The sequence below is a fragment of the Bos javanicus genome, chromosome 12, assembly GCF_032452875.1.
Source record: "Bos javanicus breed banteng chromosome 12, ARS-OSU_banteng_1.0, whole genome shotgun sequence".
Taxonomy (NCBI): Eukaryota; Metazoa; Chordata; class Mammalia; order Artiodactyla; family Bovidae; genus Bos; species Bos javanicus.
In genome coordinates this window covers 18,608,351-18,752,529 of record NC_083879.1, presented here as the reverse complement: position 1 = coordinate 18,752,529, position 144,179 = coordinate 18,608,351, and the positions used below count along the sequence as shown (strand labels likewise).

The 144,179-nt window shown below is 42.8% G+C and overlaps 2 long non-coding RNA genes across 8 annotated transcripts; one reads left to right on the top strand and one right to left on the bottom strand.

Annotated features, from left to right (window-relative positions):
- The first annotated feature begins 30,025 nt into the window (after positions 1 to 30,025).
- Positions 30,026 to 138,446, top strand: LOC133258232 (uncharacterized). Of its 5 annotated transcripts, XR_009739873.1 has the most exons (5): positions 30,026 to 30,375; positions 30,496 to 30,565; positions 57,415 to 57,490; positions 76,805 to 76,962; positions 122,454 to 125,270. It is a non-coding gene; the product is annotated as an uncharacterized LOC133258232 (long non-coding RNA). The 5 variants fall into 5 exon arrangements; XR_009739877.1 differs by lacking the exons at positions 76,805 to 76,962; positions 122,454 to 125,270 and adding an exon at positions 138,261 to 138,446 and having other exon boundaries at positions 30,043 to 30,375; XR_009739875.1 differs by lacking the exons at positions 76,805 to 76,962; positions 122,454 to 125,270 and adding an exon at positions 73,006 to 73,208 and having other exon boundaries at positions 30,043 to 30,375.
- On the bottom strand, positions 105,140 to 132,939 carry LOC133258231 (uncharacterized). 3 transcript variants are annotated; one of them, XR_009739871.1, is made up of 4 exons: positions 132,672 to 132,939; positions 122,511 to 122,590; positions 122,249 to 122,317; positions 105,140 to 106,114 (listed from the first exon to the last, which is right to left on the bottom strand). It is a non-coding gene; the product is annotated as an uncharacterized LOC133258231 (long non-coding RNA). The 3 variants fall into 3 exon arrangements; XR_009739870.1 differs by lacking the exon at positions 105,140 to 106,114 and adding an exon at positions 109,025 to 111,325; XR_009739869.1 differs by lacking the exon at positions 105,140 to 106,114 and adding an exon at positions 121,991 to 122,148 and having other exon boundaries at positions 132,672 to 132,938.
- Positions 138,447 to 144,179: the final 5,733 nt, after the last annotated feature.

The following is a 144,179-nucleotide window of genomic DNA, read 5'->3' as shown; positions in this document are numbered from 1 at the left end:
CAGTGTCCACATTAGGATCCAGACACCCAAAGATGAACAAAGTATATTAATGATTCCTGATCTCAAATAACTCATAGTCTATGTGGTCAAATGCTTCCACTCTTTGGGAGTATGAAAGGCAGAAAAGATAATTTTACCAAGGAAAAGCTTCCCTGATTCTCCCTGGAAAATAAGGGGACAGGTAGGCTTAACAGATAATTAAGATTTTCCTAGGTAGAAAAGGAGGGAAGACACTTTCAGGCAGAGGGAACAGCATATAAACTCTTTTTTATTTTTCTTTGAAAAGAGATTTCCCAGTACTGAATGAATTTCTTCAAAAATTATCAAAGAGAAAGGGTTTCCTTTCTTATCTATTATGAGATACGTTACACTGACTAGTGATGTCAAAGCAAGATTTTCCTATCTATAACCCAGTTATTTAGAATTCCTATCTCTTGAGAACACAGCTGAACATCAAGCAATAAGCAGACAAAGATATCAGGGTAGCCAAGAGTTTCGCTGCAAAGTGTCTTGGATTAATGAAGAACCGTTCAGTCGGCCTCTTTCTGGTTATTACAGACATCGTTCTAACAAAGCAATCAGAGACAGTCATATGCGGTGAGATCAGAGAAAGACCTGAGAGTTAGACCTATTTCAGGCAGACTTACTAGGAGTTGTTGTTTAGTCACTAAGTTGTGTCTGACTCTTTTTGCAACCCTATTAACTGTAGCCTGCCAGGCTCCTCTATCCATGGGATTTCCCAGGCAAGAATACTGGAGTGGGTTGCCATTTCTTTCTCCAGGGGACCTTCTTGTCCCAGGGATTGAACCCATATCTCCTGCACTGGTGAGCAAATTCTTTACCACTGAGCCACCAGGAAAGTCCTTACTAGGAGCAGTAAAAAGTAATGGCAAGAACTCTGAGAGTCTAAAAAGAATCATAAAAACTAGCAGTGGGTTCCAAAGCTCCAATCACAGCTGCCCTGAGACCACTGCATGAGAAGTCAAAGAAGCTGGCCTGCTTTGGTCCGCTCTGCACAGTTAGCTAGTTGCACTGATGTTCTCAGTGATGATAATGGGTCATTTACAAAGGAGGTTAAATTCAGTTCCATGTGCTCTGCCTTAGAAAGCAGCTTATGATTAATTTTAGAAAAAGTGCTACCTAAGGCAGCTAAAATTTTCTTTTGAAATGTACTGCTGTATCCTAAAATAGTCTGCTGTATTAATTCCTTGCAAGGTTTTCTGATCTTACTATATATTCCTTAAAAATCACTCTACGTACATTTTGCCTTAAAAAAAAAAAAAAAAAACTCCTATCTTAAAAAATAACTCTTTTAACTGTCTTTACAACTTAAATCAAGCAGTTAACTGGCAGGGTCGGGGAAAGATACAGGCACCAGAGCCTTCTTCCTGCCCGTTGGAGTCACCACCAAGCTTGGGTCTGCACAGAGATGAGCCGGAGCATGCTGCCTAGGAGAGGGGTAACATTCTAGGGGAAGGACCACATTAAACCAGATAGTTGAACATTTAATTTCAAATGAAAAATCAAAGTATGTTCAAAGCCCTGTTTACATTTAACCACCATTTGTTTATATAAAAGAATCACTGGCAGGGAGCCATCTTGGATTAGACTGAATCCCTGAAGCCTTAGCATGGCCACTTCTGAATATTTTGCTGAAGATCAGAGCCTCCTTGACCACTTCTTTCTGGATTGTTTTCTGCTGCTCAGTCTTTTGACTTGACTAACTTTAGGGACATGCAACCCATATTTGGAGCTTCCCTGGTGGTTCAGATAGTAAAGAATTTGCCTGCAATGAGGGAGACCTGGGTTCGATTCCTGGTCAGGAAGATCCCCTGGAGAAGGAAATGGCAAACCACTCCAGTATTCTTGCCTGGAAAATCCCATGGACAGAGGAGCCTGGTGGCCTATAGACCATGGGGTTGCAAAGAACTGGACACGCCTGAGCGACTAGCACTTTCACTTTCCTACAACACGTGTTCATTTGGGGCTCTATAGGAGAAAAGGTAAGGAAACTGGGGTCAGGGCAGAGATGAAAGAGGCATTTGTCTTGCCCCTCCAAGAGCTTGGTGGGGCCCAAAGGATGTTCACAGAGAATTCAGGTCAAGGTATAATGTGGAGAGCGTGATAAAAACTACAAACAAAATGGTATTACAAGCACTGGTGGAGTGAGATTATTTTCAGCCCAGCAGTCAGTGGCTTAGGGGTTGAATCAGGGAAGATTTTGTAAATGAAGAATATGGAAACTTAGTCTTAAGGCTAGGTATGATTTCAAAGAGGAAAGATGACAAGGAAGACTTCTCTGGGTGCTAGAGGGGACAGTATGTGTGAAAGCATGGGGTTAAGAAAGCACATTATTATTAGAGGCTTCCCTGGTGGCTCAGTGGTAAAGAATCCACCTGCCAATGCAGAAGAAATGGGTTTGATCCCCGGGTGGGGAACATTGCACTTGCTGCAGAGCAACTTCTGAGCATGTGCTCTAGAGCTGGTGAGTCCTAACTACTGAACTCACATGTTGTGGCTACTGAGCCCATGCACCCGAGAGCCCAAGCTGCCCAACAAGAGAAGCCCCCACAAGAAGAAGCCTGTGCACCGCAATTAGAGAGTGGCCCCCACTTGCAGCAACTAGAGAAAACCCTCCCACAGCAACGAAGACCCAGCACAGCCAAAAAAATAAATGAATAAATCTTTAAGAAAGGACACGTTAGGTTTCAAGAATCAGGTTTTGAAGTGTGCAAAGATTGAGAGGGATTGGTATCGGAAAGAACCCTAGGCAGGGAGCCTGGAGCTAGGGTGTGGGGTGCTATGCCTCGGGCCTCACCTGTGGGCAGTGAGATGTGGGGGAGGAACAGTTTGTGGCGCCTGCATTATAGCCAGTGTTGCTGCCCAAAGTGGAAGAGCATCTGCTCCTTCCACGTGATTGGAGAAAGCTGGAGCTGGGAGCTCGAGGCTCGGAGCAAGAAGTGAGAAAGAGCAAAACAAATATTGCACAGCAACACATATATGTGGAATCTAGAGAAATGGTATAGATGAACCTATCTCCAAGGCAGGAGTAGGGATGCAGACGCAGAGGATGGATTTGTGGACATGGTGAGGGGGAGGGGAGAGTGGGACCAGCTGGGAGAGCAGGACTGACATATATACTACCAGGGAGAAAGCGGATAGCTAGTGGGAACCTGCTGCAAAGCATAGGAAGCTCAGCTCGGTGCCCTGTGACGACCTAGAGGGGTGGGATGGGAGAGGGGAGGGAGGGGATGTATGTATGCATATGGCAGATTCACATCATTGTATAGCAGAAACTGACACCACATTGTAAAGCAATTTATTTCAATTTTTTAAAAAGAAGAAGCTCTCTCAAGCACCCCTCCCTCTCAAGCCTGCCTTCTATCTCTTGAGGCCCATGGCTGAAGACCCCGTGGTCTGGGTGACCCAGCATGGCCTGTGCTCACCTTCTGCGAAGCCCCTTCTCCACTACGTGCCCCCACTCTAGGAACACAAGCACCTTCATTCTTGAGCCCCATCAACACTGGCCTCTTTGACCACTACCTTAGGGTCTTCTGCTTCATGAATGAACTGATTTCAGCTCCCCCGAACTAGATATAAACTCCTGGAAGGCACGAATTGGTTCTTTTGCTTCTTTTGTTTACCCCCATTTGGTGACAGGTGCATAGTAGGCTTGCAAGAAAAAGGTCTTATTTTGTATACCAGCCCACTTTCCTCCCCACAAAATGGCTGAAGAAAGAGTATTAATACAGCAAGCTACTTAATCCTTTAAAGATTCCCAAGAAGAAAGCTATAGTTGTCAAATAACTTAGATGGTTTTCCTTCAATTAGCAGCTTTGATTGCATGCATATTTTTAGATTTCTGTTGAAGGTATAGAAGTCCCCAGAGTGCCAGTGGCCGCTTATACCCACTTCTTGGCCAATATTTTTTTTACCAGGCCCTGAGTCATAGCTCTGAAATCAATTCCGCCCTTTACTGCAAAATCATTACAGGGCCAAGAAAAATGATCCTTGCTGTTTAATCAGCGGGGGTGCTGGAAAATCAGGAGACATTGATACTGTACTGTGTGATAAAGGTCTGAATGAAGTATGCCACCCAGAGACGTGAAGGATGTGATCATGTTCAATCTCAAGCCTGGCTCTAAAATGAACTCAAAGGAAATGGTGTTCTGTTGCACTCTGTGTAATGCACAGAATCACAAATTTTTTGCACATTCAATTTCTCGCAGAGTCTTTTAAATCTTTCTTACCCAAATAAAAAGAACATTCTAAAGATGAAGCATGATCATAAGAAACTGAACCTAGGTATAAAATGATGTCAATCTACTGCCAATTTTTTTGGTGTGCTATCCTCCTTAGTTTAAAAAATGAAGTTGGACTCCAAGAAAATGATGAGAGAGCAAAGATAAAATATTCCCCATGCAATCAGAAAAATCACAGAACTGAGGAGACTCCAGTAGGAAGACATCACTGTTCTTGCTGTATCATACAAGCCAACAGCTATAAGACTAAGGCTAGGGAAAGATGGGAATTCAAGAGCTGGGGAGGAAATGGGTCATTTCTTCATCTTTTCCTGGAAACCCTGATGCCTTAACTGGAGACCCTAAATGAAGGCTTGGTCACCAATTCCCAACTTCAGTACGTCAGAGCCAGGATGGAAGGGACCATAAGACATAAAGCCTGATAGTTTAAATAAGGACCTGCTTCTGGCCTCTTTATTTGGGGGTAGTTTTGGGGCCTGTAGAATCAGAACCTCTGAGCCCATGGTCAGTCTACAACTCCTTCAGGTTCATGGGATTTCCTGCTGTTTGCATTGTGAGTTACTGAGATCAGAGCCCTCTTTACCAAACCATGGCAAATAGATGGGGAAACAGTGGAAACAGTGTCAGACTTTATTTTGGGGGGCTCCAAGATCACTGCAGATTTTGATTGCAGCCATGAAATTAAAAGACGCTTACTCCTTGGAAGGAAAGTTATGACCAACCTAGATAGCATATTCAAAAGCAGAGATATTACTTTGTCAACAAAGGTCCGTCTAGTCAAGGCTATGGTTTTTCCTGTGGTCATGTATGGATGTGAGAGTTGGACTGTGAAGAAAGCTGAGTGCCGAAGAATTGATGCTTTTGAACTGTGGTGTTGGAGAAGACTCTTGAGAGTCCGTTGGACTGCAAGGAGATCCAACCAGTCCATCCTAAAGGAGATCAGCCATGGGTGTTCATTGGAAGGACTGATGCTAAAGCTGAAACTTCAATACTTTGGCCACCTGATGCCAAGAGTTGACTCATTGGAAAAGACCCTGATGCTGGGAGGGATTGGGGGCAGGAGGAAAAGGGGACCACAGAGGATGAGATGGTTGGATGGCATCACCAACTCGATGGACATGAGTTTGAGTAAACTCTGGGAGCTGGTGATGGACAGGGAGGCCTGGCGTGCTGTGATTCATGGGGTCGCAAAGAGTCAGACAGGACTGAGCGACTGAACTGAACTGAACTTTCTGGATTGTTCCCATCAATCAGTGTCTTGCCTTGACTAACTTAGGGCCATGGAACAAATACTCATTTAGTTCTCTGGGACACACATACTAGGAACTGGGTTGGGGGGAACTAAGATGAATAAGATATTTTTTGTTTGTTTGTTTTTGCCCCTGGGTAGGTTTGGAGTTGGGGATGGGAAAGGATGATCACAGAGAATTCTGTACAAATACCTCTGTAACTAACCTATGCATAGGTTGCTGCTGCTGCTGCTGCTAAGTCGCTTCAGTCGTGTCCAACTCTGTGCGACCCCATAGATGGCAGCCCACCAGGCTCCCCTGTCCCTGGGATTCTCCAGGCAAGAACACTGGAGTGGGTTGCCATTTCCTTCTCCAGTGCATGAAAGTGAAAAGTGAAAGTGAAGTCACTCAGTCGTGTCTGACTCTCAGCGACCCCATGGACTGTAGCCCACCAGGCTCCTCCATCCATGGGATTTTCCAGGTAAGAGTACTGGAATGGGGTGCCCTAAATTAGCCTATGCATGCTCTCTTGCTGGGCCAGTGGAGATACTCTCTTTGAAGATCTTGGCCATGGAGCCCATGGAGAGAGAGGCACAGTAGGGTGACCAGGGAGCTTGTTTATTTCCCCTCCTTGACAATAAGGTACTAATCTTGTTTATCTTTATGGGTCTTGATCTGTGGGCAGTGACTGCACATATTGCTCTCTCAGCAATTATTTGCAGTTGCTGCTAATAATAATGGGGCTTTCCAGGTGGCGCTAGTGGAAAAGAACCCGCCTGCCAATGCAGGAGACACAAGAGATGTGGGTTCGATCCCTGGGTCAGGAAGGTTCCCTGAAGGAGGAAATGGCAACCTGCTCTAGTATTCTTGCCTGGAAAATTTCATGGACAGAGGAACCTGGCTGGCTACGGTCCACGGGGCCACTGAAGCACAGCCAAACAACAACAACAGTAATAACCATTTATACGCACCCAGAACTTTTCATGCATTATTTTCAGCAAATCATTATGAAAATCCTTCTGAAGTAGATACCACTATTTTCATTTTTCAGACGGGTCTTTCAGAGATCAGAAGCCCTACAGAGTATCTGGATAGTATGTCCTCGTCATCACAGACAGACAAGGGTATGCTTTGGATAATTAAAAAAAGCATTGGTTTCTAGTTCTTTCATCAATTTATCCATTTAACAAACTCTTACTGAGTGCTAGGACTATGTGCTAGGAGGCCCCAAGATAAGAAATAGAAGCAGAACAAAGTGTTTTAAGACATAGTTCCTTGTTTTGAAAAATTCCTTTTTATGCAAAGGAGATAGACACATGAACCAACAATTTTATTTCAAAGCCCTTAATGGGACTATTGAGCAGAACTACCTGCCTAATTAACAAGTTATGAAAAACATGGTATTCTAAAACATTTGTGATGCTAATTATGAGACTATTTACAAAAGTATCTGAAAATGGTTTAGGTGTAAGGAGATAAGTCTTTATTCTAATTATAAATTTTTTTTCCTGTGATACCGTTTTCTAAGATGATAGTACCGCTGTTGACGTTTAGTTCTCCCGGTGTTTTTGTTTTATAGAAACAACTTGATGGAAACCTAATAGCTCTTTCGAAACACTCTTTAAATTTTCTTCTTGTCATTCTTCCAAATACTTTCTCTCAGCACATTTTTTCTTTCAGATATTTTATGGTCAGCATTTTAGAGACAGCTTCCTTTTTAATTTGGATCTTGGCACCTTAAAAATAGGGCTTGATAAAGGAACGTGCTACAGTTCCTTCCGCAATCTTGAACTGCCTAAGACTGCCCTCTTAATAACGCTTCACATTTATCTTAGTACTTAAGAGTTTGCAAAGTGCTTTCCTATGCATTATCTTAATGAACCTTCTTGATTACTTGATGGGATAGGCTAGAAAGTATTCTTATTGCCGTTTTTATTAGTGCTACAAAAACAATACATGAAGACAGAAAACCACCCAACAATACAGACAATTACAAAATAAAATTTTTTTAAAAAAAAGGGCTTCCCTAGTGGCTCAGATGATAATAAAAATCTGCCTGCAGCGCGGGAGACCAGGGTTTGATCCCTGGGTTGGGAAGATCCCCTGGGGAAGAGAATGGCTACCCACTCCAGTATTCTTGCCTGGAGAATTGCATGGACAGAGGAGTCTGGTGGGCTACAGTCCATGGGGTTGCAGAGTCTGATGACTGAGCGACTAAAAAAAAAATCTCTTCCCAGACCTTTCCTCATTTTCAACTGCTTTTCTTTTCTCTTCTGGTACTTTTCTCTATAATATCAAATAATAGCATTTGGTCATTTCTTTGCTTGTCAGCCTTAGGTAGAATCTAAGAATCTAAATGGATTCCTTTCTGTCAAAGTGAGAAATTTAGCTTATTTATAATACCTTCCTCTTTCACTCAACTTTTTGCTAGTTATATATTTATTTTAGTTCTTCATTGCATATCTTTATAATACTAAATAACATAGTGCTTAAAGTCTGGAATGCTTCATATTTCAATTTTAGAAAAAATAGATTTACCCATTTTATGGCAGATGAAGAATTTTCACTCTTTACCTCATCAAAGAATATTATCCTTTACCTCATCTCTCTCCCTTTTACTCCAAATTTCTATTAGTCCTATCATTACTTTGTATGTTAAGGTTTTAAATTTTTACCTTGTGTCCTATAACTATAATTAATTCTTACATGCTTTGTCTATGGGTTGATTAAAAAAATTAAAACATGATACTTATTCTAATATGATTATGAAAATACCATGCACTGTATATAGTTCATGAGGTCAAAAAAGAGTTGGACAGGACTTAACAACATCTAATTAGTGATTAGTTACACAGCGGTGAAAGTAGTCTTGTAATTAAACCTATGTAATTTAAAGGAGAATGTTTAAGTGTCAAAGTCAAATGAGATGTAGGTGATATTGATTGTCCAAAATTGGACTACAATACTGCAATTTGGATCACATTTGGATCTTTTGTTTTCTGTTTTTTTTACAGCTTTTTGTTTTTCCTAGAGTTTTAAATTGCTTAACTTTTCCCCTATGTTGTCATTTCACTTTACAGCCATGTCTCAGCTGCAATCAGCATTGGCTTCTAAGAGCTAATAAGTGCCCACTTTTCCAGAGAATTGTCCTGGGCCTAATGGAAGCTGCCTTTCCAGGGAGGTTACCCCTTCTCACACAAGCCTGTAGCTGGTTGACTGTCTGAATGACTGACACTGGGGCAGTAGACCAGTTTACTGGGAGATGGGGCCCATTCTCTCCCGCAATTTGTGATCCCTATTTCCCTGTGGAGTTACTATACAGCTTGTATTGAGCAGAGCCACATTTTCGCTTTTTTTTTTTTTTAATCTTTTATTATTTCCCTCATTCTCCTTCTCCAAAGAGCGTTTCCTCAATAAATCACTTGTAACAGAATCCTCGTCTTAAGCTCTGCTGGCATTATCAACTAAATATTTTTCCTCCTCAAAAATTTTTCTTTTGAAGTCCTGATCCCTACTGTGATGGTATTAGGAGGTGGGGCCTTTGGGAGGTAATTAAGTTCAGATGAGGTCATGAGGTTGGAGCCCTCATGAAGGGATTAGTGTCCTTTTAAGAAAAAAAAAAGTGTCCAGAGCCCTTCCTCTCTCTCCATCCAAACACACCACAAAAAAGTGAGTGAGCAAACAGCAAGAAATTTTATCTGCAAGCCAAGAAGAGGACTCTTACCAGACACCAAATCTGCCAACACCTCAATCTTAACTTCCCAGCCTCCAGAACTGTGAGTAATAAACGTCTGTTGTTTAACTCACCCAGTCTACGATTTTTTGTGATAGCAGCCCAAGCTGATGAAGACAGCTAGGATATCCAGTCCAAGACGGTTTTGATAGAAGATCACAAGTCCTCACCAAATCACTTACAATTACATAGCTGTTTTTTTTTAAACCTTACTATGTATTTTAAAGGGATCCACTTTCTTCTTGAATACATTTTTTGTTAGAATCCTCTGACTTCTAAGTTTGGATCAGCTGCTTTCTAGGTATACCGTGGATCTAAAATACTGAAATTTCTTTGCCTCACTTCTGGGTTATATCCCCTAATATTTGTATCATACCGTACAGTTTCCTATTTCTTGGATTCCCTTTTGTGTTAAAAGAACATGTAATAAAATTTACAGCAATTGTCACAAAACTTGGACAGGGGCTTAATTTTGTGAGTCATAACAAGTATGAAAATCTGTTTTCACCGACGTTATGATTGACAGTTTGGCCAAACATATAATTCTTATTTCAAAATAATTTTCCTTCATCCTTTAAAACGCAATTCTGCATTGTGTTTTAGTTGCTAAGGTTGCTGATGAAAAATCCAATGTCAATCTGATTCTCTGGGGGTGGGTAGGAAATCTATTATTTGTTCCTGAAGTTTAAAAATTTTTTTTATCCCTTTCAGTTTCCTGAACTTTCATCTATTTGGTCACTCAATGGGCTTTTTCACTCTGACAGCTCCAGCCTTTCTTCAGCTCTACGAAATTTCCTTGAATTATTTTTTTTAATTGTTAAAGCTCCTTTGTTTTTTTCTACCTCTTTCTGGATTTCCTCTTAGATGCATAATGACTCTCCTGGATTTATCTTTTGTATTTCTCTTAGTCCCCACCTCCACTCCATATTTTAAAATTATGCTCTACTCTCTGGGAAGTTTTCACAATTTTACCTTCATCTTAGTGTCCTTCTTTGGGGCTGTTTTGATTTTTTTCTCAATTATGAGGACTCCTTAGCTTTCCATTTATATTTATGAATAAAGTACTAGATTATTATTGTGAAGATCTGGCACAACTTGCCCCTGGGGTATGTGAGGTTCATGGAGAGGGAGAAAAGTAGTCTGCTTCTATAATGGATGTTTAGTGTGAGCATGCTCAGTCACTCAGTCGTGTCCGACTCTTTGTAACCCCATGGACTGAAGCCTGCCAGGCTCTTCTGTCTATGGAATTTTCCAGGCAAGAATACTGGAGTGGATTGCCATTTCCTTCTCCAGGGGATCTTCCCCACCCAGGTGAATCATGCTTATTGTCATCTGCAGCTCACTTTTGTTCTCATATCTGCTAACTCTGGGCTTAGAGTTTCTTCTGATCTTACAGGGAGGAACAATTTCAGCTCCTGTCTCTGCTGCAGTCTCCTGCGTGGGTCCTGGGCTGTGACTTCCTCTCTCAACATGAGTCATTTCCAAGGCTTTAGTTTTTGATACTGTTATGGCTGTGTCCTCCTCATACATCTTTATTATTGATCTAAGGGATATCGGGGAGGACAGCGAGGTCAGCGTGTGTGTGCTTTCTACCCTCCTGAATGAGATCTTGATCACTGCCATTTTCTAGTTCCCAAAACATGGGCACTGAGTGATTAAATGCTTTGTCTAATAACTAGTAAGCTGCGGTGAAAACTAGAATCCCAGTTTTCTGTCACCCAATGCTCTTTCCATTTCTCTGTACCTTTTTACCACCTCTTGTCCTCTCAGTCCTTATCAGTGGAATTTGAGACAGCTGAGCAGGAATGTTTACAAGCAGATTTTTGCGCATGTATCTCATTAGAGCCAGATGTGAGAACAGATAATGTATTTGTATTTGCTCTGAATGTTTTTCCCGAGTCAGTGTTGCTCTCCCTCTCTTCTTGGGCTTACGCACAAACATCAGAGATAAAGAGATTTGGAAAGTTTTTAGTTTTGAAATCATTGTGAGTCACTTGCAATAAGAGCTTTAAAATCAATTAGTTGACTAGGGGGAAAAATCTCTTTAAAAAATCCTCATTATGACCTGTGAACATCACATTTATTAGGGCCTAGTTTGGTTCTAATTTCTGAAAACTAGCTTTGTGTGGGATGAAGGAAAGATATATAAATTACTTTTGTCCACTGAGTAGTCAAAGCATACAACTCCCTTAACCTCATTCAGATCCACCTAATATTTTTCCTCTCGCAACCAGTTTTTGTACCCATTAATTATTAAAAAATGAAAGCTGGAACATGGAATTATGGCTGTTATTAGACACATAGGGCCTATTAAACAAAGTGGATTAAAATTTCTTACTTTCATTTTGAGAAAACTATGGTTAATATGAAAGAAATAGTGGATAAAGTAGGGATTCCTTTACATCAGGGAATCGGAGAGCAGAGAGTAACAATTCACTCATTCAATGAATGAGTATCTATTGAGTATCTCCTACTATATTCAGGCATTGTTGGAAATTTGGGACAAAAACAGATAAAATGGTGAGCATCTAGTAGAGAAGGCCTGTGTGACGCAAATAATATTGATGGTCAACACCGAAATCAGATTGATTATATTCTTTGCAGCCAAAGATGGAGAAGCTCTATACAGTCAACAAAAACAAGACCAGGAGCTGACTGTGGCTCAGATCATGAGCTCCTTATTGCCCAACTCAAATTGAAGAAAGTAGGAAAAACCACTAGACCATTCAGGTATGACCTAAATCAAATCCCTTATGATTATACAGTGGAAGTGAGAAATAGATTTAAGGGCCTAGATCTAATAGATAGAGTGCCTGATGAGCTATGGAATGAGGTTGGTGACATTGTACAGGAGGCAGGGATCAAGACCATCCCCATGGAAAAGAAATGCAAAAAAAGCAAAATGGCTGTCTGGGGAGGCCTTACAAATAGCTGTGAAAAGAAGAGAAGCGAAAAGCAAAGGAGAAAAGGAAAGATATAAACATCTGAATGCAGAGTTCCAAAGAATAGCAAGAAGAGATAAGAAAGCCTTCTTCAGTGATCAATGCAAAGAAATAGAGGAAAACAACAGAATGGGAAAGACTAGAGATCTCTTCAAGAAAATCAGAGATACCAAAGGAACATTTCATGAAAAGATGGGCTCGATAAAGGACAGAAATGGTATGGACCTAACAGAAGCAGAAGATATTAAGAAGAGATGGCAAGAATACACAGAAGAACTCTACAAAAAGATCTTCACGACCCAGATAATCACGATGGTGTGATCACTGACCTAGAGCCAGACATCCTGGAATGTGAAGTCAAGTGGGCCTTAGAAAGCATCACTACGTCCAAAAGTCTACAAATAATAAATGCTGGAGAGGGTGTGGAGAAAAGGGAACCCTCTTACACTGTTGGTGGGAATGCAAACTAGTACAGCCACTATGGAGAACAGTGTGGAGATTCCTTAAAAAACTGGAAATAGAACTGCCTTATGATCCAGCAATCCCACTGCTGGGCATACACACTGAGGAAACCAGAAGGGAAAGAGACACGTGTACCCCAATGTTCATCGCAGCACCGTTTATAATAGCCAGGACATGGAAGCAACCTAGATGTCCATCAGCAGATGAATGGATAAGAAAGCTATGGTACATATACACAATGGAGTATTACTCAGCCATTAAAAAGAATACATTTGAATCAGTTCTAATGAGGTGGATGAAACTGGAGCCTATTATACAGAGTGAAGTAAGCCAGAAGGAAAAACATCAATACAGTATACTAAGGCATATATATGGAATTTAGAAAGATGGTAACAATAACCCTGTGTACAAGACAGCAAAAGAGACACTGATGTATAGAACAGTCTTATGGACTCTGTGGGAGAGGGAGAGGGTGGGAAGATTTGGGAGAATGACATTGAAACATGTAAAATATCATGTAAGAAACAAGTTGCCAGTCCAGGTTCGATGCACTATACTGGATGCTTGGGGCTAGTGCACTGGGACGACCCAGAGGGATGGTAGGGGGAGGGAGGAGGGAGGAGGGTTCAGGATGGGGAACACATGTATACCTGTGGCGGATTCATTTTGATATTTGGCAAAACTAATACAATTATGTAAAGTTTAAAAATAAAATATAATTAAAAAAAAAAAAGAAGAGAAAGCATCACTACGAACAAAGCTAGTGGAGGTGATGGAATTCCGGTTGAGCTATTTCAAATCCTGAAAGATGATGCTGTGAAAGTGCTGCACTCAATATGCCAGCAAATTTGGAAAACTCAGCAGTGGCCACAGGACTGGAAAATGTAAGTTTTCATTCCAGTCCCAAAGAAGGGCAATGCCAAAGAATGCTCAAACTACCGCACAATTGCACTCATCTCACACGCTAGTAAAGTAATGCTTAAAATTCTCCAAGCCAGGCTTCAGCAATATGTGAACTGTGAACTTCCTGATGTTCAAGCTGGTTTTAGAAAAGGCAGGGGAACCAGAGATCAAATTGCTAACATCCACTGGATCATGGAAAAAGCAAGAGAGTTCCAGAAAAACATCTATTTCTGCTTTCTTGACTATGCCAAAGCCTTTGACTGTGTGGATCACAATAAACTGTGGAAAATTCTTCAAGAGATGGAAATACCAGACCACCTGATCTGCCTCTTGAGAAATTTATATACAGGTCAGGAAGCAACAGTTAGAACTGGACATGGAACAACAGACTGGCTCCAAATAGGAAAAGGAGTACATCAAGGCTGTATATTGTCACCCTGTTTATTTAACTTATATGCAGAGTACATCATGAGAAACGCTGGACTGGAAGAAACACAAGCTGGAATCAAGATTGCCGGGAGAAATATCAATAACCTCAGATATGCAGATGACACCACCCTTATGGCAGAAAGTGAAGAGGAACTAAAAAGCCTCTTGATGAAAGTGAAAGTGGAGAGTGAAAAAGTTGGCTTAAAGCTCAACATTCAGAAAACTAAGATCATGGCATCTGGTCCCATCAGTTCATGGGAAATAGATGGGGAAACAGTGGAAACAGTGTCAGACTTCATTTTTCTGGGCTCCAAAATCATTGCAGATGGTGACTGCAGCCATGAAATTAAAAGACGCTTACTCCTTGGAAGGAAAGTTATGACCAACCTAGATAGCATATTCAAAAGCAGAGACATTACTTTGCCAACAAAGGTTTGTCTAGTCAAGGCTATGGTTTTTCCTGTGGTCATGTATGGATGTGAGAGTTGGACTGTGAAGAAGACTGAGCACCGAAGAATTGATGCTTTTGAACTGTGGTGTTGGAGAAGACTCTTGAGAGTCCGTTGGACTGCAGGGAGATCCAACTAGTCCATTCTGAAGGAGATCAGCCCTGGGATTTCTTTGGAAGGAATGATGCTAAAGCTGAAACTCCAGTACTTTGGCCACCTCATGCGAAGAGTTGACTCATTGGAAAAGACTCTGATGCTGGGAGGGACTGAGGGGCAAGAGGAGAGATGAGATGGCTGGATGGCATCACTGACTCGATGGACATGGGTCTGAGTGAACTCCGGGAGTTGGTGATGGACAGGGAGGCCTGGCGTGCTGCGATTCATGGGGTCGCAGAGTCAGACACGACTGAGCGACTGATCTGATCTGATGGTAACATAATGAACTAGGAAGACACCATGAAGGGAAAGTCCACACACAGAACCATGGATAACTGGGGGAAGGCAGTCAGAGAAGGCTTTTCTGAAGCAGGGACTAAATGAGTTCTAAATGGGAGGGAGCAGGGTCAAAAGGGAAGAGAATTTTAGGAAAGGGAACAGAAGATGAAAGGGCCCCACAACAGGAGGGGGCATGGTCTAGACTGAGAAGAGCCAGAGCAGCTGTAGAAGGGAGAAGAATCCACAGCACAAGAGCCCGTGAGCCTGGGCAGCAGGGAAAGACACTGAAGATGGTGTGGGGGTCTGACTGGATTTGTGCTCAGAAAAACCGTTCTGTATCATGAGGTACAAGCTGGGGATGGGCTACAGAGGACCTAGTAGGTCAGCTGGAAGACCATACTAGTAATCCAAGTGAACAATGGTGCTGACTTGGACAAAGGTCTTGTAGTCAAGATAAAAATGGGTGGATTCAAGCGATATTGAGACAATAGAATTTCTGGGGCTGGTGGTAGATTGAATACAGAGACAGTGTGCATCTGGACCTCAAGGATGACTGGTTTCTCACAGGTGGAGGAAACACCATATTTGGGAGTATGTGATTAAGATGAGCTTGAGAATGGATACTATACCAGCAGTTCAGAATGAGGGTTGGACTGCTGTATTTAAAATGGTTAACCAACAAGGACCTACTGTAAAGCCCAGGGAACTCTGCTCAATGTTATGTGGCAGCCTGGATGGGAGGGAAGTTTGGGGGAGAATGGATACATGTATATGTATGACTGAGTCCCTATCATATCATTGTGTATCGGCTATACCCCAATACAAAATTAGAAGTTTTGTTTTTTTTAAAGGATGAGTGTTGGGATGAGAAATGGCTTTTTAAGGTAAGGGAAAAGATGGAAACAAAAGATACAGGCGTAATATAACCCAGGGTACAATAAAACTGGAAGAGCATGAGGAAAGGATTAGGGTAGGCGGGAGAAGAGAAATGTGAGTAAGAAGTTAGAAAGGCCGGAAAGATAGGTTAAAGCTAGGTTTTTCTAGAGCTGTGAGGGCCATCTAAGGAGTCTTGGCTTTATTTCTAGACAGTGGGCTCCAGAGATTGAGAAGATTAAAGTGAATGGAGCCATGGCTCTAAGATTTCAAGCCTGAGTGTGTAGAAGACTAGTGGGCTATTCTCAAGAATGGATAAGACAGCAAAAACACGTGATTTAGAGGGGCTGATAGTGCTAAAGAATCTGCCTGCCAATTCAGGAGATGTAAGAGAAGTGGGTTCAATCCCTGGGTCTGGAAGATGCCCTGGAAGAGGAAATGGCACCCCACTCCAGTATTCTTGCTGAGAAAATCCCCTGGATAGGGAAGCCTGGTAAGCTACAGTCCATGGAGTCACAAAGAGTTGGACATGACTGAGCATCTGAGCCCTAAAGGGGTTGTCAAGACAGCCAAGGAGAAACATTTACCAGGCATTTGAAAATACATGACCTGAAGCTCAGGATTGGAGGAGTGTATTTGGAAGTCATCTCCAAATAGTTAAAGCTGGGATGGGGAAAGGGGAATGTTGATGAAATCACTAAGGAATTAAGAGTAAGGATTTCAGAAGACAGACCCAGATGAGAATCTCAGGAAATGCATCATTCAAAGGGCATAAAGAAGAAGTGTTGTCAATAACAGGAGTACGGATGAAGCTGACGGAGAGGCAGGAAATGAGTGGGAGGGGAGTGACGTCAGTCAAAGCAGGGGATCAGCTTTGTAGGATGGGGATCAGAATTGTAGGAGGGACAGGGTTAATAGTGTTAAATGACTGTTCAGGTCATAAGATTGAGAAATCTGGGAAAAAGCTCGTTAGGCTTGAGGCAGAGAAGCAGAAAAGACAGGACCAATCAGAACTGAAGGGAGATAGGGACTGGCTCAGGAAATGCTTGTTGAATGAAAGAAGGCTGGAAAGTGGGCCGGCCTCCCTGCCAGGGAAAGCTCTCAGTGGTACCTCTAGAGCTTATTTTTTAATATTTTTCTTACTAACTGTATTTGCTTACACTTGGCTGTCCTGGGTCTTAGTTGCTGCACAGGCTTTTCTCCAGTTGTGGTGCACGGGCTTCTCACTGTGGTGGCCCCTCTCCGTGTGCAGCAGGGGCTCTAGGGCACAAGGGGCTTCGTAGTCACATCAGGTGGTCTCAGTAGTTTCGGCTCCAGGCGCTAGAGCACAGGCTTAGTAATTATGGTGCACAGGCTTGGTTGCTCCATGCATGTGGGATCTTCCTAGATCAGGGATTGAACCCGTGTCCCCTGCATTGACAGGTGGACTCTTCACTACTGAACCACCAGAGAAGCCCTAGAGTTTTAATTTGTAGCTGCGCATCTTCCATTGTTTTTAATTGTGTTCTGAAGACCATAAAATAATGCAGCTGGAATGATTATTCACCCCTAGGTCTTTTCTGGTCATTGTTTGATATTCAGTGTAAAGTTATTGTAAAAGTTGTATTTAATCCACTGACTCAGTGACCTGGGAAGTTTGGCTTCCATTTAATGGCTGCACGAATGACTGATTGGGCTCCAGGTCTTGATGCAGTTGACATACTGATACCTGGCACTTCTTCCCACACAGGCTCCTTAGGTAGCACAGGAAACAGACAGGGATCTAAGGTACCTGTAAAATGAGGGCTTCTCTGACCATTTGTACTCTTTGGGGTGGATTACAGAAGCAAGGAAGGGAACTTTCAGATGTTACTAGATTACTTTCAGTTTAATAGAGAGTTCTTGTTGGAAATGCATCCAAAGGACTAGGATGAGTAGCTGGCTGTTGTCAGTAGGTGATTTGGTGGCTGCACAAGCTGCAGAATCTGCATAGCTACACAATAAGACATACTTACATTTCTCTATATGTTCTAGAAATGGAAATCTGCAATGGAAATGAAAGAGCATGGTTCTGCTGTAACATCTTCCTGACACTCCTAATCAAAGCACATCATTACAGCTGCAAATATCCATGGAAAGGGCAAAGACAGGGGATATGGGGAAACTAGTGTTTAAATCTCTGCCTTGCACCTATTAGTATGACCCTGGGGATGTTACTTCACATTTCTGGGTTTCAGATTTATCATTTAAAAGCAGGAAGTATGGGACTTCCCTGGTGGTCCAGTAGTTAAGAGTCTGCACTTGCACTTCAGGGAACATGGGTTCGATCTCTGGTCAGGGAATTAAGATCCCAAATGCTGCATGCAGTTCAGCCAGTTCAGTTGCTCAGTCTTGTCTGACTCTTTGTGACCCATGGACTGCAGCACGCCAGGCCTCCCTGTCCATCACCAACTCCGGGAGCTTGCTCAAATTCATGTCCATTGAGTCAATGATGCCATCCAACCATCTCAAACTCTGTCGTCCCCTTCTCCTCCCGCCTTCAATCTTGCCCAGCATCAGAGTCTTTTCCAATGAGTCAGTTCTTCCCATCAGGTGGCCCAAGTATTGGAGCTTCAGCTTCAGCATCAGTCCTTCCAATGAATATTCAGGACTGATTTCCTTTAGGATGGGCTGGTTGGATCTCCTTGCAGTCCAAGGGACTCTCAAGAGTCTTCTCCAACACCACAGTTCAAAGGTATCAGTTCTTCAGCACTCAGCTTTCTTTATAGTCCAACTCTCACATCCATACATGACCACTGGAAAAACCATAGCTTTGACTAGATGGTCCTTTGTTGGCAAAGTAATGTCTCTGCTTTATAATATGCTGTCTAGGTTGGTCATAATTTTTCTTCCAAGGAGTAAGCATCATTTAATTTCATGGCTGCAGACACCATCTGCAGAGCTGCATGGCATGGCCAAAATATATTTTTTTTTCATTTAAAAATATAAACAAGAAGTAACATGTTGATGACTCCCAAATCTACACTTCTCCCAAGCTCACTACCCTGATATTCAACTGCCTCTTGGACATTATGTAGGTGTTTCATGGGCAACTCAATTTGTTTGTCCAAAATCAAACTCATCTTTACCCCTACCCTGGATAAAACAAAGTATTGCTCTTTCTGCAGGTTTCTAACTAATTTCATAAACTGGAAACTTGAGTGGCATCTTTGGTATATCTTCTGCCCCTCTCCATTTTCAGTTCACCACCATGTCTTATCGACATCATTCTCCAGCTGTCTGTCCATCCTGACTTTCACTATAATACTGATGTTTTCCTGTCTGGACCTCTCATCTCCTGCCACTTGCCCTCTTGTATCTTATACTGCAGCCACACTGAGCTGCTTTTAGTCCTTGAGATGTACCATGGGCTTACTTTCCACTTGACCTTTGACACAGTGGTTCTCTTTGCCTGGAATGCTCTGGCCATATTGCATCCTTTTCTATCTTCTGCTTAAATGCTATTTCCTTTGGGAACCTTCACTCATCCCCACCGCCCTCTGGACCACTCACCAATTCCATAATACTTGTGATACTGCCCCTACTATAGCACTTGTCAAAGTCTATTTTGGAGACTTGACTAATTGCTTATTTTCTTGCTAAACCCTTAGTTCAGGAATTGTATCCATCTTGTTTACTAGTGGGGCTTCCCTGGTGGCTCAGATGGTAAAGAATCCACTTGCAATGCAGGAGACCCAAGTTCGATCCCTGGGCTGGGAACATCCTGTGGAGAAGGGAATGGCTACCTGCTCCAGTATTCTTGCCTGGAGAATCCCATGGACAGAGGAGCCTGGCAGGCTACAGTCAATAGGGTCGCAAAGAGTAGGACATGAGTGAGTGACTGAACAACAACAGTGGATTGTAATAATACTAAGTAGTATTTTTTGAGTACTTAATACGTACTAAGTACTTTACATGCATTATCTTGCCTAATTCTCATAACAATCCTATGAAACAGACATATTATTACTGTCTGTATTAGGCAAATAAGGAGAACAATGTTTAAAGAACTAAAAATAAAAACATTGTCCAAGGTCTTCTCAGCAGTGATTTTCCAAGATAGCTGCCAATGATCCTTCCTTCTAGTGGTGGTACCATGGTGAAGTCCCCTCTCACACTGAATCAGGACTGACCAGTGTGACCGGTAGAAAATGGCAGAGGTGATGGTCATGCAACTTCCAAGGCAAGATCGTTGTGGCCTCTGCCTTGCTCTCGTGGCTCACTTGCTTTGGGGTAAGCCAGATGCAAAGTCATCAGATCACTTAAGCTGCCTGGGGAGCCCATATGGAAGGAAACCAGTCTCCCTGCCAATAGCCTACAGCACCTTGCCATATGAGTGAGCTACCTGGGAAACAATTCCCAGGCCCAGTCTAGTCTTCAGCTGACTGCAACCCCATGAGAGACCTTGGGCCAGAATCACTTAGCCAAACTGCTCCCAAATTTCTGAACTACAGAAGATGTGGAAGATGAAAAACGATTATTACTGTTGTAAGCCTGACAGTTTGGGGGTAATTTGTTTCACAGAAGTGGATAACTCGTAGACAGTTCAGTGGCACGCGTGTGTGCTAAGTCACTTCAGTCGTGTCCAACTCTGTGTGACCCCATGGACTGTAGCCCACCGGGGTCCTCTGTCTGTGGGATTCTCCAGGAAAGAATACTGGAGTGGCTTGCCAAGCTCTCCTCCAGGGGATCTTCCCAACCCAGGGATCGAACCTGCATCTCTTATATCTTCTGCGTTGCAGGAGGGTTCTTTACCACTAGCACCACCTTGGAAGCCCCAGTTCAATGGCAGAACCAGGATTTTCTCCCAGGTCTGACTCCAAAATGCTCTTAACCATGAGCGCTCTATTTTCTTACACACTCATTTTTAACACAAAGAGTTAAAAATGATAGTTATGCAAGCATCTCACAAACTTTCTGTCACAGATGACAAAACAGAGGCACAGAGAGATTTAGAAATTAATTGGTGAATTCAAGTTTTGACATCAGGTGGTCTAATTTTAAGAGCTGTGCTCTTTGTTACCATACTGAGCTAACATTATAATCAGAACAATCTTTCAGGAAAATTAATCTGGAGTTGGTCTGCTAGATGGAATGGAAAGGAAAGAGCATGAAAGTGTGGTCCTTGACTGGGAGGCTACTGTGATTATCAAAGAGAATATTATTTGAGAGAAATCAAGACCTCTGTCATGGAGAGCAACTCTGAAACTATTTCTCAAAGTATCTTTGAGTACTATTTTTAAAATAAAATTTTAATCTTTCATTGATATTATTTTTGTTTCTTAAAGAATTGTTTATTTGCTTATATACTTTTGGCTATGCTGGCTCTTTGTTGCTGCATGCGGACTTTCTCTAGCTGCGGCGATCGAGGGCTACCCTTTGCTGCGGTGTGAGGGCTTCTCATTGCAGTGGCTCCTCTTGTTGTGGAGCAGGGGTTCGGGCTCAGCAGTTGGGGTGCATCAGCTTAGCTGCCCTATGGTAAGCGGGATTTTCCTGGAGCTACGATAGAACCCGTGTCCCCTGCGTTGGCAGGTGGATTCTTAACCACTGGACTTCCAGGGAAGTCCTCTTTGATTACTGTTATTGCCTATTGAAGATTTGGATGGGCAGGCCATTGATCTTTAATAATACAATATTTCTCAAATTGCAATAATCTCTACTTATCACTCAGTATTCTAGAAAGAGATTAACCATGATCATTGTCCAACCGGAGAAGGCAATGGCAACCCACTCCAGTACTCTTGCCTGGAAAATCCCATGGATGGAGGAGCCTGGTAGGCTGCAGTCCATGGGGTCGCGAAGAGTTGGACATGACTGAAGTGACTTAGCAGCAGCAACAGCATTGTCCAACCTGACCTCCCAAATGGTGGGAATTGGGCCAGCTGAAGACTGTTGTCAGCATACTCTATAATGTGTAATTTCTATTTTCCTGCAGCATTCAATATTTATTATTAGCTATATTTAATTTATTTTTTTAATTGGAGGATAATTGCTTTATAATGTTGTGTTGGTTTCTGTGGTACAGCAATGTGAATCAGTCATAAGCATACACATATCCCCTCCTTCTGGAGCCTCCCTCCCACCCACCTCCAATATTAATTTTTATATCAAAATATTTGTACTGCTGTTTTTAAAAAAAATTTTTAAGTTTTTATTTTGTATTGAGTATAGCCAATTAACAATGTTGTGATAGTTTCAGGTGAACAGTGATGAAATGAGACTTAGCCATACATATATATGTATTCATTCTCCCCCAAACTCCTCTCCTATCCAAGTTGCCACATAACATTGAGTAGAGTTCCCTGTGCTGTACAATAGGTCCTTACTGGTTATCCATTTTAAATATAGCAGTGTATGCACTCTGTTTTAGATTCTTTTCCCAGTAGGTTATTACAGAGTATTGAGCAGAGTTCCCTGTGCTCTACAGTGGGTCCTTGTTGGTTATCCATTTTAAATACTGCAATGTGTACATGTCCATCCCAAGCTCCCCATCCTGCCCCCAACACCCTTGGCAACCATAAGGTCATTCTCTAAGCCTGTAAGTCTCTTTCTGTTTTGTGGTTCCACTGTTTTTAAAAGAGGAAGGAGAATGGACCAAGATTTTCTGCCTTTAAGGTAAGCTAACAGATCAGTGATAATTGAAATGAGAAATCCTGGTGCAGGAAGAGAACTGATTGTGCTCTGTCCTTGGTAGAGTTTTGAGTCATTCATGCAGTACAGTGTCTGGAGAGTTCTAGTGAGTCATGCATTGCTAACTATGGCAGAAAATGTATTTTCTAAAGCTGTCTGTTATGACTCATGTCTTTCAGTGGGCATCAGCAGATGTTGGTGCCCTGTTGACCGGTGATCTGATAGAAAGTTTCTCAGAGGGATCTGTGAGACAGTTTCCCTCTTGGATCAATCTGGCACGGGTCCTTTCATTCGGCTTGCAAGATGCTTGTATTAACATTATTTTGGGCTTGGTGTTAAAAAGATTGTTTAGTAACAAAAATGGAGCATTTGGATATTGTGGCAGCTGGGAGGAAAGCTCTTATTTTAAAATGAAACAACCGAGTGAATGTTTTTTACAGCGATTCATTCTTCATGTGGGGAACATTTCTTTGTATATATATTCTCTCTCTATTGGATACGTGAAGCAGTTTTGCCTTCAATATTTAGGGAGAATTTCCTAGTGAGCGATTTGGGAACAATATCTATAAATGATAAAGATAGGTTCCCCTGCAAAATAAGCAGTATGGAAACTATTAGGATTGAATGTTAGGAACCACTTGGATTCTACTCCTAACTGGGTCAGAGTCTGTGTATAACCTTAAGCTATTCACGTAATCTTTTTTAAACTTAGGTTTTCTGTCTGAAATAGTCAGAAAATTGCTTACCTATTTAGCCAAGGCAGAAACAATTTCCTGATAGGAAGATGACTCAGCAGCCTGAGGAGGCAATGTAGCCTCTTGTCCTGGAAGTCTTCGGGGAGACGGAGGCAGCCAGCTGCCTGGATGGATTAAAGTGTAGTGCTTGAAGACTGGAGACCAGAACACGCAAATGAAGCCTGACCTTTAGGAGCAGTAAAGAGATGTAGTCATTAAGGTCATGTGGTTTGCCAGGCACTGAGCTAGATTCTGAGAGATAATGGTGAACCAGATGTACCCAAAGTTTCTGCCCTTATGATGTTTATTGTTAAAGCTGCTTTGTGCATGTTTGAGATGATTCAGAGAGAGGTTCTATTATTTTTATTATTTTAGTCTCTGGATCTGAGGCTTTTTTTTTTTTTTCCTTTTAAAATATGGGATCATGCAGGGTCACTGCTCAAGAAATACAATGTGGGAGTCTTACAGGAGAGGAGTCTGATGTTGTGTGGGGTATTGCTAAAACAGGCCTTGTTTACACAGGGCTTAACTACCGCAACTCAGATGGGAGTAATGGAGTCACACTGGCATTGCCAATTACCTGAGATGAGAGTTGGGGGGAGAGTTTAACATATATCACAGGGACTTTCGGGTCAAAGTTAATGGGACCTCCACTGCCCCCAGAGGGGCTTTTCACCAATGTGCCGATGTCCAACTTAGATGATGATTATGGGGCTGCAGGAATTGAACCATGGATTCTGAACACACGAGCCGTTCATTTTCAGTGGTCAGGAGCACGTCCAGTGGTGGTGTCCAGACAGTGTAGTGGTATCACTGGTCTTGCACCAAGGTTTTGTTTAGAGCTCACATCTTACAAAGCAGTAGTTCTTTCTACCTTAAGAAATTTGAAAGCTCCTTCTCTTGCTATTGTGCCTGTTGCTCATGCAGGGGAAAGCTGCCACAGGGGCTGAGATGAGGGTGGTGGAGAGAGAGCTGCAGCATCAGACAACAGGTCCTTTGAACAGATATCAGCTGGCTGGGGTATCCCAAGTCTTTCAGTGTTGTTGGCTCATTTGTTCCATTATAGTTTTAATTTTTTAATTGCAATATTTGCTTTACTGAAGTGGTCAGAACCGAACCCATGGTATCTCAGAGGTCTGCCTGTACCCCAAAGAATGGGAAGCTGAGTCTCGAAGAGATACTTGTAAACTCACATTCACAGACTGCTATTCATGATAGCCCCAAAGTGGAAGCAACCCAAGTGTCGATGGACAGATGCTTGGACCAGCGAAATGTAATCTAAACGTACAGTGGAATATCACTCAGCCCGAAGTGTTAGTCCCTCAGTCGTGTCTGACTCTTTGCGACCAATGGACGATAGCCTGCCAGCCCCCTCTGTTCATGGAATTCTCCAGGCAAGAATACTGGAGTGGGTTGTCATTTCCTTCCCCAGGGGATCTTTGTGGCCAGGGGTCAGGGACGGGGAGTTAGTGTTTCCTGGGGACGGAGTTTCAGTTCAGGAAGATGAGAAGGTTCTGGAGTTGTTGGTGGTTTGTGGCGGCTGCCCAGCAAAGTCAAAGTACTTGATGCTACTGAGCTGTGCACTTAACAATGGTTAAAATGGTACATTTTTTTAAAATGTGTTTTTACAGTTGAAAACTGCTGCCTGCTGTAGTTCTTCTGGCACAGGTACCCTGGGAGGAGCCCGGCTGGGGGGCCCAGTGGGGCCCTGTGGACCGCTGCTCCCTGCTCGGCTCCCACCATCCAAGGCCATGGACTGGCTCCTGGGGGTGCCAGCTCCCTCCCTGGTCTAGTCTAGCAGGATGAGGCCCGCTGGGGTTTGACTGCACCTTGATGTTGGCCTGAGACACCTAGTTGCTGATGGCGCCTTGGCCCTTGGCAAGGACATGCTCTGCGAGGCTAGTCCCAAGAGGCTGTGGCCAGGCCCTGAGCCATGGCTGCTACTGGATAAGCTCACGGGGGAGGTGGCAGGCAACGTGCTCTGTTCAGCCTACTGCATGGACACGTGGCTTGGATGGCTGCGGATCTGGGCCATGCCCACGGGATCAGTGAGGCTGCCCTGGGGAGTGCAGTTCCTGGGCAGAGCCACTCAGGGACAGACCTCGGGGGCCCAGCATCGTGCTCCGGGTTGGCTGGGCAGGAGTGGGGACTGCATGTTCTGAGTGGAGTCCCATATTGTGGCCAGGTAGACTGGGTTCCTGGGCAGGATCTCCTGGCACTGGGTGCACTCGGCTGCCTTGCCCTTGCTGAGGTCGTCCAGGGAGCACTGGGTCAGGTGGTGGTTGTTCTCCAGCACCTTCTGGATGGTTCGCTGCATGATGCCCTCCCCTTTGCCTCTTGGCCTGGCCAGGGACACAGCGGTGGATGCCCCATTATAGTTTTTCAATTAAATGATTTTTAATTATAATTTTTAAATGAAAATGATTCCAAAGCCTATCCTACTTTCTCATGATTCTTTTTTTTTTTTTTTAACTTAAGTGTATAGTTGATTCACAGTGTGTTAATTTCTGCTGTACAGCAAAATAATTCAGTTATACATGTATATTACATTCTCTTTTATACTCTCTTCCATTATGGTTTATTTCAGGACACTGAATATAGTTTCCTATGCTGTACAGTTGGACCTTATTGCTTATCCATTCTATATATAATAGTTTGCATCTGCTTATCCCAAACTCCAATCCATCCTTCCCCAGGCCCCTTCCCCCTTGGCAACCATAAGCTGTTCTCTATGTGAGTCTGTTCCATAAATATGTTTGTTTGTACCATATTTTAGATTCCACGCATAAGTGATATCATACGGTATTTGTCTTTCACTTTTTGGCGTACTTCATTTAGTATGATAATCTCTAAGTCTCTCTGTGTTGCTGCAAATGGCATTATTTCATTCTTTTTTTATGGTTGAGAAGTATTCTGTTGTGTATGTGTACCACATCCTTCTTATCCATTGATCTGTTGATGGGCATTTAGGCTGTTTCCATGTCTTGGCTGTTGTGCACAGTGCTTGTGAACATAGGGGTGCATGCATCATTTCAAATTAAAGTTTCGTCTGGATATATGCCCAGAAGTGGGATTGCCGGATCATATAGTAATTCTATTTTTAGCTTTTTGAGGAACCTCCATTCTGTTTTCCATAGTAGCTGCACCAACTTGCATGCCCAGCAACACTGTAGAAGAGTTCCCTTTTCTCCACACCCTCTCCAGCATTTATTTGTAGACTTAATGATTGCCATTTGGACTGGTGTGAGGTGGTTTTGATTTGTATTTATCTAATAATTAATGATGTTGAGCATCTTTTCAAGTGCTTTTGCTCATCTGTATGTCTTCTTTAGAAAAATGTCTATTTAGGGCTTCTGCTCATTTTTCAACTGGGTTGCTTGTTTTTGTGGTGGTGGTGGTTGAGTTTTATTCTGTTTGTATTTCATGATTCTTAAGGGTTTACATTTCTGAGATTCTACAACAAATGGTGACTATCTGATACGGGAATGTAAAAAAATCAAATCTCTTGCCAGAAATCAAATATTAAACTGTTATCAAGTCTTTGTTCTACACTGTCTTCCTGCTTCTTCTACAACTGGAAACACTAGGCTGTTTCTGGTGTTTGGTGTAAGTGTCCCCAAAACTGTACGTAAGACTAGATTAGGAAAAGTCACCCTCACATCCACCATCTTTAGAGCTGATAAATCCTGAGTAATGATTTGTAACTGTGAACCTGAAAATTTGGGGACATACTATGCTAAATTAAGGCAATCAAACTATAAACTCATCAGATTAGTTTAAACTATAAACCCATATTAGTCTGTTTGACGATACAGGCTAGTTCGTTGGTATTTGCACTGTGTAAAGGAAGATGGTTTACACAAGGAAATACATTGCAAAGAACTCAGAAAATATTTGAAGGGAAGTTGTTGAGTTTGATAATAACAGCCACCAAAATCATCTCTCTTATTCCTTTGTCTTTGGTTCCTGGATAACAGTAATCTTCCCGCTTAAATCTGACTCTCTAGGTACCACACAGAGACCAGTGGGAATGGGAATTCCAGTGTTCTTGATGGTTACATTTCTCAATGATAAATAATAGATGTTCCAGTTTATATATTATTCTTTTGTGAATTTTATTAATGTTAACTGGAACCCTAAAGCCTAACAGTCTCTAGGCATACCAATAGAACAGACCCTTTAGTCATAAAGTTGAGGACTAGACTCTAAATGAGATGACCTAAGACACTGTCATCCCCTGAGACCCTGACTGGCTCCCAGCCTAGACAAGAGCTCTGTCTCAGCTTTCTTTTACTGCCACGTGTTGGATTGATAACATGCTTTGAGAAGGCAATGTCAGAACCTTAATGTTCTGAGCCAAAATCATCTGGTGGCACAGGCTGTCAACCTGAATATGTTTTTCAGTTGAAACTAGCACGTGGTCGCAGTAGTCACCACAGCAACGGTGTGGCTGGAACCCTTAGGGATTTTCGGCTGAGGAATAGGGCAGCTGTGAGGATGGCTTCTACTGGAATTAATGGTGACTAACTTATAGGATTAGCCTCCTGGGAATCCTTCATGCTTTTTTTCTAGTAGACATAAATACACACTGTGATTGTTCTTCAACATGAAACACTTCTCTTGACTTTCATTCGATACTACGACTCTTTTTCCTCTTCTAGATTTTACAAATGTTAAGTAAATCTTCATAAGGGGCTCCAATTTAAAGAGAGGGAGAAAGGTGAAGACTTTGTTTTAGGCTACAGAAAAACATAGGTTTTATCTCATTTTCAACCCTGCATTCCTGAGTTTTCCTTTTGTTATCTACCTACTGCATTGTACTTATCTCCAGATTGAAAGAAAGGCAAAAAAAAGATGTTAAGGGGAGTAGAACAGTGAACTTGAAGAGTTGTTTAGAATCTATTCTATGAAATCAGAGTCTTTTATGTTTTTTTTTCACACTATAGACATACCAGTGCTAACATCAAATTGATAACACTTAAATTCATATCAAAAACCAAAGACTGGGGGAAAAAATCAGGAAAGCTTTATAACAGATTTCAGACATGTATTCAAAATTTTCCATAATGGCTTAATATTGGGGAAAAAAAGAAAGATAAATAAGATAGGTATCTGTCATGAGAGTGGTGGCTACAAAATTATATGAGAATAATAAGCAGTATTTTTCAATAGATTAGTGTTTGGAAATACATATGGAGTATATTGTCACTGAAAAATATGTTGGAAAGTTATGCTTTTTATGCAGCTCTAAAGATAATTATGATTAGAATCTAGAAAATAGAAAATAACTTTGTTTTCCCCCCTGGCTTTGTTGAGTAAAATTGACAAATAAAAACTGTATATATTTTAGGTGTGCAATGTGATGTTTTGATATATGTATATCTTTTGAAATGATTACCACAGCCAAGTTGATGAAGATATTCCTCATTTCATATAGTCAGCACTTTTTGTTAGTGTGGTAGGAACACTTAAGATCTATTCTCTTAGAAAACTTTAAGTATGCAATAGTGTATTATTAACTATAGTCACCGTGCTGTACATCAGATCCTCAGAAATGAAGTCAGTGTGATAACCATTTGCTTATTGATTGCATTTAGAATTCAGTCATAACAACCTTTTTGGTTGTTAAGGTGCAGTGACGTTGCAGGTATTACTGTAGTGAATGTGAATAAAATATGCTTAACTGGTACTCTGGGCATCCCAGGTGGCTCAATGGGTAAATTATCTGCCTGCAACACAGGTTCAACCCCTGGGTCAGGAAGATCCCCTGGAGGAGGGCCATGGCAAGTCACCCCAGTATTCTTACCTGGAGAATCCTGTGGACAGAAGACCCTGGCAGGCTACAGTCCATAGGGTGGCAAAAAGTCAAACATGATTGAAGCAACTTAGCACGCACACAATTGATACTCAAGGAATGGTTCAAATTGTTAAAAAAACAAAAAACAAAAAAAAAAACTTCAAGGAGCACAGATCTGAGAATGAAAGGTAAGGACATCTAGACACAGGGCTTATTGATGGTGTTTATCACATACTAATGTAAGTTCATAGACTGAAGTGAGGTGCCATCTTGGTGAAATAGACTATGGTCAACAGGGTAGAGCCAAAGATGGTGACTTATTTAAGGTGCTTGTGACTTAGAGCAAATAATTGACTCACCATGTGGGCTCTTAGTTCCGCAACCAGGGATTGAACCTGTGCCCCCTGCTACTGGACCACCAAGAAAGTCCCTAGGTGCTATTTGGAAAGGCTTCAGTTTAGTGATTAAAGAGATAGCCGTGGGGCAGGATAAAGGTCTGTCCATAAGGACTAGCACTAATGATGAATGTGGCCTGTTTCCTAGTTTAGCCTGGAAACGTGGCTTTCAAGTCTCTTGTTTTATTTAGTGTTTAATTATTGCGCCTCTGGAGTAAAACCTCTTTTAGCCCCGTCAGCAGTTGGTGACCCTTAAGTATATCATGCATTGCTCAAATAGCATTCCCAGAGATCAAGGAATTTGCACAAATACAAAATTAACAGGCATCTCTACTGAAAAGTTCACCTACCTGACACTTTCAGAGAATGAGATGGGTTTTCCAAATAAGGTCAGGACCTTCCCCGAGGTGAAGGGCCTTGGGCAACCCAGTCAGTGTAGGTTCCTGAGATAATCAATCACACTGGAAAGGAGACCCTCTGCCAGCATCTTTCATGGGCCTCTTGGATTATCTTTATTCAAGACAGAAATTTTCACACTGAATTTTAAAATGTTCCAAAATAGAAGAGTGTGGTGTAGCACCACCATGGGACCGAGGAAAACTGGGTCCATTGCCCTCCCCAAGGCATGGATCTAACTGGAATTTACCCTGTAAAAGGCCAAACTCACTTTAATTTAGCCATTGTTGTTCCAATATCTGCTCCCACTTCCTGTTAATTGCCTCTTTTCTAGGAAGAAGTGTCCTGAGAAGTTGAAACAATATCGTAAGTCCAGTTTCACTCTAGTAACACAACTGCGTGTGTGTGCTAAGTCTCTTCAGTCATGTCCAACTCTTGGCGACCCTATGGACCACTGCCTGCCAGGCTCCTCTGTCCTCGGAATTGTCCAGGCAGGAACACTGGACTGGGTTGCCGTGAGACATAAATCAACCAACCTCACCCCCAAAAGGGCTTACCACTGATTCTTCCATAATTCCAGTTTCCACATGGAAAACTACTTTCAGACATAAATTGCATTTTAACATGGGTTTTACTCATGGTTTTACTCTTTTTATTCATCTTAGATTACTGATATGAATGACTTCAAGTACGTAGTCACTCTTTCAACCATTTGTCTTTGTCTTTCCCAGGTGTATCTAAAGCTGTGAGGTGAGAGAATGAAATACTTGTGGGATGATGACTTGTTCTGTGCTTCCTTTTTATCTAGCCCAAGTTCTCCATCAAAGGATCAGAAACAAGCTTTGAGGAAAAGAAGAAACAAGCTCTGTTTGTTTCAGGTATTTAATAGTTCTTTGTTGGTTTGCACGATGAAGGATGTCAACAACCACTGTTGTATTTTTGTAAAGAAAATTTCTTCGAGTTAGACTATTTGATACTGGGTTGTCGATGGTGGCGGTGGGGGGTGGGGAGCCTGTTGTGGCCCCTCCTTGGGGGAGAAGTGTGTATTTCAGCTCCCCCCAACCCCCATACTACAGTCTATGATTTAAGAGTTTCAGATGACAGGAAGAGAAAGAAAAACGTCTGTTCTTTTCTCTTAGGTATTCTTAGAAATGCCAACTCATTTTTCTGGAGTATATATAGCACAGGTTAACAAGAAAATGAGTCACTTCCAGCCCTGCGTGGGAACTATGACACAGTAGTAGCACAGCTTCCTTACTGTAGCCTGCGAGCAACATCCTCTTGAGTTTTTAACGTCACAATTGAATTACCAAATGGAGAGTGAGTGAGGCTAGGAGAAGGGTTGTCATCAAAGTTAATTGGATACACATTTATTATTTTTTTAATAAATATTTATTTTTCTTTTTTTAAAATGGATACACATTTAATAATAACATAAGGAATTATTGTGCTGAATGGCAATTAAGTATAAATGGTGCTCAGTCTACAGAACTGAGCTCAATTCTGAGTATACCGTGGGCAAGTGGGGCTCAATAGCCAAGGATCAGGGTGCGGGGGTCAGTAGATGGAAAATCACCAAGAGGAAACATCAGGGGTACAGAGGCATTCTGGCTAAACCAACTTGATAATATTTTTGCTGAAGGCAGGGCCCTGGGGATGAAGAATTTGTGCAGATATGGAGGGTGAGGTTCTTGGTCAACTAACATGGCAGCATTTTTGCTAAAACTAGGTGATGAAAAGATGGACACAGAATTTCAGTGGTTGGCTCCTAGTTGAGAAGAAAGTTCTGAGGAACCTGACCAAAGTTGGGTCAAGGAAATAGTCTCTTTTTTAAAAAATTAAATAATTAATTAATATATATTTGTGGCTGTGCTGAGTGTTCGTGGCTGTGTGGACTTTCTCTAGTTGTGTCGAGTGGGAGCTTCTCCTGAGCTGTGGCGCACGGGCTTCTTACGGAAGTGGCTTCTCTGGTTGTGGAGCACGGGCTCTAGAGTACACGGGCTTCAGTAGTTGTGGCGCATGGGCTAACTTGCTCCACGGCATGTGGGGTCTTCCTGGACCAGGGATCGAAGCGGTGTTCCCCACATTGCAAGGCAGATTCTTAACCAGTGGACCACCAGCGAAGCCTGAGGAGATGGTCTTTGTCATGCCTCCTGTGTCCTGCCACAGTTCTCTTTTCTCTGAACCACTCACCCATTTCTGCTGATGGTCCCCAGTCTCTATATCAAATCTAAGTCTGGACAAAAGCAATCACAAGAATGGCAAACAGATTTCAGAGAGGCTAGCCCAGCTTGATTGGCAGTAGCTTCCAGCTCAAATGAAGAGATGCTATAGGATAGGAAAAGATGCTGCAGCCAGCACCCCCTGGGACATACCAAGGTTGATAAAGCTTAAGATTTGCACAGCTTACAAACAGACGTGACCACACGAACAGATTGTCAGGGCCTTGGAAGGGGCCTTTGCAAAAGAAGGGTCTTAAAGCTTAGCTTCCTGGTAGATCTGCCTCTGACTGAAACACAGACATTTCTCACTCTGATCCACACCCTAGATCTCAGTGGCCCATTGTTCTTGCAACTAATCCAAATTATCTTTCCTTTATGGCTAGTGCTCCTTGTGTCCTCCCTGAGATATCTTTGCCTATCGTGATGACATTTTCCTTTCCTCCTCTCTAATAATCAAGGTACCCAGACATCATTGTCATCCTCCTTCTCCTAGTATTTATTAAAGCCCTGGTGTACACCTGGCAAGGTATTAAGAACTTCTACTGTGTTATCTCTTTTAGCCCTCATAGCCACTTAGATGGCAGATACTATTGCAGTCATTCCTACTAGACTGAGTTGGGCAATGAGGCTTAGAATGGTTGGCCACTTGCTCAGGGTTAACTTGCTCAAGAGCCAGTAAGTGGCAGAATGAGGTTTTAAACCCAAAGTCTAAGTTCTTAACCCACCACGTAGTACTGCCAAAAGCATTAGTTTGGATTTATGGAATCTGTCTGCAGTGCAGAGACCCAGGTTCGATTCCTGGGTTGGGAAGATCCCCTGGAGAAGGAAATGGCAATCCACTGCAGTATTCTTGTCTGGAGAATCCCGTGGACAGAGGAGCCTGGCAGGCTACCGTCCATGGGGTTGCAAGAGTTGGACACAACTTAGCAACTAAACCACCACCATGAAATTTAAGGCAAGAGAGAAGAGAGAAGAGATGTGATAAGTCTAAAGCCCTTCCTTATGACTACATTAGTGGCTGTTTCCTTATAAGACAGTTTGGCCACACTTGAAATCAAAAGTACTTTGCTACCATGAATCTCAGATACGGCTTCCATCATTTAGTATTATAGCTTCAGTTTCTGTCTGTCCCTTTTGATAAATCTTGAGCTCCTTGAAGGAGCTCAGTTATCCTCTTTTATCTAGTGGAGGATTTGGCATCCAGTAGGACTCAATAAAATTTTGTTATAAGAGGGCAGCTGGGGAGTTTACAAGGGTTGCAATCAGAACATTGGTTTTGATATTTAATCCTGCTGCCTACAGGCTTTTTGATACTGGGCAAAGCATTTAACCTCTCTGGGGGTCTGTGCTGCTCCATTTCTAGAATATGGATGATTATTTCTTTAGAGCATTAGGGGATCTAAATGACCACATATATGTGAAGACCTTTTGAAATTTGCAAAACTCTACCTAAATGTGAAGTGGGCTTTCCAGCTGGCTCAGTGGTAAAGAATTCACCTGCCAACAACGCAGGAGATGAGAATTTCATCCTGGGTTGGGAAGATCCCCTAGAAAAGGAAATGGCAACCCACTCCAGTATTCGTGCCTGGAGAATCCCATGGACAGAGGAGCCTGGTGGCTTATAGTCCATGGGGTTGCAAAGAGTTGAACACGACTGAGCGACTAAACAATTACAACAAAATGTGAAGTGTATCTGAGTATTGCTCCTGTTTTCAATGTCAGCTGCTGACACAATGCCTTTTCTGGCCCAGCATCCTGGGATGGTTGACAGTCTCCTAAGCTCATTTGTCTCCCCAGCACCCGGCAGTGTTCCTTCAGGGTGGTAGGTACTACTAATCAGTATTGCCCATGTCATACAGAAAATCTGCTTCATTTAGAGTTGACTGTAACAAGATTGATGGATTTGAGGTTTATATTCTTTCATGTCTTCTGCCCACGTTTGCTCTAGGTCCTAAGGAGATGTTAAATGAGCATAAATCTGGGTAACTATTAGGAAGAGGAAAGAAAGTAAGGGTCTACACAGCTCAGGTTGCAGATAATTGGCTTCTTAGCTATTGAAGGTTAAGTATAGTGACTCACCAAAGCACAATGTTCTTCCTAACAGTCTTTATCATCGACATTTAACTGGGTTTGCTAAATGCAGCAGAGAACATAAAAACCTTAGGAAGCTGACATCTGAAAAAGCTTTTAGAAAGGAATGAATAAAAGATTCAAGAATTTCTTCAAATTTAACATTCACCACAAATTCAGCCTTCTTGTGCTTTTATTTTTTCTTATAATCAACTTTTCATTTTGGAGAAAAGTTTTTCTTTTTTAAAAAATTCCTGTAGACTATATCTTCAATCATGACAAATTCTCTCAAGATATTCTGAACACCTACTACTCTGCAAAGATAGGTACGATTTACAACTGTCTTCTTTTCTTTTTAAAGATTTATTCATTCAAGTCCAGATGATGGTTTTACCAAAAGGATTTTAGCTATACAAAGCTAACAATGCTATATTTAGTATAAGCTTGACACTTTCTTTTGGACAATCATATAAAGAACAATATGAATATTGAGAATCATTAAATTGTATGTAGGAAAAAATGTTTACAAAATTATAAAAGTTCTCTTGACTCAGTAATTCTGTTTTTAGTAAACAATCTTGAGGAAATATTGAGGGAGATGGCATTTCTCATAACAGTGAAAAACTGGGAAAAACTGAAAGGCCCAACTTTAGGGAGATGGTTAAATAAATTATTGTTTATTGAATAAACTGCAGCCATTAGAATGCTATTTTCCAAAAAATTAATTACAGGAAAAAATGCTTGCTAACATAATATCTAGTGAAAAGCCAAGTATATGTATTTTTATATTATAGGCATCCTACTTAGAAAATATATACATATTTATGTAGAAAAAAGACCTCTGTCCATGGGATTTCCCAGGCAGGAATATTGGAGTGGGTAGCCATTCCCTTCCCCAGGGGATATTCCCGACCCAGGGATTTGACCTGGTCTCCTACATTGCAGGAGGATTCTTTACCAGTTGAGTCACCAAGGAAGCTCAACTGAAAGGAAACCCACCAATATATTAGTGATTGAGGTTATATTATTATATAATATAGTGATATTATATTATATTGAGGTTAACTGTGTGTAAGATTCATTTTTGGTTTAATTAAAAAATTTTTTTTTGTATTTCCCAGATTTTCTGCAATGAGAATGTTTAAAATTTATAATCAGACACATGTACAGGGGGAACACATGTACACCCATGGCTGACTCATGTCAATGTATGGCAAAACCCACCACAATATTGTAAAGTAGTTAGCCTCCAATTAAAATAAATAAATTAATTTAAAAAATTTACAATCATAAAAAAGAGTTACTTTAAACATGCCTAACACAATATTTATAGTTATTACACAGCAGATGGTGACTGCAGCCATGAAATAAAAAGACGCTTGCTCCTTGGAAGGAAAGTTTATGACCAACCTAGACAGCATAATAAAAAGCAGAGACATTACTTTGCCAACAAAGGTCTGTCTAGTTAAGACTATGGTTTTTCCAGTAGTCATGTATGGATGTGAGAGTTGGACTATAAAGAAAGCTGGGCACTGAAGAATTGATGCTTTTGAACTGTGGTGTTGGAGAAGACTCTTGAGAGTCCCTTGGACTGCAAGGAGATCCAACCAGTCCATCCTAAAGGAAATCAGTCCTGAATATTCATTGAAAGGACAGATGCTGAAGCTGAAACTCCAACACTTGGGCTACCTGATGGGAAGAACTGACTCATTTGAAAAGACCCTGATGCTGGGAAAGATTGAAGGCGGGAGGAGAAGGGGACGACAGAGGATGAGATGATTGGATAGCATTACCAACTCAATGGACATGAGTTTGAGTAAACTCCGGGAATTGGTGATGGATAGGGAAGCCTGGTGTGCTGTAGTTCATGGGGTTGCAAAGAGTCGGACACGACTGACTGACTGAACTGAACTGAACTCAACACTGTCAGATTCTTACATTATGATAAAACATTGAAAGCTTTATATTTCTCCTGAGATGGCTTCCTATACATGTTTATTTCCTGATTTTGTATGTCCACTTGACTGGATAGACCACAGAATTTTCTGGAAGAGTTCCATAAATCCTTCAGCCCAATAAAGCACTTTCCATGTCCCCCTTTGTTGGGTTCTCAATCCCAATTAGAACAGACTGGGGCTGTGTGTAGGAAGGGCAGGAAGGACTGATGACCTAGTTTAGTGAAGAGAGGTTAGTAGCTGGTTATGGCAGGTCATGGGTTTCAATCCCAACTGCATCTGTCACTAGCCACTACGTCTCTGCAGCTCTGTTTCCATGCGTGGGTTAACTGACATAATGGTGGTTAGCGTGATGTCTGGCACTATAGTAAGCACTCAGTAAAAGTTAGCTTTTGCGTATGTGTTGCGTGTGCATGCTCACTTGGTTGCTTAGTCGTGTCTGACCCCCATGGACCAAAGCCCTCCGGGGGTCTCAGTCCATGGGATTTCCCAGACAAGAATATTGGAGTGGGGTAGCCATTCCCTCCTCTAGGGGATACCTTCCCAACCCAGGGATCGAACCCCTGGTCCCCCTGTCTCCTGCATTGCAGGCAGAGTCTTTACCACTGAGCCACCAGGCAAGCCCATAAAAGTTAGCTTTTACTGAACTTCAAAAGAAGTAGAACCCTTTCATCAACTCTGCAGGCAAGAGTTAGAACAATCTCAGCAGATGTAGTCAACTAGTTGCGCTCTTGGTAGGAAGGAAGCAATTAACGGGGTGGACTCTTTGTGTTTTGTTGTTATTGTGGGTGGGGAGGGAGGCGGGGCTCAGAAAGCCCCATAAGGGCTGTGCCCGGGGAAGCACAGAGTTGGAGGTGCCAGATCAAGTGTTGTAAAAGAAGATTCAATTTTGGAGGGGCAGTTTAGGGACAGAATTGGGCAGAGCTAGGTGACAAGTGTTTTAGGGACACCCGACTGGGCGTGTGAGAGCTGCTCACGTTCCTGAGTTTCCCAGACATCTTGGCCCAATGCACAAGGAGAGGAGGCCACCCCTGCTCTGGTCATTGTCCCCTCCTCTGCAGCACAATGCTTCCTTCTTCTGAACCTGCCTCTCAGGGAGAGTGAGGCATAGATAATTCTGGTCACACTGATGAACTACTTAACCTGGGGGGAGCCCTCCTCCCACCCCTCACCAGGGTGGAGTGTCAGGGACAACAAGCTGTGGAGAGCGTCACTCCTCCACTTTTTGCTGCCAAAGGTGATGGATGCTGTTTCGTTGGTTCAAAAGTGTGTTCACGTGCACTCAGGGGAAACGAAGCAGCGAGAAGCGTCCAGGCGGCAGAAAAGTCAGGAATTTGACATCTGTGGTTTTGAAGTGCTTAGAAAAAAATCAGTTCCCTGAATGGTTTGTAAAAGAGGATCCTTGTCCTCTGTGATAGGAAAATTCGAATTAAAAAGAAAAGTGACATGCTTTGGTAATACAGCAATGGAGAGTGAATTTTAGAGAAATCAGATTTCCTTTTTAAGGACGTCTGGGGAGTTCCGCTGGTTCTCGGCAGACCCAAGCAGCAGAATGAGGCTAAAATCAGTCTAATCATTTGCCACCTGACTGGCAGCTCAGCGGGACAGGAGAAAGGTGGTCAGCTCAAAGCCACCATTTGGCTTGGCTCATATGCAGTGGGTCAGGGACAAATTTCAGCCTGGGTTGACTTTATTTATATAATTCTTTTTTATCTTTGTTTTTACATTTCTTATTGTATAGCTATACAATATTATATAAGCTCCTGCTGCTGCTGCTAAGTCGCTTCTACAGGTGTACAATAGAGTTAGTTACAATTTATATATTCATATATAATTTATATATATTATAATTTATGTTCTCCATTTATAGTTGTTATAAAATAATGGCTATATTCCCTGTGTTGTACAGCATATGCTTGCAGCTTATTTTATACCTAACAGTTTATACTTCCTGGTTGACTTTAAATAGTGCCTGTTCCAGCTGCCAGGCACTGATTCTCATTCTTATCTGAATTTAGTTGTAGTATCCTTTTGTGTGATCAGTTGCTCAGTTGTCTCCAACTCTGCGACCCCATAGACTGTAACCCACCCAGCTCTTCTGTCCATGGGATTCTCCAGGCAAGAATACTGGAGTGGGTAACCATTCCCTTCTCTAGGGGATCATCCTGACCCAGGGATCAAACCCGCAACTCTTATGTCTCCTGAATCTTTTTACCTCTGGTAAATAAGAATTGTTTCTCCAGTAAGAATCTGACATCAAAGGCCCGGATAATAATCCAGGAAAACTCAGGCCTCTGATGGAAATTGTGGAGAACTGGTAGAGGAGGATATTTACTTACGAAAATATCTTCTTTCCGCGGTTTGTAAATTGTGAGACAGGCAATGTCTTACCTGCTCCCTGACTCCAGGCCTTTCCTTTCATCTGGAAGTCTCCCTTCAGATTGTAACGAAATACTTTGCATTTGAAAAAGCTCTCCTACTGAATACTAACTTCTTTGGGATTTCAAGGCTTTTTCTTTAAGAACTCTGTTAAAATGCATGGGATTCCCAGGTGGCTCATTGATAAAGAATCTGCCTGCCAATGCAGGAGACTTGGGTTCGATCCCTGGGTTGGGAAGGTCCCCTGGAGGAGGAAATGGCAACCCACTCCAGTATTCTTGCCTGGAAAATTCCATAGACAGAGGAACCTGGCGGGCTATAGTCTGTGGGGTCGCAAAATTGGATATGACTGAACATGTTCGCACATTCAAATGCAAGCATTCCAGGAAGGAGCCAAGTCTGCAGTGCTGACAGTTAATACTTTATCACCATCAGTCAGAATCACTTTAGCAAACATTTACTGAGTCCTTCCTACCTACTTATTTATATGTTTATTTGTTCATTTGTTTATTTAAAAAGTCGGGTTTATTGAGGTATAATTTACATACAGTCAGGTTTATGCTTTTTAATGTACAGTTAGTTCCGTGCCTTTTGGAAAAAATACAGCAGTCATGTAACTAACCCTACAACCGCGGTATTAAACATTTCACTTTGGGGATGGTCCCAGTGCCTGGCGACAGTGCACCTGTTTTCTGTCCCCTTTAGTTTTGCCTTTTCCAGTCCTTATTATTATTTTTTAATGTTTTATTGGAGTACAGTTGATTTGCAGTGTTGTTAGTTTCTGCTGTACAGCAAAGTGAATCAGTTATACGTACACAAATCCACTCTTTTCTAGATTCCTTTCCCACACAGGATATTACAGAGTACTGAGTACAGTTCCCGTGCTATTCAGTAGGTCCTCACTAGTTATCTATTTTATACATAGTACTGTGTATACGCCGATCCCAAACTCTGACTTTATCCCTCCCTTGGCCCTCTACCTCTGCTCTCCCCCTGGATAACCATAAGTTTGTTTTCTGTTAGTACGTCTGTGCCAGTCCTTATTATTTATAAAAATAAAACACCCTGTCCTTAAAAAATGACCCCAAACTGTATTCGACTCTGTTTGCAGTCTAGCTCATTAACCATGTCCCCTGAGGAGAGTATGGATAACCCTCCAGACTCATTTCCAGTCTCTATAGCCAGCCAAACACTTGTTAACCAGGGAGCCAGTGAATGGGAGCTGGGGAAGGAGAGAAGAGACCAGGCAGGGTGGGCATGTTGGGGGCAGAGCCATTGACTTAGGAAGTACACAGTAAGTCCCTACACACTAACCTTCAAGCTGCAAACTTTCAAAGATGCAAACGTGCGTTCCATCAATGTCAAGCATGAGTGAAATTCCAGCTTACCCTCCTATTGCTGATGACCCTTCAGCTCTACCATCTCCCATCTCCTCTCTCTCCTCCAGCTCTTCTTGCCTGTTCACTTGATGCCAGCCCCTATACGCCAGCTGTTGTATTGTGCTACTATACTTCTCAAGGTACTGTACTGTAAGATTAAAAATGTTTTCCTTATTTTTTATGTTTGTTTTTTAATGTATTATTTGTGTGAAAAGTATTATAAACCCATTACATTACAGTAGTATGTAGCCAATTGTGTTAGTTGGGTACCAAGGCTAACTTTGTTGGACTGAATGAACAAATTGGACTTATGAATGCACTCTGGGAATGGAACTTGTTCTTATGTAGGGAACTTACTGTATTCATCTGGCCGCCAGCCCTGCAGGTGGGCAAGTCACAGAGCACTCTTCACCCGGGCTCCTGTTGGCCCTCTCATCCAAAAAAATAAAGCCAGGTCAGAGGCAGACTGTCAGCTTTATGAGGATGGATCCCCTCTCTTGGTCTCTATCATCCCCTTTTACCCATTTGGTGGCATCTGCTGTGAGTGACTCTGCTTGTGGTGGGTCAGGGACAGAGGAGGGTAGAATCATTCCCACATTTCTGGCCGCAGAGACTGGGTAGGTGATGGTGCCAGGAATAAAGGAGGAAAATGAGGAGAAATAATATTTTTTGCACTTCTTCCATGTCCCAAGCACACATGATTTCATTTAGTCCTCTCGTGCATCAGATGAGCCTCTGAGCCAGAGGCCAGTCCACGCCAGCTCTGTTCTCCCACCCCATGTTGCGCAGCATCGATCGTGACTGTGACCGTCGGTTTGCCCCTTAACTCCTTCCTCACCCTCCCTCTCTTTCCTCCTCACTGCTCTGTCTTCATTCAGTCTCATCATCTCTTGTCTGGATGCTTGCAATCATCTATTAGGATTCTCTCCACTCCAGCCTGGTCCTCATTTATCCCTTTTGTGGCTACCAAGTTATTTTTCCCAAAAGCAAATCGGATCTTATTTGTTCCCTGCTTAGATTTCCTCTGTGACTTCCCATTATCCTCAGCGAAAAGTGACAACTCTCTGACTCCTGGTAAACAAGGACCCCTGATCCAGTGCAAGCCCCTTTCCCTATCTCCTCTATTGCACCCAGAAATCTGCTAGTTCGTGCTCATCTTCTCCTCCTCCCTTTCCTAGCCATTCCCTGGACTGCACAGTTCTTTCTTGTCTAGATGCAATATTACCCTCTCCTGTTCCCTCTCCAAACATACTGTTGACCTCTCCTTCCCTTGTTCTTCACAGCATCTTGACTATGTTCTACTACAGCCTTTGTGTGTGCGTGTGTGTTCAGTCACTTACGTCGTGTTCCACTCTTTGCGACCCTGTGGACTGTAGCTTGCCAGGCTTCTCTGTCCGTGGGGATTCTTGAGGCAAGAATACTTGGGTGGGTTGCCATGCCCTCCTCCAGGGGATCTTCCCAACTCAGCGATCGAACTCGAGTCTCTTATATCTCTTGCATTGGCAGGTGGGTTCTTTGCCACCAGCGCCACCTGGGAAGCCCCATTACAGCCCTTACCAGAGTTTATTGCACTCATGTGCTCACAGCTCTGCCTTGTGATCACTCTTTTCCCTGCCTTTCTTACAATTCTTAGTAACTGGCAAAATCCCACTTGGTTTTACTTTTTTTAAAGGATTTTAAAAAAACACTTATTTTTATATATTTATTTGGCTTTGCTGAGTGTTAGTTGCAGCACAAAGGACCTTTGATCTTTGTTGTGGCATGCAGGAATTTTAGTTACAGCACGCAAACTCTTAGTTGTGGCATATGGCATCTAGTTCCCTGACCAAGGATCAAACCCAGTCCCCTGCATTGGGAGCGTGGAGTCTTAGCCACTGGACCACCAGGGAAGTCCCTCAAGGACCCATTTAAATTCTTGCTCTCCACAACATGACTATCTCAAAGAGTTAAAGCTTGAACATAGAAAATTGGCTGATACTCAAGCCCATGCTGCTTCTACAGCATAAACTGTAGAGGCACATTTGGGAAGAAAGACGATTTTACTGGGGGTGTGTTGTATTTGAGATGCGTGGGGTCACTGAGGCGACTGTGTGTAGTAGACAATTGGAAAGGACAGCGTGTACTCGGAAAGCAGTTTGGGGTTGGTTTTCAGTAAATAACTCTGTTTGGTAGACCCGAAGCACGCTTAGCTTTGGAGGCTCTTTTGCACATCATATAAAATATATCAAAATAACTCATGTACAATATTTTAAATAGATAATCATATGAGTTACATTTCAGACCACTCACATGATTTAAAGACTGTTGCTTAAACATTAATTTTTTTTTCTCGTGTTTGGCTGCACTGTGGGGACATGCAAGATCTTGGTTCCCTGACCTGTGAGTGAACCTGTGCCCCCTGCACTGGAAGAGAGTTGTCTTAACCTCTGGACTGCCAGGGAAGTCCCTGACTAAACATTTATTCATTTCAGTTTTCAGTTTTCCCCCCTTCCTCTTTTTTTCCCTTCCTCCTTCCCCTTCTCTCTCAAATATTTCCTTGACATTTGAAAAGATACGGTACTTCTTATACAAGCACCCAATAAGCTGTCCCAAATAAAGAGAGTTATGCCAATACAAGTATCTAGATTCCTCTGTAAACTCAGCCTCAAGGCAAATCTCTACTTCTCCCTGTAGAGAAATTCTGGTGTCTCTGCTGGGTTTGGATCAATGATGTTCCTTTATCAAACGAGAAGACGGCTGAGAAAATCCAAGAGAACCCTAACATTTGAAGTATCTGGCAGAGGAATAGGGGTCTGGAGAGAGGGCCAAGAGCCTAGAGGTATACCAGATAGTAAAGAGTGGAGGGTTTCTAAAAAAGAAAAGGTCAATTTCCTTTTTAGAAAGAGGGAAGAGGGGTTTGGTATGAAAAAATGGAAAATAGCTCATTGACAGGCAATTTAGGAGCCATTGGTGGGCAAAGCTAGGTCATCTCAAGATGACACAGGAGAGGGAGCTAATTGAGCAGACCAAGTGTAGACAATATTTTAAAGACACTAGACTGTTAAGGGAAGAAAGGAGAGATACAGGGCATGACTAGATGCATTGCAGTTTGCTTTGATTTGCTATGGGGAAGCCAAAAGATGCTTAAGGAGGCTGAGGGGAAGGAGCCAGTGGAAAGCATGAACATGGGCCATGGAAAGCATGAGTTATCCATACTCAGCGCAGGCCAACCCATTTATTTCTACTCAGTCCCACTGCTCCTGTACTCAAGGACATTGCTCCAGTAATGTTCTGTTTCTGTTACCTCCCAGTAAACCTCTTTCAAGGTGTTGTGTTGAGGAGGAAAAGAGAAAGCCAGGCAATGGCTTGAAAGGGGAACATGAATTCCAAAAATTTTGTTTTTAAGATGAGAGAAAATTCCATGGGTTTGTATGTGGCTGGGAAAGATCCAGGAGAAAGGAAAAAACTTGTGAAAAAAAGAAAAGTGAAAGTGTTAGTCACTCAGCTGTGTCGGACTCTGCAACCCCACGGACTGATGCTTCCCTGGTGGCTCAGACGATAAGGAATCTGCCCGCAATGCAGGAGACCTGGGTTTGATCCCTGGGTCAGGAAGATTTCCTGGAGAAGGGAATGGCAACCCACTCCAGTATTCTTACCTGGAGAATTTCATGGACAGAGAAGCCCAGCAGGCTACAGTCCATGGGGTTGCAAAGAGTCATACATGACTGAACAACTAACACTTCCACTCTTCATTTTTTCACAAGTTTTTTTCACTTTTCCTGGATCTTTCCCAGCCACATACAAACCCACTAAGATTTCTTTCACCTTAAAAACAAAATCTTTTGAATTCATGTTCCCCTTTCAAGCCATTGCCTGGTTTCTCTTTTCCTTCTCAACACAGCACCTTGAAAGAGGTTTACTGTATTTATTGTCTCTAACTCCTTATCTCTCATTCTCTCCTGCATTAACTCTAGTAAGTGCTAGTGGGGTTGGGAGGTGTGCCCACCTTTCTATTGAAAGTTCCCCGTCAAGGTTATCAAAGACATCAGGTGGCTAAATTCAGCAGTCAATGAAAATCCTCATTTCCTGCTGATGTATTTGCGGCATTTGAGAGGTGTGATCACTCTTATCCTGACACACTCTGTTCACTTGACCTCCAGTCTTGTCTTTTTTGGTCTATACTCACTTCTATGGTGATTTCACCCTAATCTCCTGATTTAAATACTAGTCTGGACTTCTCCCCAGGGTTCCAACTTGATGTTCAACTTCTCCACTTGTATGTCTAATGAGCATTCAAAACTGAGCTCCTGAAAGTCTACCCCATACCTGATCCTTCCAAGACCTTCCTCATCCCAGCAGATAACAACTCCATTCTTGCAACTGTCAAAGCTCAAAGCTTCAGAGTTATCTTTGACTCTTCTCTTATTCTCATTGGAGAAGGCAATGGCAACCCACTCCAGTACTCTTGCCTGGAAAATCCCATGGACAGAGGATCCTGGTAGGCTACAGTCCATGGGGTCACAAAGAGTTGGACACGACTTATTCTCATGCCCTGTGTCTATTAATTAGTAAGTACTGTTGGTGTCCATTCAAAATATATCCAGCATCTGATCACTTCCTGCCACCTCCACTGCTAACACCCTAGTGACTAGGGACTTTCCAGAGCACCATATCTTTCACCTGGATCTGCTACATCAGCCTCCTAGCTGGGCTCCCTCCCTCTACCCTTGTGTTTTTCAATCTAGTCTCAGCACAGCAGCCAGGATGTTCCTATTAAAGTGTAATTCAGGAACTTCCCTCATGGTCCAGTGGTTAAGAATCCACCTTCCAATGCAGGGGACATGGGTTCAGTCCCTGGACAGGGAACTAAGATCCCACATGCAATTAAGGCCACATGTTGCAACGACTGAGCCTGAGTTCTGGAGCCCGAACCACAACGAAGAGCCCATGTGCTGCAACTAAGACCCAAGACAGCCAATAAATACATAAATACATTAAAAAAATAAAAGTGCAATTCAGATCACATTACTTCTCTGGCAAAACCTCCCATGGCTTCCCGGATCACTCTGAAGAAAAGCCAGCTTTGCCATGATTTCCTTTCATTGGCTCCTTCACATACCTTGAGCGCACATTTGTCTGACTCCAAGGTCTTTGTACTTACTTCTGCCTGAAATGTTCACTCCCTTGCCTCCTTCAGGGTTTTAAGCATCACCTTCTTAGGGTGACACCGACCCCTCTATTCAAAGTTGCAGCATTCTTTCCTGGATACATGACTTTCTATCCTTTGCTTTGTCTTTTCCTCGGGGAAAGGACTTCTATTTTATCCCCTGTGATTGATCCAGCACCTAGGCCCTTGCTTGGCACTTAGGATACTGAATGAATGAGAGCGATCCCACTGGAGGACAGAGGGATTATTAATAGATGAAGACTCAGAAGGGAGCACGTGGAAAGACAGATGTAAAAAAAAACACTACATTTTTATCTAAAGAGACAGGGCAGAGTAGGGAACCAAGAAAACTCCTGATACCATCATTTGCACGTCGACTGAAGCAGATCAATACCAGTATGTCACCTTTCCTATGCATTTCTATTTTTTTAAGGCTTTTATCTCTAATTGTCGTGGGACAAAAACTTTGTCCCTCTGTTAAAGGAATTGCATGTGCTATTAAGAAGATTGGTGGAGATTTACTCACAAAGCACAGAAACCTTCTTGACCTTGACATTGTCTTACACCTGAGATAAACCAGCTTTATTCTTAAGACCTGTCATCCTGAAGCATAAAACAAGTCTTCTTTTTATTACCATTATTAGTAGTAGAGTGTTGGCTTGCCCAGTTGTGAGTCTGAACTCTAGACATTCTAAGCACTGGTCCCATTGTATCCTTTCCAGCTTTGGACCCAAGACTCATCATATCCTGAGGAATCAGAGCTAATGTTGCTAAACTCTTTTTCTTCTCTGAGTGTCCCTTTCTTCCCCTTCAACATGAAAATCCTGCCGATAATCCCCACAAACAATCACAAGCCCCAAATCACAGATTTTCTTTGACCTCAGGTCTTTAACATTTAACCATAAGGGAAGTGAGCAATTATATAACTGCTCAAGGACAACTGTAGGGGTAGGGGACAGCAAAGATGGAAGGAGAGACGACCATGAAGAAGACTGCGTGCCTAAAGGAGTAAGCAGGAAACTGAGGAAGCTTGTCTGTGCTTGATTTTCTTCATCAGATTAATTTTGTTCTAAGTTTTATCTAAGTATAACCACGAACCCTCTATAAGAGCTAAGCATATATAAGCCACGTATGATATTGGTTTTATTACTTTGCACTCATCCCTCATATTCTTGAGACTGCATACTTTTTGCAACTAGAAAATAAAGAGGGAGTATTTTCAGGAAACCAAAGATAAGCATGGTCTTCTGCGGGTGAGGTGAATTCATAAAGTTCAAGGGATTTTAACCCTTGCTTCATCAGTAGATTACCGAGTATTTAGCAGGTTTCTGCTGTGAATGACTTGTATTGCTACCAAAGATAGATCACGTTGACCTTTTCATGCTTCTGTTTGTTTGAGCATAGTAACAAATGGGCTTCCCTGGTGGCTCAGTTAGATCCCCTGGAGAAGGAAATGGCAACCCACTCCAGTATTCTTGCCTGAAAAATTCCATGGACAGAGGAGCTTGGTGGGCTACAGTCCATGGGGTCCCAAAGAGTTGGACACGACTGAGTGGCTTCACTCACTTCACTGGTGGCACAGTGGTAAAGAATCTACCTGCCAATTCAGGAGACACAGATTCGATTCCTGGGTCCGGAAGATCCCCTGGAGAAGGAAATGGCAATCCAATCCAGTATTGTTGCCTGAGAAATCCCATGGACAGAAGAACCTGGTGGGTACAGTCCATGAGATCACAAAAGAGTCAGATACAACTTACAAACTAAACAACAGCAAAGGAGTAGCAAATAGGGATGAGATGACTGTGAGAAGCCATGGTGGTAAAAGAAAGCAAGAGATACGCAGGCACCCTCCTTGAGGTTGGAAAGAACGGAAATGATGCAACATCAAAATCCTAAAATTCTCATTGTCTTTTGTTGATGCACCATAAGGACCTATATTAAAGGACTTTGAAATGAACTTGGTTTGGGGTCCACTCTAGTAGTTTTGATGCCAAATAGATTTTGACCTTTAGGTGTCTCCATTTCAGAGAAGAAAATTCTTGGAAGAGGTACCCTCAAAAAGATCAATTAGACAACTCGGGCTACACATCCTTTCTTTGAATTCCAGTAATATCACAGGAATACCCTGTGATTGCTATTTGCTATGCAAAGCCTGCATGGTAGATCTAAGAAGATTGTTCTATTGACAGTAAAATGTGACCATCATAGCCAAGTTCCTTAAAAACATACCAGATTAGAGTTTTCACACAACCCATAATTTATTACTCCGTGCTGCCTCTTTTGTGGAAAATGAGAAGTTAATTTTTAAAACTCGTAAGTATAAAGGGTTATAAAGGTTGTATATTTCAGTTTTAAATACTGAGATTCTATTCTGTAATAGGACACAGAACAATAGTCTTAAGCCTCTAATTGTATAAAATGGAGGCATATTAAAGATGAACCTCATTTGCTTTCCTTACTGTGGCCCGTGTTTTATTTCTAATATTCTTTCCTAGTTGGATGTGGTCAAGATACTAGAGTTCATTCTATACCATGTAGCTGTAAGCCCCACAGTTGTTCCCACTGGCGGTGGACGGCTCTGTGTTACTGGTTTTGGTCACTTCATACTCATATGTAAGCTGTATTATTAATCTCAAGACGATATGAGGTCAAACACACACATTCAATGTTGGATTTGGACCTTGGGTCCTCTGCAGGATTTGAAATGTGAAATTTAATCTTTCAGTATTCTATAAAGGAAAAACAATATTGTTTCTTGTACAAATACAGCCCGAATAAAATTTGAAACTTCAGCTTCCTAGCACTAAGCACCCTCCCTCCATTAAAACATGGTTTCTTATCAAAAGAAATAAACTTGGAAAAGTCAGTTTGGTTCTAGAGAAATCCCGTGGTTTCTTCTTATATTGTATACGTGTTGAATGAGGGACTTGTTGAAAGGCATTGATCCCAAAATAACAAAAGAAGAATGGAGGAGAATTTATTATTCCCAGTGTTCTCTTTACTCTTCTTTGTAAGAGTTGGAGGGAGGGCAGTTTCTGTCTGCATCAGACAGAAAACCAAACAGGTAAATTAGTTGGACATGCTTACTATTAATACTTTAAAGTAGCCCAAAGTCCAGGTTTCCCTGGAGAAGTGCCCCAGTGAATATGTTAGGATTCTACAGACAAGTGAATTAGGGAATCCCCTTTTCATGGCTCTGGCCACATGAGACTTAGAAACAACAACAAAATGAGAAGCTACCTCTTGTCTCGTTTTCCCAGGGCTAAATGAATCCTATTTCCAGCTTCGTGTATAGCACCCACTCTGTAGCTATTGCCCTCTAAGCAGTCTATCCTGTCACCCCTACAGGGCAGGGCTCTAGGCTTGATTTCTGACCCTAAATGAGCATTTGAGATGTGAAGGACAATATATCACAGAAATGGACTTTCCAGTGAAAAGGAAACTTATCCTTTCAAATGAATTTGGATTTTACTTTCCTCTCCCCTGTCTCTAACTGTTTAGAAATAAGTTTAGTTTATTTTAAGAAACTTTGCACTTGTATGTCAGTAACAAAGACTCTCAGTTGAGACTTGAAAAATGCTTCCATGTCCCAACTTTTAAAGGAAATTTAGAGTCAACTCTCCATGAACTTGGGAGTAACTAGTTAGTCCAGTGGTTCTTGGGTTCCTTAGATGCAGAGCCTTCCTTAAAGAACCACGCATTTTGAGATATCCCTTTCCTATTCTGAAATGAAATTCACAGGTAATGCAATCTAACTATACAGATAAAAAATAAATGTGAAATACCACCTGTCATATGAAAGAGAAATGTAAAGAATATAACCTGATATGTATGTCAACATGTACATGGCTAAACTGGAAGATAAATTCTACAGATTTCTAAAACACTTCATGGGGAGGAGAACTAAGCTGGGTGAGACCACTTAGTGCTCTGTTCTCGCCCGTGCTGGATGGTGCAACAAGTGATTGACAAGTAAATTCTTTGTGACTTAGAGCAGGTTACTTTTTTCTCTGAGCTGGAGTGTCCTCATATTGAAATGAGAACACTGCTTATTTCTCAGGAATGCTGCCTGTATCACTTACCATCACATACGAAGCACTTAGGACCACATCTAGCCCATAGTAGGATCTCAGTGAATGTTGATTCTCATTGTCTTCTCGGAGGAGTCCAAGTTACTGCGAGTCCAAGTGTTAGTTGTCCTCTTTGCAAGGTTTACCTGGCTGGGCTTAGTGCTTTTCTACTGGGGGAAATGAGAAGTGGGAGTAATTCAAAGACCAAAGTGTTAAAGAAACAGTGACTTTTACTGCTCCCCACTGCTCCCTCCCCTTCTCCAAGTAGGTGAAATTAACATGGGTCAAATTGCCCTTGCGACTCCCCAGCCCAGTCTTTTCATGCTAGGGACCTTATGCAGATTCCAACTACCTGTCATGGGAGGTAAGGGCACTTTGCAAGCTGTTGTTAGGTGGTTGAGGCCTGGATTGTGATTTGGAAAGCAATCTGAAGTCTCTGCTTCTCTAGGATAAAGGTTTATGAGGGTGAGCCATTTGTAGGGGCAGGTAGAGCTGGTGGAGAAGAAGAGAGGTGGTAAATAGTTCCTCCATTCTCGGCTATTTATGCTGTTAGCACCCTATGCTAACTATAAAGCAGAAACCAAGGAGGCTTTCTTTTTAATCTCTAGAAACAACATGCCAGTTCCTTTTTAAAACTAGTAGCCTCCAAATAAAATCCTCTAAAATATTTTGGAGGTGAAACATGCAGCTCTCTTAAGAAAACAATTCAGGCTATAGTCTATGTTTGCAGTTTGGGAAAAGATTATTTTTGTTGTTGTTTAGTGAACAGAGAGGAGATTTTAAAGTAGATGTTCTCCCCCCTGTTCATTTAGAGATCCCTGCAAACAATGATGTTTTAACCATCATGTTTTCATGTTTTAGAAAGCTTAGCAGGATGAAGTCCTTATTCTGCGTTGCCAAACAAGATCCTTTAAAAATTATCTGGAGCAGCAAATGTCATCCTCTATTTTATACCCTCATAAACAACCTCAAATGGATGAAAAGCACTTGTTGGGGGTGGGTGGAGGCAGGCCTCTCTGGTTACTGCCTCTTCTAGGTTTCCCTTCTCTGTCTGATTCTGCTTTTTGATAAGAGATCAGGTAACCATGACAACGCTGCACAGTGGAAGTCCTTTCATTTCTGTGCTTTACATAATTCTGAAAATAAATCTGCTACCTGTTTGACATTTGCTTCCTTTTCTTACAAACTTTATTTTTTTTTTTCCTTTAATCTTAGCACAGTATCTCCTGAAAGAAACTTGCTACTTCAGAGGATCTGCTTCCACCAATGTACTTCCTGTTGGTAGCAGGGTGGACTTTGCATTCTCTGGGGCTTGGATTCCCACTGGAAATTCTCCCCACACACACTTCAAACTAAATTGTAGCTCTATTATCCAGCTATTGAAGAGTAGCAAGACTGTGATGGTTCACGGGGATCTTTTCTGATTTCAGACTCACACAGTTCAAGTCTATGTCATCCAAAGTGGCAGCTGTTGTTATTAGGCCAGTCCCTAGAACTCAGCATCACAGGGCTGGTTTCATAATGGATAATTCTCGTAGGAATCTTCCTAAAGTCCACGGTGGATTTGAAGCATTGGTTTTACACTCAGATTTTGATAGTGTGAAAAGACAGTTTAACCTAATCTTCCTTGAAACATCAAGACTGGAATATCATTTAACATACGATTCTTGACCATCTGCCCTTGCAACGAGAGTGTGTATTGTACACACTTGGAAATGTTAGAAAATTTTTTTGGAAATGTTAGAATTTTGTTGTTGCTGTTGTTGTTGTTCAGTCGCTCAGTTGTGTCTGACTCCTCGAAATGCTATGGACTGCAGCATGCCAGACTTCCCTGTCCTTCACTATCTCCTGGAGTTTGCTCAAACGCATGTCCATTGAGTTGATAATGCCATCAACCATCTCATCCTCTGCCACCCCTTTCTCCTGCTGCCCTCAATCTTTCCCAGCATCAGGGTCTTTTCCAATGAGTCTACTCTTCACATCAGGTGGCCAAAGTATTGGCGCTTCAGCATCAGCATCAGTCCTTCCAATGAATATTCAGGACTGATTTCCTTTAGGATTGACTGGTTGGATCTCCTTGCAGTCCAAGGGACTCTCAAGAGTCTTCTCCAGCACCACAGTTCAAAAGCATAAATTCTTTGGTGCTCAGCCTTCTTCATGGTCCAACTCTCACATTCATACATGACTACCAGAAAAATTTTGAGCCATCCCCAAAGACTGATTCCTTCTTTTTCCCTCTCTCCCTCCCTTCTCTCTCTCTCTCTTTCTCCTATCAATGAGAAGAAAGATTTGATTCCATGCTGTAAATTCTGGAGACTTCCAGACTTCCACAGTAATGAAGTCTTCTCCTACAATAAAGGAAATGATTCAGTTTTTTTTTGGTTTTGTTTCCTACATTAATGGCTTCATGGAGATTCAGAAATTTGAATGCTGTATAGATCTTGATTGGATGGGAGGAAAGTATCATTAGGGTCAGAAGCAGGTCATTGTTTTGAAAGCAGACCTGGTTCTTACCGTTACACACTGACTTGGATTGTGTGCAGGCGAACTGTTATTGATTGGGTTTATTTCCCTAATGGTTGCGTTCTGCTCTCTCGGGATCTTTAATGTACAAGACACATAGAGCTTTCCCCTGCATGTCTGCCGATTAAGTGTTATTGAGTTTAATGAGTCTATTCAACAGCACCCAACTCTCTAGTCTTTACTCAGACAATCTCCTAGGAGTTGGAGCTCAGAGAAAGGACTGCAGAAAGAAACCTACTAATTTGAATAACCTTATATTTGCTTTCAAGTTCAGGCTTGTTCTCCCTGGAACATAAGACAGTTGGTGTGTAATTACATGAAGTGTAATCATATCACTGTCATTCAAAATGACTGGACATTCAAATGACCTTTATTCGAAACGACTGGGCTAAGCTCAGGGTCTCTGTGCATACTGCAGAGGTTTTGCCTTGACTAAAGGAGGTAGCAGAGAGTTAGAGTGAATCTAGCCTATGTCAGCTCAGGGGGAAGGTGCCTTTTTCTAACTCCCCCAAAGACTCTGCCTATGATGGCTTTGGATGAAGTGGTTTTGGTACCTCACTGTTCACATTCAACCACCTGGGTAAACAATGTCTCACTGTTCAGTTCAGTTCAGTCACGCATTTGTTTCCGACTCTTTGCGACCCCAAGAATTGCAGCATGCCAGGCCTCCCTGTCCATCACCAACTCCTGGAGTTCACCCAAACTCATGTGCATCAAGTCAGTGATGCCATCCAGCCATCTCATCCTCTGTCGTCCCCTTCTCCTCCTGCCCCCAATCCCTCCAAGCATCAGGGTCTTTTCCAATTAGTCAGCTCTTCGCATGAGGTGGTCAAAGTACTGGAGTTTCAACTTCAGCATGATTCCCTCCAAAGAAATCCCAGGGCTGATCTCCTTCAGAATGGACTGGTTGGATCTCCTTGCAGTCCAAGGGACTCTCAAGAGTCTTCTCCAACACCACAGTTCAAAAGCATCAATTCTTTGGTGCTCAGCCTTCTTCACAGTCCAACTCTCACATCCATACATGACCACAGGAAAAACCATAGCCTTGACTAGATGGACCTTTGTTGGCAAAGTAATGTCTCTGCTTTTGAATATGCTATCTAGGTTGGTCATAACTTTCCTTCCAAGGAGTAAGTGTCTTTTAATTTCATGGCTGCAATCACCATCTGCAGTGATTTTGGAGCCCCAAAAATAAAGTCTGACACTGTTTCCACTGTTTCCCCATCTATTTCCCATGAAGTGATGGGACCCGATGCCAAGATCTTCATTTTCTGAATGTTGAGCTTTAAGCCAACTTTTTCACTCTCCACTTTCACTTTCATCAAGAGGCTTTTTAGTTCCTCTTCACTTTCTGCCATAAGGGTGGTGTCATCTGCATATCTGAGGTTATTGATATTTCTCCCGGCAATCTTGATTCCAGCTTGTGCTTCTTCCAGTCCAGCGTTTCTCATGATGTACTCCGCATATAAGTTAAATAAGCAGGGTGACAATATACAACCTTGATGTACTCCTTTTCCTATTTGGAACCAGTCTGTTGTTCCATGTCCAGTTCTAACTGTTGCTTCAATGTCACAAACCTCCATCCATAGATCATCAGGCACTCTGTCTATCAGATCTAGTCCCTTGAATCTATTTCTCCGTTCCACTGTATAATCATAAGGGATTTGATTTAGGTCATACCTGAATGGTCTAGTGGTTTTCCCTACTTTCTTCAATTTAAGTCTGAATTTGGCAATAAGGAGTTCATGATCTGAGCCACAGTCAGCTCCCGGTCTTGTTTTTGCTGACTGTATAGAGCTTCTCCATCTTTGGCTGCAAAGAATATAATCAATCTGATTTCGGTGTTGACCATCTGGTGATGTCCATGTGTACAGTCTTCTCTTGTGTTGTTGGAAGAGGGTGTTTGCTATGACCAGTGCATTCTCTTGGCAAAACTCTATTAGCCTTTGCCCTGCTTCATTCTGTACTCCAAGGCCAAATTTACCTGTTACTGCAGATGTTTTTTAACTTCCTACTTTTGCCTTCCAGTCCCCTGTAATGAAAAGGACATCTTTTTGGGGTGTTAGTTCTAAAAGATCTTGTAGGTCTTCATAGAACCATTCAACTTCAGCTTCTTCAGCGTAACTGGTTGGGGCATAGACTTGGATTACTGTGATATTGAATGGTTTGCCTTGGAAACGAACAGAGATCATTCTGTTGTTTTTGAGATTGCATCCAAGTACTGCATTTCTGACTCTTTTGTTGACCATGATGGCTACTCCATTTCTTGTAAGGGATTCCTGCCCACAGTAGTAGATATAATGGTCATCTGAGTTAAATTCACCCATTCCAGTCCATTTCAGTTCCCTGATTCCTAGAATGTTGACATTCACTCTTGCCATCTCCTGTTTGACCACTTCCAATTTGCCTTGATTCATGGACCTAACATTCCAGGTTCCTATGCAATATTGCTCTTTACAGCATCAGATCTTGAGTCTATCACCAGTCATATCCACAACTGGGTATTGTTTTTGCTTTGGCTCCCTCTCTTCATTCTTTCTGGAGCTATTTCTTCACTGATCTCCTGTAGCATATTGGGCACCTACCGACCTGGGGAGTTCCCTCTTTCAGTATCCTATCATTTTGCCTTTTTATACTGTTCATGGGGTTCTCTAGGCAAGAATACCCAAGTAAAACAGTAGGTGTTGAGAGAGGGCATCAGAGGGCAGACACACTGAAACCATAATCACAGAAAACTAGCCAATCTGATCACACGGACCACGGCTTTGTCTAACTCAATGAAACTAAGCCATGCTGTGTGGGGCCACCCAAGATGGCCAGGTCATGGTGGAGAGGTCTGACAGAATGTGGTCCACTGGAGAAGGGAATGGCAAACCACTTCAGTATTCTTGCCTTGAGAACCCCATGAACAGTATGAAAAGGCAAAATGATAGGATACTGAAAGAAGAATTCCCCAGGTCTCACTGTTAGGATGCTATAATGATGAGCAGGGGAAATGAGTAAAAAGATATAAGGTGGAGGTAAAAGGAAAAATAAATGCACAGACATCTGAATATCATAACACATTATTGACTGGAGACATTAACGCCACAGGCATTGGTTTCTGCAAAAATCCCCCAGTCAATGGTGTGTTAACCTGACTGTTAGATAACCAATATCTGGTTGAATTCCAGATTTGGTGTGACCTGGGGGGCCTCTTTATGTTACTTATGTCTGTGACTTTGATTCCTCATCTTTCCTACCTTATGGAACTGTTGTGGGGCTTCCCAGGGGCACAGTGGTAAGGAATCTGCCTGCCAATGCAGGAGACACAGTAGACTCAGGTTCGATTTCTGGGTCAGGAAGATGCCCTGGAGTAGGAAATGTCAACCCACTCCAGTATTCTTGTCTGAAAAATCCCATGGACAGAGGAGCCTGGTGGGTTACAGTCCCTGGGGTGGCAAAGAGTCGGACACAACTGAACACACACTCACCTTATAGAGCTGTTGTGAGGATTCCTTGAGATAATGAACATAGAGCTCTTGGTGCAGTGCTCAGCAAACAGTAAGTGCTCAGTGAAAGTTTTCAGGATTGCCACTCCGCTCTCCCAGTCCCTGACTGTAATTTAGTCTTTACTGGCCACTTTGTAGGAGCTGATAGTCTGTGACACCACATGGGGTACAGGGAGAAGAGGAAGGGAAACTGGAGTGTGGGGAATGAATACAGCATACGGGATGGGACTCGCAGCATGTCGGGCTACAGGGGGGTTTAATCAGCAACACATTTAACCAGGAAGAATCTTTAAAACTCAGACTAGATTTATCTAGGTTTCTGTTCTGGTAATTTTTGTAAATCATATCTTATGATTCTAAATACACAAGAAATCTGCAGATTTCTCTGAAGGTGGTAAAGAGTTTGATTCTGATAATTTCTGCTTGTGAATTCAAAAAGTAGAGGGCAGGTTATATTTACATCTCTGTCTCTGACTACCAAGACTATCGCTCACATCAGAGGAGGAGTAAATCTTCTGTCCCTTGTTGTTCAGTGTGGTCATCTGACCCCAGTGTCCACTATGGGCAGCGACCATATAATACTCAAGGAAACAGGGCTGAGGCTCTCCCCTGTCCACATTTAAATACAGCGTACGTATTTTTGTCTTCCAAACCTAACTGGAAACCAACTGGCTTTACAACCGGATATTTAGCCTTAATGGTTTCCCACGATCACTCTCAATGCTGTACTTATATACTATTTAAGTTCTCTAGTGAGGGGAAATTCGAGGCTTAGAAATATGCTTACTTGCTCTAAACAAAATGCCACAATGCCATCTGAAAACCCTTTGAGAACCATCTGAAGCAAATGTGTCTAACTTGGTTGAATTCAATCCCTGGGTCAGAAAGAGCCCCTGGAGAAGGAAATGGCAACCCACTGCAGTATTCTTGCCTGGAGAATCCCATGGACAGAGGAGCCTGGTGGGAGCCCCTGGTGGCACAGAGGAGTCCATAGGGTCGCAGAGGTCACAGAGTCAGACACAATTGAAGTGACAGAGTACAGCACGTAGGAATCCCTAGTTTTAAGCTAATTTGGTTGGGGATTTTTTTTTTTTTTTTCCCAGCCTCAAGAATGACAGGAAGAGCACTGGCCCAGAGTTGGACCTGAGCTGTAGAATCTGATCTGTTTCTAAGTGATCTTGGGCACAGTGTCTTCCAGCCTCAGTTTTGTCAGACGTGAAATGGGAGGTTGAACAATTGTCTTTAATAGGGCTGGCTTCACAATGAGGCCCAGTGTAAAACGAAAATGCAGGACCCCTTGTTCAAATGGCAGGAGCTACGAAAGGTATATAACATGGCACATTTCCTTTCTTCCAAGTGTTCTCAAGTTGTCATGGTGGTTTTTGTTGTTGTTGTTGTATCATGCTTGTTGTTGTTATTGTACCGCATGGCTTATGGGATCTTAGTTCTCTGACTAGGGTTGAACCTGTGCCCCTTGTAGAGGAAGGGTGGAGGAGTGTGAACCACTGGACCACCAGGAAAGTCCCAGAGGTTTAAAATTTGCTTTTAAATTTGCTATTTAATGTCATTCTAAGTGAAATCAGAATTTTAAATTATTAATGTGGATTTTATCATTCGTCTTTACATTATGCAGTTTTTAAATACAAATGTGACAGCGTTTAACTTCTGTGGAATCACAATTTGCAATTAGAACATAGGGGTCACATGCGTATGTCTTTCATTCTTAGAATGGTGGGTACAGTGCACAAACCAAACTCAGCTGTTTTCATTTCACTTCTTGATATGAGTACCTCCGATTAACACCTTCTATCTTCACTTTACTGATGAGTAAGAAAGGATGCAAAGGAAAGGGACCCAGGGAGGATCCTGTCTTTCCCTTTCTTCTATGTCGTCATCTTCCGCGGAAGTAGTGAGCCGATACACGGAAGTTACCCAAGTCTGAGGGGATGGGATAGGTTTTCTTGGTTGCTCCTACTCAGAACTCCTTTGCCATCTTGCTGTGTTGGAAGCGAGTTCCATTTCTAATAAAAAAGGGTGGTATCTCGGGGGCTGTCATTCCCCTCCCCTGACCTACTTAGTTGTAGAAGAAACTCGCTTACCTCCTGGTCCTTCTGAGCCTTGCAGAACCCCCATGCGTCGTGGGTCACCAGAACTCTGTGCTTACGGGACATCAGGAGTCTTTTTGCTGTGTGTGAAGGGGGCGGCAGGGGACTCTGGACACACATACTGCACGTCCCCCCTCTGCTCTGATATCCTGTGCCCTTCGTTTACAAAACAGAAGTTAAAAGATGAAATAATTAAGAAGTTCAAGACGGATGGCAATCACAGAATAAAACAGAGGGTGGGGCCCTTCTGAGCAGCGGGGCTTTGTGTGGCTCCATAGGTTTCCCCAGCTCCCGGAGGCGGCCCTGATCTGGAAGTCTCTAGATCTCATATAATCATCTGATTGCATCATGACTTTATTCATTCCTGGACATGTTCTATGTTTGCAGAGTGACTGTTTAGAGTGACTCCAACTTAAGGAATTGTCGATCTGGTCATCACATTAAAGAAAGTCAGCCTATTAAGGTATACTTTATGTAACTTTGTGTGTGTTAGTGTCTCAGTCCTGTCTGACTCTTTTTGACCTCATGAATTGTAGCCTGCCAGACTCCTCTGTCCATGGGATTCTCCAGGCAAGAATACTGGAGAGGGTAGCCATTTCTTTCTCCATAACTTTACATAGGTGTAATTCACTCACTGCAAATGAACAGCTTGATCATTTTTAGCAAATGTATCCAGTTGTGCACCTATCACATCAATCCAGTTTGAGAACACCATCATCACGCCCTAAAGTTACTTGTGCCCACAGCAGAGCATTTCTATGCCCACCCAAGCCCAGGCATCACTTCCCATCATGAAATATTAATATAGCAGCCTCTTTAGACAAATTTGCAGTGGCAGTTCTGTGTCTATGAGGCAACTAGTGATTCAGACACAAGGGCATTACAGGAACATTGGCTCACATAAGGATACCCAAGGCATGGAAATTGATTGGAGAGGTTCCTGTGCCACTCATGAAGTACCTTTCAGTGGATTTAAAAACCGTGCCTGAATGCCACAACTAAGCCCTGGCTCAGCCAAATAAGTAATTTTTTTTTTAAAAAAGGTTTGCCTCCTTCAGACAGAGTCAGCTCCATGGCTTAGAAAGCTCAGCCTGGGCTACACTTTTATCTCCAATTCCCCCACGACCTACACTCGAAGCTTGGGGCTCCTTTGTCAGATACAACCTGCAGGTATAGCCCAGTGGTCTTAGGAAAAGTACTGTTATCAAGAGTGGGGAATGGCAGCTTAGACCCCTTCTCAGTACTAAACCTGGGTACCATATTAACTTTTCTGAACTTCTGTTTCCACATCTACCCAGTGAGGACAGTAGAATTTACCTTGCTGAGTTGTGGGAACAGTGTGGCAGGCGGCAATATACATTTAGAGGCTCCAAAATGTGCAGAGTGCTCCAAACTTAGCAATTGTTTTTACTGGCTGAAAAGTATTACAGGTGCTGTTATTTTCAGCACCATATCCCAGGAGCAACAGCAATCCAGGAGTGTCTGGTTCCCTCTTTAACTCTTAAATTACCAACTGTTTTCTTTCTTTTTTAAAAAAATACTTATTTATTTAGCTGCACCAGGTCTTCGTTGCAGCACAGGGGATCTTTAGTTATAGCATTTGGGATCTAGTTCTCCAGCCAGGGATTGAACCCAGGGCCCCTGAATTGGGAGTGTGGAGTCTTAGCCACTGGACCACCAGGGGAGTCCTGCAAATGCTTTCAGCTGAGTTCATTGATAGACTCTACTCTCAACTCTATTTCCAATTATAGAACAAAACATTAATGGGTACCTAGAATTTCATTTTAAAAATTCAATCCATGGACAAGTGCTGAAATACAGGTACTCCAGGAATTTACCCTTCATTTTCTCCTTCCTATTTTTCCTTTCATTTAACCAAAAAACTTTGAAAATGCAAGAAAGGTTCTGCCAATAGCTAGTTTTTTCATGCTAGCCAAATCATTTGCCTTCTCTGGGTATCAATTTCTTCCTTTATGAAATGAAGAGTATGGACTATAGATATTCTAAGGGTTTCTTCCGGTTCTAAAATGCTGTGGTCAGTGCTTACCTCTGGGGAAGAAGGAAACACACTCATACAAAGAAAAGCCCTGGTCTATTTAAATCGAATTTCTTTTTACCATGTCTTTCTGTTCCTTTTTTTTTTTTTTCTATTTGCAATAAAATTTGTGGGTATTGTACCTGATCAGATCCCAGCTGTGATGTCACAGCAGGAAGGAGCATCAATCTTTGGGTCCCTCTCACTCCCAGTCTTTTCAGATTGTTGGGAAGCAGCCTCCTGGCTCAGTGTGGCTCCTGGGTGTCATCATGGAGTAAGTAGGGCAGGTTTGCTGTGAAAAGGGGAGAAGTGAGGAGTAGAGAGGGCAGAGTCTACACTGGGCAGATGATGCCCGCATGTGCATCCTGACAGATGAAAGTGCTGTAAGCATTTATCATTCTTGACTCTGAGTTGTAACAGGATGTGATTGCATTTATTGCTTTTTCTGATTAAAAAATAATTAAGGAAAGTTTTGCCCTTTTTTTCTTTTTAATTTTTTAATTGAAGGATAATTGCTTTACAGAGTTTTGTGGTTTTCTGTCATACATCAGCAAGTATCAGCCATAGGTACACCCATGTCCCCTCCCTCCTGAACCTCCCTCCTATCTCCCTCCCCATCCCACCCTTCAGCCCATCACAGAGCTCCAGTTTGAATTCCCTGAGTCATACAGCAAATTCCCATGGGCTATCTATTTTACACATGGTAATGTAAATTTCTGTGTTATTCTCTCCATACATCTCCCCTTCTCCTGCCTCTCCTCCCCCATGTCCATAGGTCTATTCTCTGTGTCTGTTTCTCCATTGCTGCCCTGAAAATAAATCATCAGTGCCATCTTTTTATTTATTTATTTTTTTAGTGCCATCTTTTTAGATTCCATATATATGTGTCAGTATATGGTATTTATATTTCTCTTTCTGACTTACTTCACTCTGTATAATAGTTCATCCACCTCATTAGAACTGACTCAAACGTGTTCCTTTTTATGGTGGAGTAATATTCCATTGTGTATATGTACCGCAGTTTCTTTATCCATTCATCTGTCGATGGACACCTAGGTTGCTTCCATGTTCTAGCTATTGTAAATAGTGCTGCAATGAACAGTGGGGTACATGTGTCTTTTTCAGTTTTGGTTTCCTCGGGGTATATGCCTAGGACTGGGATTGCTGGGTCACATGGTGGTTTTGTTCCCAGCTTTTTAAGGAATCTCCATACCATCTTCCATAGTGGCTGTATCAGTTTACATTCCCACCAGCAATGCAAGAGTGTTCCCTTTTCTTCACACCCTCTCCAGCATTTATTGCTTGTAGACTTTTTCATGATGGCCATTCTGACTGATGTGAGGCAGTATCTCATTGTAGTTTTGATTTGCATTTCTTTAATAGTGAGTGATGTTTAGCATCTTTTCAAGTGCTTGTTAGCCACCTGTATGTCTTCTTTGGAGAAATGTCTCTTCAGGTCCCTTTCCCACTTTTTGATTGGGTTGTTTGCTTTTCTAGGTTTTGCCCTTTTTATGAATGACATCTCTGCCTTGGTTTTTATAATGTGTGTGTGTTCAGTTGTTTTGTGTCTGACTCTTTGCGACCCCATGGACCGTAGCCCACCAGGCTCCTCTGCCCATGGGATTCTCCAGGCAAGAATTCTGGAGTGGGTTGCCATGCCCTCCTCCAGGGGATCTTCCCGATCCAGGGATCAAACCCTTGTTTCTTTATGTCTCCTGCTTTGGTAAGCGGGATCTTTACCACTAGAGCTACCTGGGAAGCCCTTTTTAAAATGAAAAGTAATTAAAAAATAAAGATGACATGTCTGGAGAAGTGAAAGGAACTTTGAAAAGGATTCGTGTGCACTTCTTTCTTTTTAAAACTTTTTACAGTGGAATACACAAAAGCAGAAAGAATAACATGCAATAACAATTACCCATCACCCATAATCAACAGTTATTCACTCTGGCCAATCTTGGTTTTTTCTGCAGTGTTCCTGCTACTCACTACCACTCTGTAGATTGTTCTGCAGTAAATCCCACACATCATATCAGTTCAACTCTAGTGCTTTAGTATGTATCTCTAAAATGTAAGTACTTTTTAATAAAAGCACAATCAGAATATAATTATCATGCCTAAAGAATAGAACAATTGATTAATGTTAGCAAATAGTCACTAGTCATATTTTTCCAATTATCTAAATTTTTCCACAGCCTGTTTAGGATCCATACCATTGCTAGCAGTAAAGAACCCACCTGCCAAATACAGGAGACGTAAGAGACATGGGTTCGATCCCTGGGTCTGGAGGATCCCCTGGAGGAGGACGTGGCAACCACTCCAGTATTCTTGCCTGGAGAATTCCATGGACAGAGGAGCCTGTCCATAGGGTTGCAAAGAGTCAGATAACTGAAGTGACCTAGCATGCATGCATGCAAGGTCCATATATTGTAATCTGTAAATTGGTCTCCTGAGTCACTAATCCAGTGGTTCTCAAAGTGTGGGTCCCAGACAAGCATCATTAGTACCAGCTAGGATCTTCTTAGAAATGCAGTTTCTCTGGCATTAGTAGCCAAGACCTACTGAGTCAGAAACTTTGAAGGTGGGACACTGCAAGCTGCCTTCTAGGTGATTCTGATATAAAGTTTGGAAGTGCTGCTCTAATCTTTGTTTCTCTCTCAGTAGATCTGTTGAAAACACTGATTGTGTGGTCATTATACACTTCCCCATAGGTTGGATTTTGCCAGTTGTGTTCCTATAGGAATGCAACAATTGTTTTTTAAGCAAACGGAATGATAGTAAATGTGCTCTCTCCAAATGGATCAATTCACATAAGGTAGCACAGCAGTTAGCATAATGAGCCACTATCAGCCAACGGTATTAGTTACTGTTTGTTCTGCCGGTTTGAAAGTGTGACTAAGAGAAACCAATGGATGTTTGAAACTATTTGGACTTTATTTTTATTGTTAGAATTATAAATATCCCATTTTTGGACTTGTTAGCATGCCTGTTATGCCAAATAGCAGACTTATTAACACATATTAAAAAGCTGACACATCCAACGGCATGATGGCAGGTCAGCTGTTTGGCTCCCTGATTCCCACCTCCCTGCTCTCCTCCCAGTTTATAGAGTCTCTTGCCCATGGGTGATTCCATGCTACCAGAGTGATGTCATTGACTTGACGTCACTTGATTGCTGGCACAGTCAGCAGTCAAGAGCCAATAGGAGCTGGCTCCATCACACCACTGGCTCAGCCTTTTAGAATCTGGTCTTTATGGCCACAGTAACTTGTGTAGTTTAGGCAAAACTCACTATTTTCCTTCATCTATGTGAATCTAAACTAAGGTGCATGTGATAGTTGATTTTACTTGTTAACTTGGCTGGGCCACATGTCTAGATATTTGGTTAAACAGTATTTTAGGTATTTCTGTGAAGATGTTTTATGGAGGACATTAACATTTAAATCAGTGGACATTTAACATTTAAATCTGCTTGGAGTAAAGCAGATTGCTCCCTGCAATGTGGGTGAGCCTCATCTAATCAGTTGAAAGTCTTAAGTGAAGAATGACTTTCCCTGAGGAAGAGAAAATTTCGCCTTTGGACTCAAACTGCAACATCAGTTCTTCTCTGAGTCTCCAGCCTGCTAGCCTGTGCTGCAACTTTTGGTCTCACCAAGCCTCTACAATCTTGTGAGCCAATTCCTTAAAATAATCTCTCCCCTTCTCTTTCTCTCTCTCTCTCTGACTCCCTCTTCCCCTGCTCCTTGCTTTCTTTCTCTCTCCAAATGTATATGCATATACATATACATACACTCTGTTGGTTGGTTCTATTTATGTTCCATAAAGCTAATTTTTCATAGAACTTAAATATTTTTTTTTTAATTGGGTTGACCAAAAAGTTCATCCCAATAAAGAAGTTAGTCATAACTCTGACTTTCAGTTCAGTTCAGTTCAGTCGCTCAGTCATGTCCGACTCTTTGCGACCCCATGAATTGCAGCACGCCAGGCCTCCCTGACCATCACCAACTCCCGGAGTTCACTCACACTCACGTCCATCGAGTCAGTGATGCCATCCAGCCATCTCATTCTCTGTCGTCCCCTTCTCCTCCTGCCCCCAATCCCTCCCAGCATCAGAGTCTTTTCCAATGAGTCAACTCTTTGCATCAGGTGGCCAAAGTACTGGAGTTTCAGTTTTAGCATCATTCCTTCCAAAGAAATCCCAGGGCTGATCTCCTTCAGAATGGACTGGTTGGATCTCCTTGCAGTCCAAGGGACTCTCAAGAATCTCCTCCAACACCACAGTTCAAAAGCATCAATTCTTTGGTGCTCAGCCTTCTTCAAAGTCCAACTCTCACATCCATACATGACCACAGGAAAAACCATAGCCTTGACTAGATGGACCTTTGTTGGCAAATTGGTCATAACTTTCCTTCCAAGGAGTAAGCGTCTTTTAATTTTATGGCTGCAGTCACCATCTGCAGTGATTTTGGAGCCCCCAAAAATAAAGTCTGACACTGTTTCCACTGTTTCCCCATCTGTTCCCCATAAAGTGATGGGACTGGATGCCATGATCTTCGTTTTCTGAATGTTGAGTTTTAAGCCAACTTTTTCACTCTCCTCTTTCACCTTCATCAAGAGGCTTTTTAATTCTTCTTCACTTTCTGCCATAAGGCTGGTGTCATTATAACCCTGTAATAGACTGAGATCTGTGATTGGACAAAGACTAATTTAAGGGCCATTTTCCCCCAAGCATCTTTCTATTGGCTTTTCTACAGCACTTGAAACTCCTACCTCATTTACATAAGGTGAGGCCTTGATACTTGCAGGCATACTCAGGTGCTAATTTGTGTCTGACTCTTTGCAACCCTGTGGACTGTAGCCCACCAGACTCCTCTGTCCATGAGATTTCCCAGGCAAGAATACTGGAGGGGGTTGCCTCTCTAGGGGATTTTGGAGATTTCCTCCTCCAGGGGATCTTCCCAACCCAGGGATTAAACCCGCATCTCTTGCATTGGCAGGCTGATTCTTTACCACTGTGCCACCAGGGAAGCCCCTAAGGCCTTGATAGCTCCTGTTAAAATATGGAGCAGGACAGCAATCAGGCTAGTATCAGCTGTCAGCATCTTAATGGGCTATATGTGCAGATTTTTTGTCCAATCACCCCTGAGAAATCTGTGCAGACAAGTTCTAAATGTGGTTCCCTGGCAGCTAGAAGTCCTCATGAAGCCCTATTTAGGACAGAGGTGGGCCTCTGTTCACTAATTTATGTACTTGAGTACATCCCGACTAGCTCTGGAAAGGATTTAAGATGGCTTTCAAAGAAATAAGTAGTACAGCAAGGCCAGAGGGATTGAAAAAAAGTGAGGCAAAGGGAAAATGATGGTAGAAGATGGAACCGGGAGCAAGGGAAATGTGCAAATTAGATTTCCTGAAAGCTATGTGCTTCCAGAGGTGTGTTATACAATTGAGTTAAAAACTTCTAGGAGAATGTGTGAAGGGGGCTAAAGGGAGTCATATAACATAAAAGATAAAGAGTTAATCTGTTGCTTAGATAAGTCCAAGTCCTTTGGTCATTAAGGCCAGAGTGAGATTTCTTCAGTAGGTCTTCCAAGAGAAAACTCTGGATAATGTGAACAATTATGTCTTTGCAACACCTTTGGACTAAATGAAGTGACTCACTTCAAAGGACCCCTTTGATCACACTCTTCACTTAGCCAAGAGGATTATATCGAAGTGCAATTCAGTAGAAGTACTTTTCAGGTACCTGCCATGATACATCCCAGGTGTAAAGTCACTAGTGATCTGGTTTCATCCAGGGATAAGTTATAAATTATCTAGCTCTTCTCAAGTGCCAGTCTGGCAGGCAGTGATGAAAGTTCCATGGGTTCATGATGAAAATTAAAAAAACAGTGCAGTCACTAGTGAATTTTCCATAACACTAACTTCCCATAAGACTTCAGTGTAAAATACTGTCCTTAAAAGAAAAAAAAAAAAAAAGACTGTCCTTTTGTTATATCCTTACTTGGTAAAAATAAGTCAGCAACCTATGTCAGTAAACAGCATGAAAAAAAATTTTTTTTAAAACTAGCCTGTGAAATATAAAAATCTGGGAAACCACTGACCTAAGAGAATGGAAAGACACACAATCCTCCATGAATATTATTTTTCTCAGCAAGGCTTTTGGTATCTTCATAACTTGCAGCAATATGCTAGAAATCATACCCTCCGATGAATATCTGGTATGCAGCTCTCCAACGTTACAAGTCTAATACAAAACCATACGTTTTAAAAATCAGTCAATCTGGAGGTAGCATTGATATACTGTTGCAAAAATTTAGGAACCAGACAAGGACCATGCCTAACTGGAAACCACCGCCACTGTCGCTCTGAGTTGAACCAAGGGAGGGCTGGGCCAAGAGTGTCCTCGGGATGTTATTTTGAATGTTCCCTACCTCACGGACATATAGGTGAGAGAGATTCCCAAGTTTTACACCATTGAGCACTGCTGCAATAATTCTAATTTGAGAATTATTTTAAAGTAGACATAACCAAGTAGACTGTTAAACATCTGAACCACACAACAGCAGCAACCAACATTGCCAACAAAAGCTACACAGTAATAAAACCTACAGAATCCTTTGCTTTGAGTCACTGGGCTTTTTTAGTTTCTCGAGAAGTAAGCAACTGTTTGTTAACAGATGATATCATCTGGTAGACAGGACGTGGTCCATATATAGATAGTTAATATTTCTTGGGGCTTCCCTGGTGGCTCAGAAATTAAGAATCCATCTGTAGTGCAGGAGACTCAGGTTCAATCTCTGGGTTGGGTAGATCCCCTGGAGAAGGAAATGGCAACCCACTCCAGTATTCTTGCCAGGAAAAGCTCATGGACAGAGGAGCCTGGTAGGCTGTGGTCCATGGGGTTGCAGAGTCAGACACAACTGAAGCAACTGAGCAATATTTCTTGAGCACTGTTTTAAACATTTTATGTGTAAATACCTTCAATCTTGACAACAACCTTATGAGATATGAATCATTATTATTATATTCCCAATTTACAGATGAACAAACTGAGGCCAAGAGCTATTAAATAAATGTCATCCAATGACTACGAGGTAGAACCAGGTTTCAAACTCTGGTAGAGTAACCCCAGAGACCATACTTAGAACAAGATGCTTCATTGACTCTGTAACTAGCTAATACATCTGGAGGAAGCTAGGAGTTGATTGCTAGAAATGATGCCTTTGATCTTAGGACAGTTCATTTGTGACCATTCTTTCTGGAAGTTACCAAATGACAAGGAAAATTTTCTTGGAAGGCCATTTCTAGCCTGTGTTAATAAAATTGTATCATCTTCAGATAAGAAGGTGCTTCTTGTACTGTTCTTTAGAGTCCTTGACCTCAAGCTCATTAGAAGCAGCATCAAATTGTTTCAATATGAGCTGAAAACAAGGGGGATGGGGAGTGGAGTGTGACTCTGGGGCTCAGAACATATCTTCACTCTACACACAAATTTTTTTTAATTTTATTTTTAATTAGAGGATAATCAGTTTACAATATTGTGATGGTTTCTGCCATACATCAACACAAATCATCATCGGTATATACTTGTCCCCTCTGTCTTAAACCTCCCTCCCACCTCCCTCCCCATCCTACCCCTCTAGGTTGTCACAAAGCGCTGGTTTACACCCAAAATTTTATTGGTTTGGCCAGGTCACCCCTGAATCTCTGGCTTATAGAAGGTACTGGGTGGCAACCTCTGTGTGAACGTCAATATCTGTTGTGTCTCTGTTGAATTCTGATACTCTCACCCACATTGAATTCTATTCCACTGAGTCAAAGACTTAAGAAAGATTAAAAATAAATTGCAATCTCTCTTTTATTAGGCCTACCCAATGTCTTCCAAGAAAAGAGCATAAAGAATGGTCAGCAGCAGTTAGCTGTGCCTATTGCTGACCTCCTGGGATGGAGGCAGAAGCAGCAGACAGCTCATTATCAGTGTGTTCCCCTGAGTGCTGGGGGCCGCCATGTTGCACTTTCAGCCTGGAAGCCCTCCAATCTCTCACCCCAACCCCCGACTCCAATTTTTAAGTTGTCATCATGACAATACTCACTCCATGCCCTTCTGGTCTCTGGTCTGCTGTAATACAGGCTGTCTCCAGCCAGTGAGTCAATAGAAGTTCAAAGTATTTGCAAGTGAGGAAATCATGGTTTCCCAGAGCCGGTAAGTGTCTAGCTTTTGAGACCATTCTCCCCAATTTCCGTGAGTCCAAATATCTTTTTTCTTTCATTTGGCTGTGCCAGATTTTAGTTGTGCTGTGTGAACTCTAGTTGCAGCATGCATGATCTAGTGTCCTGACCAGGGATTGAACCTGGGCCTGATGCACTGGGTTTGCAGAGTCTTAGCCAACGGAGCACCAGGGAAGTCCCCTAATATCATGCTTCTGCCTGCAACCTTTGGGAAGAGTTTAATCTCTTTGTTTTGGGTTGCTCAGGGGATCTGTTCTCCTTCTACTTCAAATACTTCTTTTTCAACTCACTTTTCTCTGATTTCCTAACCTAGGCTTTCTTTCTTTCTGACCAGCACTGTGGTGTCTTTGTTCTCTTTGACTGAAAGTCCTAAAAGTCTCAGAGTCCCTCCTGGGGAAAACGATCTTGTTTATCCATAGTTATCAGTCCTGTCATTGATGCAGGAACATGCAGTAAACTATCCACAAGAGGCCAGTACAAACAGTGGATGCTTCTCACCACAGGGGAGGGACAGGGATCCAAAAATAAAGCTACAGGGGCACAGAGGACAAATTTGCCTGGTCCCCAAATTGTTACTTTTGACTTGCCAGAGGAACATTAAACATTCACACACAGACTCATTCAACAAATGTTTATTGTAAAGTACTGTGCTCAAGCCAGTCATGGAGTTACTTGGGCTCTGCCTTTAAGGAGTTTTTGGTCTAGCAGGAAAACTGTGGCATGCATTGTACAACACAAAGATTATATTACAGGGACTTCTGTGGCAGTCAGGAGCAGTCCCTGTCTTCCAGTTAAGGGGGTGCAGGCTTGATTCCTGGTCCCAGAGCTAAGATCCCACGTGCCTCATGGTCAAAAAGCCAAAACATAAAACAATATTGTGACAAATTCAATAAAGACTTTAAAACATGATCCACATTTTTAAAAAGTCTTTAAAAAAGAGATTATATCATAGGCAGAAAGTGATACAGCTCTAAGAAATGTACAAATAAAGTGCCGTGGGTGCCTAGATTACTTCACTGAAAAATCTGAAATGAATCAAAATTTTAAGAAGTAGGAATAAGGATTTATAGTGGGAGTGAATTTAAAGGTCAGCTGGTTCATCTGATTCACTTTGTAGATGTAACAAACTATCAAAATGCATTTTTTAAGAAGCGAGACACAAACCCAAGTTTATTAGTAATTATATTACAGAGCAAATGCACTAAGTTAAAAAAGAAAAGTATGTTAAGAATGGATTTCAAATACTTAGGTATTTTATTTTGGTTTTTATTTTTACTTTTGGCTGTGGTAGGTCCTTGGTGCCTGCGAACGGGCCCTCTCCAGTTGCCAAAAAAATGCATTTTAAAAAGTAAAAAAGGAGATATACAGTTTAATTGTGACAAAATTGGTCTAAAACATAAGCCCCTACATTTCTAGCCTGGAGCTATTTTCTTTACACCAAGCAGCTTTCCCCAATAAGCCAAGAACATGTGGACCACAAATTGAATCTAAATTAGCAATAGCCAGCAAAGCTGTTGTTTTAAAAATGGGGATGACCATATTAATTGGTGAACGTCTCAGAAAATACGGGAAAGAACTCTCTGGTTATATTTGGCATTGATTCATTTCTTGTTATAAGAAACTACATCCAAAAGAGAGCTATAAAAATAAAGGAATAAGAAATGAGACCCTAAGAACGGTTATGGAAATCAGAGTTAGTCTGAAAAAAAGAATGTTAATGGGGGAATTCTTCAGCCTTCAGGGATCAGGAGGTCCCCCAACAGCTGTTCTCCATTTCTCCAGAAGGTAGAAAACAAGAGAAAATAGACTTGACTATCAAGCAGAAAAGATGAAGTCAGATGTAAGGAACAGGCCCCTGATCTGAAGATTCTAATACACACAGACAGAGGAAACTGCAGGATCCTGTGGCTTGTCTTTCTCTTTCAGTCTCAGGAAAGGGAACCAACGCCTTTCCTAGAAGTTCTGTAGACCTGGCTGCAAGTGAGGATGGAGTCATTTAAACCTTTTAAGGATTCCTCCCGGTATTTGGAAGATTATTCCAACTCCAACACCCTTACTCTATTTGATCTTACAAATGAGGAGAAAACAAAAAGATAAAAATAAAATGCTGCTTAATATTTCCTGGCAATTATAAACAGAATTGTGGTGGTTTAATTGTTAAGTCGTGTCTGACTCTTTTGTGAACCCATGGACTGTAGTCTGCCAGGCTCCTTTCTCCATGGAATTTTCCATGCAAGGACACTGGAGTGGGTTGTTATTTCCTTCTCCAGGGGATCTTCCTAGCTCAGGGAAGAAACCCATGTCTTCTGTATCTCCTACATTACAGGCAGATTCCTTACCACTGAGCCACCCGAGAAGCTGCTGCTGCTAAGTCGCTTCAGTCATGTCTGACTCTGTGCGACCCCATAGACGGCAGCCCACTAGGCTCCCCTGTCCCTGGGATTCTCCAGGCAAGAACTGGAGTGGGTTGCCATTTCCTTCTCCATTGCATGAAAAGTGAAAAGTGAAAATGAAGTCGCTCAGTCATGTCCGACTCTTAGCGACCCCATGGACTGCGGCCCACCAGGCTCCTCTGTCCATGGGATTTTCCAGGCAAGAGTGCTGGAGTGGGGTGCCATTGCCTTCTCCAACCCGAGAAGCTGGAGCTACACAAATAGAGTGGGATCAGACATTTCCATAAGGTGTCTGATCTAAAATTGCTAAAGAGGGGTCTTGTTTTGCAAATAGCCATTTTGAGTCAAGGCTAACCATGAGACTGAGAAGGAGCCATGCTAGTTTCTCAAGCCTTTCCATGGAATTCCAGAGCCTTCCCATTCTCACTCTTTCCTTTCCCAGACTATCATTTCTTTTTTTTTTTTTAATTTTATTTTATTTTTAAACTTTACAATATTGTATTAGTTTTGCCCAACATCGAAATGAATCCTCCACAGGTATACCCGTTCTCCCCATCCTGAACCCTCCTCCCTCCTCCCTCCCCATACCCACCCACTGGGCCATCCCAGTGCACCAGCCCCAAGCATCCAGCATCGTGCATCGAACCTGGACTGGCGACTCGTCTCATACATGATATTACACATGTTTCAATGCCATTCTCCCAAATCTTCCCACCCTCTCCCTCTCCCACAGAGTCCACAAGACTGATCTATACATCAGTGTCTCTTTTGCTGTCTCGTACACAGGGTTATTGTTACCATCTTTCTAAATTCCATATACATGCGTTAGTATACTGTATTGGTGTTTTTCTTTCTGGCTTACTTCACTCTGTATAATAGGTTCCAGTTTCATCCACCTCATTAGAACTGATTCAAATGTATTCTTTTTAATGGCTGAGTAATACACTATTGTGTATATGTACCACAGCTTTCTTATCCATTCATCTGCTGATGGGCATCTAGGTTGCTTCCATGTCCTGGCTATTATAAACAGTGCTGCGATGAACATTGGGGTACATGTGTCTCTTTCCCTTCTGGTTTCCTCAGTGTGTATGCCCAGCAGTGGGATTGCTGGATCATAAGGCAGTTCTATTTCCAGTTTTTTAAGGAATCTCCACACTGTTCTCCATAGTGGCTGTACTAGTTTGCATTCCCACCAACAGTGTAAGAGGGTTCCCTTTTCTCCACACCCTCTCCAGCATTTATTGCTTGTAGACTTTTGGATCACAGCCATTCTGACTGGCGTGAAATGGTACCTCATAGTGGTTTTGATTTGCATTTCTCTGATAATGAGTGATGTTGAGCATCTTTTCATGTGTTTGTTAGCCATCTGTATGTCTTCTTTGGAGAAATGTCTATTTAGTTCTTTGGCCCATTTTTTGATTGGGTCATTTATTTTTCTGGAGTTGAGCTGCAGGAGTTGCTTGTATATTTTTGAGATTAGTTGTTTGTCAGTTGCTTCATTTGCTATTTTCTGAAAACATCTTTCAGGTGTCGATGAATCCTCAGAATTATTAACTGAGGATGGCATAAGTCCCTGGTTCCAAAACCTGGGCATAGAATTATCTGGAAAGTTGAAAATAAAATATAAAAGTCTAGGTCTTACTCCAGAGCTTCTTATTTAGTAGGCGGGGGTGGCGGGGGGGGGGGGGACTCTCCAGGTGGTCCCAATGACCAGGTCTAAGGATAATTAACTTGTGATATTTTCCTCTCCTGAGGTATTTTCACTTTAAGAAGGATCTCTTAAAGACCTCAGAGAGTTTCAAATCCCCAGTAATTCCGAGATAGTGAAATCCCTGCTGCAGGTGGTCAGATAAGTCATTTTGGGGATTTCATCCCCTGAATTGTTCCACATGGACTCCACCTACTCTGCAGACTTGGTCGTGACCTTGGCTTTGCAAAGGGGAGTGTCGCCCTTGCATGGGAATAATTCTAAGGAAAGGAGCAGAACCGAAAATCCTGGGACAAGTGACAGCGGTCCTTAGGGAGGGATGAAGTGAAATGCAAGGCAGGCAGACCAGCAGACTGTTTGGGGGGCTCTGCATGGGTTGTGTAAACCCCTCTAGCCTGCTGTTTTGTATTCTTCTTTTGTGAAATGGCCAGTTAGGTGTGGCCAGAAAAGGTGACAGTGGAAAGGCTCAGGAAAAAATAAAGTTTGTTATACTCACAGGTCCATAAGAGCACAGCACGCCACGCAAGGCTACATGGGAAAATCATCAGGGTAGCCAGGAGGCAGAAGGCAAGAGGGAGGGGAAACTTTAGCCCAGGGACTTTATTGGTGTTTCCTTGGCAAAAGCAATGCAGAGCAGGGTCAACAGTTTAGGATTGCCTACTTTGAGTAAGTTCTGTAGGCTTTGGGCTCTCGGGGTGGTCCCTAGAAGCCTGGAACTTGGCTCAGGGATGACGAAGGCAGAGGAATATTGCATTCTGGGGCCTGTGGGCCCCATAGAGGAAGTAGAGCTCTGGACGGGTTAGTTTGCATAACAAGGGCATGTTCCTGACTGGGTCCTTTTTCATGTCTCTACAAATTAGCTAGCCCAGGTAGACAGTCTCTCCCCAGCCAGAAAGGTTTTCTAAAGATATTAAAACATTATAAAAAACCCAAAATTAAAAATATTTAAGGACAATTGGTTTCTTATCTGAGGGACTTTATCACTATTATTTTTATTTTATTTTTTACCACACCCCATGAGCTGGTCCCCATAGTGTGATAGGTTGCTGAAATTGTTGAAATTCTAGATTTGCCAATTTTCCTCCCGTCTTGAGACATTAAAAAAAAAAAAAAAATTAGCTTAGGAAACTAAAGGACAATAAGAAACAAGCCTGCAAGGAAATAGACTATGAATTGTTTACTGAACCTTAAAGCTCAGACTTTCAGCACTGATCCTCAGCCCGGACAGATAATCAGAGCTGTTCTGAGAAATTCCTTGCTTTGTAAATTGGAGTATTTGAGTATCACACTGACAGGAACTCAATATTTTTCTTGGAAGGATTTGGTCAGCCTAAACTGGCCGTTCATTAGTAAATGGAGTCATGCCCAGGTAGTGATTACCAGCTAGTGTTTATCTCAACTACAGTGTGGCAGAATCTTAGTTGTTCTTCTAAAAATCTCTTCTTCCCTTCTTATTAACTGGTCACCTAACTGCCTAGTTAGAGACTGAATTTCCCAGTCAACTTTGCAGCTAGCATGACTGTGATTCTATTGTCCCTCAATCAGTAAACTTGGGGATGATCTGATGCTAGTGACTTCAGCTTAAGCTAATTGAAAGAAAATTGCTTGCCTAGGACTCTCGTTCATTAAATGGAAAGCACACCTACCAGAGAGTCAGCTGCAGTCATGGAGAAGAGGCTAATGCCCCACGGGAGCAGATCAATGAGATGGAAGGAACCTGGGACCCTGAGGCATCTCCCAGAATCCAGCCAACCTAGCAACCAAAGTACTCCCCTTGGGACTTTTACAGAAGAAATAAACTTCTGTTTTATTTAAACCTTGTATTGTGGATCTCTTTGTTATGACTGCAGAGTCATTATCTAATTAATATACATAGTTATAAGTTGCCACTTTTTTTTTTTTTTCTAGAAGGAATTACGGTTTTCACAGAAACAGAGAATCTTAGAATGTAGAAGACTCCCATGCAGGAGTCCCCTCTACACTAAGCCTTCAGGAGGTCACTCAGGCTCTCTAACCCTTTTGTGATGGGATCTATACCTCTTCACCAGGTGGCCCAGACCATGGGGCTGCTTTGTCTATACTGTGGATGAAGAATGTTGCCTACCATGTCAGTAAACAAAGGATGTTGTAGCCATCAAGCCACCAGCCTCTGCAGCTAACCCCAAAGATGTACCCTGAGGGGATTCAGGATGGAGAAAGCAGGATACTGGCCTTAGATAGTTAAGGTGCTTATCAAAGGAACAAGGTCAATAAGCCCAGGCTCCAGTATCTTCCCCTACACAGGAAAGCACTAAATCCGTTAACTTGAGATCTAGTTTTCTTTAATCAACAGTAATCTTTTAATGTTCCCACTACCTGCTTTTTCGTTTGTTTGGTTTTTTGCAAAATTCCTATATATCCTGGCTCCTCCCTGATCTCTTCCCTAGAGCAATCTGAGAGGCTGTCTCCTGGGCTTAAGTCCTCAGTAAATCCACTGAATGAAATGTAATTCTCAGCTTTTAGATTGTGCAGATTTTCAGTACACAATACTTTTATATCTTCCTCCTGTGGCCAACAGTGTAGTGTGTTGCTGCAAAACTAATTGGCCTATGAAACATGTAACCCCTCGCTCCCCTAAGTATGGTCTTGTAACAACCATTCTAGGAGATGTTCCTCAGATACAGCATTTTGGAGCCAAATAAATTTTGAAAATACTTACACTATACCTACCTCTAAAGAGTATATATTAATATTTCAGGTGTAGAAAAGTCTGAAATAAATTTGTTTAACTTGGTTTAATCCAGATTTTATTAAACATATTTGGCTATAAACCATCCCTAATCTAAAAAATTAATTTTTCCTGAATAATATCCATCCCTATCATGTAAAACTAATGTGTTCTATAAAACACATTTAGAAAATACAGATCTAACCCATGACCTGGCCTTAATTGGCACTGTTTCCTAGACCACTGAGCAGGTCAGTCACAGACACACAGAATGTTAACTCCACACTGGATAGAAAAATGTTGGAATTTGTTTATATTGCTTGGTTATTGGATGTGAGCCCAGTCAGTAGTAAACAGGAAATGTTTTTATTTGAGAATATAGCAAGAACTCCAGAGACAAAGGAAATACACACCCCAAATAAAATCCTTACCCAACAAACCATGAACACATAACTCAACTCTTCCTTCCCACAATTCCCTTTTACAGGGCTTACTAATAGAGAATCTAATCTTCACTGATAAGAAAACCTCGTTTGTCCTCTGTGTAATCTCAGCCTGGTTTAGTAGGAAGTGTATGGACTCTGGAGTCAAACAGCTTGATTTGAATCCCACTTACTGTCTTTGTGATTTTTAGAAAAAGTTGTTTATTCTAACTGAGGCTTAATTTCCTTTTTTATAAAGTGGGAATAAAAATACCTCAATATGGGGGACTTCTCTGGTGGTCCAGTGGTTAAGACTTTGTCTTCCAATACGGGGTGTGAGGGGTCGATCCCTGTAGGATCCCACATGCCTGGTGGCCAAAAAACCAAAACATAAAACAGAAGAAATATTGTAACAAATTTAAAAAAGACTTTAAAAATGGTCCACATCAAAGAAAATCTTAAAAATATCTCATGTTTGCAGGGATTAAGTAAGAATGCCAGCAGAGCCCCCACACAAAGCACCTGGCAAATAGTAGGAGTTAAAAAAAAAAAGAATTATCTCAACTTCTCTATTCTCACCTCACCCTCCTCTTTGTAGATATTTCTATTTCAGATTGACCTTTCCATATATTTCGTTACTATAGGATGCGTGCCATATTCCTTAGCCAAATCCAAGAAATTTATTTAACATCTGTTTAAAATTAATAAATATAACTTGTTCATCTTGCTGCCCAGATAAAGTCTTTCTCTTCCGGATAGTTGTTATAGGATATGAATAGTTAGGCCCCCTCTTCTGTTCAATGAAATTTTTGAGTTCTATCATTGAGGGTGCTATGGTGCCTTTTTACTATAATAATTGATTAATACTTGAAGAATATCAAAGACAGACACATTAACATTTTTCAACTAAATTGGATTTTCCCTCTTTATGGGGACAGGATATTGTGTCTATAATTAATTTTTCATTTATTCCCCTACAACTCTGTTTTAACAGATGTGAGCAGTAAGTGCCACTGAAAGTCAAAACTACACTTTGAGTAACCAAAGAATTTTTCAGGAACTGAAAGAGGTCAAAAGGTTAACTAATGGTTAGGGATTTGTTTGAAGTTCTGTTGGTTCATCACATTTGTAAAAGGCAAAAGTTTTGTTTGTGGCTATCATCGAGTAGCTTATGACAGACCCTCCCCTGAGCACAATTATAAGAGCTGAAGAGCAATTTTTAAAAGAACTCAGCTATTTGAAGATACCAGAAAACAACCATGGCAGCCAGGACTTCAAGGGCCAAAATTCCAGAGATAAGACATAAGACATAAGAATCTGATAAAAACGGAACAAGAAAAGAATGTTACAGGCTTTTCACACTCATGAGCCTAGTTGCAGAAATCATAAACAAAATATTAACAAATAGAATTCAATATTATATATAAAATGAATTAATTATCATGACCAAGTTGAGCTTATTCTAGGAATGCATGATTGTTTAACATTAGAAAAATCAACCAATGCAATTTTCTGTCTTAACAGAATAAAGGGGGAAAATTATATGATGATCTCAATAGATGCAGCATAATTATTTGGTAAATTTCAGCTTCCCAAAGGACTTGCAGAAAGCTAGAAACAGAAAGAAATTTCTTTAATTTAAAATTAAAAATGTTTCTGCAACAACCTACATCAAACTTTGTACTTAATGGGGAAATATTAAAAGCTTTTCTCCTGAGATCAGTAATAAGTCAGAGATGACTGCATCAGTTCTAATCAACATTTTATTAGAGTTTCCGGGCAATGAAATCAGGACCAAAAAATAAAGAAATATCATAAAGACTTGAAAGGAATATATAAAACCATCATGATATGCAGATAATATAATTTAGTACATTGAAAACTCATAAAAATAAACTTAAAATTAAAAAATGAATTTAACAAAGTCTCTGGATACAAGGTCAATATACAAAATTCAACTGTATATCTGAACATTAGAAAGAAACAAGCAGAAATAAAACTTTTTAATGATATCATTTATATTAGCATGAAACATACTTATTCAAATATGTGTTATACCTCTATATCCAAACCCACAAAACACTAGGAACAGAAATCAAAGAAGACTTAAATAATAGATTTTAGTCTTCTTAAATATACCATACTCATGGATTGAAAGACTCAAAACTGAAAAGCAGTTCTCCCCAAACTGATTTATAAACTTCATGGAATTTCAATCAAAACTTTGCAGAGTTTGTGTGCACATATGTGTGTTAACTGACAGATTGCTTCTGAATTTTACAGGGAACAACTTAGGGCCAAGAATAATCAAGACAATCTTGAAGAATCAAATTGGGAACTTATCTTGATGAATATAAAGACTTATACAATGCAACAGTAATTACGGGGGCTTCCCAGGTGGCGCTAGTGATAAAGAAGCCGCCTGCCAATGCAGGTCAGAGGTAACAGATGCGATTCCGTCCCTGGGTCCCTAGGTCGGGAAGATCCCCTGGGGGAGGAATGGCAACCCACTCCAGTATTCTTGCCTGGAGAATCCCATGGACAGAGGAGCCTGGTGGGCTACAGTCCGTGGGGTCGCAAAAAGTTGGACATGACTGAGTGACTAACACACACAGTAATTAGGACAGTGTGGTATTATGCAAGGAGAGACAAACAGGTTAAAGGGGAAAAAAAGGGTTCAGAAATAGAGGAACACCTATTACGCCGTTTGATTCATAACAAAGATAACTACTGAAAAACAGTGGAAATGTATATAGTCTTTTCAGTAGATAATACTAAGCCAATTGGACATCTAACTGGAAAAAATAAATATTGATTTCTACTTTGCACCATTCATTACACCAATTCTAAGTTGATTGTGGACTTAAGTGTGAAAATAACATAGGAATGTAACATTGGAATATGCAAAGATATCTTTCATGGATTACCAAAAGTATTAGGCATAAATGAAAAAATGGATAAATTGGGATTATTAAAGTTAAGAACTTTACTAAAAAAAAGATGAGAACCAAAAAGCAAGCCTCAGATATGGCTATTTATAATACATGTATCTGATATATCCAGACTTGATATGTGTGTAATCTCTTCAAGAAAATTAGAGATACCAAGGGAACATTTCATGCAAAGATGGGCTCTTTATTGAGACAGAAATGGTATGGACCTAACAGAAGCAGAAGATATTAAGAAGAGGTGGCAAGAATACACAGAAGAACTGTACAAAAAAGATCTTCATGACCCACATAATCACAATGATATGATCACTCGCCTAGAGCCAGACATCCTGGAATGTGAAGTCAAGTGGGCCTTAGAAAGCATCAGTACGAACGAAGCTAGTGGAGGTGATGGAATTCCAGTTGAGCTCTTTCAAATCCTGAAAGATGATGCTGTGAAAGTGCTGCACTCAATATGCCAGCAAATTTGGAAAACTCAGCGGTGGCCACAGGACTGGAAAAGGTCAGTTTTCATTCCAGTCCCAAAGAAAGGCAATGCCAAAGAATGCTCAAGCTACCGCACAATTGCACTCATCTCACATGCTAGTAAAGTAATGCTCAAAATTCTCCAAGCCAGGCTTTAGCAATACGTGAACTGTGAACTTTCCAGATGTTCAAGCTGGTTTGAGAAAAGGCAGAGGAACCAGAGATCAAATTGCCAACATCCACTGGATCATAGAAAAAGCAAGAGAGTTCCAGAAAAACATCTATTTCTGCTCTATTGACTATGCCAAAGCCTTTGACTGTGTGGATCACAATAAACTGTGGAAAATTCTGAAAGACATGGGAATACCAGACCACCTGACCTGCCTCTTGAGAAACCTATATGCAGGTCAGGAAGCAACAGTTAGAACTGGACATGGAACAACAGACTGGTTCCAAATAGGAAAAGGAGTATGTCAAGGCTGTATATTGTCACCCTGCTTATTTAACTTACATGCAGAGTACATCATGAGAAATGCTGGGCTGGAAGAAGCACAAGCTGGAATCAAGATTGCTGGGAGAAATATCAATAACCTCAGATATGCAGATGACACAACCCTTATGGCAGAAAGTGAAGAGGAACTAAAAAGCCTCTTGATGAAAGTGAAAGAGGAGAGTGAAAAAGTTGGCTTAAAGCTCAACATTCAGAAAACGAAGATCATGGCATCTGGTCCCATCACTTCATGGGAAATAGATGGGGAAACAGTGGAAACAGTGTCAGACTTCATTTTTGGGGGCTCCAAAATCACTGCAGATGGTGATTGCAGCCATGAAATTAAAAGATGCTTACTCCTTGGAAGGAAAGTTATGACTAACCTAGATAGCATATTAAAAAGCAGAGACATTACTTTGCCAACAAAGGTCCATCTAGTCAAGGCTATGGTTTTTCCTGTGGTCATGTATGGATGTGAGAGTTGGACTGTGAAGAAAGCTGAGTGCCAAAGAATTGATGCTTTTGAACTGTGGTGTTGGAGAAGACTCTTGAGAGTCCCTTGGACTGCAAGGAGATCCAACCAGTCCATTCTGAAAGAGATCAGCCCTGGGTATTCTTTGGAAGGAATGATGCTAAAGCTGAAACTCCAGTACTTTGGCCACCTCATTCGAAGAGTTGACTCTTTGGAAAAGCCTCTGATGCTGGGAGGGATTGGGGGCAGGAGGAGAAGGGGACGACAGAGGATGAGATGGCTGGATGGCATCACTGACTTGATGAACGTGAGTTTGAGTGAACTCCGGGAGTTGGTGATGGACAAGGAGGCCTGGTGTGCTGCGATTCATGGGGTGGCAAAGAGTCGGACACGACTGAGAGACTGAACTAAACTGAATAACTCCTATAAATCAATAAGAAAAAATGGATATTACTACTCTCTCTCCTTTCCCCAAAAATGGACCAAAGTTTTCTGCAGGCATTTCACCCAGGAGGAGATCCAAATGGTCAACAGATGTATGAAAATGTGCTCCACATCATTAGTTATGAGGTAAATGCAAATTAAAGTCATGGTAAGAAAGCACCCCCCATGTACCTTTCTTAGGAATATTCTAGAGGAAATGTTCTGCTAAAGTTAGAAATTAAACCAAGACAGAGGATCCAGAAAACCAAAGAGCCTACACAAGATGGGGTGCCGGGTATTCCCGGGAGAATGGTCACTGGGGAGCACAGTGGAGACCAGTGTATAGCAGGTTGTGAAAACAGCTGGTCCAGACGGAAGCAGCTCAGAAGTTTCTGGGAGATCTGTCTTCAAGAATATGAAATTTGTTCCACACCTTTAGGAGTTTTAAAATACAATATAGACACAACTATAGGGAATTTGAGTTGGATTTGTGATTATGCATGGAAAATTGGTCTTCCCAGGTGGCGCAGTGGTAAAGAATCTTCCTGCCAATGCAGGAGACGCAAGAGACCCAGGTTGTATACCTGCATCAGGAAGATCCCCTGGAGTAGGAAGCGTCAACCCACTCCAGTATTCTTGCCGGGAAATTTCTATGGACAGAGGAGTCCATGGCGTCACAAAGAGTCAGATACGACTGAGCAACAGCACACATGCACACACATAGAAAATTTAGCAAAATAAAAACATAGTAATTATTAACTTCAGGGAAAAGAAAACAGAAAGGAAAAGCAATTATGATACACTTCATAGCTCAACTGTAAATAATATTTATGTCATCAAATTAAATATTGATTACCGATCTAAACAGAATTATAATATAACTACACAGAGAGAAGAGAGGATTGGAAAATGTGTGTTTTCTGTTTCAAGCTATACCTGAGATTGAAACAATAAAATATTTAGAGATATTAAAGTAAATGATAGAATCAGTTAAAAACATTTTTAAAAGTAACTATTTTGGGGGATTAGGAAAAGGAGGGCAGGTGAGAATGGCTATTTTTTGTAATAGTCTTGTAGAACTATTTGACTGGAAGCATGTTCAGTTCAATTCAGTTCAGTTGATCAGTCGTGTCCGACTCTTTGCGACCCCATGAATTGCAGCACGCCAGGCCTCCCTGTCCATCACCAACTCTCGGAGTTCACTCAAACTCACGTCCATCAAGTCAGTGATGCCATCCAGCCATCTCATCCTCTGTCGTCCCCTTCTCCTCCTGCCCCCAATCCCTCCCAGCATCAGAGTCTTTTCCAATGAGTCAACTCTTTGCATCAGGTGGCCAAAGTACTGGAGTTTCAGCTTTAGCATCATTCCTTCCAAAGAAATCCCAGGGCTGATCTCCTTCAGAATGGACTGGTTGGATCTCTTTGCAGTCCAAGGGACTCTCAAGAGTCTGCTCCAACACCACAGTTCAAAAGCATCAATTCTTCAGTGCTCAGCTTTCTTCACAGTCCAACTCTCACATCCATACATGACCACTGGAAAACCCATAGCCTTGACTAGACGGACCTTTGTTGGCAAAGTAATGTCTCTGCTTTTCAATATGCTATCTAGGAAGCATGTTAAATTGTGATAAAAATAGAAACAAACAAAAAAGAAAACTATGGAAAGACCTGAATTTTCTGTGACCTGTAACTTCTCAGGACATGATTTGTAAAATAAAGGGATAAGTAATCTTCTATTCTGGATGATCTCTGGCCCAATAAATTTGTGTTAAGCTGCTTAGTTCTAACTTCAAAATGCTTAACAGCCCAGGAAATGATGTCAAATTTTAGACTTGGAAGGGTTAATGACGTCCTGGAGTTAAATCCCTCAGTTTCCAAACAGGAAACCCTGAGAAGCCATGTCTGTGCTTTCTTTACAGGCAGCAGCCCCTGAGTGGCTGGGAACACACTGGGACATGAGTATTCATCTCTTGATCCAAACACCCTTTCTATTTTACCCCAACACCAGGGAGAGACCAAAAAATCAGAGAAGCATAACTGCCCTGCCCCGCCCCACCCCGCTGCCCCCAGTTCTTAGAATATCATTTCCTGTGGTTGAGCAGGAAAAGTCATTTGATTGAAGCCTCTCCCATCCACCCCACCCACCTCCTTGATAGATTTGTGTGTCTAACTCTAATTGCATCAAAAGGTCAAAGGCGAGAGAAGCCCATTTCTAATACAGAGATAAATCCAACTTCCCAATGCAGAGATTACACCAGAACCAATTTTATTGTGTGTCACCAAGCCTTCCCTGAGGCCATTAGTAATTTTCCAGACTTCGGTCCCACACTGAGTCTGCAGCTGAATCAATGCTGGGGTTATAACAGAGATGCAGAGCGAGCCCATAAAGCACAAGCCGATCCTCAGACGGTGTTACAGGCGACATTCTGCCTAGAGCACACTCTGTATGCGGTGAACCTCTTCCCTTCCCCCAGTCACTTTGCTGTGCTGGCCTGGATGCAAACATAAGAGGGACATCTAAGAGCAGTTACTAAGGAGACAAAACAGGTGCTTGGCGTGAGTCATCCTCTTTGGAAGGAATCTGGGTACATTTTCTAGGGTGGAAGCTTCAGTGGTGATTAATTCACTTTTGACATCCATTTCAATGCACAGGGGCTGAAGAATTAATTTCAAATTAAACTGTACGTTTTTTTTCCCCACCACATTGGCAGGTGAAAGTAGAAAATGATTCACTGCAGTCTCGTCTGGGGTTACAAGAATCCCTCTGCTCTGCTGGGGGAAGGAGCGACAGAGGCAGAAGCTGCTGGTTGCCTAGATGGCTCTGCCTCTGGGCTGAGGAACAGCGTGGGTGACTAATCAGTCATTTGGCTCAGCAGAAAGAGCTGGGGAAAGGACCGGGTGTTAAAATGCTCCTAACCTGTGCTAAGTCCTACAGAACAGCCAGTCCCATTCAGGCAGTCAATCTTGATAAACCAGGTAAAGGATTTGGAATGGGAGACAGGGCTTCCGTGGTGGCACAGTGGTAAAGAATCCGCCTGCCAGTGCAGGAGACGCAGGAGCCAAGAGTTCGAGCCCTGCATCAGTAAGATCCTCTGGAGAAGGAAATGACAACCCACTCCAGTATTCTTGCCTGGAAGATCCTGTTAACAGAGGAGTCTGGTGGGCTACAAGTCCATAGGGTCGCAAGGAGTGACTGAGAACTCACGCGATGGGGGTAGGAGACAAGAGAGAATACAATTTAGATTTGACTTTCATCCTGGGAGGCAGCACAATCAGATCAGTGATAATTACCATCCCAAGAATGCCAGGTAATGGCTGGGTCCTCAACCTTTCTGAGCATGGGTAATATGGGAACAATGCCTGCGTCAAAGGTTGTTGTAAGGACTTACACAGAGCATGCTCCTAGAAAATTGTGGTATTCCTGTCCCTTCTCCTATGAGTTATGAACACAAGTTTAGATAAAAATCATAAATCCACCTCTAGAAAGGGGCATTTGGTCACTTGGAATGCTTAAGGAAACTCTAACCCCCCTAAAAGGAGTCCAAAATTTCTGCTCAAACACCTCTAGTAAAGAGGGAATTTCCATTTCCAGAAGGAAGTCCTCTTTTAAAAAAATTTTTGACTGTGCTACATGGCATGTGGGATCGTAGTTCCCCGCCCAGGGATCGAACCTGCAACCCCTGACTGGAAGCACAGAGTCTCAGTCACTGGACCTCCAGGGAAGTCCCATAGAAAACAATATTTTAATCTTCTGATAATTATTTTGGAAAGTCCTTTACCTGTATGTCTCAGTTTGAGCCCCTAGGACCACAGAGAATAAACTAGTCTAATCACTTCCACGGGAACCACAACACTTTTCTTCCTAACATGATATGCAACTTTCTCCCATCATTCTGATGGCTGTTTCTTCAAGAGTTTATAGCAGAGAACTGTCATCTAGCTACCTAAATCCATTCTTCCATCCCTTTGTTACTATAGAATTATAGTTAGGAGATTTAGTTAATTAGCTGAGCCACCTAGTTGCAATTCTTGGTCAGCACTTCAAGACGGTGGAAATGTCCTTCCTCTGCTCCCTCAGTTGTAACCAGGTCATTGTAGTAACCCTGTTTCAACACCATTGTTGTTGTTGTCGAGTCGTTAATTCATGTCCAACTCTTTTTGTGACCCCATGGCCTGTAGCCTTCCAGGTTCCTCTGCCCACGGGATTTCCCAGGCAAGAATACTAGAGTGGGTTGCCATTTCCTTCTCCAGGGCATCTTCCCAACTGAGGGATTGAACCCACATCTGCATTGGCAGGCAGATTCTTTACCACTGAGCCACCAGGGAAGCCCCAGTAGATGATAATGCCCTGGTGGATGACAAAGCAATGATTGTGGACGGAACCTGGTTCTCCAAATGACCACATGGAACAGAGCCACTTACCATCTTAGAATACTCACCTGGTGCTGTTGATTCGAGAGAAGCAAGTTTCTTTTTTCCTTAAGCCATTGACTCAATAGATCTCATTGTATCAGCAGCCTGTTGTTCAGTTGCTAAGTCGTGCCTGACTCTTCGTGACCCCTTGGACTGCAGCACACTAGGCTCTCCTAGTAGACCCTAACTAAGACAGATCCTCTCCAGGTGTTCCCAAGAAATGGGTGCAATAATCAGGTGGTGGTATGGTTTCACTAGAGCAAAGACACTTATTTTTGTTTTGCCAGATACTATTGCATTTTACGAAAGGAATATAGGACTAATTATTCTTGTGTAGTCAGGTCATATTGGCTGTGAAAAGTGAAAGTCCGACTCTTTGCGGCTCCGTGAACTATATAGTCCATGAAATTCTCCAGGCCAGAATACTGGAGTGGGTAGCTTTGCCCTTCTACAAGTGATCTTCCCAACCTAGTGTTTGAACCAAGGTCTCCTGCATTGCAGGCAGATTCTTTACCAGCTGAGCCACAAGAGAAGCCCAAGAATACTGGAGTGGGTAGCCTATCCCTTCTCCAGTGGATCTTCCCAACCCAGGAATTGAACTGGGGTCTTCTGCATTGCAGGTGGATTCTTTACCAACTGAGCTACCAGGGAAGCCCTGGCAGTACAGTAAGCTAAAACCTTACAACATTTTTTCCTGTGTTGTTGCTGAACTGCACATCCTCCAACCAATACTTGTGGAATGGATTTTTGAATGCAAAGGAAATCCCTTATACTTATCATCCTTATTAAACCTCAACTTGACAGATAGAATCCATCCTCTAGTTTGCCAAGATCCTATTGTTTTCTGGTTGTCAGCCACTCTCTTGGTTCCTCCTCTCAACTTCCAGTGATCCGTATTTTTGAGCACCATGCCAGCTATAGCCTTTGATTAGCTTCATCTTTTGATACTTGGGTTAAGGAATAAAATACTTTACATATATTTTTCCTGCAAAAATGAACCTAGAGTTCTCAGTCTACATCTTAACAATATGATTATGATCCCCTGTGATGCAAGTAATAAATAATACTCATAGGGTTGCCCCTGATATGGTGCCCTACAAGACAGTACAAAAACGCCAGTGAACATCACCATGCTGGGAACATACTCAGTTCAGAGCCTCTTTCCTCTCTTGCAGGTGATGTCAAAACCTTGTCCACCCACAGGGGTACACTGCTTATTTCTAAATGGAAAAACGGTCCAACTCTGAGTTCCTTTTGTTCCTTTCTCACTTGTAGACATACATCTGCAGACACAAACTTATTAAAAAGTGTGTTACCATTTTAATTATCTGTCATCTGTAAATGGACACGTTAATGTAGCAAGCTAATTAAAAATTAACGACACAGCATCACTCTGAAGCTAAAAGCCAAGTTTTAGCTTCTAGTAATTGTTTGAGATTAGAGTACAGTTACTGAATAAAAATAGTCTGATTCTGTTTAATTCAGTAGAAATGAAGGAGCTGATGATACTTGCCAGAGGTAGCTGGAATTAGCACATAAGTTACCTTACATTTCTGTGTGTTTCTGTTGCCAAACACAATGCCAGTGCTGACCGAATACTGGGTGGGAGGCGCAGTCTTAGACCTGGACCTGTTCCAAGACCCCCGCTAGGCTCTGTGCTTCTGTAGAACCACTGCCTTCCCTTGCCCTAGGGCCCCACCATCGCCTCTTGAATCCCCAGGCTTATTAGGAAGTTTCCAGCTGGTTGTGCCCAGGACTCCAATGCTAGGCTAACTTAAGCTAGTGGCCTTCAGAAGGTAGATGTGATCCATACCCAGAGGATCAAAAACGTACCAAGCCATCAAGGACATGATGGCCTGTGTTTTGAGTCCTGTTGGAGTGAATTCAGCATTACCAAATTTTAGGAGTCCCACATTGTAGACAGACGCGTTACTGTCTGAGCCACCAGGGAAGTCATAAATTTTAGGAGTAGAATGAACTCCAGAGATCCTGGAGGGATTTGGTATGCTCCCATAAACTAAGAACCTTATCAACCATGCCTGCAGCAGCGTGGAGTTTCCATAAAGCATGACCTCTAAACTCCAGCTGTCATCTGTTAGATTCTTCTAGTTTCTCTGCCTTAGCCTCAGAGAAAAACACTTAAAAAATTGACCCATGGTGACAACTTAGGAAGTTCTTTCCATTTTAGGGCCTCTTCCACATTTATCTGCATAGCTTCTTTATGTGTCTTATTTTGTAATCTGAATAAAATGGTGTGGGAAATAGTAACTACCTGTGGTTTCCGTCGAAGCTGTGCCTTTTGCCACTAGCCCATCTTTTCTTTGTCTTGTTTTCCCATCCAGTTCCCATATGCTTCTCTGTAGACTGGGCAAAATCACCATGGTTCCTTCCCAGCCGGAAGAAAACATTTCATCTTTTAAAGTTTTTCCATTGGATGATGTACATATCCAAAGCCTAATCTGGTCTTCCTCCTATGTTCGCTTGTCTTAGTGAATGGCACTATTATGGGTTTTTAGCTCAGAGATAATTTATTCAGCCATGTCCAATCTGCCAATAAGCCCATCAAAGGCATTCTTCATTTCTGTTACAGTGTTTTGTTTTGTTTTATCTCTAGCAATTTTTTTTTTATTCTTTCATAGGATTTCCCTCTCTCTGCTTACATTGCCCATCTGTTCTTGCGTGTTGTCTACTTTACCCATCAAAGTCCTTAGTATATTAATCATAGTTGTTTTAAATTTCCTGTCTGATAATTTCAACATCCCTACCATGTCTGATGTGTGTGTGTTTTGCTTGTAATTTTTCCTTGGTGCGTGGACAAGATGGACTGGGTAAAAGAAACTGCTGTAAATAATCCTTTACTAATCTGATGGTGACGTGTGTGTGTGTGTGTGTGCATGTGTGTGTGTGGGGGGTGTGTTCTATCATCCTGTGATTACGTAGATCTCAGTGTTTTTAGTGCCTGTGTCTGCTAACTGTGAACTTTGCAAGTGTTTCTGCTTTTTCTTCCCCCTTTAGTGTGACCGAGTGGCTAAAGCAGTCTGGAGTTGGGTATTTCCCTTCCCCCAGGTCAGTTAGGCTCTGATCACATCCCAGCAGGTTAGGTCTGGTTAACTAGTTGCCCCTAAGGGCAGGCTTTGTTGAGAACACAGTGCTCTGACATGTTTCACAATGGTTTCTTTCCTCCTTTGGCTGGAGGCACAAGGGGATTTTTTTTTTTTCCTCTGATGTTTATTGTGGGAACCTGATCAAGCTCCTGGAGGTAAGTCTCACCATAATCGGGGCCCCTGTGTGACTGGCTCACCCTGGAGTTTTTAACTCTTGGAACTGTTCACTCCACATCTCCAGCAACTCACTTATGACAGTTCAGATTTTCTAACCCCACTACTGGCTTCCATAGGTTTCTTTATCTCTTCTTCTTTTCTTCCTATAATTTACCGAAAGCTGTACTATAAAAATTTTTTTACAATTCAGCTTGATATGGTGGATTAATGTTTTTATTTTTTATTGCAGAATGATCGCTTTACAATGTTGTGCTGGTTTCTGCCGTACAACAGCGTGAATCAATGTTGACTCAACAACGCGAGTCAACCATAACTATATACATATAGCCCCTCTTTCTTGAGTCTCTCTGCTTCCCTGCCACCACCCCACTCCTCTAGGCCATCACAGAGCGCCAGACTGGGCCCCCTGTGGAAGCGTCGGCTTCCCGCTGGCTATCTGTTTACACAGGACAGTGTGTGCATGTCAGCACCGCCGCCTCCGCTCGCCCCGCCCTCTCCGTCCCCTGCGGGGTCCACAGTCTCTTCTCTGTGTCTCTGTCTCCATTCCTTCCCTGTAAATAGGTTCATCAGGACCGTTTTGCACAGGTTTCTGCTCACAAGTTTCTGGCCCCATAAGCTGAACTGCTCTGCATTCTCTTGTCTCTCTAACAGTTTGCGCTGTGTCCCCCTCTCTCATATGGATCCAAGAAGAGTTGGTGATTTTTCAGCCTATTCAGCTTGCTACTTGTTGTTAGAATTGACTGGGAACCCCCAAGCTCCTTACATGCAGAACTGGAAACTGACAGTCCTCTTGTTATGAGTTTTTAATGAGTTTGGGAATCCATCTAGTTGTGTGATTCATAAACTAGAATCTCATCTCCACATCACCTCCTGAGCCTGTTGACACTTACCTCCTAAATATCCCTTGGACTGTTCCCTTTCCCTCCTTTGTTGTCTCCACACTGGTCCAAGCCACCTCACCTCCTCACTGCTCTCAGCAACGCCCACTGTGGACCTCCTGTTCCACACACTGGAGCCAGAGCAGTACTTCCAGAGCAGAAATCTCTGTATTACTAACCTTCTTTCGAAACCCTTGTGGCCAAAGGACAGTGAGGCCTTGCCCATGGAAAGCCCCTAAATGGACAGAAAGAATTTCCAGATTCTGCAACGAAGATGCAGAAAAGTCTTAAATATAGCCCAGCAAGAATTTCATCACTCGGGATGGGTAATGTGGACTTCTGAGTTGGCAGAATTGTTTCCTTAACCTGGGTGGGCAAATAAATACCGGAAGGCTCACAGTTCAGGGCCTTTCACACTTAAAGGACTGACCTCTCTGATAGGCTGCTGACCACAGCTGATACCCTGAGAAGCAGAGAGGGAGACTCAGGAGGTGTCTTTTTTTAAGTCTTAATTGAATTTGTTACAATTTTCCTTCTGTTTTATGTTTTGAATCTTAGCTCCCAGCCAGGGGTAGAACACATACCCCCTGCACTGGAAGGCGAAGTCTTTTTTTAAAAAAATAATTCAATTAATTTATTATATTTTTTGGCTGTGCTGGGTTTTGGGTGCTGCGTGGGCTTTTGTCTAGTTGCAGAGAGCAGGGGCTAATCTCTAGTTGTAGTTCACAGGTTTCTCGTTGCTAGGGCTTCTCTCATTGCACAGTGTGGGCTCTAGGGTGCCCAGATTTCAGTAGCTGCAGCTGTGGGCTCAGTGGTTGCGGCACACAGGCCTAGTTGCTCCGTGGCATGTGGAATCTTCCCGGATCAGGGATAGAACCTGTGTCTCCTGCATTATTAAATGTGCATTAATTTTTTTAAACACCATCCTTGTAGAGAAGGGGGACAAAAAGAAGCAAATGTAGACAAATATGGGAAACCTATTGAAAATGTGCTCATTTTCCCAGTACCCCTCGACTCCCCCATCCTGCAACACAAAATCAGTGCAGCTCACGTTTTCATCAAAATTTGGCTGTAACTCAAAAAGCATTGGTAGGTGGGTTCTTTACCACTGAGCCACCAGGGAAGCCCCCAGGAGGCGAAGTCTTAACCATTGGATCACCAGGGAAGTCCTGCTGCTGCTGCTGCTGCTAAGTCGCTTCAGTCGTGTCCGACTCTGTGTGACCCCATAGACGGCAGCCCACCAGGTTCCACTGTCCCTGGGACTCTCCAGGCAAGAACACTGGAGTGGGTTGCCATTTCCTTCTCCAATGCATGAAAGTGAAAAGTGAAAGTGAAGTCGCTCAGTTGTATCTGACTCTTAGCGACCCCATGGACTGCAGCCTACCAGGCTCCTCCATCCGTAGGATTTTCCAGGCAAGAGCACTGGAGTGGGGTGCCGTTCCCTTCTCTGAGGGAAGTCCTAGGAGGTGTTTTTTGTCCATGTTGTTCTTATATGCACCATGATGCTTCAAAGTGCTTGTGAGGGGAACTGGTTGGGGATCACAGGTTTCATGGTTCCTACCCACAAGCCCAGCCCTCGTTCCAGGGCCTAAGAAACCTTTCAATGGTTTCTCATGACTCTTAGGATAAGGCAGACTCCTCAACTGTGGTCCTTGGCTGGGTTTTCAGGTTCCTCAGGTTCCTGTCCTGCCCTGCTTCCCCTCCCTCCCTCTTTCCAGATCCAGTGACTTCCCAGTTCTGTGTATCTGCCACTCTCTCCCACCCCAGAGCTCTTCTTTTAGTCAGGGATACTTTTTTTCTGCTTTTCTCAGCTACATCACTTGCACACATCTTTCTGATCTTAGCTCAAGGACCATTTCTTCAGAGATGTTCCTGAGCTGTCTAACTACTCAAATCCCAGTGTAGGTTTTTATAGCATCTTATATCTTTTCCTGACATTGGTCACCATTGTAGTTTGAATGTGTGCGTGCTAAGTCACTTCAGTTGTATCGGACTCTGTGTGATCCCATGGACTGTAGCCCCCCAGACTCCTCTGTCCATGGGGAGTCTCCAGGCAAGAATACTGGAGTGGGTTGCTGTGTCCTCCTCCAGGGAATTTTCCTGACCCAGGGATTGAACCCATGTCTCTTATGTCTCCTGCATTGGCAGGTGGATTTTCTACCACTAGTAACACCTGGAGAGCCCTGTAGTTTGTATATCTGTATAATTATTTTATCAGTATCTGTTCCTCCATGAAGGCAAAGACAATGGCTTGTTTTGCTTATTTTCATTTTCTCTGTGCCTGGCTTGGTGCTTAGCCATGGGCGGCACTCAGCGAATGTAATGAGTGAATGAGTGAATGCCTGTGTATTGGTTATAAAGAGGAATCATTGCGTAACTAACATTTTCTTTCCTTTTTTTGGATGGGGTTTGGCTGTTCATCAGCAAGTATTTATTGAGCTTGTATGAGGCAGAGAGTATTGTTTGTTGCTCTATTTTGTAATAGTCCCATGGTATGTGGTATGTGAATTCTGTGCTGTGATTCCAAGGAAGACAAATGAGGTATACAAATAAGGTGTAAGAGGCTGATCTTCTTCATCATCTTTACGCAAAATGCTAGCATAAAAGAAGTAACCAGAGACCAACAAACAAGTGGTGAAATTGCTTCCAAAAATAACACAAGTTAGTGATGGAGCTCAGAGTGATGGAAGGAAAGTTACCAACCGCTCCCTCTCCCTTCAGCCACTTTGTACATTTCTGTTAAGAGTTTCTCTGTTCTAGGTAAGTGTAGTGTGACCTGGGGACACACGGTGAGTAGTACGGAGGGAGTGTTACATAATACATCACAGGCAGCCAGTGAAAGTCGCTGTAAGTTTCTCTCACCGGGAGAGAGAGAGAGAGAAGCCATTCTCCAGCAGGGCCCTGGAGAGGGTCCCCATCTGCAGGCCTGTGACCCAACACAAAGGGAACAGTTGTCTCATTCCCCTTCTATAGGCTGCTGCTGGTTTAGAGGCATGCCCTGTTTTCACCACACATTAGCGTGGACTGCATGTCCTTACTGAGTGGTTGTGTAACAGCAAAAGTGATTCAAGGGGAATTTAAGGCAGAAGGCTTGTTTACCAAACGTTAACTTTGGTCCGAGTACTGAGGCACTGATGTGTGCCATATGCAGCAACACAATTTTGTTGGCCAGAGCAGGCACTGTGTAGACAAATCTCCTCCTTCCTGGGAAGGAGGTTTGGCTGGTACAGAAGAGCCTGAAATGAAGGCTGAGCCTGAAGCCCTCCCTGATGGCCAGGAGAACTATAGTGAAGCAAGGACTCACTTGGTAAATATCTGATGCCTGTTGAACGGCATGTGTGTCTTACTGGAGAAATACTGTGCATCTTAACAGCATTTTTTTGTGGAGAACATGCTGTTTTGTTGATTGTTAAACCAGTTGCATAAGAAAACACACACACACACTTATTTATTCCAGACGTCTACTGGAAACCCAGTGTAGTCTCATTTGGACCTGATTTCCAGGGATGGTAATAGACTATCTCTTCACACTTCACCTTCATTAAATATTTTGGAGATCATGAAATTAACTTCCCAAATAGTTTTTAAAAACCCCAAATCACGGATGAGTCAGCCCCAGAATAATACCCTTTCAAAAGATGTGGATGAAGAAGTGAACCAAGGGAAGTGGGAATTTGTGAGGTATCATGGAAATGTGGAGTTGTGAGAATTTTAATATCACAAGGATCAGTCATGGGTTTGAGAATATTTTTAATAGATTCTATTTTGTAGTTTTAGGTTCATAGCAAAATTGAGCAGAGTTTTCCCATATATCTCAAGCATGCAGAGCCTCTATCATTCTGGATCAGTCATGGATTTTGAAACATAAGATAATGGGTAGGAAATGGCCATTTATTGATTTTGTCTGTCCAACATCAATGCCCTTCCATAGCATCCTGATTTCACTGGAAAGAAGTGTCCTTCCCCCATGGATATTGTCCTCATGGCATAGAGAAGACATCCCTTCCTCTAAGCTGCAGGGGTCCCCAACCTCTGGCATCTAATGCCTGATGCTCTGTAGTGGAGCTGATGTAACAATAATAGACATACAGTGCTCAATAAACATAATGCACTTGAATCATCCCAAAGCCATCCCCCACCCCCCGCCCCAGTCCATGGAAAAACTGTCTTCCACGAAAGTAGTCCTCAGTGCCAAAAGGGTTGGGGACAACCGCTCTAAAGGAACCTGAAAGGAACCTACCCCTCCCTCTCCCTCCGGGTCAGATGGCACATGATCTGGGCTCAACCGATCAGACTCACTGTCTCAGGAACTGGAATCTTGACAAAGTGTTGAAAGGACACGAGAAAGGGGCCACAGGGACCTGAAGCAGTGACCCACCGCACTGCGTGGCTGTGGCTCTTCTTTCACCTGGTCTTCTGGAAACCCTCGATTCCTGCCGATTTTAATGGTTTAATGCCTACAGCCCCTTGTTGATTCTCTGAGCCCTCACATCCTTCCAAGAAATGCCTTTGGCTTAAGATTGCCAGAGTTGTTGTTCAGTTGCTAAATCATGTCTGACTCTTTGCGACCCCATGGACTGCAGTACACCATGCTTCCCTGTCCTTCACCATCTCCTGGAGCTTGCTCAAACTCATGTCCGTTGAATCGGCGATGCTATCTAACCATCTCATCCTCTGTTGCCCCCTTCTCCTCCTGCCTTTAATCTTTCCCAGCATCAGGGTCTTTTCCAATGAGTCGGCTCTTTACATCAGGTGACCAAAGTATTGGAGGTTCAGGTTCAGCATCAGTCCTTCCCATGAATATTCAGGGTTGGTTTCCTTTAGGATTGACTGGTTTGAACTCCTTGTTGTCCAAGGGACTCTCAAGAGTCTTCTCCAACACCACAACTTGAAAGCATGAATTCTTTGGTGCTCAGTCTTCTTTATGAGTTGCTGACTAATACGCAAGTGGTAAATTAGTAAGAAGGTTGTTGAGATGGTAAGACATTAAAAAACGACTCAAGAGTGTATGCTCAGGAGGAAACGGCAGGGCTGGGGAAATTCGGGGCCAGAGTCAGAGGGCGCTTTTGGGTCAGGTTTCCACAAAGATGAGAGAAATGAGAGATGGGAAACTTCTCAGGTTTCAAGGTAGACTTCAGAGTCAGAATAAAGCTACCTTACCTCCCCACACTGAGTCATCAAGGACATAAAGGAAAACAGCACTACTGTGGCAGCAAGACAGAAAAGACAAGTTTTTTCATAGTGGGATCAATATGGAAAATGATATATCGTGTTTGGAATAATTCAAAAAGTAAACCGCTTCCAAAAAAAAAAACCTAAATATAAAAAAAATGACTTCCCTCAAGGCTCAGTGATTAGGACTCCATGTTTTCACTGCCAAAGACCTGGGTTCAACCCCTCAATGGGGAACTAAGATCCCACAAGCTTCGAGGTGTGGCCCCCCCCAAAAAAAAAAAGTGAATAGAGGAAGGTGAGGGAACTCAGAGATAAGCAAATAGGAGGCAGCAACTACCTCCCACCCTTGTCTGGAAGGACAAAAGAAGGAGGTGGTAGAACCATGATGGTAGGTGGGTGGGACATGGGTGGGGGAGACACCTGCACTGTGACGGCAAGAACTTTGGAGAGACCTCCTGACAGGTGGGAGCAGGAACTGCAGTCGATGTAGCAGGAGATGTAGTAACTCCCAGAGGTACCATTTCCGTGGTCTGGAGAGAAGGTAGGAAATGCACGGGCTTCTCCTCCCATCCTGCCTTCTGGTCTTCTAACGCCTGCCATTGGCTGAACCCTGCTGGTGACCAGGTGATGGGAATCTGGAAATTTCAGCCTGCAGGGAAAGGCAGATGAGAGCCTATACACAATGACTCCACTGAGTAGAAATGTGGTTGTCTAGCTAGAGAGGCCTCCTAATATTCAAAGACAAGATCTGGAGAGGAGTCATATAACATGACTGAAACTAGAGCTGTCTGGAAAAGACTGCTCCTATTAATTTCCTAACAAATGATCACAAATAGATTGGCTGAAACATTACACATTTATTCTTTCACATTCTGGGAGTCAGAAGTCTAAAATCAGTTTCACTGAGCTAGAGTCAGAGTGTCACCCGGGCTGGTTTATTCTAGAGGCTTCAGAGGAAGATCTATTTCATTGCTGTTTTCAGCTTCTAGAGGCTGCCTTCATTCCTTGGCTTGTGGCCCCTTCCTCAAATCACTCCAACCTCTTCCTTGCATCATTACACCTCCTTCTTTGACACTCACCTTCTGCCTGCCTCTAATAAGAACTATTTGTAATTCTGTTGAGCCTATCAGGAAAATTTAGGATCATCTATCCATCTTAAGACCCTCAACATAGTCATATCTTCAGAGTGCTTGTTGCCCTATAAGGTCACATATTCGAAGTGTCCAGGATTAGGACATGAACATCTCTGGGGGCCATTACTCAGACTACCACATGTGAATACTTGGAGCTGAGTCAAACTATGGGTCTTTCTTGGGACTGGGAATAGTCATTCATTTTACAGCTTGAGTCCTGAGATCTGGCTCATCACAGTGAGACAGGACACACTGCACTTTGCACAGGTGCTGTACTGCTGTGGAATTGACATCTCAGCGGAGAAGGAAGTTTGAGTGGGACTCTCAGAGGGAGGTTGTTTGGATTAAACATTCTCTTTGGTCCCTCTTTGGCTGAGTCACCCAGTTCAACATCAGGGACAGAATGAAACCACCTGCAAGGCCACCTCCTTTGCTTCATTTCCTCTTGTCTCACACCAGCTGTAAAGCTGCAACCACACAGCATGAAGAAGGTATGAGAGGAGTGCAGAATCTAATTGGATCTGCCAGGAAGTGGTGTGGTCTACGAATAATCAGAAGAGAATCTACCATTCAATGGGGTACATGAGAAAATAGCTTAGCCTGGGTAAGGGTTTGAAAACTTGAGATCATCACATAAGGGAATGACATAAAGTATAACTTTAAACCTGGATCGACTCAACTCATCTGCAGGATATAGGATTTGACATCTTTTATTGTCAAAGAGTCTATCCCCAAAAGGCTCAGAATGTCTTTCAGTGACTCAGAAAGAATCCTCTTAGATTTATTCATCCCCCATTCCTGCCTACTGACTTCAGATCCATGATCAATAAGCAATCTCAGGCTGCCTGAGATGATGATCCTGTTGTGGTCACTGGCAAGGCAATTGCCTCAACTCTCTATAGGAGACTATAAGATAAGAAGAACTGAAAGCAGAGATGACAAACCCATATATGAACACATGTGTACTAAGTATGGGAGTACTTCATGGGTGCTTGCCAATAAAAGTACATGTGATACCTTAGAGAATTTAGCGTATTAGAGAAACTGACAGCTTAGTCCTATGCCTTTGATTTAAAATGTATAATTGGTTTTAGGCTTGCCTTTTAAGCATAACGCATAAGAAAAATGGACCTTGCCTGTAAGTGGTATTATACTGTTTAAAAGGACTTACGTTTTAATTCACTAGATGGACAAAAGTTTCTAATAATACTTCTTCTGGTTGTAAGTTCTTCCCTTTAGGCATTTGAAGGGCTTAAAAAGCAATCAAATACAATACTTTTAAATTAACTTCTTTAATTAATTTCTTCTATAATTAATGAAGTTTAAAATTCTAAAAGGGGGAATTTCCTTGTTGTCCAGTGGTTAGGTCTCAGCATTTTCATCTCAGGGGGCATGGGTTCGATCCCTTGTCTGGAAACTAAGATCCCATAAGTGGCAAGGCATGGCCAAATAAATAAGTAAAATGTTTAGAGGGATCTGATTAAGTTTGTAAATGGGATTTATTGTTAGAATGTTCAGTGTGAGTGGATCAAGTACCCATCAAAGGCCTTCTTGTTTTTATTTTACTCAATTTACCAGACTTATAAATAGCCTAATAAGATTTTTAAGTGAAACCTCAGGCCATAATGTAAACAACATTTTAAATTTATCAATCAACTAGTTTAATTTTATGGGCTTCCCTGGTGGCTCAGTAGTAAAGACTCTGTCTGCCAATGCAGGAGATGTAGGAGACGTGAGTTTGATCCCTGGATTGGGAAAATCCCCTGGAGAAGGAAATGGCAACCCACTCGAGTATGTTTGCCTGGAGAATCCCATAGACAGAGGAGACTGGCGGGCTACAGTCCATGGGGTAGCAAAGAGTTGGACACGATTAAGCATGCATGCACATCAGTAGTTTAATTTTAAACTTGATAACTATTAATATTATTTCCTGTGCACCACTCCAGTATCAGAATACTCACACTGACAGCTCACAAACCTATATGGGAAAGCTCAGGGCTGGATTAGCTCGGAGTTCTCTCCAGCAGAAAGCAATTTAACTAGGATTACACTGATGGAGATTTCGAGAAGGCTGCCCAACACATAACATTTCATGTTGGAGATTTCTGATATGCTGCAAATCACATATCTACTCCCAAGCATGGCCTTCAATTCATCCTTACCATTGTCACCTCTGTGTCAAGACCTGCCATTCTGTTCTGAATTGATCTGTTTGGTTGGTTTTCCAGCCACCCCCAATACAAACTTGGTTCTCAAACTCTCTCCTTTATGGACATACCTCATCATGCTTCTACTCTGTGGGTCTGGAGCAACTGTTTGCTTTTCAGTTTTGCTTTGAAGTCTGTAGCACAGAGATTGATTCAGTTTCGCATCTCTCTCTCCAAGTTTACAGCTTGTTTATGATTTCCTACTTTGCATCTATTAGATTGTTGTCTTTTTTCCTCATCCTCCTGTCTGATTCATGACATTTTGCTTTGCTTTGGAATCAATCTCTCAGGAAGTACTTGGTGAGGTTTTGTGTTGATGACATAAGATGAACATGAACGGCATTTTGTGTTGCAAAGGAAAAAGGATTGCATTTGTGTATTTTGGAGTCATGCAAGGAAAGTGAGCTTCTGTATGATTGTGGGGTGAAAGTGACAGGATCTCGTCTAATTTTTAAGGCAGCAGGGAAAACAAATTTAGACTGAAATGGGCAGAATGGAGCTGAAAGGCATCCTATTACCTGAGCATTAGGGCAGAGAGCTAATCAATCTCAGACAGCCCCGCCAGCTCACATTTTCCAGGTCATCTGTCTTATCACTCCATTGTGTAACTCAGGACAATTCATAGCCTGCTCATGGTCATTTTGTATTTATGTTTTTCAGAGTATGTGCTGAAAAGCTCAAATTCAGCTGATTTTGCTGAGTTCCTCATGTGTGCATTTGTCTTCTTTTTTTGCCTTGATTATTTTGCAATAGGAAATTTACTCTGACTTTAGAAACCCGTCTGAGGCAGGTAATATTTGGGGATCTCACTTGAAACTGATACAAAATATACAAATATAGAGGGGGTTCCTCTATGGGTCAGAGGGTAGAGAATCCATCTGCAATGCAGGAGACACAGGAGATGTGGCTTTAATCCCTGAGTCTGGAGGAGGAAATGGCTACCCACTCCAGTATTCTTGCCTGGAGAATCCCATGGACAGAGAAACCTGGTGGGCTACAGTCCATGGGGTCGCAAGAGTTGGACATGACTGAACACACACACACACACACACACACAAATATAGAATGAATGATGAAGTCTTAGGGGCATTAGCTTCATTTTCATCTGGGAAAATTGATCCACATTATTTCCACACTCAAGATACCCTCACATTTATGATAAGGCACCCCCATATGAACTGCTCTTTCACAGGGAGCTTGTGTTTACATATGAGACTAAATAGTTCAGGAGATTGTTGTTTTGTTGCTCAGTTGTGTCCAGCTCTTGCGACCTCACAGACTATAGCCAGCCAGGAACCTCTGTCCATGAAATTTCCCAGGCAAGAATACTGGAGTGGGTTGCCATTTCCTCCTCCAGGGGATCTTCCCAATCCAAGGTCGAATCTGCATCTCCCACATTGGCAGGCAGATTTTTTTTTTACCACTGAGCCACCAGGGAAGCCAGGGAGAGAGCAGGGATTGCAGATAGAACAAGAAAACAAGATAGGCCATGAGTTAATAAATGTTGGAGTGGGTGATGAGTTCATGAGGGTGCATCATACTGGCAACTTTTGTTTACACCTGGAAGACTCTGATGCTGGGAAAGACTAAGAGCAGGAGAACAAGGGAGTGGCAGAGGATGAGATGGCTGGATGGCATCACCAACTCAATGGACATGAGTTTGAGCAAACTCTGGGAGCTGGTGAGGGACAGGGAAGCCTGGTGTGCTGCAGTCCATGGGGTCGCAAAGAGTTGGGACACGACTTAGCAACTCAACAACAACATCATAACATAAACTTTAGTTTTCCCTACTGCTCAGAATATAGTCTAAACTCCCTGACAAAATTATCACTCTAAGCGCTTCTCTGGTGCCCAGTGGCTAAGGCTCCATGCTCCCAATGCAGGGGGCCCAGGTTTGATCCCCGATCAGGGAACTAGATCCCACATGCCACCACTAAGATCCAGCATGGTCAAATAAATAAACAAATATTTTAAAAATAGAATAAATGAAAAGTCAGTTTCACCAAAAACGTCAATTTTGTTTAAGAAAAAAACAAACAAAAATTATCACTTCATATACTTGACAGAAGGTATTCCTTGGGCAAACCATAAATCATGGTTTAAAATTTTAAAAATTATAGCCCATAACTAATTTACAGTCTTAAAAATAATTTGCAAATGGTAAAGAAAATATGCATTTTAAACAATTCTTATCAAATCTAAAAATTTCCTCTAACCTCTTGTTAGCTGTGGCAAAAACGGGGTAATTTTTCACTAAAATTCTCATTCTCTTCTTCCTTGGCTACATTTCATAGACTTTTTGCCTCTGGGTGGGGCAGTATGACTAGTAGCCTTTGAGGGAAGTAGAGGTGTCACCCACAGACCAGGCAGTTAAAAGTTGGGGTGCTCTTCCTGTGCAATCTTCTTTCAGTTCAGTTCAGTCACTCAGTCATGTCTGACTCTTTGCAACCCCATGAACTACAGCACGCCAGGCCTCCCTGTCCATCACCAACTCCTGGAGTTCACCCAAACCCATGTCTATTGAGTTGGTGATGCCATCCAGCCATCTCATCCTCTGTCGTCCTCTTCTCCTCTTGCCCCCAATCCCTCCCAGCATCAGGGTCTTTTCCAATGAGTCAACTCTTTGCATGAGGTGGCCAAAGTATTGGAGTTTCAGCTTCAGCATCAGTCCTACCAAGGAACACCCAGGACTGATCTCCTTTAGGATGGACTGGTTGGATCTCTTTGCAGTCCAAGGGACTCTCAAGAGTCTTCTCCAACACCACAGTTCAGGAGCATCAATTCTTCAGTGCTCAGCTTTCTTCACAGTCCAACTCTCACATCCATACACGACCACTGGAAAAACCACAGCCTTGACTAGACGGACCTTTGTTGGCAAAGTAATGTCTCTGCTTTTTAATATGCTGTCTAGGTTGGTCATAACTTTCCTTCCGAGGAGTAAGCGTCTTTTAATTTCATGGCTGCAATCACCATCTGCAGTGATTTTGGAGCCCCAAAAAATAAAGTCTGACACTGTTTCCACTGTTTCCCCATCTATTTCCCATGAAGTGATGGGACCAGATGCCATGACCTTCGTTTTCTGAAGGTTGAGCTTTAAGATCCAGTGGTGAACCTCAGAGCTCTTCTAAGATGGCAGAACCTTTGACTCAAAGCAGCCTGGGCCCCTGAGTGATTGTGTGGAGCAGAGCTCCCTGCTGACACTCACTGGAGTGTGAAAGTGAAATCACTCAGTCATGTCTCACTCTTCACGACCAAGGGACTATACTGTCCATGGAATTCTCCAGGCCAGAATACTGGAGTGGGTAGCCGTTCCCTTCTCCAGGGGATCGTCCCAACCCAGGTATCAAATCCAGGTCTCCCACACTGCAGGTGAATTCTTTACCAGCTGAGCCACCATGAGCAGTAAAAACATCTATCATGTTGAGCCACTAACATTTTGATGTCATTACTGCAGTTATTTTGCCCTGATTAAGATATTGTATAAGCATTAGTACTTGCTTAGGAAAATGACTCTGAATGCTAACTAACTGGCGTTTTCCCCCTCCAGAATGGTTTCAGTGGTCTTATAGCTCTGACAGTGTGTGGGGAAAAAAAAAGTTTACACACGTCCTTGCCAACATTGACTATTATCCTATTTAATTTTTTTTTGCCAACTTATGTTTAATATAAAGAAGTATTTTATTCTTTGATTTTGCATTCCTCTCATTATTAATGAGGTTGAATATCTTATTTATATACAAGTTAACCATTCTGATTTTCCCTTCTATACATTGTTCGTTCATATGATTTGCCCATTTTTAAAATTGGGATCTCAAGTTTTTTTCTTATTATTTTACTAGTGTTCCTTGAAATACTAATCTTTTATGATTTTTTGACTTGCAAATATTTTTTCCCAACCTTACACTCAATTATTAAGTTTTTCTATTGTGCTGTTTGTTGAAAAGAATTCCTTAACTTTGATGTAGTCAGATCCATAATTTTTGTCTTGTGTTTAGTACTTTTGAAGTCTCTCCTGGGAAACTATTTGTACTCCAGTGTGACAGAGGTAGGATCTGACACTTTTCCATTTATATTTTTAATCAATCTGGAATGTTTCTTTGTACACAGAGTGAGTGAGGTAGGAATAAATTTCATTATTCTCATTATGTGAAAAAGGCCAGAATTTCCCACAGTATTTCCCATAGAAGATGAACCACATGAGATGTTAAGTGGGCAGCAGAAAAAAAAAGAGTTCCGTGGTTAAATACATGCGAGATAAATCTGATTAAACAATGGCAAATACACTTTTACCCTCCATATCTTTTCTGAGTCTTTAATGATTGCCAGGAGAAATATCAATAACCTCAGATATGCAGATGACACCACCCTTATGGCAGAAAGTGAAGAGGAACTAAAAAGCCTCTTGATGAAAGTGAAAGAGGAGAGTGAAAAAGTTGGCTTAAAGCTCAACATTCAGAAAACGAAGATCATGGCATCTGGTCCCATCACTTCATGGGAAATAGACGGGGAAACAGTGGAAACAGTGGCAGACTCTATTTTGGGGGGCTCCAAAATCACTGCAGATGGTGATTGCAGCCATGAAATTAAAAGATGCTTACTCCTTGGAAAGAAAGTTATGACCAACCTAGACAGCATATTAAAAAGCAGAGACATTACTTTGCCAACAAAGGTCCGTCTAGTCAAGGCTGTGGTTTTTCCAGTGGTCGTGTATGGATGTGAGAGTTGGACTGTGAAGAAAGCTGAGCACTGAAGAATTGATGCTCCTGAACTGTGGTGTTGGAGAAGACTCTTGAGAGTCCCTTGGACTGCAAAGAGATCCAACCAGTCCATCCTAAAGGAGATCAGTCCTGGGTGTTCCTTGGTAGGACTGATGCTGAAGCTGAAACTCCAATACTTTGGCCACCTCATGCAAAGAGTTGACTCATTGGAAAAGACCCTGATGCTGGGAGGGATTGGGGGCAGGAGGAGAAGAGGACAACAGAGGATGAGATGGCTGGATGGCATCACAGACTCGATGGACATGAGTTTGAGTAAATTCTGGGAGTTGGTGACGGCCAGGGAGGCCTGGTGTGCTGCGATTCATGGGGTTGCAAAGAGTCAGACACAACTGAGTGACTGAACTGAACTGAACGGATACATTTTGAACATTCAGGGAGATTCCATAGCAGGGTTAGGCAAACTACCCACCAGTCCATGGGCCAAAACTGGCCCGTGGTCTCTTTTTTTGTACAACCGCAAGCAGTATTTGTCACATTATAAAAAGGTTGAGAAGAAGATGCAGCCAGGCAGGGGGAGGAAGAGAAGGAAGAGGGAGGCAGGAGGGGGAAGAAGGGGAACATGTAACAGAGATCATACGTGGTCCACGAAGCCTAAAATATTTGCTGGCTGGCCCTTTCTAGGAAAAGTTTGCCCATCACTAGTCTAAAAGGTGTTCAACATAAACTGATCCCAGAACCTTTAGGATGAAGGTGGTCTCATGGCGCTTGATTTCTGCCACACAAATACCAGGAAGCACTGACCTCAGCTAGGTTGAAACCATATTAACAAAAGCAAAAAATCTGGTGATTTTTCCAATTAATTTGAATGCTGTAGAGTCACAAAATTATTAAAGATTTAGTTGACCTTATTGGTCGTTCAGTCACAACCTTCTACCCAAAGTGGGTCCAATCAATAAAAACACGACTGCAGAACAGAAACACATCTGGAAACACCTCCACACACATTTCTTTCCCCGAAGCCATTCTGCCAACTACACTGACACTGCGGTCTGTCTGTGCTTCTGCTTCAGCCCACTCACTCTGAACTCTAAATTCTATTTTTATTTTTCCATTGCTTCGAGGTTGCTGAAAATATTGATAAACCTTCCATTTCACAGCCTTGCACTCCTGCTTTTTTCCTGAAATTGTTTCTTAAGGGATCTATCTAAGATGGTTTCCTTTCTATATATATTTAAAAACACTTTGAAAGAGACAGATTAGAAATTATTTACTATGTGAATTTCTAATTACTGCAAAACAGTTATGGGGTAGGACAATGGGACAAGAATCAACACAATGGACCAGTGGATAAGGTGCAGAAATTTTGAAGATGTTTATCCTCTTGACTGAATCTGTATAAAAGGATTCTCTGCCTTTTAGAGATGAACTTTGGGAAGAGACATGGAGAATTTAGAAAGTTCCCCCAATATGCAGCCAAAATAATTAGGTGGTTAAAAAGGAGTGTGAAGGGTACTTTGAATGTGAGCTAGACATGTATCCAAAGAATGAAGTTTCAGTTCAGTTCAGTTGCTCAGTTGTGTCCAACTGTTTGCAACCCCATGGACTGCAACACACCAGGCCTCCCTGTCCATCGACAATACTTGGAGCTTGCTCAAACTCATGTGCATTGAGTCAGTGATACCATCCAACCATCTCATCCTCTGTCGTCCCCTTCTCCTCCTGCCTTCGATCTTTCTTAGCATCAGTGTCTTTTCCAATGAGTCAGTTCTTCACATCAGGTGGCCAAAGTATAGGAGCTTCAGTTTCACTATCAGTCCTTCCAATGAATATTCAGGACTGATTTCCTTTAGGATGGACTGGTTGGATCTCCTTGCAGTCCAAGGGACTCTAAAGAGTCTTCTCCAACACTACAGTTCAAAAGCATCAGTTCTTCAGTGCTCAGCTTTCTTTATGGTCTAACTCTCACATTTATACATGGCTACTGGAAAAAACATAGCTTTGCCTAGATGAACCTTTGTTGGCAAAGTAATGTCTCTGCTTTTTAATATGCTGTCTAGGTTGGTCATAGCTTTTCTTTCAAGGAGCAAGCGTCCTTTAATTTCACGGCTGCAGTTACCATATGCAATGATTTTGGGAGCCCCCCAAAATAAAGTATCTCACTGTTTCCATTGTTTCCCCATCTATTTGCCATGAAGTGATGGGACCAGATGCCATGATCTTCGTTTTTTTAATGCTGAGTTTTAAACCAGCTTTTTCACTCTCCTCTTTCACTTTCATTAAGAGGCTCTTTAGTTCCTCTTCGCTTTTGCCATAAGGGTGGTGTCATCTGCATATCTGAGGTTACTGATATTTCCCCCTGCAATCTTGATTCCAGCTTGCGCTCATCCAGCCCAGCATTTCTCATGATGTACTCTGCGTATAAGTTAAATAAGCAGGGTGACAATATACAGCCTTGACGTACTCCTTTCCCAATTTAGAAGGAGAAAAATATACAATTTATAGTGGTGAAAACTGGCAAACACTACCTGAACCAGATGAATAAGGTTAACTTTACCAGTGATGGCCTGTAACTGATTGTACCCCCATCACGATATGATGAGAATGTTACTTCACCTCTGTGGTATTCTTTCCAAAATCCTATAACCACAGTTTTCTCTTAAGGAAAGCAACAGACCAACCCAGATAGGGGGACATGCTACAAAATCTTTAACTCATATGCCTCGAAACCTATCAAGGTCAAGGGGGTGGAAAAAAAAAAACAAGGAAAAACTGAGAAATTTTCAGTGGAAGACAAGAACATACTAAGGAAACATGTCAACTAAATGCAAAGTGGTATTCTGGGTTGGTTCCTGGAATAGGAAAATAACTTGAAGGAAAACCTGGTGAAATCAGAATAAGATTGGGAGTTCAGTTAACAGAACGTGCCAGCGTTGGTTTCTTAATTTTCACTAATGGAGTCTCATTGTGTGGGATGGTAGCAAGTGGGTGCTGGAACTGGGAGAGGGGAGTGAATATAGGAAACTTCTGTAATATTTTTACAATTCTCTTGCAAATCTAAAACTGTGCTAAAGTATGATAAGATGTTTATTTAAAAAATGAAATTGGAGGGGGAACAGAAAACATGTGAAACAGTGGTGAATGGTGATGGTATTAGGAAGTGTTCAGTTGTGGAGTGCAGACTGAATTCTTCAGGCGTTCAAAGCAGAGAGAGTAGTAAGGGCCGAGGTGGAAGTTTTCATGGAGCGTTGGATGGGAAAATGAGCACCTTACAGATGACGGGGGCAACATGAGTGGATGGAGGGCTGAAGGAGTCCTGCTCAGGGACCAACGCAAACGAGCTCACCAGAGCTGTGTGGGCAGAGGTCAGAAGGAGATGGGTTTGGACAGGTAGTGTGAAGCCAGGCAGGGCTGGAGCTCCTGGATAGGAGGGGCTGCTCAGAACAGATGTGTCTGTATAAAACCACTGAGGAATTATTGGAAAGGAAAAGATCTTTATTGGCCAGAGGAGAGAAAGCATGGTTAATAGTTCTCTGCAGGCACCTTAATCATTTTAATAACTGGGAGGTGCAAATTATAAATGAAAAATAAAAGTCTTGTAATAGGTAAAGTGCTTTTTTTTTTCCTTCAATATTTGGCTGCACCTTGAGGCCAGTGGGATCTTAGTCCCCTGATCAGGGATTGAACCTGCACTCTTGGCAGTGAAAGCATGGAGTCCTAACCACTGGACCACAAGGGAATTTCTTAAAATGCATTGCTATGAAGGAGCATAAGCAGCCCTTTTGCATGGGCATGATGATCTGATTGTGTGCGGTAAGGGAGACTTAAATTAGACAAGATACAGTGCCTTTTGATTGAGAAGCCATTAAGTCTTAGAATACACCATGAGGGCTGGCATAGAATCTCTTACAGAGATGGGAATACAGATCAGGCTGGAGGGCTGGTGTACCTTGTCAGCAGGATAACCCTTTACTCCAGGTTTCTACCAGATCTATGGCTCTGTGATTTGAAAAACAGTTTTGAAGACCTGGGTCATGGCTCCTGGTGAAAAAAAATCAATGACTGTACAGGGCTTTCCCACTTAGCTTTTCATTTTTACATTCTTAGGTCAAGCTGGTGACCGTAACACTCAGGAAAATGATAGACTGCCCTGCTCAGAGCTCTGGGAAATCGGAGGAGAAATAGAGTGCGTTCCTTTGGGTGCCTGGCTCTTTGGGGCCTGGCCTATGGCATTCCTGCTAACCCTCATGGGCCTCACCAGCTGTTGATATGATGAATCCATTGCTTCTGATTCTGAATATGCTCTTTGATCCAGTCACTCTTGGCTACACATAGTCTGTTACAAAGAGCAGGAGCAGGCTTTCAGAGACGCAGAGAAGCTTCCATGAACATCTGCTGAGTCTCACAAGCTTCCGGTCCCAGGGGAAGGACATCATTTCTCAATCACAGCCTCTGAGATTTTTTTGCATCCATCCCATACAAGCAAGAGTTTTTCTGGTAGCTCATTTCCCTGGTATGCTTTCTGGAAAAGCAAATAAAACTCTCTCATCATCTCGACTTACACGCTCTTTCTGTTATCCACATGTTGCTGCTGTGAATAAGACATAGCTTGGGTTCCTACAGATACAGAGAGCCATGGAGAAGATGGGGGCCTTCTGGGTAGGAGCAGATGTGTTTATGTCCTAGCTGTGTCAGACTGATGGGGTCCTTGAGGCTGTCACAAGTGACACAAGCTGATTTTTTTCCCTTATCACACTGAGATCTCCCCTCCTGCCAACATAGCATCCTCTGGCCATCACAGCAGGCAGACAACACTGTTATCTTGCCTCCAGTCAGAGTGCTCTTTCACTGGCTCCCTGGGAAATGAGGTCTACCTTTACTGATATCAGGGGGAGGGTAGGTAGGAGGGTGATGGTGGGGTCAGCAAGCTGAGCTGCTTCCACGGCTCCAGCTTAGAAGAGGGGTTCAGGCTCACCATTCCCCGTGGCTCCTGAGAAAACAAAAAGTGAAAGTTAAAACCACCACCTATTACCCATCACTGCTTCTGTGATTCATAGAAACTGTAGCCTGAGAGCAGCATATATACATCAATCACTTAAATGGAGGGTAGCATTTCAATGTTTTGTTTCATCTCTAACTTCTTCTCTACCCTCTTCCCCATCCCCACTTCCAGATGATGCTTTTGCCCTTCTCTTATTACTGACATTCTCTACACAGTGTCTGAGATGATGCTCGATAAATGGAGTAAGGTTGACTCTCCATGAGAAGAGAGATGTCTATTAAGATACAGCTATAGAATTCAAGCTCTTGAGGGAAATGGAACAAAATATCAATAGAAGATATTGACCACTGAATTCAGGGACCATATAATTTGGCAAGATGGAGGCCGTAGGTGGCCTTGCCTAGAGTAGTCACAATGGAGTGCTGGGGAGAGGATCTCAGTTAAGTTGGTTTGAGGAAGGAAAATGTAGGAAGGAAGTGGAGACACTGACCATGGGCTAAAGGTCATGTCAAAGGGCATGAAGTCAAGGGAGGGTTTTAGAGGCTACTAAAGCATGCCTGTCTGCTGGTGTTGATGCTGTTTGCTGATCTAGGGAAAAAGAGAGAACTGATGAGACCCATTTATTTCTTTTTCTTACTTTTTAAAAAAGCAAAGTCCGTTGAGAAGGATTCAATTTCACTTCATGGCCACTGCTCTTTCTACTAGTTTATAACTCTGTCGGGGTGGAAATCATATCTGATCCACTTCTGCATTTCAAAAAGTGCTTGGACATCAGGTCCATCGGGGCAGGGATCAGGACCGCCTTTATTCTCATTGTGCCTGTTGTGGCATTGAGCAATTGCTTAAAGGATGACGGCGTGAGCACAGGCATGAGTGGGCTCAACTATCTACTTTATGGAGTTTCTGTCGGAAATTTTGAATCATGAACTGCCTTCTTTCCTCTGTCTCTGTCAGTTCTAAAAACTTTCTCTCTAAAACACAGACTCATACTCAGGAAACATTAAATTTAATATACACCTAGAAAAACAGGTTTGTTGCAAAGGAACCTACCTGTAAGTTTCAAGTTCCCAGTAGGACTGATTTTGGGGGGTTTTCCTCCATTAGGAATATCTTTTAGTTACAGTTTTCTGTTGTTTGGCCATGCTGTGCAGCTTGTGGGATCTTAGTTTCCCAACCAGGGATAGAACCTGGGCCCACGCAGCGAAAGCAGCACATCCTAACCACTGGATCTCCAGGGAACTCCCTCATCATAGTTTGCTTTATAAAGTGTGTTCTCACCTGTCATCTCAAGCTTTTATCAGTCCTGAAGCAAAGTGAGGGTCGGATATGATTCCCATTTTAGAAATGGGGAAGCAGAGACCCAGAGGACTTCAATTTCCTTGAGTTCACACAGCTCATTGCTGCAGATCAGGAACTTGACCTCAGATATTCTTGCCCTCCGTTTAATGAATTAGTATTTAAGTTCTCAATTTAGTAAGAGCTCTTCACCCACATCCTGTGACTCACAGGACCCACTCCTGTTTTTCTTCCACTTGTCTCATTTCTGTGCAAAGCAATGACAAATCTGTATTTCTCCAGGGCGGGCTGTGGTTCATCAAAGCTTCTGCTGAGTTTTAACCTTTTCTAATACTTGAGGCAGATGGGACAGGCCATAATAAGGCTGACTTTGCTTCATGGGAATTGCTGGGTTGGACCAGACACCATGCATCCAGCCTGGAGGCTGAATCCTCCAGTGGCATTTAGGGTTTTGTGATATGTGGGCTTCTGAGCAGGCAGGCAGGGGCTGAAGCACTACTGTTTACCAAATCAAAGCAGATGTTCCACTCTAAAAGGTGAGGTGGAGGCCCCTCCCCTCTGAAATCTGTTTTAAAATGTGTCAATCTGGGAAATGTAGGCTCCAGATACATACACCTGAGACTCTGTTAGGAGACAAGCTTGACTAATGGGCTTCCCTGGTGGCTCAGCTGGGAAAGAACCCACCTGCCAATGCAGGAGACAAAAGAGACTGGGGTTTGATCCCTGGGTCAGGAAGATCCCCTGGAGAAGGCAACAACAGACACAAGAGCCTATTGTATCTTCTGGGAAATGAAATAAACATAAGGATAAACTAAAGACAGTGAATATTAGAGATACTGAGTTTAGATTCACTCATACATATGTCTAGGACATACTCTTGGTTAAGTGTTGGGCTGACATATGAGCACAATGAAGTGAAAGTCATTCAGTCGTGTCCGACTCTTTGCGACCCCATGGACTATATAGTCCGTGGAATTCTCCAGGTCAGAATACTGGAGTGGGTAGCCTTCTCCAGGGGATCTTCCAACCCAGGATCAAACCCAGGTCTCCCACATTTCAGGCGGATTCTTTACCAGCGGAGCAACGAGGGAAGCCTGACATATGAACACAGCAGATTCAATCGCACAAGCCATCCAGTGTTTACAGACCAGCCAATTTATTAAAAGACTCAAAATGTGAACAACTGGATTACATTGCTGCACTCTATCAACTCCTAAAGGGATATGTGGTTCTGTTTCTTTTGTTTTTCCTTTTCTTAATTTTAGTTTTATTGAGGCATAATTGACATAAAATTGTAGGATGTGCATAGTGTACAGAATGGTGATTTGATATACATATACATTGCATGGGGCTTCCCAGGTGGCTCAGATAGTAAAGAATCTGCCTGCAATAACCCTGGGTTGGGAAGATCCTCTGGAGAAGGGATAGGCTACCCACCGAAGTATTCTTCCCTGGAGAATTCCATGGACAAAGGATCCTGGTGGGCTACAGTCTAGAGGGTTGAAAAGAGTTGGACACAACTGAGTGACTAACACTTTCACTTTTCATACATCGCATTGTTTCTTTATTTTTAATCCATCATAAAATAGAGTTAGCTGAAGCATTTAACATTGTCAGAAGTTGACCACTTCAGTGAAATAAGGATGTACATAAGAATATACATGCATTTCTATATACATTTTGTCTTCACCTAATCATGAAGGAGTTTAGTGGAAGAGTTGATGATTATTGAGCTTGAATCGACTTATTTCCTCCTTTCACCCTCTTTCCTCACACTGAACACACACTCTGTGTTAGACCCTTCTCTAAGTATTGGGGATACAGTAGTGAATACGGTGGACATGGCCCTTGGCTTTACAGAACTTATAGTTGAGGTGGGGAGAGTATAGTGGATGGGTTGATTGGAATTATGTAGATAATTAATTATAGTGTTTGTAAAAACTGCATAGAAATGTTAAGTGTTTGAACAGGGAAGACAGAGCAATGGATACATTCAATGGATATGTGAGCTGAATCAACAGAGCTGGTGATTCATTCGATATGGGTGGGGGTGATATTTGATATGGGAGGGTAGGTGAGGGGTCAAGGACGGGACTGGATGATTAGCTGGATGGATGGTGGGAGACGATGGAGGAGGAACAGACTAGTAAGAAAAAAATCCAAGGGAAACTGGATTTTTTTCTGGGTGAAGATATCCTATACCGATTTCCCTTCCTCTCTCTCTCTCTCTCTGTCTCTCTCTCTCTCTGTCTCCCTCTCCAGTATCTTCATTCCCACCCCCCTCCACCCCACAAAGAAAAGAGAATTTCTGAAAGTCCTTTTTTGATTCCCCAAAAGAAAATTATTGTCTCAATGAGCCAGAAAGACAGGTCCAGAAAAAGCCTGTTGTGCAGGCTTTTCCACTCCTGATTGTAAATGGCACTCTAATCTCACCCTTTGTAGGAACCATGATGGTGATCTGCTTCTCCATTTAATGGCCTGCCAGCCTGTCTTTTCCTTGTTATGTCCTATATTGTGAGCTTCCTGAAGGTCAGGGTAGCGTTCATTTGTGTTTTTTTTTTTTTTGTCTCCCTCCATCTAAATAGAGCGTGGCATTTAGTAGGTAACAATAATTATTTGTTGAATTGAATGATATGAATGCTGGCTACAATGAACTTGGGTTCTTTTATGCTTGCCTAGACTTTACATGATCTTCCTAAGCACTGTGTATTTCTGCGTGTGGCTCCTTTTAAGGAAGGGGTGTGTCTATCTTTCCAACCACTGCCTCTCCAATCCTGATATATGGTTAAGTTCAAAAATACTTGTTCAAGAGCGGTGGTTGCCAGATGGGAGGAGGGTTGGGGATGAGTAAAACATGAAAAGGGTTGTAGGAGGTACAAGTTTCCAGTTGCAAACTAAATAAATCACAGGGATATAAAGTATGGCATGGTGACAAGGGTCAATGAGAGTGGAGAGCGTACTTGAAAGTTGCCGAGACAGTAAGTCCTCAAAGTTAACTTTGTGCGGTGACAGGTGGTAACTAGACGTACTGTGGCAAACATTTCACAATATCCACAAATATAAAACCTATACGTGGTATACCTGAAACCAATATAATGTTATATGCCAGTTAGACCTCAGTAAATTTGTTTTTTTTTTTAATACTTGCTCCATTTTTTAAAAGAAGAGGGCAAAGTTATTAAAAACCTCTGAAAGCATTCTGCATATTACGCGGGTAAGGGAACGACAACACCAACAAAGTATGCCACTGATGAAACTGAAGAGCCTCAGAAGTACTGCTGAGGTTTATTTTATATATTTAATTGATTTATTTATTTTTTGGCTGCACTGTGAGACATGTGGGATCTTAACTTCCCAACCCGGGACAGAACTGATGCTCTGAAATGAGGAGTCTTAACCACTGGACTGCCAGGCAAGTTCCCGCTATGGTTCATTATACAGTCGAGTGTTTTTACCCACAGGCTGACCATATTTAGATTAGACGAGTTTGATTCAGATTTTAGACCCTAAATTAATTTTCATAGTCAACAAGGTTGGACGAATTTGACATTTTGATTCTCAAACTAGAAAGGATGGTGGCTTTTCTTCACTGGTTTTCAATGATGTTCCGCAGAGTCTTTGGGGTTTCTTGGAAATCTTGAGCAAGCCAGTTGGGTGGGGCTCTGACCTGTTACTTCTGCCTTCACACAGGGTACCTCATCTATATTTATTTTACTTACATACCTGTAAAATTTCTTTTGAATAACAAGTTCAATGACTTTAAAGAAAAAAAAAAAAACAACCCAATGTTGGATAACAACCTAACACTGTTCTCAAATAATGATAATATTCCTACATGTAAATTTCTTGCCTGAGAAGTGATGGTGGCATCTGCTTATCTTTGGGAAACAACAGCTTAGTGTCCTAGAAAGTACGCAAATCATTATCAGTTCAAACATCAGAAAGTTACAGATGTGCTTGTAAAATGCACATTTCTAACCATTGCATTTTTTCCTTTTTTTTTTAACTTGCCTGTTTTCTGGTGTAGGCTTCCCAATGGCTTGCCTCTTTTCTTGTCTACTTTCCATTGTGAACTCTTTGAGAGCAGTAGCAACAACTTTGGTTTCTTTTGAGGTTAGCACAGTGCCTAGCACAATAAAGTTATACTGAATAAATAAACGGATGTTTGGGTGCATGAACGGATGGATGGACTAGTAGAAGAGTGACTGTAACGGAACACAAATGCCTGAGACTTGGTAACTTTTTTCTAATCCTGTCTCAGCAATCCTGTTTGGTAAGACCATGAATAAATTGATTTTGTATCTCATTATACTAAATATAAAAATTAAAAATAGAGTGTGTTTTGCAAATTAAGGATAATGAGTCACTGTTTCTTGGGAATAGAGAGTGCATGAACAAATTAATTTCAAAGTCTTATGTTATTATCATTATAATGTTAATTATAAGATGTAGCTGCTGTTGATGAAACTAACCCAGGAAAGAAAGGTTATATGAGCAGTTGGTTCACATTTTGGGCCAATATTCCAGTGAACAAAATTATTGTTTATGACACAGAGGACCTCAGACCAAAGTTTGACAGAATATAGGCTGTATTGGGTTTCTGCAGATTCAGTAACAGCAATGACCTAGTAGCCAAAGGAGACATTGAAAACCAAGGCATATTTGAAGAGGAAGAGCCAACAGTTGTGAAGGGTAAAGATTTCCATCTCTTGTCAACTGCTATGCTGGATGAATGTACGTCTGTATGAATAAATTTAGTAGAACTTATTAAGTTGTTTTCCTGTGCAAGAGCTAGTGCTGAAGGAAATGAGAGATGAGTTACTAAGTCAGGGGAGACGAGACATAAACATATAACAAAGGAAGTATGAAGGCCACAAGAGAAATAGTGTTCAGTGGGATGAGAATTCATGGGGAGGAGAATAATCTTACTCTAAATATTGCTTATTACTTGGATTACTTATGCCTTGGTTTTCAAATAAAATAAAACCTTTCATCTTCTCAATAGAGCCTTTAGAATAAATAAATTTGTAGAGAGTATTTCTGGCAAAGGTATGCATTCCCCAAAGAAGGAGGCCATTTTCATATACAACTGTGTTTGTTCGTTGGGACAGCCGGCTCCATTTCGCTTCCATCATGTCATGAAGGCTCTTGACATTGCAAAGTTGTCCCTGATTCTGGGTCAAAATTGAATCATCAGATTGACTGACCTCGTCACACCATGTGTTTTGAATTAAAAAATTTGTGTGTGCATGTGTGTGTGTGTGTGTGTTTAGCACATGAAAACGAGGACTCCCCAGGCCCCACATTCTTTGTTATTCCTACATTTACCAATGTTTTCACAATTCTGTGAAAACAACGTATCTCTGATATATTCAAAGTACCTCATTTTTACAAGGCAGGATATTAATATAATCTAGAAAGACTAAGTTGATATGTGTACTCCTCCAAAAAACAACAGTAACTTTTGACCTTCATGCAAATCTTTCGATTGGAAGGGGTTAGTTCAGTTTTCAATTTAGAAAAAAAAAGGATAAATAGATGATAGATCTAAAAGAAAGTTTGAAGGAAAAAAGACATATATAATCTCATCCGAACTTAATACACAATTTTTTATTTTCATGCATTTCCTTCCAGTTATTTTTTTCTTCATGTCATTACCTTCCACTCATTCCTAACTCACCCTACTTGATTCTTCTTCCACCAGGCCACCAAAATTGCTCCTATCAAGTCACCAACGGCCTCAGCAACTTGCTTTCAGTCCTCGTTTGCCTGATCTGCCAAGAGCCTTCAGCACAGTCAAGGCCCCATCTCTTTCTTCCTTATTCTCTGTGTTCCAACACTTTGGGTTGACTGACTTTGGGTCCACTGTGTTCTTTTCTGTTAATGGTTTCTGCCCTCTGTGTTCTCTGTTCTGTCTTACTTAGAACTCCTACTATCAGATCTCCTGGATTAATTCTCTAGTTTTCTTACCTTTAATGTCTGATTTCCTGTCCCTTTTCATGGCTGGGATATTCTCTTATCTCTCTGAGGATATTGATGATTTTTTTTTTTCCTTCTCCAAGCATAGTCTTTGTTTTTTCCAAGTTACTTTTTAACTGAGTATTTATTTTGGTCTTAGTCTTTCAAGATAACGACTGTCCATATGTGTGCTCACTTAGATGTTTCAGTAAGTTTGTAACTGAGAGATTGGGAGCTCTGAGAATGTGGATGGTATTGACAAAGCATTGCGGTTTGCCTGGGACTCCTAAGTTTTAATACTAAATGTCCCTTGAACTAGGGAACCCCTCAGTCCTAGCTAAGGTCACCCCCTGGATGTCAGATCATCTAGAGGGTGAACTGTCTGGAAAGTTCCTAGGGAGCCCAATGTCAGTATCTTCATTTCCTTTTTCGGTGAGTTGGCAGATTCCCCAAAGCATACTATTCCAATTTCCTGCATGGAGGTCAAAGCCCTGCCTTCGAACATTCTTGGACTTTAGTTGAGGGAGTGCAGCAGGGATTGTCAGCTTCCAATATGAAAATAGCCTCTTAATCTCACTTCAGCTGTGTCTGGATTTTCCTGTTCACTGTTTACTGAGTGCTTGCCATGTGGCAGGCACTGTTTTTAAGCACGGGAGAGGCTACAGAGGATAAGACACAAAAATATCTGCCTCTGTGATGCATGTACGAAAACAGGCAATCAGTTAATTCTTAAAAATTATGATTTGTCAAAAAGAGATAAATGCTTTGAATTTAAAAAAAAAAAAAAAAAAAACAGGAGTGAAGGAAAGATAGAGCTAGGGTGAAGTGAAGCGAAAGCCACTCAGTCGTGTTGGACTCTTTGCAACCCCATGGACCGTAGCCTGTCCACTGGCAGGCAGGGTCTTTACCACTAGCACCACCTGGGAAACCCCTTATTTTATAAATAGTAGTAGGTATATTGGACACAACTGAGCGACTAATACTCACACATGCATATGAATTTAGGGCTTCCCAGGTGATGCTGAGTAAAGAACCTGTCTGCCAATGCAGGAAACATAAGAGATGCAGGTTTGATCCCTGGGTGGGGAAGATCCCCTGGAGGAGGGGATGGCAACCCACTCCAGTATTCTTGCTTGGAGAACCCCATGGACAGAGAAGCCTGGCAGGCAACTGTCCAGGGAGTCACAAAGAGTCGGACACGACCGAAGCAACTTAGCACACACACACACATATGAATTTAAGGCTATTTTAAATAGAGTGATCAGAGAAGATCTTACTGCGAGGATGACATTGAGCAAAGACCTGGGGGGTGTAGGTGGTGCTGGAGGAAGAGCCTCCCAAGCAAAGGGAATGAGCAAGGTCCCCGAGGCAGGAACGTGCCTGATGTCTTTGGGTATGGCTATAGCATGATGTGTGGGCTTCCCTGGTAGCTCAGCTGGTAAAGAATCTGCCTGCAAGGTAGGAAACCCCAGGTCAATTCCTGGGTTGGGAAGAGCCCCTGGAGAAGGGATAGGCTACCCACTCCAGTATTCTTGGGCTTCCCTGGGTGGCTCAGAGGGTAAAGTTCCACCTGCAATACAGGAGACCTGGGTTCGCTCTCTGGGTTGAGAAGATCCCCTGGAGGTGGGCTTGGCAACCCACCTCAGTATTTCTGCCTGGAGAATCCCCACGGACAGAGGAGTTGCAAAGAGTCAGACACAACTGAGTGACTAAGCACAGCACAGCATTGCATAGTGTGAAAGGAGGTGACTAGTCATTTTAATTTTTATGTGTAAAATAGACTGCATGGGCTAAGAGAAGAACGAGTAACCCAGTTAGGAAACCATTGTATCACTCCAGTCAAATCATGGTGGTGCCTTGGACCAGGGCCAAACTGTGACCAAATTGCTGCTGAGAAATGGCTAGTTTCCAGATATGTTTTCTGGATTCACTAATGGATTGGTTCTGAGGAGACAGAGAAAGGAGGGAATCAAGGATTGACTCCAAGGGTCTTAGTCTGAGCATCTGGAAGAATGGAATTGCTATTTACTGACACAGGGGAGATTATAGGGAAGCAGGTTTGGAAGAGACATCATGAGTTACATTTTACACGCCATATTTGAGACATCTATGGAATGTATGTGTGGAGTAATAAGTGCTGTATAAGTCTGGGGTTACGTGGTTCTGCACCCAATTCCAAGGTGTGGAGGGGCAGCTCCCCCTGCCCTCCCACATCGTCAAGGAATGCTGGGGGCGTCAGCTGGATGTACTATAACCCAACTCAATTCAGACCCCATTTTTGCAGAGGTGACTCAGGCCATAAAGAATCTGCCTGCAATGCAGGGTTTGATTCCTGGCTCAGGAAGATCCCCTGGAGAAGGAAATGGCAACCCCATCCAATATTCTTCCCTGGGAAATCCCATGGACAGAGGAGCCTGGTGAGTTACAGTCCAAGGGGTTGCAAAGAGTCGGACATGACTGAGAAATAGCATCAGACTCCACAGGCAAAGAGTTCAATCCCATAAGACCACTTTCCACTTCAGGTACCAATCAAGTCCAGTTTGGTCCCTGCGCTTCTGACTAACTGGCCATAACTGAGAGGTCCTCATGACCCTGCTGCTGCTGCTGCTGCTGCTAAGTCGCTTCAGTCGTGTCCGACTCTGTGCGACCCCATAGACGGCAGCCCACTAGGCTCCTCTGTCCTTGGGATTCTCCAGGCAAGAATACTAGAGTGGGTTGCCATTTCCTTCTCCAATGCATGAGAGTGAAAAGTGAAAGTGAAGTCGCTCATTTGTGCAGACTCTTAGCGACCCAATGGACTGGAGCCTACCAGGCTCCTCCGTCCATGGGATTTTCCAGGCAAGAGTACTACTTGGGTTCAATTAACTTGCTAGAAAGGCTCACAGAACTCAGAAATCCTGTTTACTCACTAGGTTGCTTGTTTATTATTAAGGATATTAAAGGATATGAATCAATAGCCAGATGAAGAGATACATAAAGGGGACTTTCCTGGCGATCCAGTGGTTAAGACTTCACCTTCCAACACAGTGGGTGAGGGTTCCACCCTGGTGGCCAGTTAAGATCCCATGTGGTTCGTGGGCAAAAAATAAAACAAAACAGAAACAATATTGTAACAAATTCAATAAAGACTTTAAAAATGGTCCCTTAAAAAAAAGACCTTAAAAAAAAAGAGAGAGAGAGAGAGAGAGATACATAGTATAAGTTTCCAAACAGAGGAGCTTCTGTTCTCATGGAGTTTTGGGGCCCAGCACAGTTGCAAGGAGATCCAACCAGTCCATTCTGAAGGAGATCAGCCCTGGGATTTCTTTGGAAGGAATGATGCTAAAGCTGAAACTCCAGTACTTTGGCCACCTCATGCGAAGAGTTGACTCACTGGAAAAAACTCTGATGCTGGGAGGGATTGGGGGCAGGAGGAGAAGGGGACAACAGAGGATGAGATGGCTGGATGGCATCCCCGACTCGATGGACGTGAGTCTGAGTAAACTCCGGGAGTTGGTGATGGATAGGGAGGCCTGGCGTGCTGCGATTCATGGGGTCGCAAAGAGTCGGACACGACTGAGCGACTGAACTGAACTGAACTGAACAGTGGCACACGGGAGCGTTCTGTTTCCTCAACCTGAAAACTCTCAGAAAACTTATTCTTTTTTGTTTTTTGATGGAGGCTTCATTACATAGGCATGATTAATTAAATCATTGACCATTGGTGATTGATTCAGCCTCCAGCCCTTCTTCATTCCCTGCAGATCAGTCCTAATCCTCTATTTCTGGTTGGTTACCCTGGCAACCAGCATCCATTCTTAGGTGCTTTCCAGAAGTTGCCTCATTAACATAAACCCAGTTGTGGTAGAAAAGCCTTTTGTGTGTGTGTGTGTGTGTGTGTGTGTGTGTGAATTTCACCTTTATGGCTCTGAAGTGGTTTTAGGGACTGAACACAAGAGACCAAATATAACAAAAGATGCTCCCACTGCTCTTCCAGCTCAGGAAACTCCACGGGTTTGGGGAGCTGTGAGCCAGGGACTGTGGACAAAGACCAAATAAATATTAAAAATATATTTTGGTCATCTGAAGGACCAAATGCAAATTTCTTATAAATCACAATATTGTAGGTACTCAAGGAAGAGGCTGGAGACAAAAACTCCAGGGATAGCATTGAAGGTCATGAGGCTGGGTGAGATTGCCTAGGGAATAATACAGATTGAGCAGTGGACTAAGCATGGAACGTACATCAACATTCAGAGGATGAGGAGATGAGAAGTAACTAGCTCAGGAAACCGAGAAGGAGGGACCAGTTAAGAAGACAGAGAATCAAGGGAGAGAATTATCTAGACGTCAACTGAAAACAAAAATGCTTCAAGAAAGAGTGATGAACTGTTGTCAGGTGCTGCTGGAAGAGCCCTCTAGTTCAGAGACACTTTGATCCATTTGGTCCAGAGAGCCTGTGGGGCATATTCTCCTGCACCAAACTGCCAATCATCTACCAGGGTCAGAGGAGGGACAGTCACCGGCTTGAGCAGAATAGGAAAGAATAATGGGAAATGGGATATCAAAGTGCTTCTTAGATTGTCCACACTTCCCTTGTTCCAGTGGCCCCCTCCAGTCATTTCACTTTTAAGTGAATACCACTGATTTCTGAGCCTTAAAAAGTAGCCTCCTTGGGACTTCCCTGGTGGTCCAGTGGTTTAGAATCCACCTGCCAATATGGGGAACATGGGTTCTATCCCTGGTCTGGGGAGATTCCACACTCTGTGGGGGCAACTAAGCCCTTGTGCTACGAGTACTGAAGCCCATGCCCCCTGGATCCTGTGCTCTACCGCAAGGGAAGACACCACAAAGAGAAGCCTGTGCGCTGCAACTAGAGAAAGCCCTCGAGCAGCAATGAAGACCCAGCCCAGCCAACGATGGATAATACATATAACTTAAAAAAAGAAGCCTCCAATAGACTGATTCACACTTTGCCCCCACTGCCTGTTTAGGAATCTGCTTTCTCTGATGTGCTGTGTCATTTGCTTCTTGATGATCTACTACTTCCAGACTTCGCTAATAAAATTGCTATTGTCTCCTTTTACTCTGGTCCTTGTGGACGTAAGCCTCTTAAAAAGATCCTTCCACTGTCACTTAGGGAAGGAGTAATAATGGATGCACATATCCAGCCCATCTTCTTCACCTGGAAGCTGTGATCACCGTTTTTGATGGTGTGAGGTTGTCAACTATCTGGGCGTATATCATTTACTTAACTGTTCGCCAATTTGGACATTTGGGTTGCTTCCAATGACACATAATACTATGCAGTAAATCTTCTTGCATATAACATTGTTCATGATTAGGATTTTTTTTTTTTTTTTGCTCTGGATCAATTCCCAGAATGTAATAACTGGGTAGAGAGATATTAGAATTTGATACAGTAAAAGGCCGTATAGTGAATAGTTCAAAGCATAGTCTCTAGTGTGTAAGTCAGAGCGCCTTTGTCTAGATACCTGATCTGCCATTTGCTAGCGGTGTGACCTTGGGCAAGTTTCTTAAACTCTGTGTGTTCCAGTGTCCTCATCTGTCAAATAGTAATAATACTAGTAGTATTACTGAGAGGAGAAGGGTAGGTTAACACACGTAACCCCCTGTGACTGATACACAGTAAGTTAAGTCAATAAATATTCTCACTACCATCATTGTGATCACCATCATGACATTGATAAGTATTGCCAAGCTGCTCTTCAAAAGGGGATCAACTTCAATGCCATCAGCAATGTGTAACTGTGCCCATGTAAACACTTCTTTGCCAACCAAACTCAGTAATCATTGTAAAAGGTTCTTAAACAAGACTGTCTTAAACTCCTCTATAGTTTTTGTAATAAAAAAAATGGACTACAGGACTTCATTGTTAGTGTTCCGGTCTATACAAGGAAAATCTTAGCAAATTATGTGCAAATTCTGATACAGGGGCTTCAGATGGGGGAAGTCACATCATACTTGGATTTGACTTGAGCAAAATCAATTATATCCCTGGACAGGAGAAGGAGAAGAGAAAGAGAAAAAAATTTAAACCTATAGTGATTTTTTTCTAACCAATCCACTCAAAGAATATCTGTGAGTTTGAGATGGAAAGTTGAATGTGATTTTCCTCAGTTAGTCTGAGTTTTTTTTTTCCCCCCTAAACTTTTAATCTTGTATTGAAGTATAGACAATTGACAATGTTATAATAGTTTTAGGTGGACAGCAAAGGGACTCAGCCATATATATACAAATATCCATTTCTCCCCCAAACTCCCCTCCCATCCAGGCTGCCACATAACATTGAGCAGAGTTCCCTGTGCTCTGCAGTAGGTCCTTGCTGGATATCCATTTTAAATACAGCAGTGTGTCCATGCCTAACCCAAACTGCCTAACTATCCCATCCCCCTGGCAACCATAAGTTCATTCTCTGTGAGTCTCTTCCTGTTTTGTAAGTAAATATGCCATTTGTAGTATGAGCATCTCATGTGGATTGTGATTATACAGTTTTAGATCGATTTTCATGCCACATGCCTCCCAGAGCCAAGACAACGTGGTTGGCCACTGTTTTGAGAGCTGCTGTATCAGTGTATTCCTAAGTGATGTTCAAGAAACACTTTGATCATGTGTGAGACTGTCACCACATCCAAAAGTCTGTAGACAAAAATGATGACATCATTTTTGGTCTGTGGCTTAACATTTTTTTTTTTTTTCTGTTTGAGGCTTTTGATATTGAACCAGCCAGGTGATTTTCACTGATGCTATGCTGGCTTTGGATCCAGACACACTTCCTTTCTTTGTTTGCCTGGCAAATTTAAAGCCATCCTTCAAGATTCAGCTCAGGCCAGAAGACTTCGCAGATCCTGTTGACACCTTAAGCCACTGTGTTCAGACCATCATGTGCGGACCTCTAGTATAGCAGTTTTGAGTCATATTGTTTGTATGTCTCTCTCCACTGTTCTGTGAGCTTCTCCAAGACAGGGACTGTGTAGTAGCAATTTTGTACCCCTGTGCTGTGCTGTGCTGTGCTGTGATTAGTCGCTCAGTCATGCCTGACTTTCTGCAACCCCAAGGACTGTAACCCACCAGGCTCCTTTGTCCATGGGGGTTCTCCAGGCAAGAATACTGGAGTGGGTTGCCATGCCCTCCTCCAGGGGATCTTCCCAATCCAGGAATCGAACCTGGGTCTCCTTCATTGCAGGCAGATTCTTTACCAGCTGAGGTACCAAGGAAGCCTAGTGAAATGCCAGGAACATAGGAGACGTTCAATACAAACTCTTGATTGAATGAATGAGAAATGGAAATTGAGATAGAAGGAGAATCATGAGAAATGGAAATTGAGATAGAAGGAGAATCATGTATGGATGTGTCACAACATCCAGGGGAAATGAAAACTCATCAACAAGAGTAGTAGTAACTACTCACTATTAAAGACTAGCGTGGTCCAGTAGCTAGGAATCTGCCTTCCAATGCAGGGGATGTGGGTTTGATCCCTGGTTGGGGAACTAAGACCCCACATACCACCAGGCAACTAAGCCCATGTGCCACAACCAGAGAAGCCCAGGAGCTGCAATGAAGATCCTGAGTCACAGTTAAGACTCAATACAAAAAAAAAAAAAAAAAAAAACTCAATGCAGCCAAATAGACAGATAGATAAATATATTTTTTTTGAAAAACAGAGACTATCTGTATTCCAAAAGCCCCATATGAATTATAATCTTTCTTGTAAATCATTTAACTTATTTTACAGATGAAGACAAGCCAGTCTCAGAAATTATGTATCTTGTCCAAAGTCCCCTGGCTAGGAAGATGGGAGCAAGGATTTGAACCCAGTTTGTGTATCTCCATCACTCTCTCCCAGTTCCCCGATTCCATCCTATCAGAGGTTGAAGAGGAATCAAGTGGGATGATCAGAAAGCATCCACTGAATTTGGCTATTAGGAGGAACTGCCCCTTGCTGATTTTAAGGGGCACACACCTATCTGTCCAACTTTATTTTGGACCCTGTGTGTCCAGCTTTATTTTTGACCCTGGTAATGAAGCTCCTGGTCACAAAGTATGTTGTCAGAACACAGCTCTTCATTAACAGAAGTGCCATTGAGTATCCTTCAAAAGATCATCATGTTCTCAAAAGGAAGCACAAGTTTACTATGGAGATATGGGTCATGATGTTGCTCAAGGGACACAGGCCTGGAACTCAGGGACAACTAGGAAACATGTCCTTGCATCAGGCTGGAAGTGAGCCAGGTGCCTGAACTTTCTGGAGAGGACTGAGGGTGAGGGAAGAATGCACAGACATGGATGTGTGTGTTTGTGTGTGTATGGGGGGGTGGGGGTGGGGGGAGTTGGAGTGGGCAGGGATGGGTGTCATCCTTGAGATGAGCGCCCAAGGACTGATGACGGCAGGAAAAGCTGATCTCTGAGCTAGTGAGAATGCATCTCTTTACATAGCACTGGGACAATGACTAAAGTCCACTTGCTTGCCCGATTAAAATATGATGCTGATGCACTGCTAAATGGAAGCTTGCTAAGTGTGAGTCATGATGACAAACCACTGTAACAAGAGATACTGAAACCCTTCCCCTCCTATACTCAAAGTCGTTGCTGGCGATGATGCTTCCAAAATTAAAACTCTCCGCAGTTCTTTTATTTATAACTTTCCTAAATCAAATGTAGCAGGGTGGTCTTGGCCAACCTGTGTGGGAGTTGGACTGTGGAAACAGAGTGACTCCTTTTGGACCCCCAGTAAGTTGTAGGTGATGGAGATGAGGACTTCCTTTTGGCTGAATGGAGAAAGGAGAGGTTGGGGGCTCGGGCACAGAGTTTTTAATGCAGAAAGTATGGACGGGATCCAAGAATTTGCATTTCTAACTAAAAACTTACCAGGTTGTATTGATGTTGCAGATCCAGGGACACTTTTAGAACCATTGATCTAACCATTGCTCTTGACTCCTGAGAACAAATACAGATAAGCTTACCATAAAGATATTGCTTAATCTGTAAAACCCACCAAACTCCAAGAGTTACAAATAAAGTCTTCACATTAGCCACTACAAAAGAGTCACTCTCTCTCTCACTGTATTTCCAGGTTGAGACAATTTCCAGACAAGAGGTCCTTGAATAGAAGAAGGCCGTGACCACTTACAGAAGGAACATGCAATCGTCTGACGTGTCCTTTGTTGCATATCTTCCTGCAGCTTCTCCAAAGGGTCCTGTGGTCACTTACTAGAAGAAGAAAACATATCTAGTCTAACTGGAACATTAGACACTATCTCTAAGCAACATTAATTTTCAGGGACCCAGAATGCCACTCTCATCTACAGAGTGGAGGCTTATCAGGGCCACGAAACAGATGGAGATTTAACCTACAGTCACCTCACAGTAGACTCCGTAGTTATTGCCCTAGCTTTTTACTGTATTGATATCACAGATTTACTTAGCAGTCTTCAGAATCCCCTCATTGGGTCCCTGACCCATGGAATAAATCTATTCTCATTGGAAAGGTCAGTGAGAAACCTCTGACTCAGTAAATCAAATGCAATGCCTCATCCTTGATAAAACTGAACACATAAATACCATTATTATAGACCTGAAATGATATAGGAGTGGGGTTATTTTCACATTCTCATTGGATTGCCCTTTTGGTAGTATTACAAGTGGTAGAGTTTGGATCATGACAACAATTTGTTGTAAGCTTAATCAGGGAATAATGACAAATTGGAACTGCTCTTCTGGATGTGGTCTCTTCAGGAAAGTGAATATATACATCCCATCCCATTGAAGCATCCCATCCCATTGAAGCAACTTAGCAGCAGCAGCAACATACATCCCACGGCATCAGAAGGCAGCTGTTGATCTCTATTCCCCCAAACAGAAAATATGTGGAGTCGTTTGCTTTCACCTAGTGACTCCGGGAGATAGTGGAGGGCAGAGGAGCCTGGTGTGTTGTAGTCCACGGGGTCGCAAAGAGTTGGACATGACTTAGCAACTGAACAACGGGGAGGAGGGCAGTATACCTTTCGTGTATTGCCCAGGGACACATCAACTTCCTGTCCTGTGCCTCACAAGTCAGTCTACAGGGGCTTTGATTATCCCTGTCATCATCGTACAGAAGATCACACCATTTCACCACACTGATGAGATAGACTTCTGGGAGCAGAAAGTTTCTGGAGCTCGATATACTTTGCTATGAATGAGGGGATTGGGAGACAGACAGTCATGAAGATACTAGGCTTGAGAGGCCAGAAGGCTGAGGCAGGATGGGATACCATTACAGGTCAACACCTTGTTGCTACATCTTGTAACCCCTGCCACTAAGGGAAAAGAAAACGCTTAGTGGAAATGTTTGGATTTTGTAGAAAACCTATACCACCTTTGGGTGTTCTGTTTCTGCTCACTACACATTGAAAGACAAGCAGCTCTAAGTAGAGCCGGGGGCAAGAGAATTCTCTCCAGCTGATTGTGATGGCAGAGCAACAAGGCTCCAAGGGTTTGTTGCGAAGTGTCACGTGGAATGAAGCCTGTAGGGAATCTCAAGGGGACTGCCACAGACGCGGTCCCTAAGGCTTTCTAGCAAGTGAAGGCACTGTTCGCCTTTGAAAAACATCTCCTGCTTGCTGGTCAGCCCTGTTAAAGACTGATCGTGGGGGACGTCCTTGGTAGTCCAGTGGCTAAAAGACTACATGCTCCCAATGCAAAGGACCCGGGTTTGACCCCTGGTCTGGGAACTAGATCCCACATGCTGCACCTAAGAGTTCCCAGGCTGCAACTAAAAATGCTACATGCTGAAATGAAGACCTAGTACAGACAAATAAATAAATTTAGAAAAGGAGAAACACTAATAATGGGACAATGGGCAATCGGGTCGTCTTGACTCTTCAGTTATATTTTTTTCTGTATTTTCTTCACTATGGTGTCATGTTCATATTTTAACTATTTTTCCTCTTTTCTCTTCCCATCTCCATGATTTTGAATAGAATGAGTTGGTAGTGGTTGCCTTAACTATTGTGTGTGTGCTCAGTTGCTCAGTCGTGCCCAATTCTCTGTGACCCCGTGGACTGTAGCCCACCAGGCTCCTCTGTCCATGGGGATTCTCCAGGCAAGAATACTGGAGTGGGTTGCCATTTCCTACTCCAGGGGATATTCTGGACCCAGGGATCAAACCCACACCTCCTGGGTCTCCTGCATTGGCAGGCGGATTCTTTTCCACTGAGCCACCTGGGAAACCCCCTATAATTACCACTAAATCTTTACTCCTTTAATATCTAGTCCATAGGATATTATGGGTATTCTAGAAAATCACCACAGATATTCCTCTTCTAGAGACAGAAGAGTCCCACTGAGACTTCCAGGTCATGAGCGGGATGCAGTCCCTGATAAGCTTTGGTGTTGCTATCTTTCTGAGGAAGGAGTGAAAGATTGTCCGACTGTGTGAGGGATGGTTACACTTCATCAGGTAGAAGCATTTGGGATGAAGAAGGGTGTCTGTTACTGCTGGATAGCCAAAGGGGTGGACGGTTGTGGGCGTTTGTTATTCCTACAAACAATACCTCAGACTCTGCTCAGTGCAAAGTGCAATACCCAATGCCCAGTGGCTGAAGCAGAACGCCTCCTCTATACCAGCTCTCAGGCCCGTTCTGGAGCCTTGCCCTTGTCTGTAGCCGATCACAATTCCAAATGTCCAATGTAATCTTAATAAATTGCTTTTGTACTTACACCCATTTACATAGTTATTTTCTACTGCATCTAGCTGAGAATCCTGTCCAATCTTCTCATTAAAACAACTGCTGGCCACCTTCATAAATTAGGAGGGGGATTTCTTGGGTAATAGTTACAAACCTTCTTGTCACTGTATAGGGCTATCTCCCACTGCATATTAAATAAACTGACATTCTAATTCAAATACTGTTCTCTTGTAAGTTTGGTTTGCATGAATCCAACCTTCTGAGTCTAGTATGCTCTGGTTACATTAATAAAATCCCAGTGACTTCGTGACAGCTGACTATGAGGTTCTGTCTGAGTGGTGGCCTCTGATCTACTAAGATCTCTATCTCTTTCATCTTCAGCCCCAAAATCATGCCTGGAATTCACATCTCCAGGGTGCATTCACGTCCTTTCTCTCACTTATTCCCCTACAACAAGGCAGGCAGGCATTTTTACCTACAGCCTACAGGTGAACAATGAAAGCTAAGCATGCAACCAGCTGAGGCTTCCCTGGTGGCTCAGTTGGTAAAGAATCCACCTGCATTGCAGGAGACTGCCTGCAATGCAGGTAACCTAGATTCAGTCCCTGGGTTGGGAAGATCCCCTGGAGAAGGAAATGGCAACCCACTCCGGTTTTCTTGCTTGGGAAGTCCCACGGACAGAAGAGACTGCCAGGTTACAGGCCATGGGGTCACAAGAGTTGGACACCACTGAGCAACTGAACCACCACCTCCATCATTCACCAGCTAGAGATAAAAGAACTAAAGAAAAGATACATCAACAAACTAGTAAGAAGAAGATCAGAACCCAGAACTTGGGTCTTTGGATTCATGGATCAGCCTACTGCAGAGGGTGCTTTGCTTCATTTATCAAATCCAAATCGGGCACAGTAATGGGGGGGATGCCTGTATATGGAGCTGGTGCCATCCGCGCCCATCAAAAAACACCTGTGGAGATCGCAAGAGCTACTTCAGTGAGTGTGACTTACTTCTAGGTGCCTTGAGCTTCTACACCTTGTGTGCTCTGCTTGTTTCTGTTTCTGCTGTTTTGAGCTCCTGTTCTCTTTGCTCTGGTGTCCTTTGATTCTCATCTTCATGTAACTTTTAGGTTGCCCTTGCCATAGCCAGATTCATACAAAATCAACGCCACGAGCACCAGCACCCTGGGATGATACATTGAGCCCGCTGGGGTGTGGAAGATTTCACTTTTCAGAACCCGGAGGGTGAAGCACAGAGGCAAGCCGGTTCAAAGAGGTTCTGTGTCGGCTAGTGAGAGACGTTTTCATCTCTTCACAAATGATTTATGCCAAGTAGACAGTAGCAAAATTATGCAGATCACCACAGGAACAAAAGTCTCATGAAAATAAACCTCTCACTGAAAGGCTCCTTTTCTGAAAGTCTACAGAAAGGGAGCCTAAACCTTTTAGGCTGTTCAGGTACATGCTGTGCACATACATGGTTTTATCCCTTTTGAGTTTGCTTTTAGTTCCCACTCTGACTTTATTCTGGGACCCACCTGTCTTTGAAATTGCCACTTAATTTACATTGCCACCATCTGAAATTTACCAGCAGACCCTATATTACCTACATTATCCTTTCAGAAACTTAGAAGCCCTCAGTATTTTGTAGTTTGCCTTTTACATAGAAAAGCATTTCCAGGTTGTTTTTTTTAAATATTGTCTATACTTTAAAACCAAAATTACCAGGTTTCTATGACGCATAAGGTGTACTGTTAACCTCTAAAGAGAATCAATCAAGATTTTCTAGCAGCTCTTACCCTTGCTGCTTCCTCTCAGTGGCAGTGTTTTTCACTCAGTCATTTATTCAATTGGCATATATTAATCTTCTGCTAAGGTTTCATCCCTATATGAAATGGCATTGTGTCTAAAAAGGAGACATGAGGGGGACTTCCCTAGTGGCCCAGTGGCGAAGACCCCTCACTCCCAATGCAGGAGGCCTGTATTCAATCCCTGGTTGGGAAACTAGATCCCACATGCCACAGCTGAAGAGTTCAAGTGCTTCAGCTAAAGATCCCGAGTGACAAAATGAAGGTCCAAGACCCCACATGCTGTGACGAGGACCCAGTGCAGCCAAAACAATCAACAAACAAAAATGAATATTTTTTAAAGAGGAGAAAAAATGATGCTTTCTAATTGGGATTTACCACCTTCTTGGGTTGTGAGCCACAACCGGAGCTCACATAGAATACAATGTAATCATATAAACACATCCCCTGTGTGTTCAGAGAAATAAAAATCATCTGTGTTTGCTGGTACATAATCTGTAGGACACACCCTTTCAAGGTAGCTCTAGTGATAAAGAACCTGCCTGGCAACACAAAGAGACGTAAGAGACACAGTTTCAGTCCCTGGTTCGGGAAGATCCCCTGGAGGAGGACATAAAATCCAAGGACAGAGGAGCCTGGTGGGCTACAGTCCATAGGGTCACACAGAGTCGGACACGACTCTGAGCAGCGCACCATCACTGACAACACCCGCTACCCTGCGTTGGCTGCGAGTTCCCTGTCAACCACTGGGGGCCCAGAACTTCCTGACTCAGCTGGCGGCCTCTCCACATCCCTAAGTGCTCCAACTCTCTCCCTTTCAATTGCCACCAGGAAGGCAAACTTCCCAATCACGTGGCAGAAGCTGAGCCAGCCACAGCAGCTCACATCTATGAAATGCAGTATGACCACATATGCTGTCTTTTTTTCCAATCAGAGGGAGGAACTTTCATCTTTCTAAAGAAGAAAGGAACCATTTTTGAGGGGGGATCTATTAAGAATTTTTTTTTTTTGGTAACTTCTGGATGAATTTCTTTTCTAGTTTTACATTAAAGTCTAGTATTTCTCTTAGCAGGAGTTACAGCTTCAATTTAGATAAACTGGCTTCTGGGACACATTAATAACTTGAGTTCTCTGAAACTGACATGAATGGAAGTGGAAAGATTACATATTCACATTTGAGGATTTTAACTACAAGATGTAAACAGAAAACTTATTCGTTTAAATAGAATTTTGATGGGCCCTCGAATGCTTTCCACCAATGTTGTGGGTCATCTGTTACTTTTATTTCTGACCTTATCAACCCATCCTCTTTCCTCTCCTTAACGTTCAAGTCAAACCAAGGGGTATGTAAACGGGCTGTGGTTGACCACATGAGCCCGAGTTTCTTTTCTATGGTTGACTCATCTGGCAAGGCTAAATCATTTTAGATTCATACAAGAAAGTCTGCTTACTTTTATTGTCTCCTTGAAAATACCAATCAAATTCAGATAGGGCCCTCTGCTGTTAGGCTTTCCTTGCAAATGGCCTCAGCTCTTAGAGGCTGGTATATTCCACCTCGAAGAACCCATAGCACATGCCACAACTTCAATAAAGTGGAAGTCGGTCAGGCAGTCTATTTATCTAATTTATCTGTCTATCCATCTTTCTATCTTCTGCTCAAACATGTATTGTTCACTTAACAAGCCATGCCAAACATAGTGCTGGGCATATAGATATACAGATGAATAACATGGAAACAGAGATACTAGTGTAGTAGGGAGAGAGATGAGGAAACACACTATGGTATGGGCTTCCCTAATGGCTCAGCAGGTAAAGAATCTGCCTGCAATGCAGGAGACACAGGAGACCTGGGTTCGATCCCTGGGTTGGGGAGATCCCTTGGAGAAGGAAATGGCAACACATTCCAGTATTCTTGCCTGAAAAATCCCGTGGACAGAGGAGCCTGGTGGGCTACAATCCACTGGGTCCAAAGAGTCAGACACGACTAAGCATGAGCATGGAAAGTATAGTGTTGGTCTCTGCTTTTAACTCTGTTTTCAGTCTTACATTTTGGTGCCTAGAATAGAGCAGGCACTCAAATCATTATTGAGCAAATTGGTGACAAATCACAGAGGCCAGTGTCGTTGGAGCGAAGTGAACGAGAGAGGGAGAGCTGTGGATGAGGGCAGAGAGAAGGGAGGGTGGAACTGGGTGGGTGAGGTGTGGATGGCGTGAGGCTCTGTAGGGGATATAGGGCTATTACTCCAAGAAAGATGGGAAACAATAGAAGAGTTTGGGCAAAGGAGTGTCATGCTCTGACTTCAATTTGGAGTGTCCCTCTGGTTGCTGTGGGGAGAACAGACTGCAGTGAGAGCGGGTGAGAGGCTCCTGCAATAATCCAGAGGGGAGGGGACGTCCCTGGTGGTCCACTGGTTAAGCCTTCACACTGCCAATGCATGGAACACAGGTTTGGTCCTTGGTCAGGCAACTAAGATCCCACATGCTTGGCAGTGCAGCCCAACAATCAGGAAAAAAAAAAAGACAGGAAAGAGATGCTGAGGCTTGAACCAGCGCTGCAGGAAGTGAGCAGCACTCAAATCTGGAAATGGTTTGACGGTATAGGCGATGGGATTTACTGGTAGATTTGATGTGAGCAGTGAAAGGAAGACAGGAGAGTCAGGATGACTCTAAGCTGTTTGGCCTGAGAATCCAGAAGGATGATGTCCCCCACCCCCAATATCTACCAGCTAACGCCTTACTTTCTTGAGTTTTCTGCCGAAGTGTCTCTTTATCATCAGAGGCCTTCTTTGACCATGTGTAGCTATCATCAAGGCTGTCACACACATTCAGTTCTCTCTTCTTAGGAAGATGGTACGACTGCTCTTTCCACATCCTGTGTATCTCAGGCGTGATCATGTGATTTATCTGGGCCAGTGAAAAGTGAGCAGAGAGGACCTGGATTTCACCATTTTCAGGTGAAATCCTTAGCACTGGTGCCTGCTTCCTCTCCTTTTCTTTAGCCTCTGCCAAAGCAATGTTTGCTTGGGAGCTCTGCTCAGTATTCTGTAATAATCTAAATGGGAAAAGAGTTTGAAAAAGAATACATACATGTGTATATGTAACTGAGTCACCTTGCTGTACACCTTAAACTAATACAGCATTGTTAATCAACTATGTTCCAATATAAAATAAAAAAACAAAGAAATGTTTGCTTGGGCTTATCTTCAGAGTGAGGAACGTGGAGCTAGGCCCTAGATGACCCTCCATAATCAAGGAGCGTGACTAGAAGCAAATCTTTGTTTTAAAACTAAGATTTTAGGGGGCTGTTTTTTAATTGCAACATAAGCCATCTTATCCTGACTGATACATCACCCTAAATAAAACAGAATTCTCAACCCCTTCCTCAATCCCCCAGCCCTCTTTTACAACATCCTAACAGTATACACAGGCAAAAGGAGAAGCGGGCAGCAGAGGATGAGATGGTTAGATGGCATCACTGATGCGATGGATGAGCAAACTCTGGGAGATAGTAGGGGATAGGGAAGCTTGGCGTGCTGCAGTCGCAAAGAGTCAAACATGACTCAGAGACTGAACAACAGCATAGTATATAATGATTTTCTTTCCTTTGCTTTGCATTCCCACCCCCTTTTATTTGAATGAATGCTCCATGAGGATGGAGACACAGTCTGATGTGTTCACTGCTGTCTCCAGCACTTAGAACAGTGTCTGGCTCACAGCAGGTTGTCAGGCTGCAACCACGGGCCTGCAAGCCCTGTCCTTGCCAAATCACAAGACCAAAGATAGAGCCCAGGGCCAGCAACAGAGACAGCAGTGACTTGATGGACGGGGGACTCACGTGTCTGAAGCAAAGACCTGGGGTGACACTCCACCGAGAAAGATGGTGGGCAGGATATAGCAGTAGTCTTCACTACTGGGGAAGAGGGAGATTACCTGTTATGGGGGTTACCAGGGAAACCAGCAGACCGGTGTGCCTTATTGCCCCATTGCTAAACTATCACAGGGTAGGTAGTGCTGATGTAAAGATTAGAACCATCGCTAGTTGGGGCCAGGGGCAAGTACACAGGCATTTACTGGTTAGGCTCATGAAGAAGAGGAAAGGTCTATCAGGTGAGTAGGGTAGAGGTGAAGCAGTGACCGGTTGAACAGGAGCTGCTCAGAGAGCGAGAGAACAGCCATCTTGGGTGGCCTGCTCACACAGGTGCTAAGGAAACACTAGTTCTGTGAATGAACAAATGTCTGGCACATCAGGGACCGCTTTCCAAAACAGACAGCACAGAAATTGTATCTCCATGGATGCACAGGAGTGTGCCAGCAGAAGGAAATAGACTGGGGAAAGACTTGGCCTGTCCAGGGAACCCTGAGGAGTCCAGCATGGTTAGAATGTGGGTGAGTAAAGACAGCTGTGGAAGGAATTAGGGTTTGGGGAGATGGAGTGAAGGAAGGAAGATGAGACTAGGGAGATAGGCTGGGGGTTTTCCCTGGTGGTCCAGTAGTTAAGAATCCGTTTTCCAATGCAGAGGACACAGGTTTGACCCCTGGTGAGGGAACTAAGATCCCAGATGCAGAAGGACAACTAAGGCTGTGCTGCGACTACTGAGCTTAAACCACAACTAGAGAGAAGCCCACGCTCTGCAACAAAACGCTTGCGTGCTACATCTAGGACACAATGCAGCGAAATAAGTAAATAAATATTCTTTAAAAAAAAAAGAGAGAGAGAGGTTGGATCTAGTTTCTGAAGGGCCTTGTATGCCCTCCTAATACACTTGAACTTCATTTTTTGAGCTGCGAAGAATCAATGGAGTTTTTAAATTAGGAAGTGACAAGATCAGTTTTGATTCTGCCTGAACAAATTACTTTCAGGGAGAAATCTCTGCCTAGATAATATTCTCATTTCTCTTTGCCCACTGCAGCTATGTCACCCTTCATCAAATCATTCATTCGTTATTTCCCCCCAACAAATGTTTACTGCTTGTTTATGAACAACGTACTGTGTAAGCGGCATGAAGAACAAACAGGAGTAAAGGACACTCCTTACTCTAAATGAGCTTTCCTAATCCAGAGTTCAAATCTAGCAACATAAAGGGTGACTACGCAAGCCATGTGAGCAAAATTCTGCACTGGGGTCTCTGGCCCCTGTGACCCTTTCTTTCCATCAACACATCCACTCTGGTTCCACATACGACATTCTCTTAAGTTCACTTCAGAGTTTCACAACCTTCTCTTCCAAAAGAAACCATCACTGTTTCATCATTGCTATCACCGTCCTCAACATCATCATATCATCCTCACAAAACAGCAGAAAGTTAGCATTTATCTAACACTTGACAGTTTACAAATCTCTTTGATATACATTACCTCATTTAGCCCTGACAAGAACCCTAAGAAGTATTGTTATCATCACCTTACAAATGAAAAACCAAACCAAAACTAAGCATGCGGTTATGAGAAGTGGCAACTCCTCCAGAATCACATACTCAGAAGGGCCTGAAATCCAGGTCAGGTGAACAGAGAGAAGTAAGAAATGACCCACACCGCACTTGCAGATTTTCTAGCTTCTAGTTTCCCACTTTGTTTCTCCCTCAGGACAACAAATATTTTCTGAGCATCTATGATGTTTCAGACACAGCCTTGGGGCTGCAGAAGGAATGGTAAAAGAAAACACACAGGGTCTCTGCATTCTTGGAACCTAGCAGCGTTTATAGTCTGGCTTTGGGGGAGTGGGATGGGGAAGCAGGGGGAGCTTTCCCTTTTGCTGCCACTCCTGACAAACTGGTGAGGGAGGGCTTTCTCCCAATTGGTCCAAGGGCAGAACGGGCACCTGCTCACTGTTTCTCCACCTCTGCAGCGGCCCTCTCCTTAGCCAATGTGTTTGTTTCCTCCGGATTAAGCACAAACGTGCTGGATCCTGCTGTTTCTGCACTCTCTCGCTGGCAGCGGACTCTAAGGTGTTCTAACAGTCAGAAGGTGCTCAGAAAGTCTATGTTACTTGTCTCTTTCCTCACCACACTTTCCTTTCTGTGGCCTGAGCTACTGGAGTCTTGGTCACCTCTCAGGGCTGTCTATTGCGCAGGCAAGGGGCGGGGCTCGGTCACCAAGGGGTGGAGCTCGGTCACCAAGGGGCGGGGCTCGGTCACCAAGGGGCGGGGCTCGGTCACCAACGGGTGGAGTTCACAGCAAAAGCACCTTCGTCACCAGGCTTATTATTCTGCACTGGGAGCCCCACCTGAAAGCATTTTGCAATTTTTTTCCGAGCTTACTGCTCAGCAAGCCTAGTTCTCTGAGCTAACAGCCATTTCTGACCCTGCCATCTCTTGCTCTTTAGTGCTTGTTCGGCTGCTCTTCCTCCAGGGCTGGGCTGCCCAGAGGGCACTGCAGTCTGGAGGCACCCAGTAAACAATTCCTTATCACTAACATTCCCCCAGCCCCCCTGGAGATGTCTGCAGGTGACAGCGTAGCCTTCTGACGCCAGCCTGCGGGAGGCTTACTCTGCTATGCAGAATAATCGGCTATGCAGATTCTATCTAAAATGGGAAAAAATAATTTCTAACCACGGACTAGACTTTTGATCTGAAGGGTGAAATTAACGTGGCCAACCAGGCCTGAATTATCAGACTGTCTAGGTCTGGCCTGGGGACCTTAAATGACAATAGCAGAGAGGATCTGTGGCTAACAGGGGATCTGTGGGTGGTCTCCCTTGTCATTCAGTCGCAAAGGGTCGTATCCGACTTTTCGAGCCCATGGACTGCAGGACGCCAGGCTTCCCTGTCCTTCACTATCTCCCGGGGTCTGCTCAAACTCATGACCACTGATGCCATCCAACCATCCTCTGTCGCCCTCTTCTCCTCTTGCCTTCAGCCTTTCCCAGCATCAAGGTCTTTTCCAATGAGTCGCCTCTTAGCATCAGGGGTTCTCATAGTCATCACAGCTCACATTTTCTCACTTTCTGTTTGATCCATTTACTGACCCGGGTGACAATGGAAGCCGGGAACTGAGAACTCAACTGTTTGGCACTGGACAGTTCCTTACAGGGGAGGTGACACGGGTGTTTGTGGGGTTCAGACCATGCCTCCGTCTAGCTCTGTACCAAAGAGTCCCTCTCTCCACCCATGCATGGCCTCTGCCAGTGGGGCTAGCCTGTGGGGAGCATCTGAAAATTCTCCATCCCTAAATCCTAAAAGCATGATCTTCCCCTGGGGCAGGTGTGGGGAGTGGGGGGTGAGCTGCAGTTATTGGAAGTGAGATGGAAGCAGGCAGAGAAGAGTGTAACTTCTTGTCTAGAAAATAAGCATGGTCAAGAGGTGAAACTCAGCAAGAGTGGTGGAAGAAAGGGATGGTGGTATGTGTTTCTTTTTTTAAAAAAATGAAAATAACAAGATTTCCAATTATCATTACAAACTCACTGTGAAAAAATTGGAAAATAAAAAAAGAAGAACTACAAAGAAAATACTCATAATGTGGCTACCCACCCCAGTGTTCTTGCTTGGAGAGTTCCGTGGACAGAGGAGCCTGGCAGTCTACAGTCCATGGGGTCATGAGGAGTCAGACATGACTGAGCCACTTTCACTTTTTACTTTCATAAGGAAAATGGGGCTTCCTAGTGGTGTGAGTGGTAAAGAACCTGCTTGCCAATGCAGGAGATTTAAGAGATGCAGGTTCAATCCCTGGGTTGGGAAGATTCCCTGTAGAGGAGCATGGCGGCCCACTCCAATATTCTTGCCTGGAGAATCTGATGGACAGAGGAGCCTGGTGAGTTACAGTCCATTGAGTCGCAAAGAATCAGACATGACTGAAGTGACTTAGCACAGTCCTATGTAATATTTTGAAATTTCGCTTTTGACTTTTTTCTCAGTCCCTAAATACATAAATAGGGACTTCCCTAATGGGCCAGTGGTTAGAACTCCACCCTTCCACTGCTGGGGGCCTAGGTTTGATCTCTGGTTGACCCTGGAGAAGGAAACGGCACCCCACTCCAGTACTCTTGGCTGGATAATCCCATGGACAGAGGAGCCTGGTAGGTTACAGTCCATGGGGTCGCAAAGAGTCGGAAACGACTGAGCGACTTCACTTCACTTTTCGGAACTAAGATCCCATAAGCTGATTGCTGTGGTCAAAAAAAAAGAAAAAGGAAAAACAGAAAGAATTCATCATAAATACACAAATTCCTTCCTGCTTTTGAATATGCAAAATATTTCCAACTTTATGATGATAAGTAACTTGGTGATGAACATTTTTGTTCCCAAATATTTCTCTAAATTATTTCATCATGGTGCCTTTCCTCATGACAGAGAATGAAAACATCCCAAGGGGAAATGAGAGTGGGTCTTTCAGGAAGTTGGATGGTGGGCAGACCCCCTGGGAGGAGGGCAGAAATGTCAGAGTTCACAGAGATCAAGAGCTTGTGTGCACTTCTGTCTCCTGTGTGCTTATACTATTGCAGTTTCAGACTATGTTCTTTTCGCTTTAGCTTGATTTTATTTGGCAATTGGCCAAAGCCTTCATTGTCCGGGGTATTATTGTGTGCATTGATAAACTCCCCAGGCTGCCCAACCCTTTTCTATCAGGGAGAGGCGGGAAGATAAAATTGGCATTTCCCACACCTCCTGGTACTTAGGCTCCAGGATGTGGTTTGGAGGGTGCCAATCACAGGTAGAGGACTTCCCTGGTGGCTCAGTTGGTAAAGAGTCTGCCTATAATGCTGGAGACCCGGGTTCGATCCCTGGGCCGGGAAGATCCCCTAGAGAAGGAAATGGCAACCCACTCCAGTACTCTTGCCTGGAAAATCCCATGGACGGAGGATCCTGGTAGGCTACAGTCCATGGGATTGTAGCCTACTGTAGATCCCATCTACAGTCCATGGGATTGCAGGGTCGGACACGACTGAGCAACTTCACTTAATAACAGGTAGAACAGAGTTTGGAACCTAATCAGGAGGCAGAGGCGGGGGAGGCGGGGGCGGGGAAGGAGGAAGCAGGCATTCATTTTGCATTACAAATAAGGATCAAGTTCCATCTGCCTCTCCTCCCCGCCTCCCCACAATCCTGTTTTCCTCCCTACCCCAACCCAGAGGGAACCAAAGCTATCAGATTGCTGTGCCCCTGGGTCGGGGAAGATCCCCTGGAGGAGGAAATGGCCACCCACTCCAGTATTCTTGCCTGGAGAATCCCACGGACAGAGGCGGCTGGGGGGCTACAGTCCATGGGGTCACAAAGAGTCAGACACGACCGAGTGACTGAGCACATACATACATACATTCTATTTTTGGTTTGATTCCCCAGTTTTTTATTATGATAAAATATGTGTATCATAAAATTCACCATTTTTAAGTGTACTGATCAACAGTATTAAACACTTTCATAATGTGCCACCATCCATCTCCAGAAGTGTTCCTTCTTCACAAACTAGTACTCCTCATCTATTAAACATTAACTCCCCACTCCCCACACTCCCTGGCAACCACCATTCTGCTTTCCACCTCTATGATTTGGACTATTCTAAGCACCTCATATAAGAGGAACCATACTGCGTGTGTCTTTTAGTGGCTGACTTATTTCACTATGTCACTTAGCATAGCGTGCTGAAGGTTCATCCATGTTGCAGCATGTGCCAGAATTTCCTCCCTTTTAAAGGATGAATAATCTTCCATTGTAGGGCTTCCCTGGTGCTTCAGACAGTAAAGTATCTGCCTGTAATGCAGGACACCCAGGTTTGATCCCTGGGTTGGGAAGAGACCCTGGAGAAAGGAATGGTTACCCACTCCAGTATTCTTGCCTGGAAAATCCCATGGACACAGGAGCCTGGCACACTACAGTCCATGGGATCTCAAAGAGTCGGACACGCCTGAGCAACTGAACAACAATATTCCATTTTGCCTATCTATTCATCCATCCATGGACACTTGGGTGGCTTCCACGTTTTAGCTGTTGTGAGTAATGCTCTCATGAGCATGCTTGCAGGGTATCACTGATACTGAGGCCTGTAATGCTTATCACAGTCTCCGGAACAGTCTCGCACATTGCTCGTGGGGACACACGGAGGCCCTTACTACTCTTACCCGGCCCTCTAAGCTCACCTATAGATGGGGTTATGCTATTACAGTCTCGTGGGATTGAGATCATTTTGTCGCCACTGCAGGATGTGTCTGCTTTTGAGAGATGCCAATGCGCTCCATGCTGCACTTTTTTTCCTTTAATAATTCTTTTGGGGAAATGAAAACCTTTATTTTGAGAACTTCAAGTACACAGTTGATTGGGTAGAGTCAATCTCTGTCTTTTTTTTTTTTTTGGCCCCACGTAGGATTTCAGTTCCCCAACCAGGAATCGAACCTGGGTCTCCTGCATTGGAAGTTTGGCGTCTTAACCACGGACCACCAGGGAAGTCCCTGTGCTGTATTTCTAAACCGGCCTTTTGAAAGAAGCCCACCGCACTGTGTGCTCCTATCTCATAAGACCACTTGATACTTATAATTTAAGATGCTGAATATGGGCATGAGTTTCCTGCTAAATTTTTCCTGAAAGAACCACTTCTCTGTGTAATTGTGGATACTTCTACTTTTCAAAGGTTTTGCATATAAGAGGCGAAAATTAAGCTAATGCCCTCAAAATAGGAATTTTCAAATGAAGTGAGTTATGCTGGTTAGCATGCTCTGTTTAAGGAAAAGGAATACATGTTCCCATTTTCAAAGAGGCCTTTTGAGTAACTCAGGCTATCACAGGATGGAGAAAGAATGTGACTGGGAGTCAGAGAGCCACTCTGACCCCTGCCCATTATTAGCAGTGAGAAAGAAAGCACTGTAATATTTCTTATATTTCTATTTACCTCTTAAGGTTGTTAAGCTTTAATAAGATCATGTATGGAAGTGCTGCACTCAGAGACATACCATTCATTCTTGTCTTCCTTCCAATGTCATTCTAAATTCATCATCTATTTCTTGAGTACCAGCTCTGTGCCAGCAGGACTTGTATAGGCTTCAGGGTAAAGGGACACGTCAGAGAGTCAGTCCCACCTTCGGAGCATTTTAATTTAATTAATTAATTTATTTATTTATTGGCCTTGCCACATGGCATGTGGGATCTTAGTTCCCCGACCAGGGATCGAACCCATGCCCTCTGCAATGGAAGCATGGGAGCCCTAACCACTGGACTGCCAGGGAATTTTCCAGAGGGTTTTTTAACTAGTGAGAAAGGCTATAGCTAAGTAAAGAGAATAATAAGTACGAAAATAACATTATGGCCAGGAGCCACACGTCCTAGCACAGAAAACGAGAGGGACCTTTACAGAGGGTTGTGTAAGCTGGGTCTTGAAGGATGGGAATGAGTTCACCAGGCAGGTAAGAAGAACAGGTGTGAAAAAGCAAAGAAGAAAGAGCACGGAGAATTCTAAAACTGATGAGTATTTTTCTTTCTTCTAGAGAATGCCTGGTCCAGAATTCTCACAGTTTCACCTCTGGCTGGCATCTGTTCAAATCTCTGGGCACTGCATTCAATGGAGAAGCCAGGGATTATGAAGGCCCGTCGCAGGCTGGAGCTTCATGCATGAGCCCAGGGCTCCATGTCTCCCTGGAAAAGACTTAGCTTGTCCTTTTCTCCCCGTTACCTTTTCATGGGAAAACTAAGTAAATCACCTTGGTGGTGTGCGGCAGTCCTGCCTGTCACTGTTGATCATGAGAGATTTTTCTCTCTGGAATCAGATCATTTAATCTCATTTCTAAAAGTGGTGTTCAGGTGTTGGGTGGGTGGGTGCTGCTAATAATAACAAATGATCAATGATTCTTCCAGCAAAGACAGGAGGAAGTCATCTAGTGGACAGAAAAGTCTGTTCCTCCAGGTCTATTTAATTAAGAAAATTCCAGAGCATGAATCAGTTTGTCATTCAAAGTGGCCATTCCCAAATATAGTTCTTATGTCCCTATGCTCTTTTATAAACCTCTGGCATCTGCCAGCTGCTGCAGGTGAGACAGGAATGTTTATATCCAGGCAGAAGGGCAAAAACATGATTGAAAACGAACAGCCTGAAGCCAGTGTGAAATACTGAAAGAAAAAGAAAAAGCACAATCAACTTTTTGCTGTGTAGTTTAAAAGTAACTCCAGTCCAGTTGTAGCTGAGAGATGACTCACCCTGTCCACAGAAGCATCAAGAGAGGCAAAGCAGGAGGGATGAACAAAAACAAGATTCTGTTTTACATAATTCTCATTTTCATGCAAAGAGCTATTCTGACCGCTCATGAAATTAGCCAGCAATTTAACTACCTCATTATTTAGAGTGTTAGGCAAAGTGCACCAGATTTTTCTAGATAAGGATTATGACAGCTGGTCAGTAAGAAAACTGTCATAGGCCATATCCTACCATCTAGAACACCAAGGAGTGCCCAAGCTCCTTCAGAAGCCTGGGAGGAGCCATGCATACAAATCCTTTGGTTGCAACTTGAGACCCACTCACATGACCTCAGAGAAGGGGCCCAGGAATCACTCCCTGATCAGGTGATTCACAATCTTGATTACACATTCACCTCACCCGAGAGGTTTTTCAAACTACTGAGACCTGGTTCTCACTCAAGAGATTCTCATTTATTCAGTGTGAAGTGCGACCTGGGGAGCAGGATTTTTTTTTTTTTTTCTTTTAATGTCCTCAGGTAATTCTGACAGACAGCCGCGTCTGAGAACCACTGATAGAAATATATAAGAACCGGAACTATAACAGAAAGATTCCAGGAAGCAAAACAATCAGGGCTACCCGCATCACACGGCTTCAGAATTAGTCACGAGGTGTTCTGTGTGAATGGCGCCCCCTGGAGGGCAACTCTGGATGTGTAAGCCTACAGTCGTATTGATGGTTCCTCCATCCTGTTCCTTGGGGACAGGAAAACTGATTGTTCCTCAAGTCTTGAACGCTGCCTCACGCTCTTTCATGATAGCTGTGTTCCTCGTCGCTTAAGTCTCTCCATTTTCCAATTTCAAACCTCTAAGAGAAGAGTTTAGTATAGCCAGCTCACCTTTTTAAGACAGATGACCAAAAAATGACTTGCTTCTGACCACCCCAATCCATCACGCTGCTGCTGCTGCTGAGTCGAGAGTGGGGCAACAAGTGGTGCCGGTCATTAAGGGTCAGAGCTTTGGGCACGAAATTTTCCCTCAGGAAGTGTGGGTAGGAAGGTGATGACTGGTATCTTTAACACAGTGAGCTTGGCAGAGGCTGGCCGATTTCATTCACAAGGCTGACTGTAGAATTAATTGAGCAAATTAAGACACTTTGAGAGTGAAAGTCTGCTATTAATAACAACAACATTGGGGGAATCCCTGGTGGCTCATTGGTTAAGACCTCATGCTCCCAATGCCGGGGTTCTGGGTTTGATCTCTGATCTGGAAACTAGATCCCACATGCGACAACAATTAATAAAATGACCCTGAGGGCATAACTAAGACGTGGCAGTGTTCGTGGGTGCTGCCCCATCAGTCAAGTCAGACTCCTTGCAACCCTGTGGACTGTAGCTCACCAAGTTCCTCCGTCCATGGGATTCTCCAGGCAAGAATGCTGGAATGGGTTGCCATGCCCTCCTCCAGGGGATCTTACCGACCTTGGGAACGAATCTGTGTCTCTTTCCTCTCCTGCATTGGCAGATGGGTTCTTTATCACTGGCGCCACCTGGGAAGCCCCAAGACCTGCTCAGCCAAATAAATAATATTAAAATAACAGCAATAAGAACATGAGGGCAGGAGGTATAAACTGAACAGTTCTGGGCAAAGTGCTACATATGGTCACCCTAGTTTGGCTTAAATTTTGATAGAAAAGGAGAGGAAAGGATCAAGATAAAATTTCAGGATATGGATATAGAAAGTAATCTTGTGTTACAGAAGAAGAACCATAGTGAAGACTACGAGGATGTGAATAAATATACTCAGGCAACTTCTAGGGCTTCCCAGGTGGCGCTGGTGGTAAAGAACCCACCTGCCAATGCAGGAGACATATAAAAGACTCCAGTTCAATCCCTGGGTTGGGAAAACCCCCTGGAGAAAAGGCATGGCAACCCACTCCAGTATTCTTGCCAGGAGAATCCCATGGACAAGAGAGCCTGGTGGGCTATAGTCCATAGGGTCGCAGAGTCAGACACGACCAAAGCAACTTAGCACAGCACAGCAACTTCTCCTATAAGGGATAGGAATTGCTGGGGAGGAGGGTCCCCTCATTAAGGTAGTTCTAGATATGCAAATTGCCCACCTAAGGTGTATTAATTTCCTAATTAACAAATTACCACAAATTTGATGGCTTAAAGAAATAGAAATAGATTCTGTCACAGTTCTAGAAGGCTAGGAGTCTGAATTCAAATGCCCCAAGGTCTAGTGAAGAAGACTCTAGGGGAGAATCCTTCCTTGCAGTTTCTGGAAACTCTTGACAGTCATCAGCTTGTGGTTGCATCAGTCTAGCATTCACTTCTGCCTTCAGATGGCCATCCCTTCTTTTCCATCCATGTTGTATCCTCTTCTGTCTCTTATAAAGACCCTTGTCATTGGATTTAGGGCCCACCCTGCTAATTCAATAATATCTCATTTTAACATTCTTAATTTAATGACATTGGCAAAGACCCTTTTTCCAAATTAGGTCACACTCACAGACTCTAGGTGGACATTTCTTTGGGGAGCCACCCCTCAATCTACCATAGCAGGTGTGGACCTCAGAGGCAGCTTCACTTAGAACAATATGGTCTGAAGACAAACAAGTGCTCAAGAATCCATTTTCAGGCACCATATGTTAGATTCTATGTTGCAAGTAGCTGGAAACCCATATAAAATCGGCCTAAACAAGAAAGCAAACTTATGGGCTCATGAAATATCAAGATAGAGGGCTACCTTCAGGTGAAGCTTGAACCAGCAGCTCAGTCATGTTTCATTGCAAGCCTACAGTTCTCTCTCCATAGACTTAATTCCTTATAAAGCTAGCTTTTCACTTGTGATACAACAATGATAGCCTGTAACTCCTGGAGCTGCAAATATTCTTGTTCAGGATCTCCAGGAAAGGAGAGTTTGTGCATACTTGTGCTAAGTCGCTTCAGTCATGTCTGACTCTTTGCAACCCCATGGACTATAGCCCACCAGGCTCTGTCCATGGGATTCTCTAGGCAAGAATATTGGAGTGGGGGTAAGGAGCATTTACTTTTCAGTAATGCAAACTGAATCACTGAAATTAAACCTGTTTGGCTTTCATTGGTCTGACTTGGCTTGAGGTGATGGAACACTCCTATGTCAATTGGGACTCACCTCTGGAGTTGGGATGGGGTCAATCCAACCTGAACTACATGACTAAGACCTAAGAGACTGTTTAAGAGAAGGAAAGTAATAAGGATGCTGGAGACAAAACCAGCATCAGGCATCACATAAAGAAAATGAGAAACTAATGACTGGAAGTAATATTTTTGGAGTGCTTATCATATACCGTGTGCTACACCTGAATTAGAGCCCATGTTCACAACAGCTGTAAGAGATATTGCAATGATCCCCACTTTACAGATTAAGAAACAAAGACATGAGGTGTTACGTAGCTTACTCAGAGCCACACAGCTAGTCAGTATATTATTCTGAAGGCACCAAGGACTGTCACAATCAAATGTATCTTAGAAATATCATTCTGGTAGTACCAAGGAGGAAGAACTGGAAGAACAAGAAGAGCTGCCAGGAGCCCAGTAATTCAGATCAGCGGCAATGAGGACCTGAACCAGAACAGGGACCAAGGAAAAGGAAAGTGAAGTCGCTCAGTCGTGTCTGACTCTTTGCGACCCCATGGACTGTAGCCTCCCAGTCTCCTCTGTCCATGGGATTTTCCAGGCAAGGGTACTGGAGTGGGTTGCCATTTCCTTCTCCAGAGGATCTTCCTGACCCAGGGATCAAACCCGGGTCTCCCATATTGCAGGCAGATGCTTTACCGTCTGAGCCAGCAGGGAAGCCAGGACCAAGGAGGGAGAGAAGGAACCAGTGTGAGAAATACCGAGGAAGTAGAATCAGTAGGGGCTTCCCAGGTGGACTAGTGGTAAAGGACCCATCTGCCAATGCAGGAGACATAAGAAATTTGGGTTCGGTCCCTGGGTCAGGAAGATCCCCTGGAGGAAGGAATGGCAACCCACCCCAGTATTCCTGCCCGGAGAATCCATGGACAGAGGAGCCTGGGGGGCTACAGTCCATGGGGTTGCAAAGAGTTGGACACAACTAAAGCAACTTAGCATGCACACAGAATCAGTGGACTTGGTTATTGTGTGTGAATGCACAGAATAGGAATCATTCATGAGCCCCAGGTCTCTAACTTGAGTGACTCAGCTAATTCACTGCCATTAACTGAAATTGAATAATGGCTTATATTTACAGAGGGCTTACTTTATACCAAGCACTTCACTGGGACTTGCTCATTTCATCTTCACAATATTCTTCTAATGCTAAATGATAAACAACCGAAAAATCTCAGGAGATTCATCAACAAGCAATGTGTGTCTGTGAGTGGGAGACAGAGGTCAGCTAAGATATAGGTGAGGAAGTTTGGCTCTGCCTCACCTGTCTCTTATCCTCCGTTTGGGACCTCCACTCTTACCAGATGATAGCACTTATTGCAAAGATGTACCTACTCTAAGAGTGTAATATTGACTTATTGTTGTTTAGCTGCTCAGTCATGTCCAACTCTTTGCGACCCCATGGACTGTAGCCCACCAGCCTCCTCTGTCCATGGAATTCTCCAGGCAAGAATACTGGAGTGGGTTGCCAAGCCCTCCTCCAGGGGATCTTCCCGACCCAGGGACTGAACCCATATCTCAGGTGGATTCTTTACCACTGAGCCACCAGAGAAACCCAATAGGGACAGATAAATAAAGCAAGGGAATTTTTCCCAAAAGAGAGTTGGTAAGGGCATGAATAAATGGAAACTTTGTTATTGGCAGTATAAATCAATACAATCAGTTTATAGAGCAATTATACAATATCTAGTAAGGATATAGGTGTCTATGACCTATGACCCACCAGTTCCACTCATGAGTGAAAAGAGCATAATGCTAGTTATATGAAAACCTGATTATGACAGAGGTGGCATTAAGAATCAGTGGAGAAAGGGTGGGCTCTGTAATAAGTAGCATCAGTACATTACATCAGAGAAGGCAATGGCACCCCACTCCAGTACTCTTGCCTGGAAAACCCCATGGATGGAGGAGCCTGGTAGGCTGTAGTCCATGGGGTTGCTAAGAGTCAGACACGACTGGGCAACTTCACTTTCACTTTTCACTTGCATGCACTGGAGAAGGAAATGGCAACCCACTCCAGTGTTCTTGCCTGGAGAATCCCAGGGATGGCAGAGCCTGGTG